The sequence below is a fragment of the Schistocerca serialis genome, chromosome 5 (genome assembly GCF_023864345.2).
Source record: "Schistocerca serialis cubense isolate TAMUIC-IGC-003099 chromosome 5, iqSchSeri2.2, whole genome shotgun sequence".
In the NCBI taxonomy this organism is placed as follows: domain Eukaryota; kingdom Metazoa; phylum Arthropoda; class Insecta; order Orthoptera; family Acrididae; genus Schistocerca; species Schistocerca serialis.
This window is the reverse complement of record NC_064642.1, coordinates 173,883,424-174,027,602: the sequence shown is the minus strand read 5'-3', so window position 1 is coordinate 174,027,602 and position 144,179 is coordinate 173,883,424. Positions and strand designations below refer to the sequence as shown.

The 144,179-nt window shown below is 43.6% G+C and overlaps 1 protein-coding gene across 1 annotated transcript; it reads right to left on the bottom strand.

Moving 5' to 3' along the window:
* Nucleotides 1–28,599: 28,599 nt before the first annotated feature.
* LOC126481825 (post-GPI attachment to proteins factor 6) lies at nt 28,600–141,308 on the bottom strand (the record flags this gene model as incomplete). The annotated part of the gene is made up of 2 exons (XM_050105784.1): nt 28,600–29,178; nt 139,818–141,308. Coding segments are annotated over 2 exons (2,070 nt in total), but the record flags the coding sequence as incomplete, so codon positions are not given.
* Between the last annotated feature and the right edge of the window lie 2,871 nt (nt 141,309–144,179).

Sequence of the window (144,179 nt, the reverse complement as noted above, 5' to 3'; positions counted from 1 at the left end):
AGTAGACCTGATTTTTCCACATGTCAATAAAGAACTTGTTTTATTATGTATATTAAATATCACTAATTAAAAAGATAGAGTAAAAATGAATCATACTATACCTGTTTTTATCCTTCTTACTAATAGTAAATGGGCCATCATCAAGTTACCAGAATGTGTTAATAAAACATTAATGTTAATGATTTAAAATCAAGGATATATTTGGGATATGCAGGAAGTGGGGGTGGGCAGGTCCATTGGAGCCAAGCTGGTAGTGTCCCAGTTTTCTCCAAGATAGATTTGGTCACCCTATACTAGGAGGAATGAGCCATTACTGTTCACAATTTGTATTAATGATCTGACAGACATTATAGGGAGCCTCCATGAAGAAGGTTGCAATGTCAGAAGATCTGTAAAATGCAGAAAGAGCTACAGAGCAACAATGACTGATACGGGTGCTGGCATTTGGTCCTGAACATACATAAATTAAAAATTTTGTGCGTAACTGGGTATACAGGTCCATCACTGTTTCATTATCCTTGCTGACAAGTCATTGGAATGACTACACAAAACAAACTATATGCAGATTTAATGTTCGGATTCATTCGGAAAATCTTAAGGATTTATAATTCATCCATGAAAGAAGTAGCTTACAAAGTAGTTGTTGGATCAGTTTTTGAGAACTGTACATCAGCCTAGAACCCTTATCAAGTTGGATAAATATAAGATATAGGAGAGATCCAATTTTGTCACAGAATCATTTAATAGGCACAAGAGATTAACAGAGATCTTCATTAATCCTTAGAAACAAATGCTACAAGTGAAGAGCTGTGTATTACAGAGAGATTTACCGTCAAATTTCTGAGGGCATATGTTCCAACAAGAGACAGGTAACATACTACTTCCTTCTGCATATTTCTCATGAAATGACTACAAAAGGAAATCAGGAAAAATAGAGATCATATGGAGGTTTATAAACATTCATTTTTTCCACATAATGTTTGCAGATGGAACAGTGAAAGGGGAAAAAGACAGTGGTGCAAGAAATTCCCTCAGTTACAAATTATAAATTGGCTTGCAGTGTATAGATGCAGATTAAGTCACTCTTAACTCACAAATATTTTCCAGAACCATTTGTGTTTGTATCACTTGTAACCACAGATATTCAGTAAGTGACCAAAATCACACAGTTATTTGTGACAAGAGGTCATACTACCAGTAAGATTCAATGTCCGCTGACTTACTGACTATTGGTATTAAATACATAAAAGTTGAAGACAATGACTTCCATTAAATAAAAAAATGCAAGTGCATAAATAATGAGCACAGAAACTAAATAGTATAATACATTCAGTGCCTTGCTTCTTTTAATATCTATTTTTGATTTATCAGATTTGCCTCCTTGAGCATATCAATACAGTTGGGCTGCTAGAGACAAATGTTTTGAGTTTCACTTTGTTTATAAGCAGAGCTGCATATTTGGATCTCCAACTCTTTCCACTAGGTAACTTTCACCTTCGGGCAGCAACTTTTTCAATGCCTTAGATGTTCAGAGTTAGTTCGTGAGTGTGGCCAAAAGCTAAAAAAAAAAAAATACCAGTGCATGCGCGCGCACACACACACACACACACACACACACACACACACACACACACACACACACACAACACAGCACAACACAACACAACACAACACAACACACACACACACACAAAGAGAATTAAGTACTACGCTACTCGACAACACAGTGAGAAACCATTAAATTAGAGTAATTTTGCTGTTTCCCCTTTCAGCATACTGTATGTCTATAATGAAGTTTATTCAGTTTATTCTTTCATCAAGTGTAATGCATTAGTGTTTGGTACAGAGATGGGTACTGGTATAAGGTTTCTAGCAGCAAGATGGTCATACATATTTTAAATATTGTGCAGTTGTGCAGATTCATACATGGATGAAATAAAATTAGGTAAATCACAGAAAGGCAACACATGAGGTCATTGTCTGGTAAACTCATCCTAACTTGTAAGCAAGCATTGTATTCTGGGTTTGCAACTGGACACCACCATATACTTAGTAGTAGCATATACACAATGTACATCCCTGAATGACCAAAGAAAAAAAGGAAAGTAACTGGAAATTCTTCTCTGCTTCATACTGCATACATTTGCATTTTCTGGGCATATGTACACTGGTAGTACATGCAACTGCCATTAATGGTGTATGAAAAGCAGGTGTGTAAAGCACATTGGTTATGGCAATAGTTAAAAAATGATGATCAAAAGTAAACAGTTGTATGAACTGACATATGTTTAGTAAATCATGACACAGGCATACCAGCAAATGCTGCTTCCAATGAAGACTTAAGATAAGGCCTCCACAAATGGAATAATCAGAAATGTGTGTCCTCAATTAGCCATGTTGCTAAGAAGCCTTAAGTCTAGTACATATGTGTTTGCTGTCACACATAGAACTGTAGAATGCTAAAATCCACTTATCAAATCCAAGCTCTCTCTTAAAGGAACATTTTTAGGGAGTGTGTGTTTTACGAAAAACACATCAACTATGCCACCTACCTTCACTGTAAATTATCCTAAAGTATGTGTACTGCACTTGTTTAATGATTAGTAGTAGTTTCACAAGAAAGTCATACAAGTACTACTCAGTAAGAGCCTAATAGATTTGCTATTCAGTAGCATCAATCTCTGAATCTTATAATACTGTTCTACATGAGACACCAGTGAACATAGGTTGCTTTTATATTCCTCTGGCTTATTATACATTTTCAGGTGTGAGCTTCTGTTGTTTGTATGACTTACAAATGCTTGCGTAGTTTCTGTTCGTCTATAAAAATATGAAATTGAATGGAGAGAGATGACTGAACGTACAAAGCCTACATTTCTTGAGTAGCGTTAATATTAGCTATCAAGCACAACATTACCGTTTCACATATCACAGATAATAACAGTAAATACCCTCTTTCCACTTAAGAAGCCAACAGCCTTGCTGCAGTGGTAACATCAGTTCCTGTCAGATCACCAAAGTTAAGCACTGTTGGACTTGGCTAACATTTGGATGGGTGACTGTCCAAGTCTGCCAAGCACTGTTGGCAAGTCGGGTGCACTCAGTCTTTGTGCAGCCAATTGAGAACCGACCTGATAGAGAAGTAGCTGCTCTGCTCACTAAAACTGCAATGAATCAGAGCCGTGTGCTGACCACATGCCCTCCACATCTGCATCCAGTGGTGCCTACTGGCTGAGGATGACACAGTAGATGGTCAGTATAGTTGGGTCTTCTGAAGTCTGTTAGGATGGAATTTTGGATGGAGTCTCCATTTAAGAGGCTTTGCCCAGAACAATGGTACACAGGGGGAAGATAAACAACTGTAGATTACAACCACCTTCCCTCAACTATTTGACCAATTTACTAGTGATACTTATTTCCTCAGTCACTCCACCCTGTCAAGCAATATTCAGGAGTGTCATTAGCAAATAAGTATTGACTGGGATGTTCTGTCAATAACAATATCCAATAAGAAATAAAATAACTGTCCCTTACACTTTGTACAGCCTTTCCTCCTCTCATTCGTTAAGTAAAAATTAAGTCCCACTTCCTGTTTTATGAGCAAGAAACAAAAATGGTGTACCCAGCACGCAGAAACCACATTTATTGTGTTGTCAGAATTGCATAGACTCTGAGGAGGCATGCATTAAAAAACAAATAAAGCTGATAAATAATGTTTGTATTGCTTTTTAATGCACCATTCTCTTGACTTAATTGCATACCTAACATTGATTCTTCATTATGAGAATGGAAAACCATGATTAAAACTTAGGAGATATTTTACAAATTATGGGTTTTTCACTCTCAGTAATAGGTAGTTAATAATTATATTAATACTGAACCCCACAACCAAATTCATTCTTTAGACATCCTGCATTAATGTTAGGCACAATGTGAAAACAGAAATAAGTGTTTGCATCAGATATCTTCAAATTAGGCTACAAAAAATTATATTACAGAGTCATGATCTGTAGGTAGTGGTTATTCCTGCAAAAGATTTTAAAGCCGTCTTCTACTGGCTAAACTTAAAAATGCTGGAATTTTTAACTGAGTGTATAACAAACCTGCATAAAACTGCAATTTCAAGAACAGTGCTCATCACTGAAGAATATCTCTGCAAGTAGTCATTCCTAGGGCAGTTGCTATGTTTCAGTAACTGGTTAAGTAAATCATCACTATTGTTATTCTCACACATAATTAATGAAATTTTCTTAGATTATGTATTTTCTGTTGAGTTAAGTTGAACTCGTTATTAACTTTTCAACATTATTCTATGTTCCATTTCTCCAACATTATTATGTCTGTGTATCTGCTGTGTAAATGTACGAACTGTTTATTTTCCTAAGTGTAAGTAACAGACACAAATGGCTGATACAAAAACCCAGTTCTGTTGGAATAAAATGACAAATAATTTACCCTGACTGTGTTAATAATAAGAAGGAGAATGAACAGGTAATTCAGTTGTGTGTTCTACAAGAAACTTTTAGCTAACAATATGGCACAATTTTGACATTGTATTCACAGAACTGCACGAAATTTCCAAAGAGTGAATATTTCTTAATATTACATCACAGTTTTCTGGAAGAAGCCACTTTCTGTCTGAAATTTATAGTGCAGACTGTGTGTGATAAATGCAAATTCACAAAACTTTTCAATTAAAAGACTGTGTTTTAGTTCTGAGTATTTGTATTGTTCTCTATCGTAAAACACACATCCATCCAAGTGACATATCTATGGAGTTCTATTGCAATAAAATATATGAATCCAATGCACACAACAGTCAACATATTAGGGCATCTAATGCCACTGTACTTTGTTAATACTATTCAGTATTTTTGTTGCCAAATTAAAGTATCTAATCGTAACTGAACCAGTTAACATGATTATCTTCCAGATGTAGGAGACATCCATACAAAGTAGGATCAGCTTGCTAAGCTTATCAGAAGGCAGCGCTTTACCAGTCAATATTATTATTATATATTGCAGCAGTCTGAATTAACATGCCACAGACATCTGCAATCAGAAAGGACATGAATACCAACTTTTAATATGAGTAATACAACACCAATATCCATCATGGTAACCACATTTCCTGCTATCAGTATGGATTGACATGGACAGTTAAGTACTGAATGGAATATGGCTGAAGGGAAGGTAATTCATATGAAAAAACTGTCCCCAAATATCACTTCTGTTGTCACAAAACACTTTATTAAGATAATTTCTCTGATGAATATATACTTCTAATAAAACTTAAGGACTGTAAAACAGTTGTGAATGTTGAAACATTTAACATTAAAGCCAAGATAACAGTCTTCAAAATGTCTTGCTGAAACTGTAAAATGAGCACTGATATTGAACATACAACAGAGAACACAGTGAAAATTTCTTGTAAATAAACTCTTGGACATTTTCTAGCCCTTGGATAGCTGAATTAATGTGTTCCAGCACCATAAATACTATAAACAACAATAATTTTTTACACAGGAGATAGAAAAATAGTAACACAGCACTTATTGCTGATTCATAACACAACATTCCCTCACATACACAAACAGAACTAACGCTTTATAACATATTTGTAAATTTAGGAAAATCTGTAATGAACTGAGCATACATTCCCAACAGAAAAAATAAAGCTTATTGTTGTTTCAATGCAGATACCTCAAGACCACAATGTGATAATGTAACAGTGCCAGTCTGTATTTTCTAACAATATATAAAATGTAAGCTATATTTATATCACAATATAAACGAATATTACAAGCATAAGTTAGTTTAATTATACTGTCAGTAACCCATTACATGTCAAAAAAATGTATTTTTTTAAAAGGCAATCTGTTGTATTATCACACAAAAACTTCAAATAACACCACTGTGTATAATAATCTCAAAAGTAAACAAACAACTTAATTCAGAGTACCTGGTTTAAAAAAATATGCATTAATTGAACTTGCAAGTAGTTCAGTATTGCATGCAGGGTAAGGAAACAAATGACAATCACTTTCACGCATACAAATATTTGAAGTTCATGCACAGTAGAATTGGAATAGTTATCACAGATACATGCCATATGTATAACACCTGACAAGCAACACCAATGATTGTTCCTTCCGTGACTTACAAGGCACCTTACAGAGCTGGAGTACAGCTATATTAAATATGAACACAGAATCTGTAGCTATACTTATGGAATCCCAAAAGAAATACTTCCATGAAGTTTTGATTAAACCAGTAATGGTACAAGAATTAATAACACCAAGTTTGACAGATCTGAAAATTTCCGCACTTATCAGAGAACACTTTCTTCTACTGTCCAATAAAAGACATTCATATGTTATGAGTGCTCAAACTGTTTAGGGGAATATGTAAGATTAACTTCCATGTGAATAAACAGAAAAAGACTGGTATTTATAACATGGTTTAAACTGCGTGTACAGCATTTCTTGTGTATCTAACAAACTTCTGCATAAAAGATATAACAGTGGCAATAAACTGTCTCACACAAATCAATAACCCAGAAAAAAGTTGGTATACACAATTATCAGGTAGAAACCATACAGAATCCAGACTGCTGATAATGAGTTGAACATGAAACAGAGGCAATACTTGAGACAAAAGTGAGGCAGTACTGTAGCCCATCCTCTCCCAATGTTACTTGATCTGTACACTGAGCAAGCAGTAAAGTGAACTATGGGCAATTTTGGAAAGGGGCTCCAAGTCCAGGGAGAAGAAATAAGAAATTTCAGGTTTGATGATCACATTGCGATTCTGTCACAGGTGGCAAAGGACATGGAAGATCAGATAATGGAATGGGTAGTGTCTTGGGAAGCGGTTAAAAGATGAAAATAAAAGTCAAACAGATGTTAAATCAAGTGATACCGATTGAACTGGATTAGGAATGTAATGCTGAAACTAGTTGAAGAATTTTGCAATCTGAGCAAACTAAATGATAATGGGAGAACCAATGAGTATATATCTTGTAGACAAAAGAAAGGATAAATACGTTGATGTCAAAAATATATTTAAGTGATCAAAGTATTTTCTTAAAGTATTTGTTTGGAGTTCAGTATTATATGGAAGTGAAATATGAATGATAACCTGTAGATATGAGTAAATAACACATGCTTTTGAAATATGGCACTACATTAGAAAGCTGAGGATTAGATGGACAGACTGCCACAGATGAAGACGTACTGTATCAATCTAGGGAGAAAGCTTTGTGGTACAATGGACTGAAAGAAGAGAGAGATTGATACGGCACATCTTGAGTACCAAGAGATAGTTAATTTGGGAGTGGAGGGAAGTGTGGGGTTCATAAATGTTGTATTGAAACAAAGGCTTGAATATGCCAACCAGTTTCAAATGGATTTATGGTGCGGAAGCTATGCTTATATGAGAAGATTTGTTCAAGATAGATCAGCAAAGGAAACTGCATCCAATTGTTCCTTTCATTGTTAACTGTAAAATTAACATAGCGCAAGACATTGTAATGGTAGCACCTTCTTGTGTGCTACTAATACATATGAACTGCATAGTACATACATTTTCTGTATATAACATCTCATATTTAACATCTATTAGCTGGAATAATGCAATCCTCTAATTAATCAGAAATGTTATGTTACTCATATCATCAGATAGCATTTTTCATTTTCCAAACCTTTCCACAGTGAATATTTTCAGCTGGACAACTATATATTTATACTGAGTGGAAGTTAAAGTGCACGATCTCTAAAACAATTGAACAACTATCCTAGGAGGAAGGGTATTAAAAAAATTGTATCAGTTATTTGATAACATAATATACATGACCAGTTTCTGCAAGGAAGAAATTCTGCACACAAGATGCATGGTATACCACACAGAATACTCAATGTTTCAGGTTTTTTTTTCCATTTTCAGAGTGGCTGGTAATGCTACCACTGTTTTGTTTCAATTTTTGTGCATACTTCTGTTACATGTCATATTATGTTACAAATATAATACTGGTTCATTATATAAGCATACTTCATTCCCATTTTCAGTAAGGATGAAGAGATGCTCTGTTTTCATTGTTTAAATGTTCAATGGTTCAGTTAGGATTAATTTGATATGGAAGTTTACACAGCATCCCGCAAAATCTTGAAAATATAAAGATGATGTGAAACTATGATGTGTTCAGGTTGCTGCACTATTATACACTATAAAGTTAGCTGTATTTGAATTGTTGCATGTGATACTGCAGCAAATGATATATGATGTGCAGAAAATGATCATCGTAATCGGAATAGTTATCAGTTGTGAAAGTGTGACTCAGTTTATTTTTGTTTTTACTATTGTACATCAGATGCATAAAAATTTCTTCACTAATTCATGCTGATTATGCAATAACTATTGAGTTACAACAATAAGTAACTCTTAATTCTCTGTTTGAGTTTGAGTGATCTATGTAATTCCATCTGCTTGTTTACCATTCAGCACCATCTCGACATAACAATTTCCTCTTCATTTTAAAATAATACATTCTCATAGTAATTTCCATGTTTTTCATCAGCTTTGGGCAGAAATTACACTTAGTCTTAAATTCAGAAGACACCCAGTTTGAGGTAAGTATGCAAAAACTTTCAAATGAATATCAAATCAAATAAATTCATGTGTTGATATGCCATATTCAAATTCTCTTTACATTTCTGCATAGTGCTTAAAGCATCTAGCACAATGAAGTGGTTGCCTTTACTCATTCCAGTATATGATAAGATAGTCATAAAACATAGATGTAGATTAAGTAACTGATATAGTTGGATTCAGGAGGTCCTATTAAAACACTACCAATCAAAAAACTCTTATTTTCTTGTTCAAAATGTTGTGATGTCTACTTTTTGTATTTTACCCTTCTTTGCCTCCTCCCATATTTCTGTTTGATTGTAATTTACTTTACTTGTCACATATATCCGTTGTTCATTGTCAGTGAATCTATTTCCTTTGTCATTTGATTGTTCCATACCAGTACTCTTCTCTTCATTCATTTTATTGTTTCTTTTCTTTCTTACTCTTTATGAGTGGAAGTTTCTAGTTCTTGAAACCTGGAACAGCTAAAAACCCCAAAGTGATCTGCCTTTTCTACAACTGTGCCGCCAATGCCTCTTGCACTCCCAAAGATTATGAGTAAGTTCACTGAATATATATCCCTGAGTTACCAACTTCAAGGTGACTTCTGCAGTATAAGTACGAAAATACCAAACCATAAAAGTCAATCTGTCATTTGCAAATTACTTAGTTATTGTAAATCATACTCAAAGTTACTAATAATTGTGCATCTGTGGCTTTACAATGGTTCATTTGTATTTTCTTTTTGATATATATTAAAATAACAAATTAATTAAAAAATTAAATTTATGAACCTCAGTGTGATACAAATCTGTTCAAAAATACTACATTTTCTTAGGTAGAGCAATTTAACAATATTCTTTGCCACAAAATTTGTTCCTTTGCATCACACATTCTTCATTTCATAATTTATTCCTGTTCCTCCCTCTCTTCTTTTAATTTTTTTTATAATTTTCATGGAATTGTTACTGTCCATGTTTGCTTCCTACCTATTGATCTTTGCTGTCCTTACTGTTTAATATTTTTGTGACTAGAACGTCAATACAATACTATTATGTCCACCTTTGTCTTCCTCTTCTTCATGAGCTGCTTTCTTTCATTTACTTTCTCTTTCATCATTCTGTTTCTCAAAGTCAAAGGTTCTGTGCAGTTCTTTGTGTAGCTATAATCTTCGGTGTGGTCATTTTGACAGTACAGAAATGGGACCCTTGAAATCAGCATAAAGCCCTTAAATTCCCAGACATTAATGCAGTTGATTAAAATCAGATAGAATTAATGTGGAAAGAAATTTAAATTAGAACACACATATCTTTATAAAGTGAGAGTGCCTACAACAGTTATCTGGATAGTGACTACCATATTCATGATTGAAGTCCAATTATGAAAGTCCAATTATGAAACACTCTGAGAGTGACATTTGCAAAGAATCAAGTGAATGAGGAGGGCATTTACATAAAGAAAAGAAGTGTCCTTCTGCTAGTAGCAGATGTACAGAGAGAACTTTTCAAGAAAATATGAATATGCATACCCTATTTGTAAGATGAGCTGGAAATGAGTACAGGATTATAGATACTTTGGAGTAAGCAAGTTTAACAACATAGTTTGAATTACAAAACATAGAAAATGTTAGGAATGAAAAACACAGTATGTGTCAGCCAGCTGTATTACAAACGAACTAAGATGACAAAAAACAGCAACAAATAAATTAATAAAGTGTTACTGTTTTAATAGAAAAACCGTTCAAAATCTCACAGCTGTTAGTGAGCAATGGTAAGGTGTATATGGAGCAAAACATGTACATTGGGGGATAGATGACAGATGGACCAAGGAACACATATGGCCAATTCCTTGAGGTACCAAAAGATTGAGCGATGATTTAATGGAAGGTCAGTACATGATGTTCAACAACATACATGGACAACAGAGATGTACATATTAGCAAATCACAATGAAGGAAAAACTGCCTTCTTGTGGCAGTAGCTGTCAAATGGTTGAAAATGATGATTACACATTAGTGCTTTGAAACCATGCAAAAGTAATTCTTAAGAGCAAATAGCAGGGCCATTACCTCTTCATACTGCTTTTAATGTATACATGTGAGTGTTTGTGTAAGCAACAGACACTAAATATAAAAAGCTTACAGAAACATATCCTCTTTGAAACTGAAGAAGAAATGCAAGCAGCAGATATGTAAGTGCTAGGGATAAATAGATAAATCTGAAGACCAACAATAAGAAATTAAAGAGACAGTGGGATGGAGATGGGAATAATAAGGGAGGTGCAAGAAGTTACAGTGGATGAGTCCACTCCCATATTGGGAAACTTTGTTTATGTCTTATGATGACTTCTTTTATTTCACACTCTGTGTTTCATGCGCTCTCCAGTAAAAGAAATTTTGAAAATACTGCATACCAAGCAATTCCAAACACACTGTTGTCCTCCGGGCACACACTTTGCTTGGTCGTATTTCAATGAACTGGCAGCATTACAAGTACAGTAATTTACTTGCTTTTTGTAGAAGGATACAGTTAATTTAACTAACAAACCGTTACTGTTTCGAAATTGGGTTGTTTCAAAAGAACATCAAGAGGAGCTTCAAATCTTTGTAAAATAAGATACTCTTTCATTTATACTTCACTGCTTATCCTCTCAATACATAAAATGGCAACAATAGGATATAATTTATTTCCTGATTCAAGAAGAACACCTCCATAGATGTTTTATCTCATACGATGTGTTACTAAACCATATTTTATATTCTTTGCTCGGTATGGATACAAACATGGCTGAAAACTGATAACGAAGAACAACAGACACGTGCCACTAGCATTCTGATTTGAGTCAGAGTGTATTGCTCACTGTCATATTTTAAAGTAGGCAATTTATAAGACTTCTCAGACTGTCAAGTACAGCCAAAGTCATAACTGTCTTGGACATTTCATGCGAAATCTGAAGCAATAGTAACAATGAGAAGTCGTCTTGAATTTTGTAACTGATATAACATCATTTTGTGCTGTATAACTGGTATTTGTATATGATTTGACATTTGTTACATTTAGCATATGGATGTTTTTGTGCAGAGTTATTGGTAGGTACCAAGCCTACTATTACACAGAAGATCCGAGGAATCAAGCCAGATCTTCATTTTATGTTTTCCGGAATATAAAAGTCAAATTAAATGCTTTACTATGTAAAAATTAAGTAAAATGAAATACGGAGGGGAGCTTTAAATTCTTTTTACACCGTTAATCTTTTGGCCTGTAATACATATTGTGAGTTAAATTGCTCGATGAACAGAAATTAAAGACTTCGTAAAATTTTGACAAACAGGTGACGACCTGGACGTGATTCCGGTTTATAAACCCATCACAATGAGGCTGCAAACCAAAAGTGAGAAATTCGTTGTAGGAACGGATTTGAGGATGTATTCAGAATATCGTACATACAAAGGGGGAGGAGCTGATATTTTCATTTTATCACAGTGCTGTAAACTGCAGCAAGTGGCTGAAATGCGACACACACACACACACACACACACACACACACACACACACACACACACATGTTCACAATAGAAAAATAACGAAGGCAGTTGAAATAATTTAACATTTTCGTCTATCCCTGTATGTAGACGTACGGAGAGGCAGTGTTTCTCGAGTAATTTATGCGAAAAGTGTGCTACTTTTCATCTACTTCTCATCGTGCCGTTACTATCCTGCTGCGAGAAGCTCACACAGCGGCGCTGCGACGCGTTCAGTTGCCTACGGAGCTGTTACAGGAAGGAGGCAGGAGTAGGACAGACTTCCTACGTCCTGCCGCAGCGATCGGCAGGCCCGTGCACTGCACCGGCGGCTCCAGCCACCCGAAGCGACGCGGCAGTCACATGCTGCGCTTGCGCCAGCCGCGGACCGACTTCTTCCAGAAGGGTCTGCGGTCGGTGGGCGTGGCTTCCTCGTCGGGCGTGTCGTCGACCCGGAGGGCGGCCGACTGGCGGCCCGGCTTGCGGGGCAGCAGGAAGACGACGGCGAGCGCCATGACGGCGTGCCACGCGCTGTGCACGTACTTGTAGTTCTGGCGCGTCTGCAGGAAGGCGTAGCAGACGACACCCACTAGCACGAGCGCGAGGCCGGGCGGCGCGCGCCACCGCCAGTACGAGGCCGTGGGGTAGCAGCGGCGCCTCCGCCGGCACCGCGAGCCCCACGACGCGCCTGCAACACGACGGGCACCGCCTTGCAGTCAGGACTCTGCACGCCCTCACAAGCTGTGTACACACTGGGGAGTCCAAGACGAGTGGGAAAGGGCTTTTTGTCATTAATTTAAGCATTCCCGTCTTTATTAAATGACAAAACGTTCGCAGTCCACTGCATTATTTACTACGAGGCGTAGTTTTTAAGTAATTACCGTTGTTGTTGTTGTGGTCTTCGGTCCTGAGACTGGTTTGATGCAGCTCTCCATACTACTCTATCCTGTGCAAGCTTCTTCATCTCCCAGTACCTACTGCAGCCTACATCCTTCTGAATCTGCTTAGTGTATTCATCTCTTGGTCTCCCTCTACGATTTTTACCCTCCACGCTGCCCTCCAGTACGAAATTGGTGACCCCTTGATGCCTCAGAATATGTCGTACCAACCGGTCCCTTCTTCTCGTCAAGTTGTGCCACAAACTCCTCTTCTCCCCAATTCTGTTCAATACCTCCTCATTAGTTATGTGATCTACCCATCTAATCTTCAGCATTCTTCTGTAGCATCACATTTCGAATACTTCTATTCTCTTTTTGTCTAAACTATATAACGTCCATGTTTCACTTCCATACATGGCTACACTCCATACAAATAATTTCAGAAACGACTTCCTGACACTTAAATCAATACTCGATGTTAACTAATTTCTCTTCTTCAGAAACGCTTTCCTTGCCATTGCCAGTCTACAGTTTATATCCTCTCTACTTCGACCATCATCAGTTATTTTGCTCCCCAAATAGCAAAACTCCGTTACTACATTAAGTGTCTCATTTCCGAATCTAATTCCCTCAGCATCACCCGACTTAATTCAACTACATTCCATTATCCTCGTTTTGTTTTTGTTGATGTTCATCTTATATCCTCCTTTCAACACACTGTCCATTCTGTTCAACTGCTCTTCCAAGTCCTTTGCTGTCTCTGACAGAATTACAGTGTCATCGGCGAACCTCAAAGTTTTTATTTATTCTCCATGGATTGTAATACCTACTCCGAACTTTTCCTTTGTTTACTTTACTGGTTGCTCAATATACAGATTGAATAGCATCGGGGAGAGGCTATAACCCTGTCTCACCCCTTCCCAACCACTGCCTCCCTTTCATGTCCCTCGACTCTTATAACTGCCATCTGGTTTCTGTGCAAATTGTAAATAGCCTTTCGCTCCCTGCATTTTATCCCTGCGACCTTCAGAATTTGAAAGAGAGTATTCCTGTCAACATTGTCAAAATCTTTATCTAAGTCTACAAATGCTAGAAACGAAGGTTTGCCTTTCCTTAATCTTTCTTCTAAGATAAGTCGCAGGGTCAGTATTGCCTCACGTGTTCCAACAATTCTACGGAATCCAAACTGATCTTCCCCGAGGTCGGCTTCTATAAGCGTTTCCATTCGTCTGTAAAGAATTCGCATTAGTATTTTGCAGCTGTGACTTATTAACCTGATAGTTCGGTAATTTTCACATCTGCCAACACCTGCTTTCATTGGAATTGGAATTATTATATTCTTCTTTAAGTCTGAGGGAATTTCGCCTGTCTCATACATCTTGCTCACCGGTTTGAAATTAAAAAAGACATGCTAAGATATATCAACAATTTTATTTTTACATGAAAGCCTGTACCTTAATCTACTTTTCTACATAATTTCCGGCAATATTGAGACACTTGTCATAACCCAAGGAATTTCTGGTTTTTATATAAAATCGGTAGGCGGGTCGAAGGCTTCCATCCAGTCACTCACTGATCAGTCTGGCCTGGCAACGGAAGACAGCAAAACGAAAGCTTAAATTTTAAATTTAGCACTTGAGAAACCTTTCCCGCAGGAAGATCGTACAAACATACCGCCGTTTGAGTCTCGTACTGATTCCCATATGGAGGACATAGTGATAGACATCCCTGGGGTTGTGAAGCAGCTGAATGGGTTGAAAATAAATAAATCGCCAGGTCCTGATGGGATTCCAATTCGGTTTTACAGAGAGTACTCTACTGCATTGGCTCCATACTTAGCTTGCATTTATCGCGAACCTCTTGCCCAATGTAAAGCCCCGAGCGACTGGAAAAAAGCGCAGGTGACGCCTGTATATAAGAAGGCTAGAAGGACGGATCCTCAAAATTACAGACCAATATCCTTAACATCGGTTTGTTGCAGGATGCTTGGACATATTCTCAGTTCGAATGTAATGAATTTCCTTGAGACAAAGAAGTTGCTGTCCATGCATCAGCACGGCTTTAGAAAGCATCGCTCCTGAGAAACGCAACTCGCCCTTTTTTCACATATCATCTTGCGAACCATGGATGAAGGGTATCAGACGGATGCCATATTCCTTGACTTCCGGAAAGCGTTTGACTCGGTACCCCACTGCAGACTCCTAACTAAGGTACGAGCATATGGGATTGGTTCCCAAATTTGTGAGTGGCTCGAAGACTTCTTAAGTAATAGAACCCAGTACGTTGCCCTCGATAATGAGTGTTCATCGGAGGTGAGGGTATCATCAGGAGTGCCCCAGGGAAGTGTGGTAGATCCGCTGTTGCTTTCTATCTACATAAATGATCTTTTGGATAGGGTGGATAGCAATGTGCGGCTATTTGCTGATGATGCTGTGGTGTACGGGAAGGTGTCGTCGTTGAGTGACTGTAGGAGGATACAAGATGACTTGGACAGGCTTTGTGATTGGTGTAAAGAATGGCAGCTAACTCTAAATGTAGATAAATGTAAATTAATGCAGATGAATAGGAAAAAGAATCCCGTAATGTTTGAATACTCCATTAGCAGTGTAGCGCTTGACACAGACACGTCGATTAAATATTTGGGCGTAACATTGCAGAGCGATATGACGCGGGACAAGCATGTAACGGCAGTTGCGGGGAAGGCGGATAGTCGTCTTCGGTTCATTGGTAGAATTTTGGGAAGATGTGGTTCATCTGTAAAGGAGACCGCTTCTAAAACACAAATACGACTTATTCCTGAATACTGCTCGTGCGTTTGGGATCCCTATCAGATCGGATTGAGGGAGGACATGAAGCAATTCAGAGGCGGGCTGCTAGATTTGTTACTGGTAGGTTTGATCATCACGCGGGTGTTACGGAAATGCTTCAGGAACTCGGGTGGGAGTCTCTGGAGGAAAGGAGGCGTTCTTTTCGTGAATCACTACTGAGGAAATTTAGAGAACCAGCATTTGAGGCTGACTGCAGTACAATTTTACTGCCGCCAACTTATATTTCGTGGAAAGACCACAAAGATAAGATAAGAAAGATTAGGGCTCTTACAGAGGCATAAAGGCAGTCATTTATCCCTCGTTCTGTTTGGGAGTGGAACAGGGAGAGAAGATGCTAGTTGTGGTACGAGGTACCCTCTGCCACGCTCCGTATGGTTGATTGCGGAGTATGTATGTAGATGTAGAACGTTGTACCAGTTTTTGAATACCCTCCTCATAGAAGTCTGCCGCCTGACCTGCTAACCGCTGCATCACCACTGTTTTGACTTCGTCATCGTCTTTAAGACGCTGACCGCCCAGGTGTTTCTTCAAGTGCAGGAACAGATGGTAGTCACCGGGCGCAAGATCGGGGCTGTACGGAGGATGATCTAGAGTTTCCCATCGAAAAGATGTGATGAGAGCTTTGGCCCGATTCGCCACATGTGGATGGGCATTGTCTTGCAGCAAAACGATGTCCTTGCTCAACTTCCATGGACAGTTGCTTTGATTCTGGTGTGACGTAGGCCACCCATGTTTCATCGCCCGTAACAAATTGGCTTAAGTAATCATCACCGTCGTTGTGGTACCGCTCAAGGAAAGTCAATGCACTGTCTAAACGTTTGGTTTTGTGCACATCCGTCAACATTTTCGTTACCCAACGTGCGCTCAATTTTCGGTAAATCAAGTCCTCGGTCACAATGCCATACAAAACACTACGAGAAACATTAGGAAAGTCATCCCGCAAGGAGGAAATAGTAAAGCGTCTGTTTTCTCTCACCTTATTGTCCACTTCCTGCACCAAACTTTCATTAACGACCGAAAGACGCCCACTCCGTTGTTCATCATGCACATTTGTGCGGCCACCTTTAAATGCTCTCACCCACTGTCTTACCATTCCATCACTCATAATGTTTTCTCCGTAAACTGCACAAATCTCACGACTAATATCGATCGCTTTTAGGCCTTTAGCACTAAGAAATCTTATATCAGCCCGTACTTCACAGTCGGCAGGACTCGCGATTATCGGAGGCATCTTAAACATTCAGTGAACAATGTAAACAAGGAAGAATCAGACTGTAACGGCTTCAGTGCGTAGGTTAAGGTATAGACTTTCATGTAAAAATAAAATTATTGAGATATCTTAGCACGTCTGTTTTTAAATTTCAAAACGGTACTTACTTAAAAAAACACGCTTCGTATAGTTTCTACAATTGCGATTTCCACTTTTAAGTCATATTCATGTGGGTATGTTGCAATCAATGATAAACACTAAAGTTAGAGATTCCGAAGAGTGTACATGCCTCACATAGCTTCCACGAAATAATCTATGTCATAATTTACAAACATTGCTCGCGTACCGAAAACACAGCAGTTGTAAACATTACGCGAGCCATTGCTAGGTGTTTTACCGCTCTAGGCAAGAACTGAGAAATGACGCCCCTTCTTTTTTGCTACCATCGGTCTCCCCCCCACCTCCCCTCCCGAAATCCACCACTACCACCAACATCAAGCCGGCCGCGGTGGTCTCGCGGTTCTAGGCGCGCAGTCCGGAACCGTGCGACTGCTACGGTCGCAGGTTCGAATCCTGCCTCGGGCGTGGATGTGTGTGATGTCCTTAGGTTAGTTAGGTTTAAGTAGTTCTAAGTTCTAGGGGACTGATGACCACAGCAGTTGAGTCCCATAGTGCTCAGAGCCATTTGAACCATTTGAACCAACATCAAACGGCACAAAAATGCAAATTTCATGCCATAATTTTAATCATTAAATTAAGATGAACAGACGTCAAAAATGGCTCTGAGCATTATGGGACTTAACATCTGTGGTCATCAGTCCTCTAGAACTTAGACCTACTTAAACCTAACTAACCTAAGGACATCACACACATCCATGCCCGAGGCAGGATTCGAACCTGCGACGTAGCGGTCGCGCGGTTCCAGACTGAAGCGCCTAGAACCGCTCGGCAGCACCAGCCGGCCGATTCGGTTTCGAATCCAGGTAAGGTGTGGATGTTGTGTTTGTCTGAAGGCATTGGCTCTCTCCCTTCCCTGGAGTCAGTGGTTTGAAATTACAGACGGGAGACTGCTTCTAGCCCACTGAGTTGCTCACGGTGGCCGTTAAACCCTAAGTCAAAAGTCTCATTAGTGGCTACTTTAGTTTTGAGGTAGGTAGAGGCGATGTGTTTACTTTCGTCAAAATAAGTAAGCATTTATATATTTGCTGTGCCACATGCTTTTGAAAACAATTCGGGGTTTCCCCTTTTTCATTTTTTCTCCTCGTCTGCTCATTTTTTGCTTTTGTTTTTGACGCTGTTGGATTTGAAATAAATTTTTTCCGCTCTTTGTGCCCCTAAAATTTTGCCACTCTAGGCCACCGCCTATTCTTGCCTAATGGTAGATTCGGCCCTGAACATTACTAACATAAGCAATAAGAACGTGAACCTGTATGGCTCACGTCAGCCTTCGTCACATACATAGTCAGTACCAATGATCGAAATACAGCATCTCGTTATGATAACATGTTATAAAACAAAGTGATAAATCACTCTTAAAATTTTGTCGCTATGTAACAGACAGAAATACTGATTGCAGCTTAACCACTTTAAAATTACATAAAAGTCCAAACTTCAATTCTGGCTATTACAATAAATAGTGCAGCCCTCGGCAAACACATTGTCATGCAAAAGATTCAACAAAAGTAATCACAAAACAAATACGGTCGTGTAACTTAACGTCTTGTGTGCTGCTTTTTAGTAATGGATATGAATACTAATTAAGAGGGATAGTAATAAAGTTTCAGTTACCACACATAGAAAATAAAGTTAAATAATTAATCGCATACAACCATAGTCAAGAGGTAGTGTCTTTCTTCAATAATCAAAACGTCCTGGGTTTCGAGTTCGAACCTCGCCACTGCTTTAATTTCGAACAAAAATCGTCAGCAATGGCGGCCCAAGACTTTCGTCATAAGAAGTCACAATCATTCTGCCAACGGCTTGTCAGAGAAGGCAGAGGAGCGGACAGGGGATCAGGGAACTCTCATGCACTTGAGGTGGGAAAATTCCCCTAAAAGGCGGAAGGATCAGCAATGATCAACGGCATGAGGATGCAGGAGGCAGCGGGAACCACTGTATTAAAGATAGAAAATGTGTATTCAGAGGACACATGACCTGTAATCGAAAAAATGTCAAGATGACCTCTGCACTGGCAAAAGATTCCGGACTAGTCCCTCATTCTGATCTCCGGGAGGGGACTGTCGAGGGGGAGGTGACCATGAGAAAAGGACTGAATAAATCGTGGCAGGCCGCATCAAACCAGTCATAAGATTGGCGACTCAAGGAAAAAAAATAATTAGTTGGGTTGCTTGTTTGCAAGCACTAGGTGGGCATAATTAAACAGCAGCTAATCACAGAAAGGAAGGAAGATTGGATTTAACGTCGCTATTCACAGATATCCACCGTGATCTATAATTAGCTACGGAACTAGGAAGATACTCTAATGCTTTAATGTGGAGCTGATTTACGCTGGAAAAAATTAGTTCCAATTTCCGCCACCAGGTGCAATGTGGCGCTGAGAATGCAAGAAAGCCCGCCGCTTGCACAATTTCTTCAATATGAACACGGGAGACATAGACGAGATGCAGTAAAACGTCAGATTTGCATCTCGTGGCCGAAACTGGAACTAATTTTTTCGAGCGTAAATCGGTTCCGCTGTCACATGATAATTACAGTCCACACTGGACCTCCGTGAGTCGCTTCGTTTTAATTATAACCACTCGGTATGTATCTGCAGTCCTGGCGCACACTGAAAACCGTGTGCCACATTCAAGCGGCACGCCCCTAACAGAGCCAAAACAGAGTGGGGCAGGCTACTGGCCGATTGTCATGCGGCTGTTCCTTTTTTGCACTGGGCTGCTCGAAGGCTGACGCATCACAACCTACACAGCAGCGGAAATGATGCAGCTGCGTCAGGCCAACCCAGATGACATTTTCAGCAGCCTGATCAGCATGGACCAACCAGTGCTGTTGTAGCACTGTGATCCTGAGGCGAAGGATCAAAGCAGGAAATGGATCCACCACCGCCGAGAAAGGTGAAGACATAACTATGACCGGACAACTGATGGTGTTTTTTGGAACTGCCATTGTGTGGTACTAAAAGATAATTCTTGTAAGGCACAAGCCGTCGTAGGAGCTTACCGTGGAAATCACCTAAAGAGGTCTTGGGTTTAACATCCGCGCCAGTGAATGATATCGAAAGCGGCTTGCAGGCGTTACAACCAATGAGCGAAGTGCTGTAGAGCTGCCCAGATTGAATAGACAAAATTACCGAATACTGCCTATCGAAACGATTTTCTGATCTAAGGGTGAACACACTGGAACGCTTAGTAAACATTAAAAATTATATCTGCTATACAGGGTCTATATACCTAGTAACCGACACGTCGTACTAGAAACATGTTCTAGGGGAAAAGATAATATTAGTAAAAGTCATACTTGTCCGTGATGCAAGTAGCCACCTCCTAACCAACCCTTCCTGCGAAATCAACATTGTACTTTCAAATGGGAGCCCCTCCCCCACACCACTTTTATCGCATATTCGGATTCTACGCCAAAAAATACCCAAGATTTACTAAAATCATTATTTTTCATTCGTGGTAGATGTAATCGACAGATATCAAGCGTGCTTGCTTTTACAATTAATAAATGACGCATTTGATTCCAAACTTAATTCACGACGTAAATGTAAACCTTTGTGTCCCAACGGTTGATACTGATGTTCTAACGTTACTTGAGTGTTGCAGACGGGATTGTACCGTACAAATAATATGGCTGGACATTGACATTTCTGGCAAATACGCTGCCTGCAAGGCAACTTAGTTTTCTGTTCCCCGCGCGATTGATTGTGGTGAGAAGCAAAACCATCAAATACTTTATTTCTATGGCTGTCCTCGAACCCTGCCATCAGGGTGACTGATTTCGATGTATTTCCATCCACCCGACGTAACTCTCGCAGTGACGGCTACGCGGCTACCGGAACATAAACCACACCCCTCGTAATAAGGTAAAATGTCCATGAAGTGACTGCAGCAGGCGCAGCTGCTATGGATACGCACAGAAATCAAGCATCCCAATGGTGAGAGGCAAGGGGATTCACCGAAATAAAGCATTCCGATGGGAACAGGAAACTATTACATCCATGTTGTTGTTCATAAATGACACCAAACGTAGTTTCTAATCAGACACTGAAACGTCTAACTGTAGTGTACTGTTCAATCAAATTTGCAACACTCAAGTAAATTTCGAAGTAAATATCTACTGCTAGGACACGAACTTGTACGTTAACATCGTAAATGAAATGCAGCATCAAATACGTCATTTCTTAATTGCAAAAACAGGCTTACTTGATATTTGTCGACTATAGCGCCATCTACCACGAATGGGAAACATTGCTTTGAATGGAATCTGAACATATAATAAAAAATTGGGGGTCTCATTTGAAACGTTGGTGGGGTGATTAGGAGTGGCCAATTACAGCACAGACAAATGTCCCATTTACTAACGTTAATTTTTCAACAACAACATTTTTTTTCGTACGATGCGTTGTTTTCGAAATATTTCCGAACACACTGTATATTGCTAGAAAAGCTTTCAACAACACATAAGCCGCGGCATATTGCAAACACAAAATTAGAAATAATAATGTTTTTGCCACATCGACACTCAACAACGAATGATTTACGTACATGACAAGACTCTTTCCATATAGGGTTTGCTGCATCGAACAGTCATTGTCTTTTGATCATTTTTTTGTGTTAGGCGATTCTTCTCCGTTTAAGAATTTTTCCATGAAAACAAGTTTATGGACGTAGAAACTCGATTTTGTAATTGGCTGACAACAGCAAATCACATGTTTATTGACTTCACATTCCAAATCACTGAACTCATTAGCGATATGATTCGAAATCTGAAAGTACCGTAACACTTATACTTCGGTACATATCACGGAACACAGTGGTGAAACACCGACAATGTCGATAAAATACTGAGCACCTGGCAACCCTGACCACCGATGCCGCTGAAGGCTTGTACACGGACTGACCCACTCACAGCCAATACGCTAAACGCGTGGTTCCCAACAGGTGGTCCGCGGACCCCCAGGGGTCCGCGAGCTATGCCAGAGGCGTCCGCAAGATGCTATTAGAATAAAAAGTGTATTAAATATATTTCGTATCATAACAGATTTTTTGTTTTGGCCGCTTCCTGCATGAGCAGAGCTTTAGCGAACTTAAAATCAAAACTAACTGTATACTGCTAGAGTACTCTGTTGTAACTGTATTTTTTCAAATAAATAATACCATGTATGAAATTTTTTCTGATTTTTCACACATGTCTCCTCAATGCAATCTCAAGTGTAGCACACTTGAAAGACCAATACACTCAGTTTTAATTTTTTCCTGTAATTTTCAGTTCATACTCAATTTTAATTTTTTTTAACGAGTTTGTTATACTAAACACCCATATTTGAAGACAAAGATTTTGAGCAACAATCAAGAATTCAACAGTAACAATGATGGCTGAATTGAAAAAGTTTTCTCAATATTTTTTCAATAATGAATATGTCCACTTTTTTCTAAGTACCAAACATAGAAAACGTATAAAAAGACTCTTAATTTTGCTTTTTTAGGTACTTGATACTGTGATAGGGCAAGATACCAATCATGCTCGATGAGGGGGTCCTCGAAAAAATTTTGTTGGGAACCCCTACGCTGAACAACCCGCCATCGCCCAGCATCTCACAGTAAAGCAGAATGTATACTCATTAATCACGCCTAACGTCTGTAAGGTTACCGACACTGCCCTTGGAATTTCTGGTTACCGGTATTGGCAGTCCTCCAGTGACCAGCTCAATAGGAACTTGACTTTGGTTATCGATTACGTTCTCGCACCAGGTACAGACACAAAAGCAGGAGGCTGTCAGTAGGAAGTCCGAAACAACTCCCCTACTCACCTATAGAGGGCGCTTACATTCATACATTCTGCTTCTTGGGTCTAGGAAATTTTTGTCTCAATCCCCGTATTCTCCAGACATGGCACCCAGTGGTTCTCTGCTTGGAGCAGGAAGACCACTGCCTAACAGGGATTTCCACAGCGACGATGAGGTTATAACTTGCAAAGATGTAGCGACAGTCCAACGCAGTGATACATCGACATGCCAGCTTGGATCGACTGCGCAGCCACATTGTACTTCTTTGCAGCCGATCAACGTCTCTGGCGCCTATGTATCTGTGGCGGTATGCGCAGTGGCGCGGTCCGCGAGTTTAAATTGTTGGAGCGTTAATCTTTCGCCTCACTCTAAAGATGGTTGAACGATATACAGACGAAATACTGGAAGAAGTTGAATTTATGCGGATGCGCACCCGAAATTTAATAGCGTAGTCTGGGTAATTTCCGCACCACGACTTACGCTGTCTCAAGACACATACATAGTTTCTGATTTCAGTACTTGACTTCCTGCGTTAGACGTTTAATGCAAAATTGTACGTCTTATTGAGCAGATTATGAAACCATCGCATTTTTTTTTAAATTCTGGCAGTATTCACATTTAAATCTTGGACACGATACATTTTCAAACTCAGTGACATAAAAATGCTAGCCACCCGCCCCGGCTTCGTACAGGTAGCACTAACAAGAAAACTTTACCAACTTTACCTCTTATTTCATGGAGAAAAAAAAACTCATGCCAGTTATGAGTCCCAGATATCGATTTGGGCCATAATCATCCTGATAGTTTGCATTATGACCTTCTGAAAGTACAGCTTTTAAACTTCGAACAACAGTTGTGTTTCCTTTGGATTTTAAAGCTGGCATTATTAAAGTGATGCACAACTGCAGGAGATGCTCTGCGGCAATGTGATTGACATGGTCAAATTGTAAGGCGAAAATCATTAACCTCATTTCATAATAATTCTTCAGTCGCTTAAGTTTGTTCATTTCGATTTTGAGGCATCTATACAGGGCAAATGTTAATAAAAGCGATAAACTGCAGGGATGGTTTCCTCACTGGGAAAAAGGTCTACATCTACATCGACATTTATACTCCGTAAGCCACCCAACGGTGTGTGGCGGAGGGCACTTTACGTGCCACTGTCATTACCTCCCTTTCCTGTTCCAGTCGCGTATGGTTCGCGGGAAGAACGACTGCCGGAAAGCCTCCGTGCGCGCTCGAATCTCTCTAATTTCACATTCGTGATATCATCGGGAGGTATAAGTCGGGGGAAGCAATATATTCGATACCTCATCCAAAAACGCACTCTCTCGAAACCTGACAGCAAGCTACACCGCGATGCAGAGCGTCTCTCTTGCAGAGTCTGCCACTTGAGTTTGCTAAACATCTCCGTAACGCTATCACGCTTACCAAATAACCCTGTGACGAAACGCGTCGCTCTTCTTTGGATCTTCTCTATCTCCTTTGTCAACCCGACCTGGTACGGATCCCACAGTGATGTGCAATACTCAAGTACAGGTCGAACGAGTGTCCTACGAACACGTGTCCGGAAATGGACGGTGTGTGTGGAACAACAACAAATCGTCCCGGAACACAGCGCAGAGCTGTATCGCTTCCACGTCACAACAGATGTTCACAGTGGCCTCCATGGCTTCTGGGAAAAGTTGCTTGTCGGTAAAGAGGACGATGTCAGAGATCCGTTAATTGTGATGGTATGGCGCTGAAACCATCGATCACATCCTTCCCGTAGAGGGAAATCCGCTGCTGATAATCCTTGCACTCATTTTAGGTGATACGGATAGCTGTTATACAGGATATACATAATCGTACCTTGGCTTACACCATGTCGGCGAGCCACTTGTCTAGAGCTTGTACTAGGGTTCATCTCAGTATCCCGTAGAAACTACAGTCCGCCGCTTCCTTGTACTTTCGTCTGGCGAAGGACCCAAAAGGGGCTTCAAATGTTATGTGATGTGGTTGGTGTCTGTAAGAGTACTTGTTGTTGTATAACTGTGCTATCTATCAACAGTTTCCATCTACCTGCCTTACATATACACCATCTTGGCTTGTTGCCGACGTGAACACCGGACCAATCCGCAGCTTGCTACACGCTTCGTCAATCACACCGCCTGCAACGCACAAGAAACACACTGCCGCGTGGTCAGAAGAACTTTCACTAGTTAGCGCCATCTGTCGTGGCAACGATGCATTTCCGGACAGATGTTCATAGAACATTCCATTTCCAGTCAGGAAGCCGTCCCAGGAGTTTGTCGATTTTATTAATGTTCACCCCGGCCCGCCCGGTTAGCCGAGCGGTCGAACGCACGGCTTTCTGGAGTGGGAAGGAGCGCCTGGTCCCCGGCACGAATCCGCCCGGCGGGCTTGTGTCGAGGTCCGGTGGGCCAGCCAGTCTGTGGATGGTTTTTAGGCGGTTTTCCATCTGCCTCGGCAAATGCGGGATGGTTCCCCTTACTCCGCCTCAGCTACACTATGTCGGCGTGTGCTGCGCAAACAAGTTCTCCACGTACGCGTGCACCGCCATTACTCTTGCCACGCAAAGATAGAGGTTACACTCGTCTGGTGTGAGACGTTCCCGCACGATAACCCTTGGTTCGGTGTGGGACGGCGGAGAGGTGAAGTGGACTGCGGTAGTCGTCGTGGGTTGTGGACCACTGCGGCTGCGGCCGGGACGGGGACAGAGCCTCTCCGTCGTTTCTAGGTCCCCAGTCAACATAAAATACAATACAATGTTTACCCCTGTATAGCTCCAGAATGCCAATATGAGAATATCGTGAAAATAGTATTGATCGTACATTTCTGTGAAGTTGAAGTGTCATATACTCATACTATTTATTATTTTTCTAGTAAAATTACATGTATTCTCGAACAACATTTCAAAACACTTGGTCAGATGTGTCCACCCTCCCCGTCCTGAGCGAAGTGGCGCAGTGGTAAGAATACTCGAGTCGCATTCGGGTTGACAACGGCTCAAACCCACGTCCGGCCATGCAGATTTAGTTTTTCCGTGATTTCCGTAAATCGCTCCAGGAAAATGCCGGGATGGTTCCTTTGAAAGGGCACGGCCGATTTCCTTCCTTGTCCTTAAGCAATTCGAGCTTTCGAGCTTGTGCTCCGTCTCCCATGACCTTGATGTCGACGGGACGTTAAACCCAATCTTCCTTCCTTTCTTTCTTTCTTTCTTCTAGCCTTCAGCTGCAAGCGAGAAGGAGAGCGCTTCTGCAGTACTTCGCTCTCGGATATTACGCGGCTGCAGTGGGGCAGAGCGAGAGACGAACAACCGGTGCTTGCAAAATTTAAAAGCTGTACTTTCAGAAAGCCGTAACTGCGTGCTGTCAGAACTATCGCCCAAATTTTCGCTGCCGGACGTTGTGACCGAGCGGTTCTAGGCGCCTCAGTGCGGAACCGCGCTACAGCTAAGGTCGCAGGTTCGAATCCTACCTCGGGCATGGATGTGTTGAAACGTCCCCTTAGAAAAAATTACGTTATTTGATTTTCAAACAGCTGAGCAAAACTGAACGTACTGAGACATTTCTCTCTTTACTTATTCAGATCATCATTAAACTGACACACAATATTTTTAGCGCAACGCAATCTGACTTTCAATAATCCCCACAAAAGAATGGCCCTGACTAACAATAACGTATACCTTTCATGAATCACTTACCTCACAAAAATCTTCGTTACTTTAACTACTGCAATACAGCGAGCGCCAATACTGCCAGCTAAATAAAAGATTCTAACTACTGAAGGCACTAACTACTGATAGGCATAGTTAGCAAATGAAGTATTTTGATAGAGAACAAACAACGCATTTACCTTAATAATGTTCAAAAGTCATCATATATATATCTATCAATTCATGACCTCCACGTTTACCAATTTCCTTTTTCTGGCGGACACACGTCCAGATCGTCCGCTTATAGCAACCTCTCAAAACTCTGGCGTCTCTCTCTCCACATTCACCATTGCTGGCGGCTCACCTCCAACTGCGCAAAGCTACGCGCTGTTCCCATCCAACTGCCCAACACTACACAAGCGAATATTCCAATAATGAGTCCAACCAGCCACAGACTGCACACAGCACAGACAATATTTTCATACAGAGCTCTACGTGGCGTTACCAACATAAAAACCTAAAGTGCCTACTTACAGTGTGTGATGTCCTTCGGTTAGTTAGGGTTAAGTAGTTCTAAGTCTAGGGGACTTATCACCTGATATGTTAATTCCCATAGTGCTTAGAGCCAGTTTTTGAAATTTTCGCTCAAGACTGATTGCTGGGGCTGATATCCTGCAAATGTATTTTTTCCTCAAAAAATGAAATCAAGTTGATGGCGTTTCCTTGTAAGTGTCTACAGCAGGACGACGTCTCTAGGCGCTACAGTCTGGAACCGCGCGACCGCTACGGTCGCAGGTTCCAATCCTGCCTCGGGCATGGATGTGTGTGATGTCCTTAGGTTAGCTAGGTTTAAGTAGTTCTAAGTTCTAGGGGACTGATGACCTTAGAAGTTAAGTCCCATAGTGCCCAGAGCCATTTTTGAACGATGTCTCGGGTGTAGCGGTAGTACCGTTAATTATGTATACACTGTAAATTATGTACACAAATCTTCCTCGTGCATCCGTCTATTATACCTTAAATCTGTATCAAAATCCCTACAGTAGTTCCATTGGTGCCATTGCATAAAGGGAAAAAATGCGGCAGGGGTCTTTAATTTATAACATGCAGTAACGTAACTTTCGAATCTCGCCCCATCTACACCTACATTCTACATTTATACTCCGCAAGCCACCCAACGGTGTGTGGCGGAGGGCACTTTACGTGCCACTGTCATTACCTCCCTTTCCTGTTCCAGTCGCGTATGGTTCGCGGGAAGAACGACTGTCTGAAAGCCTCCGTGCGCGCTCTAATCTCTCTAATTTTACATTCGTGATCTCCTCGGGAGGTATAAGTAGGGGGAAGCAATATATTCGATACCTCATCCAGAAACGCACCCTCTCGAAACCTGGCGAGCAATCTACACCGCGATGCAGAGCGCCTCTCTTGCAGAATCTGCCACTTGAGTTTATTAAACATCTCAGTAACGCTATCACGGTTACCAAACAACCCTGTGACGAAACGCGCCGCTCTTCTTTGGATCTTCTCTGTCAAACCGATCTGGTACGGATCCCACACTGATGAGCAATACTCAAGTATAGGTCGAACGAGTGTTTTGTAAGCTACCTCCTTTGTTGATGGACTACATTTTCTAAGCACTCTCCCAATGAATCTCAACCTGGTACCGGCCTTACCAACAATTAATTTTATATGATCATTCCACTTCAAATCGTTCCGCACGCATACTCCCAGATATTTTACAGAAGTAACTGCTACCAGTGTTTGTTCCGCTATCATATAATCATACAATAAAGGATCCTTCTTTCTATGTATTCGCAATACATTACATTTGTCTATGTTAAGGGACAGTTGCCACTCCCTGCACCAAGTGCCTATCCGCTGCAGATCTTCCTGCATACATTTTTGACGACGCCTATGTGTTTCGATGCAATGGCAGAACGTGCAACGCCTGCCTAGCAGACTCACCGAGTATGGCGACGCCGACGAGGACGGGGAACATGAAGACGGCGAGCGAGGTGCGGTCGTACTCGGTGCCGAGCGCGATGCCGATGGCGCCCGCCACGTGGCACAGGCTGCGGAAGGTGGGGTGCACGTCCGCCATGGCCACCAGCGTCACCCAGACGGCCAGGATGGCCGTGTAGAAGTCGCAGAACTGCAGCACGCCCAGCGGCATCATGCACCACGAGTACACGTCCTCGCCCGCCTCGCACGCGTGGTAGAAGGTCGAGAAGAACATGGTGGCCGTGTAGACGAGCGCCTCGGTCCAGTAGCGGTGCCGGCACGCCACCACGACGGCCGGCGCGAAGAACAGGTTGGACAGCGTCAGCAGCAGCGCCGCCACCAGCAGCTCGCTCGTCGACGTCATGGCCGAGGCGTCGGTGCAGCCCCAGCCGCGGTAGCCGTGCGCGCACGCGCACGACGAGAAGATGACGCCGCCGCTCAGGTAGTTGTTGCAGCGGCCGTACTCGCCGCACATGTCCGGGCCGCACGCCTGAGCAGACAGCCGAGAGCAAAAGTCAGTAACAAGGAGAGTGCCGGGTAGTATTACTGGATAGCAAGTGGAGGTCAGACAGACTTGCCACTCTTCGCAGTCAGCGTGGCTCATCATTACCCTATTCAGACTTCCACAACACACACAGTTCTTTTTTTTTTTAACTTAAATAATGAAATGCACAGTTGTAACAGGTTTTATATATATATATATATATTAAAGGCGATCGGTTTCGGTCTAGGATCAGACCATTACCTAGGCCAAATGGTTCAAATGGCTCTGAGCACTATGGGACTTAACATCTGAGGTCATCAGTTCCCTTGAACTTAGAACTACTTAAACCTAACTAACCTAAGGACATCACACACATCCATGCCCGAGGCAGGATTCGAACATGCGACTATAGCGGTCGCGCGGTTCTAGACTGAAGCGCCTAGAACCGCTCGGCCACACTGGCCGGCTCATCGAGTCCAGAAACTATCTCAACTACGCTTGTAACCAATCGGAACATCAGTTATAAGCAACATTAGGAGGTGATAATAAGCGCACACAAGAATCTGAGGCTGACACAACGTTTATGTGACGCATCCACAGCTAATTTTTGTAATGGAACAGTTTACCACGTATAGCTGTTGTTCCAACAGCTTAAAAGCATAGCTAAGATCGTTTTCGGACTCGATGATGGTCGGATCCTAGACCGAAATCGAACGTCTTTAATAAAAAATACTTACACAATTGTGTATTTCATTATGCAGTTTTCAACCTTCATTAAACCTGTACAATATCACCTATACTAAAGATTCTTATTTTTGACTGGAACAGCAGACACCATTGTCTCACAAATACAACAAACTGTTTTTGATATAAGGTCTCTTATGCAGACATCTGTTTTCTCATGTAGGCCCAAACTTGTTTCAGCACCTCTGTGCCATCTGGTATTCTCCATTCAGTTCTTATTCTGCATTACTAGGTTACGTGGGATCTTCTGCAGATTGTTGGATAATGGTAGCTTAGCTTCTCATTAGCTTTCGACAATCCTTCAACTGTTACTGAAATGCATACCCAATAAACTAGACATATTTTACAGCATTTCACTCGTAAATGAAATGGCTCTGAGCACTATGGGACTTAACATCTGTGGTCATCAGTCCCCTAGAACTTAGAACTACTTAAACCAAATTAACCTAAGGACATCACACACATCCATGCCCGAGGAAGGATTCGAACCTGCGACCGTAGCAGTCGCGCGGTTCCGGACTGCGCGCCTAGAACCGCTAGACCACCGCGGCCGGCCACTCGTAAATAACTGTGACTGGACACTGCAGCTACATTAACGCTGTGTTTTGAAAGGAACAGTGTTATTCACGAGTGAAGTTGTCCAAGACATGTGTAGTATTTGTGCGTTTATTCTAACAACAGATCAATGTGCAACTGACGAAGATTTCCAAAATTAGAACTATGCAATAATGTACAGAGGGTTCTACATAAAGCAATAATGAATAATAATTAAGAATATAATCTCGCAGTCTGTCCAAGGTTTTCGAGAGGTCTCCCTTCCTAGTCATTTCCGGTACTCGTAATACTCTTCCAAAAATTTCCAATTGGGATTCCCACTCGTAGCCTGTTGGTATACAAGGCCCGGAAAGCACGAAGTTCAACTACAGCCCGTTCTGCTCTCAAGAGCTGTAAAAGAACACACCGAAGGGCAGCTCACACTGAGGCGTTACCATGTCCGATACGATATGCGATGCGGCTGGCGACGCGGCGGAGGAGCAGTCAACATTAGCGGAGCGCATGGAAACATTGTGGAAGCGGCTTAACTGGTTTACACTGGGACGACAGCAGTACGACACCGACACTTAACGTCTGTCGTATCGCCCGGCGTAACATGGAGTGCTGGTCGCTCCACGCAACTTGTGTCGTACGGTACACAGGCAGGGAAATCTCAAGTCATCCTATGAAGCAAAGCTACAGCAGTCTTTGTAGTTAGTTCATCAGTAAAACTTCCAGTGTAAAAAATTTAAAAAATCACACTGTTCTGGGATTCGCCTTTGTTCTCCGCTATGCAGTCTTTCTCATGCGATTTTGAGGAAACTATTCGATGAAAAACTGATTTTTCCGCACTTATAGTCTGACATCACAGCTTGATCATGAATCGGTTTTCTGTTCGTTATTGCCCATAGTTATTGTGATACTTCGAATTAAAGTAAAACACAACACATATTTTGAAAAGTTTGCAGTGAAGACTGTGCTCGCCGGCCAGGACACGTATTGCTGCTGGTAACATATCTAAATTATTTTTAATGGTGGAAGGAGAGAGACACCTCTTTCCATTCTCGAGAAAATACGTGAGATACTGTATATTTGTCGTTGTTCTCGGCGCGGTTGGCCGCTGTGCGTCGCACGCGAGGCCACTGCCTGCTGATTTGCGCACTATTGAGCTGCCTCGTGGTTCTCTTCTTCATATGCTCCCCATGCAAGCCGACGCTGAATATGGAACAACTTACTGAAAAGAAAAGACACAGGGAGTGATTAGTTGACGAAGCAGGATGGGTGTTTTTTTCAGACTTTGCCCTAATCTCAGGAGATTTTATGGCAGTCGAAAAGAGAATTGAAAGCGAAATTACGTTTACTTATGAATAAGCAGCTGCACGAAGCCAAGAGGACACGTCTTCTTTTTCCTTATCATCATGGGCTTTTTCCATTTCCTCAAAAACACTGTCTACCACTACACAGGGTTCACCACCCACTGCTACACCATTGGCTGCCGATTTACTTCAAACCAGCAACGTTTCTTCAAAATATTCCTCAAACTGAATTATATACCACTCCGCTGGACTGAGCAGTTGTAGAAATACTATCCTACCTTTATCAATTTGGAACGATTACTTACGCATGTACTACAGCGACTGAAGTAACAATGTAGGGTGGCGTACCAAAAATTAGCTTTCCAAGGTGAAACTTTTAACGTTGTTCACACACCTTAACCAACTTACCTTACTGTAATGAGTAGCCTCTCGGCGAAAGAAATAGCAAGCAGAAAATTTGTGTCTTGCTTTGTCAGAGTAACTGACAGTAGTTGCTCCAAAAGATGGAAACTGTCTGGATTCATTCTGTAGAAATCATGGAATATGTGTTCGTGTTAGGAGAGCTCACCAGAAACCACGGATGCTATTTAGAGCACTGTAAGGGTGCACCCAGTACACTTCCCTTTCTTTTACAGTTTCTTCAACTTCAAATAACGGCCAGCCACAATAACGTATTCTTCACAAGAGGTGATGGTTGCAAGTGAAACTGAAAGAGAAAAGTGATCCGTGCTGTGTCGTTGCTTGTCGTATGGCGAGCCGCATCGTGCATCTTGCAGCGTATCGTGTCATCCTAGTGGGAACACGTGTGTCGCACCCATAAATTTCGCGTTGCGCGACCTTCACTCCAATGTGTTCTATCATACAGCCTCAGTATGAACCACGCGTCACTCTACTTTGTTAATAACGTTTAAGAGGATTAGACAGAAATTTAGATTTTTTTTAAAATGCTCATTTTGTAGCAATAAGAAGTTTCATATGGAGAGTGTCCGAGAAGTCCCAGTTCCCCTCTATACTTGGAACAACTGGGCGAATAAAATACTATTCTGTGTCTTATTGGTATCCAAGATCTGAATCTAACAAAAACCATTTTTGGTAGAATTGTATTACTTTTTCATTATTGCAGTGTTTCAGTAATGCAGCCATGGTTGATGTGAGCCGACACAGTTACACTGTTGAGGTACGGTGAGTAGAGAGAGAGAGAGAGAGAGAGAGAGAGAGAGAGAGAGAGAGAGAGAGAGAGAGAGTGTGTACGCGCACGAACGTACACATACAGAACAAGCAATGAGAGAAACAATGAGTGCGTTTCGCCGTCGCTTCGACAAGGCAAAACCTTTTAAAGCTATCCAGCTTGTTTGGGAAAAATGTGCTTTTGCTTCAGGCAACATACACATCTGTCCAAGACATAATCGCCTTCTTTTTGTGCCACGAGTGGAGCATTTTTCATTCTGGTGCCCACTGCATGAGTTGCAACCCCTCTCTTCTCAGGGTATGGTCCGGGATGTCGCCGCGGTTACTAATCGGGTTATGGAGAATGGAAATTCTTATTTGGAGCGTTGCAAATGCGGTTAAGACTTCAGTTCAAGGGGCAATAGAATCATGGATCACGCGTAGGTAGGCCTACAGTAGGACAGAGCTCCAGCACACTTTGGAATTCAGGTGTGCGAGATACCCGAACAATTTCTAGGCCGCTGGACTGGACGTGGTTTAACAACGTTATCAGCCCCACTGAAATAACCATTACGAAGCACGGGCGTTACCACACCAGGCAACTCATTACAGGGAATAATTTGACCTGAAATTGCTGAACTTCGTTACAAGACTTGCGCACAGAAGTCAAGGTAGCCTATTCGAAGCATAACTCCCGAGATGCCTCTTATGGACGGATTGTTTCGCACAGATCGCTGTGTAAAGCATAATGGTGCGCACACGTATCTGTAGTTTACTTTTTGTAAGCAAGTACACTCATGCTCATAAATTAAGGGTTATTGCAGAATGTGGCGCCACACAACGTGGCACTACACAAAACTGGCGCTAATAGCATAGGCACGTAGGTAACACACACGACACAGATCTGTAAGTCCACGGTATTGGTGATAAGCTGAGAAAACGTTCCCGAAACACATGTGCTACAAAACGCCTGCGCATGTACCCCGACATCAATATGGGATAGGATCACCATGCACACTTACACAGGCCGCACAGCAGGTTGGCATACTCTGTATCAGATCGTCGAGAAGCTGCTGATGCCTGTCGGAGCACCTGAAGTGTCCTAGGGGTGTGAAGGCGTGCAGCGATACATCGACCGAGAGCATCCCAGACGTGCTCAATGGGGTTTAGGTCTGGAGAACAGACAGGCCCCTCCATTCACCTGATATCTTCTGTTTCAAGGTACTCCTCCACGATGGCAGCTCGATGGGACCGTGCATTATCATTCATGAGGAGGAAGGTGGGACCCACTGCACCCCTGAAAAGGCGGACATACTGGTGCAAAATGACGTCCTGATGCACCTGACCTGTTACAGTTCCTCTGTCAAAGACATGCAGGGGTGTATGTGCACCAATCATAATCCCACCCCACACCATCAAACCACGACCTCCATACAGGTCCCTTTCAGGCACATTAAGGGGTTGGTATGTGGTTCCTGGTCCACGCCAGATGAAAACCCGTGAGAATCACTGTTCAGACTGTACCTGGACTCGTCTGTGAACATAAACTGGGACAACTGTTGCAATGCCCATGTACTGTGTTCTTGACACCAGGCTTTACGGCCTCTCCTGAGACCAGGGGTCAGTGGAATACACCTTGCAGGTCTCCGGGCGAATAAACCATGTCTGTTCAGTCGTCCGTAGACTGCGTGTCTGGAGATAACTGTTCCACTGGCTGCGGTAAGGTCCTGAGCAAGGCTACCTGCAGTACTCCGTGGCCGTCTGCGGGCACTGATGGTGAGATATCGGTCTTCTTGTGGTTTGTACACTATGGACGTCACGTACTGTAGTGCCTGGACACGATTCCTGTCTGTTGGAATCGTTGCCATATTCTTGAGATCACACTTTGTGGCATACGGAGGGCCAGTGCTACTACCTGCTGTGTTTGACCAGCCTCCAGTCGCCCTAGTATTCTACCCTCCGTAACGTCATCAACATGTGTTCTTTGAGCCATTTTCAACACACAGTCACCATTAGCACGTCTGAAAACGTCTGCACACTTACTCGCTGCACCGTACTCTGACATGCAACAACACACCACTGCGTATGTGGAGTGCTGCCAGCACCACCGTGCGACGACCGCAGGTCAAATCCACCGCATGGTCATACCTCGAGGTGATTTAAACCCGCAAAGCGCCCACCAGGGCGTTGTTTCAGCATGTATCAGCATTATCCTTAATTTATGAGCATTAGTGTACATACAGGGCGTTATTGGACGCACTACTCAAGAGTGGCAAACCTTGTCGCATGCCTTTCTTTTTGTCATTATATTTTTAATTAGAAAATTAAAGGAGATCTAAGCAAAGCAATTCACGGTGTCCAGATTCGTAACTACAGAGACTGAACGAACTACTTCAGAAAGCACGATTCCATTTTCTCTATAACGTCATGACGGCTATCTTAATTTCGTAAGTCTCTGGTGGAAAACGCAGAACGCGTTGGATTTGCAAAGGACAGGCAGAGAAATGGAGCAATAAAAATACGGTTCTTGGTGAAGAGTTCAGTCCGGCCTGCGAGAGACTCTATGTAACGGAAGTCTGGCGCAGAGCTTATGAGTAGTCACGTAGAACATTTTACAGGAAGGCACAGGGCGATGGCCGAAACTCTGACCTCATTTTTGCAACGGCAAGGGAGGGTCGCGTTTGGCTGTTGTTGTGGAAGGGCACAGCCTCCTAACTGTGTTCGTGTAAATTCTCAACACTTCTGTGAAAGTGACGGTATTGAAACTCATTTTTTTTAAAACTGAGGATGGATTCCGAATGTCCATTGGATTTATTCGTAGAGGCGATGTCTTGGCGGGATTTTCGGTGACAGGTGGTTTCAGGCGACCGCAGCTGCAGTCTCCCCACTTTTTACGAATTTCTGGACTTCTGTACGTTGGCATAATCCGTAAGATACCGCGAATGTGCGCGGGGAAATGGGAATTCGGCCTCGAGGTTTCGTGGAGAGAGAGGTCGGTTTGTGCTTATCGCGGCGTCTTTTCGGAGACACTCCGCGTTTTTGGAAGATCGGTTTGAGATGAGGTCCGCAATGAGACCCTACACAGACGATCAGTGTTCGAGCCGCGACAGCACCATCGTCTCCTGCGGCAGACAAAGGAGCGCGCCAGTGGCGCCATTTCAGCATACGGTGAGTGTAACTCGCAGCACTGGCGCGTACGGGAACTCTGAGACATCCACTGAGCTGCAGGTCATTGACGAGTTTCTGTCTCACATACACGGCAGCTCTGTTGAATGTAAGTGCTTTGTCGATAATCCGACAGCTGTCCAGTCACTAATTTATTGTTATATTCCGTGCAGTTGATTTAAAATTAACATGGTTTGGAGTGATTCAGGATTGCGTTGAGAGGGCCTAATTACTCGTATCAAGCAATGGGATAACTCCGTGAGCCAGTGAACAGACAGTTACTTTGTATTTGAACATTGCTCGTTATAGATTGATTTACATTTTACATGAATATAGACTTCCCATATGATTAAATTAATATTTAATTACTCGCTGTTTTTTTATTTATCACCTGCCACTGACATTAGGTCTTATGACATTCTGCTAATGAGACTGACAGCTTTAGAGGCTTTCAGATAGCGTTACTGGGATATATTGCGTACATTGATTACAAGACTTGATTGAAAGCATGTGGGACGCTTTAAGGTAAATTTTTGGACGAGACAGTCAACCTCACACACTGCATTTTGCTCTACAAGACATGTAAATCTGATGTAATTTGGAGCCTCTAAGTGTGTGAGTCCGTGGACTATTGGTAGCATGTTTGACTAGTAGTCAACACGTCCTCTGTCCAGGGTTCGAACCCAGCCTCTACTTAGAATATGAACAAAATCATCAGCAAAGACGGCCGAAGACTTCTGGTGTAACGAAAAATATTCCTCCTGCAAGCGGTCTTATCAGAGAAGGAGGAGGAGCGGACAGAGTTTAAGGGCGAGCTCTTGGACATGAGGTGCGAAACTGCCCCTAAAATGAGGAAGAATCACCAATGATCAACTGCATGAGAATACAGAATGAAATGGAAACCATTTCAATAACGACATTATTTATATCAACAAGACATGTGGACGGTTAGTTAAAAAACTATCATCTTGATCTCTGCATCGCGAAGATACCACATTAGTCGCCTAAACGCAACTCCGGGAGATGTACTGCCAAGGGAGAAGTGACCCACATACGATGAGTCGGGGCATGGAAGGTTAGTCGTATGAACGTGGTAGGCAAGCTAGAAAATCTGGAAAGGGAAATGCGAAGTCTCTACCTACATACAATTGGAGTCAGCGAAGTGAAGAAGACCAGGATTTCTGGTTAGATGAACACAGGATAATATAAACGACAGGAGAAAGTGAGGTAACGGGAGTAGGATTCGTTATGAATGGGAAAGTAGGGCAAATAATGAGCTACTGAGAACAGTTCAGTGATAGGATTGTTGTCATCAGATTCGACAGCAAACCAACGCCAACAAAACAGGTCAGGTATACATGCCGACTTCAAAAGCAGAAGATAAAGTTGGAGAAAGAATATGAGGATATTAAACGGGTACTTCAATAAGTAAAGTGACTCATGAAAGACCAGAAGGGGCAGAAGAAAGAATTACGGGAGAATAAGGACCAGGTAACGGGAATGAGAGCGGGGAAAGTCTAAGTTAGTTCTGCAATAAATTTCAGCTAGTAAAAGCGAATACACTTTTTTTAAAAAAATCACAAGAGGAGGGCGTATAGGGCTACTAAGAAAATACTCGGAGACACAGTAAAATTCCAGCTGGATTGTATCTTGGTCAGCGTCTTACCATCAAAAGTCCGTCCACATCCCTTTTCCAAATTAAAACTGGCCCGCTTTAGTCGTGATGTATTTTGTTTTTCGTTAGCTGATACTGCACATTCGTTCACATTTTTGAAAGCTTTTGAGCAGATACATGGCAGATCCTGTGCAGGTGTTACACTCTCAGGAATAGAATCACTACTATGCACTTCGAGAATGGTAGTTGTTTCTGACAGTAATACCACCACATGCATTTTTACCAAAAGGAAGCCACGAAATCTATATTAAAATGACATCGCAATTACCTGTTGGATATATTCCAATCTCTCTCTTGCCCTACAGCTGTTGTCCTCTACGGCCTCGTGTAGTAACATGGCAGCTGCTTCCTGAGATCTTAGCACTTGTCGTATGTTCATGTTCCTTCTTCAAATCAGTGCTCTTTTTTGCCTGTGTTAATCTTCTTTTTGTATCTTCCTCGGATCACCAACCTTTTTTTAAAAAAATTTTCTCTCTCATGTAACTATTCATTTCTGAGTACCATCTACACTCCTACGTCCTCAATTATCGCTAATCTTATTACTGTCATTTCTCGTTACTTTCACCTTTCTTTGATTTCTTTCTTAGTCGATATTCTGTGCTCTTCAGACGGTTCCTTCTATTCGAATTCTATTCCTGAAACTTTCTTATACTTTCGTGTAACCCATCAGTTATCTGTACATCACCTACTCATGCACGTGGGAGCACTTTGGTTGCGTGTGTTTGAACTGAACACTTTCTTGCTCTGTTGGCTATCTGAGAGCGTCGACCGCGGACATTCGATATGCGCCGGCAGCTGTTACAAATCCCGGACGCCGGGGATACACAAACAACCTAGGCCGACAAAGCCACGTGCCGCAATGTTTTGAAGCTCTGCGAGAAACTGGACCACCGGCAGCGTCTGACTGCTGTGGAGAAGTAGCGATGGGAGGAGGGGAGCGAAGGAAGGCGTGGGAGAGTGGGAAAGATCGATCGGATTGTAGATCGCAGTGACGTCCACTGTCATCCACACGGATATTTTCCTACCCTGCATATCTGCACCAACGCAAACTTTTACCAGTGCAAGATCACGCGGAGTGTTATTAGCACATGAAACAGTGCAAAATAGTCATTATCTCAAGATCAGTGCTTATTTTTCTACGTGAACTACTTCTTCGCCTTAGCTGTTGTCTGCAGTGGTAAGGAGTTAAAAAGGAACGGACGTACAAACTACTGACGACGAGGTCGAGACACTATTTTTAGATCTTTAAATAGAACAAGGGCCCTACAACAGTGTGCGAAAATTTTCTTCTTCATTTGTGTGCTACAAATGAACAGCAATACCACCAATTGTCAGGCACAGATTATTGAATTCTCGCCATCCAATCACGTAAAGGAAAAAATTGTATTTATTAGTGCATACAGTACTGTGATACGTTTGCAAGTAGTGGCCGTAATTACTAAATGGGGCAATGAGTATAAATTATCACTTTTCCTGGGATTTACATATTTCGAGACTAGTTTTGATTATGTCAGCAAAATATGTACAAAACGTCCTTGAAAAACACGGAAGTGATTCATTCTGTGTTAGTATGCGGAGAATATACACGGGAATGGTGCAAATTTATTGGACTACATCACGATTGTGGTGGAGGACTGAGGGAAAGGACTGAATTTTTGCAATAAATTTCAGCTAGTAATAGCGAACACACTGTTCAAAAATCACAAGAAGAGAACAAATACTTGGAAATTGCCCGGTGGCGCAGGAAGACTGCAGAGGGATTACCTCATGGTCAGACAGACGCACAGGAAGCAAATATTAAACAGTAAAGTCCATCTAGGAGAAGACATAAATTCGAATCACAATTAAGTTACTACGACTAGCAGTCTGAATTCTGAGAGAATCACACGGAAGAATGATTGTGGAAAGAAGTGGGATCCTCAAGTTGGAAGAATCCTCAAGTTGGAAGATGAGTTGCGCTTGAAGTTCTCAAAGGCCGTAGATCCTGCGATAAGGTATAAAACAGTTGGAAGCGCAGTTGAAGAGAAATGGACATCTCTGGAAATTTACAGAATTTGTTTTTGGATAGATTTGGCTACGAGCAAACAATTATTTCTTCTTTTTTACCCAGATATGTACAGAATTTCAGTTTCTCAGAACAGTATTGACAACTTTAAAAAAGAAACAGTTATGCCACGCTGTGGTTTTTGTGGCTCTCAGTATCTTGTGTTATACCTGTTTTTCTTACACTGTTTGTCATCTGTAAGCCATAGTTTGCGTTTTGTGTACCTAATATTGAAATTTCTGGTTCTCAGTCGGCGCCACATCTGGCGACTTGCGGCCGATGACGAGGATGAAATGATGATGATGACAACAGAACACCCTTTTCCGCTCGGGGACTGGGTGTTGTGTTGTTCTCATCATCATTTCATCCTCGTCATCGGCCGCAAGTCGCCCAATGTGGCGCCGACTGAAGTAAGACTTGCACCTGGCGGCCGAACCCGAATGGGACCTCCCGGACAACAATGCCATACGATCGTTTCATTTCATTCTGCTTCTCTGTTCAATTTATCGAATTGCAGTCCTGAAATGTCAGCCGATAATTACCAGATGTGTTGCGTTTGTCTGTGTTGGTACTGGTTGTCCATAGTTTTCTGTGCTGAATTATATATTCTGTAGGCTATTATATGTCCTTGTTTACGTGTTTACGAGTATGTTGGTTATTCTGAGTGATTCTTTGTTGTTATAGTTGAGGGTGCACCATTTGCTTCTTGTTGTGAGGGGATTCTTGTTCATGTGCGTCTGTGTGTGTTCTGTCTGTTTGTGTGTTCTATGTGCTTACACACACACACACACACACACACACACACACACACACACACACACACACACACACAAGACAACATTCCCAGTCGTGGAAATATACGGAAACACACGAAAGACAATGGAGCTTTTAGAGGGTTCCAGGAGAAAAATAAACTGCAGATACATCCGAAATCGTCATCCACCAAGATAACAGATCGTAAACAAAGCTTTTCTATGAAGCAGCTAGCACCATCTCCTCCACTGACGATCACTGAGTAACACACAACATTGCGAGAAGAGACGGTCCGTCGACTTGTAAAGTCACGTTTGCTGCCGAAGGGATAACCTAGTGCCGACCGGAGTGGCCGAGCGGTTCTAGGGGCTAGAGTCTGGGACCGCGCGACCGCTACGGTCGCAGGTTCGAATCCTGCCTCGGGCATGGCTATGTGTGATGTCCTTAAGTAAGTTAGGTTTAAGTAGTTCTAAGTTCTAGGGGACTGATGACCTTAGAAGTTAAGTCCCATAGTGCTCAGAGCCATTTTGATAACCTTGTGACAGTCCCGGAGCATCTAACTTCGACGCTCTCTATCGCCGTTGGATGATGTTTCCGGACGCGGGTTCCTATCCGCGATTTGTTCCTCCTAGAAGACTGTCGCAACTTTCCTGTACGATAGGGGCGAAGGCTTGCATAGTTCCCTCTTGTACATATTGCGTATCACCCGCCTTTCCATGCAGCATTCTTTTCCATTCTTCTGTGTGTTACTCTTGTCAGCAACTTGAATATATAAGCTGTTAAACTGACTATACGATGGTTCTCACACTTATCTGCCCTTGCTATTTTTGACATTGTACATATGACATTTTTCCGGATGTCTGATGCTATGTCTCCAGTCGCATAAGGCTCTACACACCAAATTAATCATCCTTACCTTCAATGACGTTGCTCGAATTCCTCCAGAAAAAGGCAGGAGGTACATAGTAACAACAAACAGAAATCTGAGAACCGAAAACAAATTTGTCTCATTTTGATCAACGAAAAAAAGTTACACAGGTGAGAATTGTAAAGCTCATGAACTGAGAAGCAAGAACAAAGACTTAAGAACTAAGAAGTTGTGAGGGTACTGGTGTGTAGTATCTGTAAGTGGTTGTTCTCTGGAGGGCGACAATGCCCAGTGGCGCAAGCAGAGGCAGTTGTTGAGAGGATGTGGAAGGTGTAGGCTGCGTGAGCCAAAGGCGTTTGCGTAGCGAAGGAGTTATCTCTATGTTTAATAGCAGTGGCACACAGTTTGAATAATAGTGTGTTTACGTTTGTGCAGTGTGATAAAGGAAATAAATTAAATTTTACCAGTTCTTAATGCGTCTCCATCAGTTAGTACCACACCATTGCATTTAACAATGAACGAAGTCTCGATATACAGTTATACACGGTCAACTACAACAAGAGGATTTTAACATAATAATCATTAATTAACCCATATAATCTCCAAGGAGACGGGAGCTTATAAAGTGAGGAGTGAGAAGCGAGCTGTAAGAACGAAGAAACAGGAAATTAACTTCAATAACCGAGGTTGGTTCTAGAGAGAAAACGAGAACTTCTTGGAATGGCGAATTTTACAGTTCTCCGTGCTCCGTTTGCCCCTCAATCCCACAGATCGCCTCCTATCCTGTTTTACAGCACAGGCCAGCCTCCGACCTCCACATTCTGCGTTGAGTTGTGGAAGTCCAATATCCTGTCGCCTACTCGTACAACTCGCAGTGTCCAATGGTTCATAACGTTTTGGCTTATTGGTGAATATCCAGAACGAGTAAATATATCGAAGTCTGGTTTTTGCTGCTACGGAAAACAATGTGACGAATGTTCTGCCCTTAATAAGTAATTGTTTAAGTTTATAGCTGCTGAATTACAATACTGTTCGAAAAAAGCACTATGACACTGGAAAAATAGTATACTCGGCTGTAGCCTTGTCACAACCGACGATCATACAGCGAGATGTCTCCCCTATTCCTCCGTAGAAAATAGGAATGCTGTACCTTCAGCTGCCGCCTACAACCGAGCCACCAACCACGCATAGATGAACTGCAGGTGGTCGCCCGTTCAGTGCACCACTAACACAACCACGGGAGACCGCTCTTCCAGCAGCCGCCTCGGTACCAGGTAGCGCTACGCTCGCCATAAGCAGTGCTGCTATCGTTGGTAGCATGTCTCTTCACCAAGTCATACGCAGCCACCACGCTTTCCAAGTGTTCTTCCGATGGACGGCTTTATAGGACACCACCCTGCCTCTCTCCAGCCATTCGACACCAGAGTTCTTGTGCTTAATGCCGACCGCTTTGCAGTTCCTCAGAGTTCCGTTCTCTGAGCGCGCGTACACTCCAGGCCTTACGCCAGCCACACCAAGGTCCACCAGTCGGAGCCTACTGCCTCGTCGGCCGCGGGTGCGCCAACCATGGATTATGTTCAAAAAAATGGCTCTGAGCACTATGAGACTTAACATCTGAGGTCATCAGTCCCGTAGGACTTAGAACTACTTAAACCTAACTAACCTAAGGACAACACACATATCCATGACTGAGGCAGGATTCGAACCTGCGATCGTAGTAGTCGCGCGGTTCCGGACTGAAGCGCCTAGAACCGTTCGGCCACCGCGGCCGGCGGACTATGTTCCCCTATGAATATTCCCCGGTATGATACCCTATTAGGACAGACCAGATACTTAACTGCCATTGCTAGCATAAATGACGTCGCTCGTGCCTTCTAAGAAGCTGTTTCTGTATTTGTTCAGAAGATTAATAAAGCCCCATTGTTCTTTGGCTACCTGGCACGTCCATTCACTAATAGAGTGCATCACCCATGAAGGGACACACAAAGAAAAATCATACAATGTAGGCCTTCACGACCGGTATTGTCTTCAATTAAAACTTCCGGGCTGACAGGCCCTGGTCAATATATAAAACTCTACCCTAACGTTCCGACTCCGACTGTGGGAGACATCCTCCGGTAAAGTTCGTGGTTTTCCCTCGGAGTGTCTCCCGCAGTCGGACACGAAACACTAGGGGAGAGTTTTATACATCGACCACGGCCTGTCAGCCCGAAGTTTTAAGTGAAGACACCAGGAAAGATCCTACGAAGTCGAATTCAGAGGCGGAGGTCTGTCGAGTAATAACAAGATGGCAACATCGCAAACCACTGTTCCACCCTCAGGATAAGAGGTAGCATAAACGTCTGCTCTCCTGTAACAAATGCAAGCAGACAAGCAGCCTTAGATCTGTGCGGCGTACGAAACAAACTATGCGGTGTACAGCTCCACACGCTCACTGGGAAGCGTTTATTGAAGGATTCGGACTAAGCCTGTGTTCTGCTACTCTACTGAAGCAGTCTAAATAAGTTGGCTCCCGAGGCAGGGTTAAAATTGCCATCACTCCTATACCACTCCGGAAAGTCCCGTAGCAATCTATTTTTAGATAAAATCCCAGAACCTATCAATAGATCGGTAAAAGCACATCGCATCAGTCACCACACCGCCTCTAGCTGGCTACTAGCACCTACCACCAATTATCTCTTCCATAACAAAACAGGATAACAATTCAAAGTGAAAAGGGGGAAAAAGGTCAGACAAAAAACAGCAGGCAGCCACAGATAAATATATGTTATTGGTGTCAATTGGACCTCACCATATACGTCACTTTCATCCAACACCATCTCCATACAGCTACAGGCTTCGCGACCTGATATGAGGTCTCTGTGTACCTAGTGCGAGCCCGCTGACTAAACCGCAACACGAAGCCACTTAAGAAAAATATGATTAATCCAAATTCTACATCCGCAATCCCGACTGAGTATACAAAACACTCTTAAAACAATACCTCAGTCACACAGGATCCACAAATCGCAAGGGCTGCTCCGACGGCTCGTCAACTTCGTCAGCTCCATGCAGCTCCACAAAACTGTTTTAATCTTCAGCCTAGCACGCAGTCAACATCAGGGACTTAATGCAGATATTTTATGGCGCCATTTCCTGCTCCCGCTAACAGCATGAGGTATATAGAGGTCGTAGACGAATATATGGAAACACCAAAAACACAACACGTTACCGGCACAGTGGTTAGCACATTGGACTCGCTTTCGGGAGAACGATGGTTCAAACCCGCGTTCGGCCATTCAGATTTAGATTTTCCGTGATTTTTCTGCATCGCTTCAGGCAAATGCCACGACAGTGGAAAGGGTACAACCGGCATCCTTCCCTAGTCAGATGGGACAGATGATCTCGCTGTTTGGTCCCCTCCACCCCCCCCCCCCCCCAAAAATCAACCAACCAACACTTTACCATTCTTTTTAATGAAAAACAGTCTTGGTTGTTTAATGACGCATCATCAGATTTATGAAACAAACAAGAAAGGAAATATAAATCGCCAATCATATGGTCCTATCATGCACGGTTCAAAATAGAAATATCAAAGAAGCGTCTACGAACCATTATAAAAAAACTTACGTTTGTTGTTACGCCGTGAAATCAGCATGCGTCAAGCTCGCGCTAAACGTGAGTGTACCTATACAATAAATAACCGGAATAATAAAATCTTGAAAAACGAAGAAGTACTGCAGCAGAGGCAAAATGAAAAGTACAAACATTACCTTCAATACACACATGACGGAAGGCGCGACAATTATATGGTTTTACTTAAATTTATATTTTGAAACCACTCACGCTCGCCATCTGTGTGAGCTGTCGTCACTAAGCTCCACGAGTCGCTTAGTCCAACTCTGATATGTTAACATGACTGACGTCTTCATCCGTGGCAGCCAATATCACTATACTCTTTAAATGAAGCCACATGTCTGCAGTTCAGTATGTGAGGTCCTTTTGTTGCACTGCCGCGCCTGCCATCACTGTGCACTTTTCATTTTGCCTTTGTTGCAGTACTTCTTCGTTTTTAAGGATTTTCCGATTACTCTTATTTATTGTACAGGTACACGCTCGTTTAGCACCAATTTTGACGTATGCTTATTTCACAGCGTAGCAGCAAACTTAAGATTCTTTCTAATGGTCCATGGACGCTTCTTTGATATTTTTTCGAGCTATGCATGATAGGACCATAAGATAATTTTCGCAACCATGACGGTTTTTCTTCAAAATAATCCTTGCACGGTTGCTGTATTAGCGAGCCTGACGGCGACGGAAAAGCTTTATAACAGGTTACCATGTCTAATACGGTGTAGAGAAATCGGTGACATCCAAAACAGCTTCCATTCGTCTCGGAATAGATAAACACAGGTCCTGTCTGGTTTTCAGAGTAATCTTATACAATTTTTCCTACAAAACAGTGGAAGGCTCGGGTAATGATTATGAAAGTGCATAGTGATAACGCACTCTTCTCTCCAAAGTAGACCAAAAGGACTCAATTATACTGAGATCTGGTGACAGTAGCGGCCAGGGGAGATGCCATAGTCTATCTTCGGGGGGGGGGGGGGGGGGGCGGTCGTCTTGCTACATAGGATCGCCATTGTGGAACACTGTAAGATTGGACAGACATGATCAGCCAAAACGGTCACATAGTCCTTGGTAGTAATGCGCCATTGCAGGGTAACCATGGGGCCCATAGAATACCACGATTTGGCTGCCCAAATACATACCGAACCCACGCAATGTTTCACTCTTGGGATGTAAGCTCGACCAGAAATTGGAAAACTGGGGAGCAAGACTCATCCGACCAAATGTAATTCTTCCACTGCTCCACAGTACAGGTTTCACGGCTTCGGCACCACGTTTTCCTGTTATGGTTCGATGTTTCACTAGTTTTGGAATTCCCGCTTGCCCTGCAGTTCCCTTCTTATGGAGCTCCCTTCGTCTTGACTTGGTGCTGACAGGATTTTCGAGTGCGACATTCAGTTCTGCAGGGACACTAGCAGCTGCCGTCCTCTTTATTTTTCGTCATAATCCTCCTCAATGACCGTCCGTCCCAATCATTCAAAGACGCACTTTCGTCCAGCTAATGACTTAGGAGATGTTTTTCCGCTTTACCTTTATGCTCTAAAAATAGCCGATACCCGGCCTTTTGAAACACCAAACACTCCGGCTTCTTTGGTTACGGAAGCACCCAACATACACGAGCACCAACAATTTCCCCACGTTCCAGTGCACTGAGTTCCGGCACAACGCACTCACAACTATATAGGACACTGTTCCGAAAACGACTGACACTTGCAACCGCAACCTATTGAAGACAATGCACAGGTGCAATACAACAGCGCAACCTGCAGGCTTGGTTAGCACCTGTATTTATGTTCAAGCAAGCATTTCTCGCGGAGTTTCCATATTTTTGTTCACACTCCCCCTCCCCCCGTATGTACGAGGTGTGGCTAGAAAAAAACCGGACTAGTACTGGTGAAACAATAAAACGAATGCAATAAGGCTGAAAGTCGCGTGGCCTATCACGTGACTCTCGCTCCGCCCACTGCTCGAGTTTCATCTGCCTCCTGCACTCAGTCTGCCCGTGGCGTCTGTTTTAAGTAGTTGACGTTTTGTCCGTGCGTCGGAAAATGTTGAGTGTACAGAAAGAACAGCGTGTTAACATCAAATTTTGTTTCAAACTAGGAAAATCTGCAAGTGAAACGTTTGTAAAGTTACAACAAGTGTACGGCGATGATTGTTTATCGCGAACACAAGTGTTTGAGTGGTTTAAACGATTTAAAGATAGCCGCGAAGACACCAGTGATGACACTCGCAATGGCAGAACATTGTCAGCAAAAACTGATGCAAACATTGAAAAAATCGGTAAACTTGTTCGACAAGATCGCCGTTTAACAATTAGAGCAGTGTCTGAGTTAACAGGAGTTGACAAGGAAAGTGTTAGGCAGATTCTTCATGAAAGTTTCAACATGAACAAAGTGTGTTCAAAAATGGTTCCAAAGTGTCTCACAATTGAACAGAAGGAACGCCGAAGAATGATATGTTCTGACATCCTGGAAAACATTGAAAGTGATCCCACCTTCTTACAAAATGTTATTACTTGCGATGAATCGTGGTTTTTTACTTACGATCCCGAAACTAAACGCCAATCGATGCATCGGAAAACTCCTGGTTCTCCACGACAAAAAAAAGCACGAATGTCAAAATCGAAATTCAAGGCAATGATGATTGTTTTTTTTTTTTACATCAAAGGGATTGTGCACATTGATTGGGTACCAGAGGGACAAACAGTGAATCAGCATTACTACATTAGCGTCCTGGCTACCCTACGTGAGCGAGTACGGAGAAAACGGAACGATTTGTGGAGAAAAAAGTCATGGATCCTTCACCAAGACAATGCCCCAGCTCACAGTGCGTTGTCAGTGAAGACATTTTTGGCAAAACACAACATTCCCATCTTAGATCATCCACCCTACTCACCTGATTTGGCCCCCTGTGACTTTTTTCTTTTCCCTAAAGTCAAGTCAGCTTTGAAAGGAACTAGATTTGAGACTGTTGAAGCAGTAAAAGAAAAAGCGACGGAAGTAATGTATAGACTTACCGAAAATGATCTGCAGCATTGCTATGAACAATGGAAAATTCGTATGGAGCGGTGTAGAGACCGAGGAGGAGGGTACATTGAAGGAGATAACATGAAATTGTAAATAATTGTAAATAAATGTTTTTTCCAGCATCAGTCCGGTTTTTTTCTAGCCGCACCTCGTATATTTGATTCCGTGTTGCATTCTGATGGGCATACATTTGTGTTCAAGTGTGCCAATTTCACAGCGGAAAGCTGTACGCAGACACTGCAGTGCAAGGGCAGATACCCTTTGCTCAGCTGCAGGTTACCTTACATCCTGCCAAGCTCGTAAACTGGACTCATTAGAGCACCTCGGCCCTGAGAGCGTTTAAGCCACTTAACGCAGTGACACGAAAAAGATCACGTGCGGAGCTCGAAGCTCCTCCAGGATGTCTGAGGCTTCACAACTCACGAGCCACTTGGACTTTCTAAACAAGCGTCCTTACTACATCGGAAGTAGACACAGCAGTACGAAACATTTCCGGAAACACTGCATAGTCAGAACAGATAGTTGGATCAGTCGGTTTGCTTTAGTTGATTACGGTTGCACAACTGGAGACAAATCACGGCACAGTCAGCACCGTTTCTCTGTAACGATAACACATGATACTACATGAACAGGTAAAATGTGTCTGCTAATTGACCTATTGTCGACTACATCTAATAATTCCGTATCTTTCGATCTGTAGTGCGGACACCTTCGGCGGCTGCTCAACGTATTTGCTCAGCAGGCGTTTTTGCGCCTGTACTCTCGTTTTACAGAGTGTAACAGTCTAAATGACTGTTTTCGGATATCGTTACATTATACGGAATCCTACAATGAAAGAAGTTATCACTAATAGCCGCTGCGTATCAGCAGTGACGTAATATCATGAATCCCCTACGCTGACTGCAAAGACGAAAGTATTTGTGTAATGGGCACAAGTGGGATGAGCTGTGGTACTAGTAGTAAGTGGATTAACCTTGTTTTGGAACATCGGCTAATTTTCTGATTGGTTTGATGCGGCCCGCTACGACTTCTTCTCCTGTGCCAACCTCTTCACCTCACAGTAGCTCTTAGAGCCAACAATTTCAGTTATTTGTTGCGTATAATCCAATCTCGGTCTTCCTTTACAATTTCTGCCCTCTAGGATTTTCTAGAGCCCGACCCCCAATCTTTTTAGCAGTGCGGGCCACCTATTTTGCAATAAAATCTTAGAGAAGTAACTAAATATACAAGTAAAACACAGAGAGTGCCGGTCGCGGTGGTCTAGCGGTTCTGGCGCTGCAGTCCGGAACCGCAGGACTGCTGCGGTCGCAGGTTCGAATCCTGCCTCGGGCATGGGTGTGTGTGATGTCCTTAGGTTAGTTAGGTTTAAGTAGTTCTAAGTTCTAGGGGACTTATGACCTAAGATGTTGAGTCCCATAGTGCTCAGAGCCATTTGAACCATTTGAACCACAGAGAGTGAGTGAGTGTGTGTGTTTGTGTGTGTGTGTGTGTGTGTGTGTGTGTGTGTGTGTGTGTGTGTGTGTGTGTGTGTGTTTTATAAAGGAAAGACTTATTGTGCAGAGTGTTCAGAAGTCCCTGTTACAAACTTGTAGGATTTTTAGGATTTTTAGAGGGGAGTGAGTACATAATATTTTGAGTATGAACCCATGTCCGGAAACGTACCGTTTGGGTTCTACCAAGGTTTCAATGCAGATGTGTAACGCGTCCACCTCTGCTACGGGAAAGAGAAATGTCTCAGAGCTGCTTGCCCTGGTATGCAATAGGATAGACGGGTTGAAGTGTTCTACTTCTTGTGGGATCGTATGAGACTCCTGTACAGAGGAAGATCTGCTGACACTTCTGGCCGCTTCACTAGAAATTGAAGAGACGCCAGGTGGAATGGAGAGATTGTATCATAACATGCTTCGCAGGTACAATGTCTGTAACAACGATGGTGCTCGCCACATCGAGCCATTGTTGTAATGCATCAGTACTTTTCTGTGAGTACAGTTCTTTTTTGTTTTGGAATAATGTAAACACGTAATGTTTAAGTGTTAATACTTACAAATGTGCTTAAGTGATAAATGGATGTTTCGTTATGTGTCGTTTCGAATTATTAGCTAATAATTGTACTTCATCAATTCCTCAAGTAGAAATGGATGAGTTGAACATCTGAACTGAAACCGTCGTGGAACGGAAACGGTACACTTCCGGACATGAGTTCCTATTCAGAATATTATGCACTCAATCCCCTCTAGACGTCCCACAAATTTGTAACGGGAATTTGCAAACACCCTGTATTCACTACCACCGCTAGATCAAAACTCAAAATCGAGCGGTCAATATTAAAAAGAACAACGGAATTTTTTTTTTCACCTATGAGATAATCAATATCTGGATTAAAATTGGTTAGGTATAGCCTCGCTACCTACATCCAGAGTATTGTTCGAAAGACTCGTTGACATCGATAGTTTGCCGAGAAGCCGATCAAGTGTCTCAGTGAATAGTAATTCAGCAATATCACCACTGGAACTGAACGCCCTTACTTGCATTCGAGAGACCCGGGTTCAGTTCTCGGATTAGCCATCCAGATATCGGTCTTCTGCCGTCACCCAGCTCACGCCATGTAAATGATGGGATGGTTGCTTAAAAGGGCCATGGCCACTTCCTTCCCCTCCAGTAGTAAAATATCTGAGCAAAGCTTTCTCCCTCTCTCTCTCTCTCTCTCTCTCTCTCTCTCTCTCTCTCTCTCTCTCTCATAATCATAGCTGTGGTAAAACACCAACCGTCCTTCCTTCTTGTGTCAGGATATTAAATGAGCAAAAGTCAAACGAGTCGTTCTTGCGAATAGTTGTGTCTGAGCAACTACCAACTCGACGAATTACAATTGTATTGTAGCATGTTCTGTGTTTACTCCATCAGCAGCCACCCAACGCCGCGCGCCTGCCCTGTACTTGTGAGAAGTTCAGGATAGCGACAGAGGAATTCTACTCGTTGACCTTGACGAAACCGAGTCACAAGTGGAATTCCTGAAGCTCCCGATGACTTTTATCTCGTCTTCCACTCTCGACCAGCGCTGTCCACGGTTTACAAGTGGCCCTCGTGTTGTGAAACATCCTACTAGTGCATGATGGAAGTTATTCCCTGATGTCTTGACACTTATGCTATCGTCGTATCCCTTATACTAGTTAGTGTCTTCCTAATATTGTTTCCTTCGCCTCAGCGGAGAACCTTTTTTATCTTAAGCGCTTCGATTCTCTTCTTTCACTGTTTTTCCCCCAGCCCATGATTCACCGCCATATAATGCTGTGCTAGAGAGTACATTCTCAGAAATTTCTTTCTAAAATTAAGGCCAGTATTTGATATCGGTAGACTTCGTTTCGGGATGAATACTGCCCACGTTTTTGCTAGTCTACTTCCTATTTCCTCTTTGCGTTGTCCGTCATGATTTGCTTCCTAGGAATCAAAATTCCTTAGGATGATCCTCCATGTGGTCCTTAGTTCTAATGCCAAACCTGTCACTAATCTCTTTTCTATTGCTCCTGAACATGTTCGTCATTGTTTGGTTTACTGCCAAGCTTACTGAAGGACAGTTCGCGCACTTCTCTGCCCTTTCCCCTTCCGGGATTATATGGATGATACGATTCACCAAGTTCAACGGTATGTCTCCATCTTGTGGATCCTACACACTAATCTGAAAAATGATTTTAGAAATTCCGTAGGCATGTTACGTAACTATTCTTCCTTGTTTGGTAACAAACCCTCAATGTACTCTTTCTTTATATGCAGACCATCTGGTAGCCCTTGGATGACAACTGCTTTCATGTGTTTACACTCGTTTGATGCATAATGTATACATACCTATGGAGTGAGCATTCGGAAGTGCAGAACGAGAATTCTGTCCGCAACATCTGCTGCAGTTCAAGTCAAGTGATTTTGGGATGACGCATTTCAGCCAGAACAGCTTAGCATATTCTGAGTGTCATTACTTCGTTGGTACAGATAGATCATTTTCAGAAGTACCGTGTGTTTTGCAAACATAGTAACAATTTGATACCAGGAACTGAAGTTGGCTTTAAGATGTGAAGAGCAATAGTATTCTGCTTTTTCACCACAGTATTATAGCTCAGATTCCTCTTTATTTAATTTTTTTCGGTAAGGGGGTTAGAACGGACAGCCAGCAACATTTTTAACGCTTTATTGCACTTACTCATTTTGGCGAATATCTATTGTACTTAATTACGTTGTAATCACACCGCAGACGGCTTCGAAGTGTCCCGAAAAAATAACGCATTTGGTTAAAAAATGGTTCAAATGGCTCTAAGCACTATGCGACTTAACATCTGAGGTCATCAGTCCCCTAGACTTAGAAGTACTTAAATCGAACTAACCTAAGAAGATTACACACATCCATGCCCGAGGCAAGATTCGAACCTGTGACCGTATCAGCAGCGCAGTTCGGACTGAAGCGCCTAGAACCGCTCGGCCACAGCGGCCGGCTGCGCATTTGGGACAATGGAACTGTTGCAGTACATGTGACAAGTGGTTTGCACCTCCTGCTTGTCCATTACTAATTTTAAATTTTCTTTATTTACTCTTCTGGCTTTTGTAGACAAGTAAAATATTTGTAACATCTTTTCACCATCTCATCAGAAAAGTAAAACCATACACTAATCATAAAAAAATACAAAATCTATGCTCGAATTAATTTTTTTAAGTTTTGTATTGCCCTCATTATATTTTTGAATCAGTTTATAATTAACTGCATTACAGTGACACTGTATAGGAAGCTGTCTCACGCAGAAAAACAAGGGTTTTAGCACCTGCATAAACCGGAGGAAAATTAATCAGACTGGTATGTACAAATTTTATCTGCATATGAACATAGCTCCATCACGTACACATTGAGTGTGACTTTAGTCGAACACACCGGTAAATTTATCTAGCACCTGCCTCGTTAACACATGCCATAAAATGACAGAAATTGTCTATACAATACAAGACTTTACAATACCTTGGCTCGGTATCTTTCAACATATAGAGTGCCTCCTATCAATATGATGTTTATAATTAGTCATTTGATGTTCATACCTACGGAAAGTAACTGGTCCTTCTTTCAAATACTTCTCCTTACATCCGTAGAAACAAAATGGTTCAAATGGCTCTGAGCACTATGCGACTTAACTTCTGAGGTCATCAGTCGCCTAGAACTTAGAACTAATTAAACCTAACTAACCTAAGGACATCACACACATCCATGCCCGAGGCAGGATTCGAACCTGCGACCGTAGCGGTCGCTCGGCTCCAGACTCCGTAGAAACAACAATACTGTTCCACTGCTGTAACCATAACCCAAACGTGCTGAAACATATATAAAGCAAGGCTATTACGTGCAATATTCGAGTTAAGTTATTGTCGCAAATTGTAGACGAGCAGTGTCGTCCCAAAATCACGTGATTAGCCCGCTTTGATGTCGAGAATATGCGCAGTAGGTTATGCTCACTCCATAAATATACAGCATATACACTATGGTTTGGTACTGTCACCGAATTATTCAACAGCAGCGTAATTTTTAACTCCACATTCAGTGTCCTTTCATACGCTGTCCGTAAACGATTACTACACTTTTCTTCTTCTGTCTATAATTCCTTCCAGTACTACTTACAAGGGAACCTCCCCATCGCACCCCCCTCAGATTTAGTTATAAGTTGGCACATTGGTTAGGCCTTGAAAAACTGAACACAAATCAATTGAGAAAACAGGAAGAAGTTGTGTGGAACTGTGAAAAAATAAGCAAAATATACAAACTGAGTAGTCCATGGGAAGATAGGCAACATCAAGGACACTGGTATTGCAGGAGCGCCGTGGTCTCGTGGTAACGTTAGCAGCTGCGGAACGAAAGGTCCTTGATTCAAATCTTCCATCGAGTGAAAACTTTAATTTTTTATTTTCAGTTTATGTGACAAACTCTTATGTTTTCATCACTTTTTTGGGAGTGATTATCACATCCACAAGAAATCCTGAATCGGGCAAGGTAGAAGAATCTTTTTACCCATTCGTCAAGTGTACAAGTTAGGTGGGTCGACAACATATTCCTGTCATGTGACGCACATGCCGTCACTAGTGTCGTATAGAATATATCAGATGTGTTTTCCTGTGGAGGAATCGGTTGACCTATGACCTTGCAATCAAATGTTTTCGGTTCCGATTGGAGAGGCACGTCCTTTCGTCTACTAATCGCACGGTTTTGCGATGCGGTCGCAAAACACAGACACTAAACTTATTACAGTGAACAGAGACGTCAATGAACGAACGGACAGATAATAACTATGCAAAAATAAAGAAAGTAAAATTTTCACTTGTGCGAAGACTTGAACCAAGAACCTCTCCTTCTGCAGCTGCTCACGCTACCACGAGACCACGGCGTTCCTCAGCTCACGTGCTCCTTAATGTTGCCTATGTGGCCCATGGACTACTCAGTTTGTATATTTTTGCTTATTTTTTCACAGTTCCACACAACTTCTTCCTGTTTTCTCAATTGATCTGTGTTCGGTTTATCAAGGCCTATCCACTGTGCCAAGTTATAACTAAATCTGAGGGGGGTGCGATGGGGAGGTTCCCTTGTTAGGCAATTATTGCTGTTGGCTTATAAACATTCCCACTAAAATCGTCACTTATTCAGATATCGGTATTCACAGACTACTACTATAATTGATTGTAGTACCTCTCCATTCGCATTCTATCCGTCCAGTTCATTTTTAACTTGTTACTGTAGCACAATATTTCAAATTATCCGATTTATTTCCCTCCGACTTTTCAATAAACATGTTTCCCTTCAATGCAGGGTGTTTCAAAATGAATATTCGGGTTTTAAGGCTTTGTATTACGTATTACATTCACCTTACAACTATAAATAATACACCAAATGAAAGAGAAACACAAACAGTTTTTCTTACAATTTTTCAGTGTGAACAACGATCACACGTCGAGTCGATAGGCTAGTTGTTCCGAAACCTTGATCAATGTGTCAGGAGTAACTGTTGCAATAACACTATTTCTATAGTCAGATAGATCAACTGGTAGCGGAGGCACATACACGTGATCGCGTCAGATCGTGTGTGAACGTGGAGGTCATGCATAAAATGCTGTGTCAACTGGTCCCATGCGCCCAGTCCACCGGTCGGATACGTCGTCGTTTAACCAGTCGCGTACTAAGTTACGCTAGTGAGGCGGCGCACCATCTAGCTCCCAAATAAAGGTGTGTTGTTCAGCTTCTTCCCGTTGAGGCACGGGCCATAGCTGTAGCAAATCAGGATAAGAAACTTCAGTAACAGTTGATTCACCGAAGAAGAAAGTCCCATAAACTTTCCGCGGGGATATTCCTTGGGACTAAGCGAGAAAGACTCGCACACGTTCAAAACATTTTTCAGTCACTCTTTGTCATACCGTATTCTTCCCATTGAGCACAGGTATACAAACAAAACTGTTTGAGTTGCTGTTCCATTTGGTGTATTATTTACAATTGTAAGTTGAACGTAGTAAATGCCACAAATGTCTTAAATCCGGTATATTCATTTTGAAACACCCTGTACTATGCACCGCCACAGCGATAGTAAACGTGTTTTCTTCCACCATTACATACCAATATTTGGTTCTTGTAGAGCTCTTTAGCTGGAAGACACCAACACGGATTGAAGAAGTTCAGGGATGAAAATCGACTTTATCCTCTTCTAGGGAAGCATCCCAGCAACTTGGCTTAAGCGATTGAAGGAAACCACGGAAAAAATAAATCTGGAAGGCTGGACGGATATTCGAATCCCGCTCCTACAGAATGGAGTCCTGAGTCTTAAACACTGTACCTCATGGCACGGTGGTAGCCTCCGACTCTTTCTGAAACGACACGTAAGGAATGATAAACGTTAGATCAAATTACTGTGAACTAGTAGCTTATTAAAGACTGAGTGCGAAGACAAAAACAGAGTTTATGCAAGGAAATATTGCGATATTCGACGAAACTGATATTCGGAAACAACGGTAAACCTTAATAAGAAGTCTTCGTTTTTACGGCAATGTTGTCTATAGCTTATACACGATTACCTTAAGTATTTCAGATCAGTCTTTGCAAAGTTGATATTTACTTTTCTACACGCGTTTCGTTTTATTTAGATAAAACAAAAGCAGTTGACTTCATAAGCTACCTGAAGAGTGATTTTTACGTATTGCATTTCCAACTGATTTTTGCTTACATCCCGAAGTGTCGTATACCTACATGTTTTTTCCAGGTACTTTTGCGTTTGGCGCTGGTGTTTATGGCCTAGTCTTACTCATACATACAGCCCTTTACGTTCCTCGTCGTAAAACAACTAGATATTGCACCACTAACATACCTACCTTATTCTGCCGAGAGTTATATCTGGGCATTTTGTGGGTGTAGTGTTGCCAACTTAATTGCTACATTCGGTTTTCATTTTAACTAAAAAGTTCTTTTTATACGTTTTTTCGTACGTGTAATACGTTGTTTTATTTGGTGTATACGTATCTTCTAATGCTACTTGTCGGATGAAACTTGTAGCGCTACAAGTTGTAGTAACTCTAGACCGACAACACCTGTGCGAAACGCAGGAATACCTGAAAGACACACAGACAACACTTTGTGATGCACACAAAAAGTAGATGGAAATGCATTAAGTAAAAATCACACTCAACAGCTTAAGAAACGAATAGATTTTAGATCTAGAATAAATAAAAATTGTAAATATGTTCAGTTCCAGACCACTGACGACCTATAAACTGAGTAAAACTAAATGCATAGGGTTAAATAAATACACATTTTTTAAATTAAAAAGATGGGTCTGAAACACCGTATGTAATACAGTAATGAAGGCCGGTGAGAAATTTCAATCCGGTTTCTTTCAATTACGTCGCTCACTAGTTCGTGCAGATTGTAGTCAGCCATAAGCTGATTATCGTTTCCACTGCGAGGAAAGTGTGTGTGCAATAGACTAGTAAGGCAAATGCGAGAAAAAAAATACCACAACGGAAGTACTCCGTGTCTCTTCCAGACACGTGACAACTGTGTTACCAGCTGTTATCGCACCTACCCCTGCGGAGTAGTTTTTACTTTTTCATTACAAGTTTCTGTGTGTGTGTGTGTGTGTGTGTGTGTGTGTGTGTGTGTGTGTGTTTGTTTAGGAAGATCAATATCCCTTGTTAATCAGCCCATCAGCCCTCTGCAAGTGGTCATGATGTGCATGTATCATAATACACACATGGTGAAACCAAATATTAAGACAGCCACACAGTGAAGCAAAAATTCAAATAACCAACGATATTTTATCAATAGCTAGATACGAGTTATAATGCCGGAAGATCATTCTACTAGGTGTACTAGGTGAAAGCAATGAGCACCAAACTAAGCCTAAACATGTGACAGGCGGCATATTTCACTGCTTTGCTGTATATTTCTTTGAAGAAATCCATGTTACCACCATAGGTTGTTGTTAGTGAATAAAGTTTTATTGACTACTTCAAGTATGAAGCAAGGTTTTCAATTCTACATAAAAATACAATTAAAACATCTTGGTAGGACAGGTTAACACGTAGAAGGGCTTACCTAAGTTAATAGCTGAAGTTATCAAGAAAATTTACATCAAAACATTCTGTACAGCACTCATAAGTTCTCCACATCGTATATTTACATAGGTCTTTCACAGTTGTAGGACGTACGTCAATACGTCTAAAATTTGAAACTGTCCCTCCAACGCCTCAACAACGTGGATGTGAGGGTAGGACGACTTTTATACTCGTCCGCACATTGCACGGCAAGTGAAGTGACTGTTGAAGAGGCATTTCGGAAATGCTGGAGCCATCAGCCGTCATTACCCTACAGCCTGGCCGTCCAGATCACCTGATCTTCAACCGTGTGACTTCTGGCTGTGGGGTTACCTGAAAGATGTTGTTTTCAGTGATCCAATCACGAGTGTAGCTGCATTAAAGGAACGCATAGCCCAATGCATTCTGAAACTGACCCCGAGACACTCCAATCTGTTGGGGAACATGCTGTTTCTCGATTTCAACTTGTGGCAGAAAACGGTGGACAACATATCAAACAAGTCTTGCGCCAGTCTCACAACAAACGGGAAACCGATGTCATTTTACTTTTTCTGCAGTTTTTCACTTCAGGAGAATTAAAAACGGCTTTTTCCACCCGATGCGGTACGACCTTGCCGTAGTGGATGGGCTTACCCAACTAACAGTACCGCAATTCTTGCTGTGACGAACTTGCGCAGTACTCACGAATTCGTGTAGTACGCATGGTGTAATATGCACCTCAAACCATAACCATCGTATTGCGATTAATCTGTCATTTGTAACGGATTCCATTTACGTTACGACACCATCTATTGATGAAATTTTGGTTATTTTTTTTCCATGACATTTCCCCCGGCGTCGATAATATGCTATTCAAATTTGACGTCATTCAGAGCAGTGTTTCTCTTTCTACAGCGTTTTTAAACTGAAACTTTAGTTATGGACACCCTGTAGATTAGAGCCATGGAGCACATTTTACACAAAAAAATGCTCTCCGTTTCTCACTGAATATAAATCTTTTTTTTTTCTCTCCATCTGTTGCACATCTGCGGCATTATGGCTTCCAAAACATTTCCTGACATATAAGAAGTTGAGCATTTACTACTCGACTACTGTACACTATGGACTCAATTACCAACTCTTCATTAGTATGTCAAGTGCCAGCGCAGGCTGCCGTACGTATAATCCACTATAGGATAACTTCGTGATCTGCACCGAGGGGCTAAACGAGGACTGGGACAGATTAGCGAACCTTGGCTTCGACGCAATTTCTGTCTGTCTCTCTCTCTCTCTCTCTCTCTCGCTCGCTCGCACACACACACACACACACACACACACACACGACAGTACATAGTGGACTCTTCCGATGAGCGGTGACGTCAATTCCGTGCAAGATTACAATATCAGCTCCCACGTTTAGTACCACGCTACTGCTCAGCGTAAGCGAGATACAGCTATGTCCAACCGGGCGAAATCCACAAGGGCTTGCACGATATCGTCTCACTGGCCACTAGTAGGAATAACAGTCCCAGTCCTCAACATGTTCCTGTCAACATAGCAACACTCGCAAACAGCTGGACTGGGCAGCAACGTGTTAGGGAATGACATTCAGATAATCTGCCGGGACTTCCCACAAGTGAAACAAGCCACGCTACCTGAAATTCCCACAAGCGAAATTAGCCACTTCATCGCATATGTACCGTTGTACCGCAAGACGCACGAACATGCGGCCATCAAGAAGAACTTCTCCCTAGCGAGCCGCCGTTTGCAGCTACTGTTTACGCTATCGCTTGTCAGCACTAGACGATGCTTGTTCTCTTTGTTTTCCAGAGATACCTGTGGGGCTCGTGTGTCGGGACGGGACGCCTTGCTGAGTAAGCTGTCCCACGTTCCTCCCGCGGCTGCATAGAACTCCACTTGTCTTTCCTAACGCAGCCAGTCTTTGTGTTTCTTTCGTAGAAACTGGAAACTGTACCAACATTCACCGTGCGAGGATAGTCCTTGATGACACAGTAGGATAAATGGAATGCGAGAAGAAGCATTTCGGGCTGAGTGCTGTGAGTAGCGATATCCCCTTTCAAAGGACACTTCGCTGGACAACTTCTCGATCAAACGGAACGAAGATAATGATAATAGCTTACCACAAATACACTGCTGGCCACCGTAAATGCAACACCAAGAAAGACAAGAGGTAGCACAACAAAATTTATTTTGTAGATAACATGTTGACCAAGTATCAAATGATTACGTTTACAGACATCTGTGACATGTGGTTCCTGCCAGAATCAGTAGCCAGAGTAGCCGCCATTGTTGGAGATCACCGCTGCCACACATCTCGGCATTGAGTCAAAGAGATGTTGGATGTGTTCCTGGGGTACAGCAGCCCAAGCAGCTTCCACACGTTGCCAAATATCATCTGGTGTGGCAGCTGGGGATGTAATCTGGGTCACTCGTTGAGCAACCATGGACCACACGTTTTCTATCGGCGAAAGATCCGGAGAGCGAGCCGGCTAGGGAAGCAATTCAATCTGGTTATTGACGAAGAACCTTTGGACAATGCGTGCCACGTGTGGTCGCGCATTATCCTGTTGAAATATGGCTGTGGCCGAGCCCTGAAGGTAAGGAAGGACAACTGGCTCCAGCACTTCGGATATGTAGCGCCGGCTATTTAAAGTACTGGCAATACATACTAGAGGCGTGCGAGAGTACTATCCAATACCGCCCCATACCATAATAGCCGGTGCAAGACCAGTGTGGCGGTGCATAATGCAGCTGTCCAGCATCCTCTCTCCACGGTGTCTCCACACTCGAATCCGACCATCGTGGTGCTGCAGACAGAAGCGTGCCTCGTCAGTAAAGACAACGTCATTCCATTCTGCCGTCCACATCCGTCTGTCATCACACCATTGGCGACGGAGACGTCTGTGGTTCTGCGACAATGGTAGACGAAGCAATGGATGCCTTGCGGACATACCACTCTGCTGTAAACGGCGTCGAATGGTACGCGCAGACACCGGATGATGCGTTACAGACGCAATGTGCTGTCCTATGGTTCGGGATGTCACTGAGCGATCCGTCACTGCCATGCGCACAATTTGCGTATCAGCACATGCAGTGGTGCACCGAGGTGAATGCGATCGACCACGTCGGTCTATCGTACCCTCCTGCATCCAACGGTCACATATCCGCATTACAGTTATTTGGTTTCGTCCAACACGACTAGCGATTTCTCTGTATGATAATCGAAAATCTCGGTAAGGCACTATCCTTCCTCTGTCGAACTCGGATACTTGATCAAAAGATGTTCGCTGTTGTCCACGAGGCATAACTGATCGTCTTGTGAAACAACCACAAGGTAAACACACGTGCCGAACGTACACTCGTCGAAATCGCCAAGCCTTAAATAGCGCTATGAGGTGGCGCCACAGGCGCGCGTGATGTGCGTCTGCGCTGAAATTCTGATCAGTTGCATATCTCATAGCTGCAAACTCATGGTGTAAATTTCACTTGATTCGGAAGCTTCCTTCAGGGTGTTGCATTTACGGTGGCCAGCAGTGTACAATAATCAATGTAACAAATGTGTTGTGCCTATAATTGCTAAACATATCAAAATTTACTTTTAATATTGTGGTAAGACAAAAATTAAAAGTAAAATCATCTCCGTTTCATTCTTATTTGCAATGTACAGATTTCTCATATAAACATGAAATAATGTTTAAATGAACATATAAAGGCATTGTATTGTAAGTTCAGTTCAAAGTTCAGATAAAAAAAGATACAAAATCTTGAAGAAACTTTCAAACAGTAACACCACTTTCTGTATTTCTGAATGCATATTTCGTGCTGCTCTTTGCTGCTTTCAGTAGTGCGTCACTGCCCCCCTTTCACCACAACATTCCCGAAAGTTCACTTACATTTGAAGTTCTCTTTTCATTAAGGCCATGTACATCAGATTTATTTCGTCTGAGCATTGGTTCTTCATCATATTGATAATTATTTCAGCAAACGAGTTGCTGGTAGGAATTTAAAATATGTATGCTATAAGCCTAAGCAGTTGGGAATGGGAGACGTCAATTGTGGTCTGCTGCTTAGAGAAATCTACCGAGATTTGCTTTCTGTATTCCGTAAATTACATAATACACTGTATAACTGGTCTTCATCCAGGCTGAGATCCAATTTGTCAGTAACCTTTAAAAATACTGCCACTGCAGACGAAAATCTTGTTCTTTAAGCAAAAAACTTTTAAGCAGACTGAACACAGCGCTGTGACAAAAGTCACGGTTTTGGGACATATAATCAGCGTAACGTGACCAGATAGATTATGCATAATTTTCAAAACACAAATTCTGTGATTTTGATATTTTTTTCAGAATTTCAAGAACTTTCTTCAAATGGCTCTGAGCACTATGGGACTTAACAGCTGATGTCATCAGTCCCCTAGAACTTAGAACTACTTAAAACTAACTAACCTAAGGACATCACACACATCCATGCCCAAGGCAGGATTCGAACCTGCGACCGTAGCTGTCGCGCGGTTCTAGACTGTAGCACCTAGAGCCGCTCGGTCAAATAAGCCGGCATGAACTTTCTTCCCTAAGAGTTTATCTCGTTCCTGCTTTCTGCCTTGCTCTTAACATCCCCTACTATTCTTTTCTACCCGACAGAAGCAACCGAGCTGTTCTACAGTTTTCTAACAGCTATTTCAGATATGCGGAAAATATGCTGCAGGAAACATAGATAGCTTGCAGGAAGCGAATGTTCAGTTTTTTCTTGGTATCAAAAAATGCTAAATCAGTCTTTAACAAACTTCCTTCCGCTTTGAAATAAAATATGACTTTATGGCAGGCCAGCAGCCTACAATTCTGGCAATTGCAGAAAGCAGCGACAGGATCTTGTACGGACGTGTCGTAATATTTCCTTAAACACTGTCTCTTCAACCTCAGAAAATTATCTCAGCAAATGAACATTTGAAACATAATATGGGTGTTGTGTGATGTCGTTAGGTTAGTTAGGTTTAAATAGTTCTAAGTTCTAGGGGACTGATGACCATAGATGTTAAGTCCCATAGTGCTCAGAGCCATTTTTTTGAAACATAATAACCAAATTCACTGTAAATTTCGAGGTCTTATGCCTCTACCTCATAATGAAGTTTTTAAGACCATGTTTCACGATATTATTAATGACATTCAGCTGGAATTAATCCTAAAAATGGACTGACTTTCGTTTTTGCCATAGTTCACTGAAGCAGTCAGCACCGTATACCCTTACTTGATTCAGATGTAAGCTGTTAGATTCTGTGATTTTATTTATTGTAAGCAAACGTCTTTGTGGGTTTCTGTGGAGTTGTCATAAAAATATAGCAATCTCTGACGTTAACATCAAAGTACTGAACGGCTACATCTTGTCTGTAAGGGCCAAGAACATTTGCCAAGACAGCCGTTGCTTAGCTCTTCCACACCATATTTTAGAAGCAATAATATTGTCAGTAAATAAGGAATGATGTGATTTCGCTCGTCAGCCCAGCGACTTGTAGTTAAGGGCGTGTTTTACGCCATGATAAACAGATGCAATTTCAGAAAATTGTAACTTTTATTTTTGCAAATTCTGCTGTTGTGCCAGAACGTGTTTTGTGTTTCCTGATGATCCACTACAGTTTTTCTTCCTTCAAATGTTATCGAAAATAATCACAGACTTTGCTGTTAAGTCGTTTTCTTTCATTAACCATAAGGAAAAATCTTTGATTTCTAGCCAGTCAGTTGAAAGCCGTATACCTTTTAACTTTCTCCTTCGGAACAGACTGTTTTCACTATTAAAGGAAGAACGAAGCATCTTTTCCGAACGATAATCCTTTCTAATTTCTAAAATGCTCAAATTGGAATACAAACGCTCTGGTAACTTAACAACCCAATAACCCTAATTTAAAAGGTAAATGTGTATTTCAAAACACGTATAGTGATTGGAGGAGGAAACTCACTCTTGTTTCTCTCCGTTCGTATGATTCGCAAATTCAGCAGAAGTAGTGCTAAAAGTGAGTCCCGAGTCCCCTTAACCGGTATCCGACAGACCTTCATATCCCGGGCAATCCCGCCGAAAACTGGACGTATGGTAACGCTAACCGATGTCATTTCCGAACGACAGTCTGAAAGAAAAATGCGCGACTAACACGCTCAGAATGTGATCATGTTGTCAAGAAACAGAGGCACAAAAGGAATCTGGCAACTATTTTTGCTGAAATAACTACGTTGTCAACTACCGAAACTCATCGTCATATGACTGCATGGAAACTGTCAGATATGCACAACCTATAGGAGTTCTATGGTCATCCTATGAAATGTGTGTGCCCTTATATCCGCAAGTCTATAAATGATATAGCTCGAAAATACATCGGAATGGTGACACGGGGTGACTTTCCCTTTGTCTTTGACTCAGAGGATTTCTTACAGTGACAACCCCTTACGTTTTTCTCGATGCGAATTATAAGGTAATGTTGGGGGTGTTGCAAGGAAGCATATCAATACTACCTTTGTCTTCAGTCTACAAAGGAGGAGGCTAGTCTAAGAAGGGAACAAATTTCTTAAACAGTTGGTCTTAGTACTTTTTTCATATTTCTGGTGTTTCTGCAGTTATGGACACGACAGAGCGAAGTTAAAATTCATTATTTGCCGACAATACCTAGTGTTATGTGTACGAAAAATCGAACAAATAATGACTTTTCATTGACATACAACCAATACCAGTTTTCTAACGTCATATGAACTATTTGTTTAGTAATACAGTACTTTTAAGTTACGTGAGTCGTGCTTCGGTAGCTCAGTTGGTAGAGCACTTGCCCGCGAAAGGCAAAGGTCCCGAGTTCAAGTCTCGGTCGGGCACACAGTTTTAATCTGCCAGGAAGTTTCATATCAGCGCACACTCCGCTGCAGAGTGAAAATCTCATTCTGGAATTCAGTGTTCCCCTAGCTTTGACTACTCAGCTGAAAGCATTACCTTCAGATAATGTAGTTAGTACCAGCGCTCTTTGATATGTCAGGTATTATCTGGGTCAAACTACTTTAAATGTATACACACACACACAGACACGCGCGCGCGCGCTCGTTTTTCTGTCACTTATTTTCTGTCGTTTTTGGCTTTAGTTCTACGAAGTCCGTTCTCAACCTGTGGTTGTTCGGCAAATTTTGCTTAATTCGACGACCATTACCCTGCTATGACAGTATTTTCTGGTTGTTTTTCTCCACCCTGTGTAAAACAATAATCAGTGTCATTTGACTTTTTGGCAATTATTCTCCTCGCATTCAGACACCGCCGTCCGTTGACAACAGCGAATGAAGATAAATTTTTAATTTAGTAGGCTGTTTTTTATGAATATTTATGTACCGTCCTGCCGAACTATTATCGGGCGCTACCCCCAGCTTCAGCGACGTGATAAAATAAATAACCATATCGCTAAAACGCATTGCAGCAAACGGATTTGTCATATTCCGTCAGCTATGTACTGCAAATGTGTTGAGTGGTAAAAGTAACCTCGGTCACCTAGGGAACCTGTAACGCGTGAGTCGTGCTTCGGTAGCTCAGTTGGTAGAGCACTTGCCCGCGAAAGGCAAAGGTCCCGAGTTCAAGTCTCGGTCGGGCACACAGTTTTAATCTGCCAGGAAGTTTCGAACACTGAATTCCTATCCATCGCGAGCTCGGTTAACGCGAATTATGTGTGATGTTTAGCTTCACTACTACATCAGCTTTGCTGAAAAGTATCATACTGCATTGAATTTATTAAGGTGATAAGCCGTACTGCACAAATAGCACTGAAGTAACATAGTCGACGTGTAATACTGTAAAGTGCAATATGTAGTGAAAGGTGCAGTCTCACGAACAACACACTGGTGTGGGAAATTTAATCCATTCAGACCATCTGGCTACAAATGTGTACGTCAACTTTCACTGTATCTTAGTTGCAAGACAAGAATTTTTTTGCCAATGGAGACCTGAGGTATACGTTTGTGAATGTTCACCTGTTTCACCATGCGAAAGTGCTGCCAACTGTTGGGCACCTCTCTGAAAATATCAGCAAGTCAGTTTAGCAGTGTGCGGCAGTTCGTGACCTCCAGAACACATTGATATGATCGGTTCACTACATTCCACTGTATAACTGAATATTGTTATTGTAATTTTGCATGATATTTACTGAATGATCATTTTACGATTTATTAACAGAGACAATATTTCGTAATTAGTTATTTTGGTCCACAAAATGAAGCCAAGTGTACAAAGTATGTTTCGAAAACGGATACATATTGTTGTATAAATCTTGCATCTAGGATCACTAAAAATTCACTTAAGAGCATTGCCACATATTTAAAAATTTTCCTTCCTCCAAATAATTCAGGTGTGAAGTGCGAAGGACGAAACCTATTTACGCATGATGTTTCACCGTCAAGAAACGTAATTGGAACGAAATTTGGACCATACGTAGATAGAGCTGGTATAGTGCAGAGAGTAACTAGATGGAATACGCAATGAACCTAACAGAAGTGACATTTTTATTCCAAGACAATAATTACGCTGAATTTACCGCGATTCATGATGGTCCCTTGGACATTATAAAAGGCAGGACATATTTCTTAATACAGTGTGTGACCATCACGGACGACAATGCATGCGTGCTGCAATGCTTCCGATAAGGTCGGTAACGAAATTAGAATTAGTACCTTCAGCTGCCGACGGGCGTTGATATACCGGTTGATCAAAAAGTCAGTATAAATTTGAAAACTGAATAAATCACGGAATAATGTAGATAGAGAGGTACAAATTGACACACATGCTTGGAATGACATGGGGTTTTATTAGAACCAAAAAATACAAAAGTTCAAAAAATGTCCGACAGATGGCGCTTCATCTGATCAGAATAGCAATAAGTAGCAAAACAAAGTAAGACAGAGCAAAGATGATGTTCTTTACAGAAAATGCTCAATATGTCCACCATCATTCCACAACAATAGCTTTAGTCGAGGAATAATGTTGTGAACAGCACTGTAAAGCATGTCCGGAGTTATGGTGAGGCATTGGCGTCGGATGTTGTCTTTCAGCATCCCTAGAGATGTCGGTCGATCACGATACACTTGCGACTTCAGATAACCCCAAAGCCAATAATCGTACCGACTGAGGTCTGGGGACCTGGGAGGCCAAGCATGGCGAAATGGCGGCTGAGCACACGATCGTCACCAAACGACGCGCGCAAGAGATCTTACACGAGTCTAGCAATGTGGGGTGGAGCGCCATCCTGCATAAACATCGTACGTTTCATCAGGTGTTTATCAGCCAGGCTGGGGATGATGCGATTCTGTAACATATCGGCGTACCTCTCATCCGTCACGGTAGCAGTTACAAAACCAGAATCACGCATTTCCTCGAAGAAAATAGGCCCGATAACGGTAGATATGGTAAATCCAACCCATACCGTGACTTTCTCGTCGTGGGATGGAGTTTCCACGACAGTTCTAGGATTTTCGGTAGCCGAAATTCTGCAGTTGTGGCCGTTGACAGACCCTCGGAGCGTGAAATGAGCTTCGTCGGTCCACAACACGTTACTCAACCAATCGTCATCTCCCGCCATCTTTTGAAACGCCCACACCGCAAATGCCCTCCGCTTCACTAAAACGTCAGGTAACTGTTCATGATGCGGATGGATTTTGTACGGATAGCATCGGAGGGCACGCCTAAATGTCAACTAAACAGTAGTGTATGGAATGCCGGTGCGACGTGCGACTGCACGAGCGCTGACTTCACTGTGCATGGACGAACCCGCTACAGTCTCCATTTCTTCCTGAACTGTCTCAGCAGCATTTCGCCTTGTGCTCGGTCGGCCACTACGGGGTCTATCGTCTAAACAACCCGTGGCTTCTAACTTCGAAATCATTCTCGCCACAGCTGCATTTGTCAACGGATCTTTACCCGTTCGAATCCCCTTCCTATGGCGATAGGATCGTAACGCTGGACTAGCACATTCCCCATTCTGATAATACAGTTTCACTAAAAGCGCCTTTTCAGGTAACGTCAACATGCTGCGATTGCTGGCGCATCTGATTCTCCTACTTCACTTTTTTTTTCTTTATTGTAATTTTAATCACCTCATACAAGGCGGACTGGCAGCAACATATTACGCTGCTCTTCAGCCTTGAGTGGTACAATAATATGACATATAGGTGGCACAGACAATACAATAAAAACGGCGGGCAAAAAATGTAGATACAAAAAACAATAAACATTAAGCCGTTCACGCTGGACGAGAAAAAACACTAACACTTTTTGACACGGCGCACATAACACGGATGACTGCGACGGCTCACGTGAACAGTGGTGGCGTGACGGCGAAAGAACACTAAACACAAAACGAAGGCACACACGAGACACTGATGGCGATGATCTCCGGCGCGCGAAAGTCCACTGAGCGTGTACGAGTCCTGGGACCTGCCAAGAGAGGAGGAGGAGGAGGAGGAGGGGGAGGGGGAGTGGGAGAGGGAGAAGGGAGAGCAGAGATGCCATGGGCAGGGGAGATAGGGGGAGGGAGGAAGGGGGAGGGGAAGCCCGGGGGAAGAGGGGCGGAGGAAGGGGGATGGGGGGAAAAGGAGAGAGAAGGGAGGGAGGGTGCCTAAAGGAAAGGACACAGGAAGTGGGGGGAGGATCAAAATTGATAGAATGGGTAGACGGAGGGGAGGAGGACATCACCAGGGAGGGGGAGCTGGCGGAAGCCACCTTGGGAGAGGGTAAAGAGGGTGGAGAGATGGACGTGGGAATACAGGCACGGCAGTGGGTGTGGGTGGGAGAGGATGGGTGAGACAAGCGGGTGAAGAGGATCGAGTTTGCGGGAGGTGTACAGGATCCGTATCCTTTCAAGGAAAAGGAGGAGGTGGGGGAAGGGAATGAGATTGTACAGGATCCGCGTGGGGGAGGGGAGACGGATGCGATAGGCGAGGCGGAGAGCATGGCGTTCAAGGATTTGGAGGGATTTATAAAAGGTAGGGGGGGCGGAGATCCAGGCCCGATGGGCGTAACATAGGGCAGATGAGGGATTTATAGGTGTGGAGGATGGTACATACATGACTGTCATGTGCAGTCACTGACGTTTTGCTGTCCAGCGCCATCTGTCGGACATTTTGTGAACTCTTTTTTTGTTCTAATAGAACCCCATGTCATTCCAAGCATGTGTGTAAATTTTTACCCCTCTATCTACATTATTCCGTGGTTTATTAAGTTTTCGAATTTACACTGACGTTTTGATCACCCAATGTATATCAACGGACACAGGTGAAAATGTGTGACGCGACCGGGACTCGAACCCGGGATCTCCTGCTTACATGGCAGACGCTCTATCCATCTGAGCCACCGAGAACAGAGAGTATAGTGCGACTGCAGGGACTATCTCGCGCACGACTCCCGCGAGACCACATTCTCACCTTATATGTCCGCACACTACATTCAGGGTGTCTCTACCCAACACACTCATTACTCCTGGAAGACATTCTTACCAAGTCCCGTAGGAGTTCGGGTAATATGTGTGCATCCGAACAGAAGGGGAAGATCATGGCCGGTATTGCCCGAAGTATATACTTATATGGATGTGGTGTCTGTTCTTTTGGACATGTCCGAAAGGGCACAAAAATGGTTCAAATGGCTCTGAGCACTATGCGACTTAACTTCTGAGGTCATCAGTCGCCTAGCACTTAGAATTAATTAAACCTAACTAACCTAAGGACATCGCCGGCCGTGGTGGCCGAGCGGTTCTAGGCGCTACAGTCTGGAACCGCGCGCATCCATACACGAGGCTGGATGCGAACCTGCGACCGTAGTGGTCACGCAGTTCCAGACTGGAGCGCCTAGAACCGGTCGGCCACACCGGCCGGCTGTTCATCTTCTCTACTGTGAAATACAATTACTTTTCTGAACAAGTGCTCATAGCTGTTAAGGTACGCATTTTAAAGATTATTGTTACGGCCATTTTAATCTTGTTTTGGTCCGGATTACCATCTCTCAAAATATGGAAACCAAAGAGCTTCAAGTAGCGAAGATGAACAAGTGCTCATAGGTCGTAAGATATGTATTTTAGATCTATGTTTACTGAAAGTTTTTCCCTTGTTTTGATACGTATTACTGTCTCTCAAAACGCGCAACACTTTTTGCTTAACACCCTATGTAATGCAACTCACGTTGCCGCTGTTTGATCGAACAAAACCCCAGCAAGTAAGGGCACATACGAAGACTTATTTGCTCGCATACTCCATTTCGATTTTTCAAGTTTTTATGGTGGTCACTGTCATGTTGTGTCCACAACATTACCGGAACCAGTGACTCACGTCAGCGATTTCAGTTTAACTATCTGGTATTTAAGAATGAGCTCGCAAACTGCGATTATGGTTCCGCATCAGCTGTATTATTTCAGGACAAATGAAGATTTGTGCGGAACCGGGACTCGAACCCCGATCTCCTGATCGTCCCGGGTGGTCGTCTTAACCAATGCGGATATCCGAGCACGCTTCCAGGACCGACCGAGATCTCGATTTGTCCTGGTGTCTTCCCTCCTTCGTGCTCGCGTTGTATTGCCGAGATTCCCCCACAGAGTGAGACAATGTTGTCTCTCGTCATTGCCTTGTTATGAATGAAATACTGTAGTGCAGTGTGAGACGTTCGGCAGCGGTATTCTATCAAGAATAAACAAGCAAACTGCGATTATGGTTCCCCATCAGCTGTAGCACAGCTGCACTACATGCCGTAGCAAGGCAATGACGAGAGAAAACTGCCTCAACTCCACGTGAGATTCAGTGTAATATAGTGGGAGCGTAAGGGACTGAAGACACCAGGACAAATGGAAATTTCGGCCGCTCCCACAAGAGTGCTCGGATAGCCGAAGTTGTTACGGCGGCCGCTCACAACAAGCAGGAAATCCGGGTTCGAGTCCGGTTCGCCGCACATTTTCATTTGTTCCGAAACATTCTACAGCAGATGCAAAGCGATAATCGCCACCTGCGAGTTCATTCTGAACTGAGTACTGCTGTTGATCGTCAACACAGTGCCTCACCCTGCACTACTCTGCTCTAGTAGTGATACGGACAAATACTTACATACTCTGTCAGGGAACAAATTCATTCACCGAAATTATAATAGTTTATGAAACCAGGGACGACCAGAGACATGATCTGCACTGATCAGCTGTAGGAGCGCGAACAGCCACAGTGACTAAATGGAAAGCTGGCCACCACGCAGGCCTTCGTCCAAAACACAGAACAATGCGCCGTGAAACAAAAAGAGGTCAGAGTACTGCATGCTCGGCCAGAACAGCCTGCGCAACAGCGTTCTTGTTTTTGTTCATCCGCTGGAGAAGGCCGCGCCATTCACGGCCACTGGCGGCTAATGACGCAGCCCGCGAACATGTTGCCAAAGTCGATCGCCAAATTTTACACACTGCACAATGGAAATTCAGCCGTCGCTCTCCATTCCAACCCGTAGCAGGAAAATACAACGGTTTATACACGGTGGACTTTACTTCCTTGACCAGGGTTCCGAATGGAGTTACATATTCTGGCGGCAAGACATTCAACAATCTCGCGTCTAACATATAGCAAGAAATTGTGAATCAATACAAATTCAAAATAAAATGTAAAAAAGAAAGCATTGCCCTCAGGCACTCTTTCTATAAATTACACTGAAACCTCACTACGTCTGGACTAAATGAGGTGAGCCCCAGTCTTAATTACTTGAAGTTCGAGTTACAAAAAACTTTTCTACAATACTTATCTGAAGCTATAATTAGAAACATTAGATAGTGCAGCAGTGGAAAAATGGGAATTAGGTGAACTGTAATATTATGTGATACAACGAACGAACTATATTTAACTCACGAGCAGCTAACAACATTACGATAATGACCAATGGATTAAACAAATCAAAGGCACAATACATACTGAAAGGCTACATTAAACAATTTTGATATGTATGCTACAGCACATATAGTGGGTGCTGTCACTTAAAGTTCAGCTACTCACAGACGTCCAGCGTGGCTTTAATTATTGTGCACAAGTGAAATTTAGTAGATATCCTAATGCGTTAATGCGGAACTGATTTATGCAGGAAAAAACATTGTTCCAGTTTTGGCCACCAGGTGTATATCTCGCGCTGTAAATGCTAGAAAGACGTATCGAAATGTTCGCATATGTGAAGTATTAGGAATAGGACGTGAGCAGAAGAAGTCAAACAATGTGAAAGACATAATACCGAACTTTTTATATAATAATGAATTTATTATTAACCACCACTTATATAAGTTGTTCAACATCGACACCGGAGACGTCAACGAGACGTTGCTTCTGTAACACGACGTGATCACCAGCTGCTTGCAGCAGTTCCGATGGAATCTGAGCACCATGTTCCTGTATACTGGCCTCCGGAGATCAGGTACAGACCGAACGTGTCCCTGGTAAACGCGTTCTTTTAGGTATCCCCACAGTCAAAAGTAACATGGGATTCATACACACATCAAAAAAAGTTTTGCATCACCTCGGTTCCGAGAGTTCCGGGACCTGTACAGAAAATTGAAATAGAGATCAATGTAAACATCATTTCCACTCTTTTTACTACTCATGAAAACCACACTCTGCATGTTGTACCACCATACAGCGAGACCTACAGAGGTGGTGGTCCAGATTGTTGTACACATCGGTACCTCTAATACCCAGTAGCACGTCCGCTTGCATTGGCGCACGCGTTTATTTGTCGTGGCTCATTATCCGCAAGTTCATCAAGGAACTGTTAATCCAGATTGTCCCACTCCTTAACGGCCGTTCGACGTAGATCCCTCAGACTGGTTGGTGGGTCACGTCATCCATAAACAGCCCTTTCCAATCTACCCAAGGCATGTTCGATAGGGTTCCTGTCTGGAGAACGTGCTGGCCACTCTAGTCGAGCGATGTCGTTATCCTGAAGGAAGTCATTCACAAAATGGGCACGATGGGGGGGGCGCGAACTGTCGTCCATGAAAACAAATGCCTCGCCAATATGCTGCCGATATCGTTGCACTATCGGTCGGAGGATGGCATTGACGTATCGTACAGTCTTTACGGCGCCTTCCATGACCACCAGCGGCCTACGTCGGCCCCACATAATGCCACCCCAAAACAACAGGGAACCTCCACCTTGCTGCACTCGCTGGACAGTGTGTCTAAGGCGTTCAGCCTGACCGGGTTGCCTCCAAACACGTCTCCGACGATTGTCTGGTTGAATGCATATGCGACCCTCATCGGTGAAGAGAACGTGATGCCAATCCTGAGCGGTTCATCCGGGATGTTACTGGGCCCATCTGTACCGCGCTGCAAGGTGTCCCCATGGGCGCCGGGAGTGAAGTTGCACATCATGCAGCCTACTGCGCACAGTTTGAGCCGTAACACGACGTCCTGTGGCTGCACGAAAAGCATTATTCAACATGTTGGCGTTGCTTTCGGGTTAATAATTGGCAACCAATGCTGTATAATCGCAATAAAGTTATGAGATGTTCACTTGACTCTTTAATTAGGACATGTTACGCATTTCTGGATTACACCCATCTTAAGACATCTGTTAGAAAAAAGTACACTCAACAAGTCTCAACGTTACAGAAAATGAGATCAGGTCGTACGAGGTACATATCACAAACTTCAGTTCCTTCCTAACCAACCGCCGGCCGGCGTGGCCGAGCGGTTCTGGGCGCTACAGTCTGGAGCCGTCCGACCGCTGCGGTCGCTGGTTCGAATCCTTCCTCGGGAATGGATGTGTGTGATGTCCTTAGGTTAGTTAGGTTTAAGTGGTTCTAAGTTCTACGGGAATCATGACCTCAGACGTTAAGTCCCATAGTGCTCAGAGCCATTTTTTTTAACCTAACCGACCAGGCGTACAGCCTTGACAACTCAAAGAAAGTGAATATAACTGCCACACAAGCAGTATTGAACCAGAGCGTATACTGACGTTAAACAAGTCAACTAGCAGCGAAGCACCCTCGGTAGGGGGCGCTGCATGGTCATGTGCTTCATGCGTTCACATGTAATTTAATAACAATATACTCAACATATGACATCTAACAGGGCGTAATTGCAACTAGCAACCGGAGTGGTACTTCCGTACACGTTAGAGGATTTTTTGTAATATTTTTTTAAAAACTCCAAAATTTGTTACATTGCCATACTACAGCTATAGCCAGTAGTGGCACTAAGCACAACTCAAAACATATGTCAACATAAAATAAATAATAGGGGTGGGGGGGGGGAGTTCCTTCATGAATAAACCTTTCAACCCCCAAATTGAATATAATCAACATTATCCATCATAAACTAAATTCCTGTGATCAGCTCCCGTACGCAAAAGCCTTAGGCGCAATCTGTTAAAGCCAACGGCAACCACGTCGACGGCACCCATCCACCTATCGAATTACAGCCAAAAGATATTCAAGGGCCACGATTGCCCAAATAGAAGCCTACAAGCAACAACTTACACCGCTCTACCACAGGGAAAAAAGTTAAATGGTCAGAGGAAGAACATTTGCATTAAATCCCAAAACACACACTTGGGTTATACCTCATACATTCCTTATATAAACTAGTGGCACGACAATTCCCCGAGTCCTACCTATGCTATCCGGATACTGGGGAGCTCTAGATTTTTAAGACACAAAAGACAAAACATTAAAATTGTTAATACTTAAAAGTCTAAAATCAATAAAATAAACGATTGTGTCACCAACGACCACCCAAAGGGTACGGTGCTGAACAAATCCGCATATGCCAACCTATCTACACATCTAACTTTCCCCATATGACAAACTAGCCAAACACTCAGCAAAAAACGTAGCCTATCAACGGTACGTACACGGAACACCATCAGCTCCTATAAAATACACTATCATAACTTCTTATGAGGGGCTAACAGACACCAAACTCAAAATAGTACCTGTTGAAACAAGCCAAAAAACCAGTTGTTCCCACCGGAAGCCTGTCAGGGTTCCTCCGACCCATTATCCGTATGTAGCGGTCGTCCACTGCAGTAGTAGCCCCTGGGCGGCCTGAGCGAGGCATGTCATCGACAGTTCCTGTCTCTCTCTCTCTCTCTCTCTCTCTCTCTCTCTCTCTCTCTCTCTCTCTGTATCTCCTCCATGTCCGAACAACATCGCTTTCGTTCACTCCGAGACACCTGGACACTTCCCTTGTTCAGAGCTCTTCCTGGCACAAAGTAACAATGCGGACTCGATCGAATCGCGGCACTGACCGTCTAGGCATGTTGGACCCCCTCCGTCTAATAGGCGCTGTTCATTCATGATTGTTTAGATCTTTTGGCTGGTTTACTGCCATCTCTTAACAGTCAAAGGGACTGTGTCTGTGATACAGTTAAAACAGACAGCTAAACTTTCCATACTGTAGATCATGGGATGGACAATTCTTGTGATACTGCACGAGCACTAGCAATACACAGGGCATGTGGTGCATGGGCAGTGACAGCAACATCGACCTTGGCAACTTCCATCGGGATAGGACGTCTTCCAAGTGCCATACCAAGGCCAGCTGTGTTTCCGAATTTCATAGAACCTCTTCCAAGACACACGAAGCCTGCTGTGTTTCCTAATTTCATTATGATCTTCTTTAAAGCACTTAGTGACATCAGGCCTCTCCTCACACCTTTCAGTCGGCGACACTCTCTCAGTGCAGCACTGTAAATGCTGCCGTTCACATAAAAACAGTTTTTATGAATGCATGGTGTCTGCTTTTTCGGAAACGTTCGAAAGGACAGACACCACATATTCATGTAATTGATTCGCCTCGATGGTCAATAAATTCACAACCTTCAGTGCAGATACACAATAGTGTTCGGCCTCGAGCGGGAATCTAAAGTTAGCAAGGATGGAGGACATGGACGGGGACTGCAGACAGGTGGCGTTAGATGGGAATGTGAGTCTGCCGGGGAGCGTGCCGAGATAATCGGTGCATTTGCGATAAACACCGTGTCCGTTTAGGACAGTGGTTAACCCGACTGCCTATTAAGCAGGATCCCCCCCCCACCATGAACCATGGACCTTGCCGTTGGTGGGGAGGCTTGCGTGCCTCAGCGATACAGACAGCCGTACCGTAGGTGCAACCACAACGGAGGGGTATCTGTTGAGAGGCCAGACAAACTTGTGGTTCCTGAACAGGGGCAGCAGCCTTTTCAGTAGTTGCAAGGGCAACAATCTGGATGATTGACTGATCTGGCCTTGTAACAATAACCAAAACGGCCGTGCTGTGCTGGTACTGCGAACGGCTGAAAGCAAGGGGAAACTACAGCCGTAATTTTTCCCGAGGGCATGCAGCTTTACTGTACGATTAAATGATGGTGGCGTCCTCTTGGGTAAAATATTCCGGAGGTAAAATAGTCCCCCATTCGGATCTCCGGGCGGGGACTACTCAAGAGGATGTCGTTATCAGGAGAAAGAGAACTGGCGTTCTACGGATCGGAGCGTGGAATGTCAGATCCCTTAATCGGGCAGGTAGGTTAGAAAATTTAAAAAGGGAAATGGATAGGTTGAAGTTAGATATAGTGGGAATTAGTGAAGTTCGGTGGCAGGAGGAACAAGACATCTGGTCAGGTGACTACAGGGTTATAAACACAAAATCAAATAGGGGTAATGCAGGAGTAGGTTTAATAACGAATAGGAAAATAGGAATGCGGGTAAGCTACTACAAACAGCATAGTGAACGCATTATTGTGGCCAAGATAGATACGAAGCCCACACCTACTACAGTAGTACAAGTTTATATGCCAACTAGCTCTGCAGATGACGAAGAAATTGAAGAAATGTATGATGAAATAAAAGAAATTATTCATATTGTGAAAGGAGACGAAAATTTAATAGTCATGGGTGACTGGAATTCGAGTGTAGGAAAAGGGAGAGAAGGAAACATAGTAGGTGAATATGGATTGGGGCTATGAAATGAAAGAGGAAGCCGCCTGGTAGAATTTTACACAGAGCACAACATAATCATAACTAACACTTGGTTTAAGAATCATGAAAGAAGGTTGTATACATGGAAAAACCCTGGAGATACTTATTATATAATGGTAAGACAGATTTAGGAACCAGGTTTTAAATTGTAAGACATTTCCAGGGGCAGATGTGGACTCTGACCACAATCTATTTGTTATGACCTGTAGATTAAAACTGAAGAAACTGCAAAAAGGTGGGAATTTAAGGAGATGGGACCTGGATAAACTGAAAGAACCAGAGGTTGTACAGAGTTTCAGGGAGAGCATAAAGGAACAATTGACAGGAATGGGGGAAAGAAATACAGTAGAAGAAGAATGGGTAGCTTCGAGGGATGAAGTAGCGAAGGCAGCAGAGGATCAAGTAGGTAAAAAGACGAGGGCTAGTAGAAATCCTTGGGTAACGGAAGAAATATTGAATTTAATTGATGAAAGGAGAAACTATAAAAATGCAGTAAATGAAGCAGGCAAAAAGGAATACAAACGTCTAAAAAATGAGATCGACAGGAAGTGCAAAATGGCTAAGCAGGGATGGCTAGAGGACAAATGTAAGGATGTAGAGGCTTATCTCACTAGGGGTAAGATAGATACTGCCTACAGGTAAATTAAAGAGACCTTTGGAGATAAGAGAACGACTTGTATGAATATCAAGAGCTCAGATGGAAACCCAGTTCTAAGCAAAGAAGGGAAAGCAGAAAGGTGGAAGGAGTATATAGAGGGTCTATACAAGGGCGATGTACTTGAGGACAATATTATGGGAATGGAAGAGGATGTAGATGAAGATGAAATGGGAGATACGATACTGCGTGAAGAGTTTGACAGAGCCCTGAAAGACCTGAGTCGAAACAAAGCCCCCGGAGTAGACAACATTCCATTGGAACTACTGACGGCCGTGGGAGAGCCAGTCCTGACAAAACTCTACCATCTGGTGAGCAAGATGTATGAAACAGGCGAAATACCCTCAGACTTCAAGAAGAATATAATAATTCCAATCCCAAAGAAAGCTGGTGTTGACAGATGCGAAAATACTGAACTATCAGTTTAATAAGTAACAGCTGCAAAATACTAACACGAATTCTTTACAGACGAATGGAAAAACTAGTAGAAGCCAACCTCGGGGAAGATCATTTTGGATTCCGTAGAAACACTGGAACACGTGATGCAATACTGACCTTACGACTTATCTTAGAAGAAAGATCAAGGAAAGGCAAACCTACGTTTCTAGCATTTGTAGACTTAGAGAAAGCTTTTGACAATGTTGACTGGAATACTCTCTTTCAAATTCTAAAGGTGGCAGGGGTAAAATACAGGGAGCGAAAGGCTATTTACAATTTGTACAGAAACCAGATGGCAGTTATAAGAGTCGAGGGACATGAAAGGGAAGCAGTGGTTCAGAAGGGAGTAAGACAGGGTTGTAGCCTCTCCCCGATGTTGTTCAATCTGTATATTGAGCAAGCAGTAAAGGAAACAAAAGAAAAATTCGGAGTAGGTATTAAAATTCATGGAGAAGAAATAAAAACTTTGAGGTTAAAAAAAATGATTCAAATGGCTCTGAGCACTATGGGACTTAACTGCTGTGGTCATCAGTCCCCTAGAACTTGGAACTACTTAAACCTAACTAACCTAAGGACATCACACACATCCATGCCCGAGGCAGGATTCGAACCTGCGACCGTAGCGGTTGCGAGGTTCCAGACTGTAGCGCCTAGAACCGCTCGGCCACTTCGGCCGGCCTTTGAGGTTCGCCGATGACATTGTAATTCTGTCAGAGACAGCAAAGGACTTGGAAGAGCAGTTGAATGGAATGGACAGTGTCTTGAAAGGAGGATATAAGATGAACATCAACAAAAGCAAAACGAGGATAATGGAATGTAGTCTAATTAAGTCGGGTGATGCTGAGGGAATTAGATTGGGAATAAGGCACTTAAAGTAGTAAAGGTGTTTTGCTATTTGGGGAGCAAAATAACTGATGATGGTCGAAGTAGAGAGGATATAAAATGTAGACTGGCAATGGCAAGGAAAGCGTTTCTGAAGAAGAGAAATTTGTTAACATCCAGTATTGATTTAAGTGTCAGGAAGTCATTTCTGAAAGTATGCGTATGGAGTGTAGCCATGTATGGAAGTGAAACATGGACGATAAATAGTTTGGACAAGAAGAGAATAGAAGCTTTCGAAATGTGGTGCTACAGAAGAATGCTGAAGATTAGATGGGTAGATCACATAACTAATGAGGAAGTATTGAATAGGATTAGGGAGAAGAGAAGTTTGTGGCACAACTTGACCAGAAGAAGGCATCGGTTGGTAGGACATGTTCTGAGGCATGAAGGGATCACCAATTTAGTATTGGAGGGCAGCGTGGAGGGTAAAAATCGTAGAGGGAGGCCAAGAGATGAATACACTAAGCAGATTCAGAAGCATGTAGGTTGCAGTAGGTACTGAGAGATGAAAAAGCTTGCACAGGATAGAGTAGCATGGAGAGCTGCATCAAACCAGTCTCAGGACTGAAGACCACAACAACAACAACAACACCCCTGGCTGGAGACCCGGTTCTGCACACAGTTTCACTCGTCGCTGCTGACTCCGCATTGCGTCCGGTGCTACAGGTATCTTCAGTTCCTCTCCTTTCTCCTCACTCCACCTTCCATTTACATAATAAAACCGTTTCGCTAACAGCGCACGGTCTCTCTTCTCGATAGCCATACTGCTCACGCTTGTTACGAATCGACAGCCTGAGTGTCACACAGTGTACAGCGCCAGATTTGCACCTAATGGCCACAATTGGAAGTAACTCGTTTTCCAGCGCAAATCATTTCCGCATTAGCATATCTACCGAGTCCCGCAGCCATACGATAATTACAGCCCAAACTAGACCTCGATGAATAGGTGCACTTCAATTATAACTACTCGGTGTATTCGTATGTGCAATTCAAAAATGAAAGTCTGTCCTGTACTGGAAATTTATAGGGTACAGGTTATGTGCTGCTGTTATCCTGAGCTACAATGTCACAGTCGCAGCAGCCGAAGAGGCACCATTACCCCTGATTTTGATGCCTCGACAATATTTTCAACCTCGATCTCTGTTGATTAAAATTTAAAGGACTTACTTTTGGAAGAGACTATTTTGTACACTGGTCTTATCACTTGTTGCCACATTTCGTACTTTGTTAACCTGGATTGAAATCAATAGTGTTGATTATTATGTCCAAATTTTCCTTTATGTACGATAGTTCAATCATTAGACCGTTGTCTGTACATTCACTGATATTACCGACATACGATAATTTCGTGGGAAACGCCTTGTAGCCGGCCACTGTGGCCGAGCGGTTCTAGGCGCTTCAGTCCGGAACCGCGCTGCTGCTACGGTCGCATGTTCGAATCCTGCCTCGGGCATGGATGTGCGTGATGTCCTTATGTTAGTTAGGTTTAAGTAGTTCTATGTCTAGGGGACTGATGACCGTATTTCGTCCCTGTTTAGGAATCGATTGTCATAATCCTCTTTATCTCCAACCAGATAGCCTCGAACGGCCCACCTGGTTGTAAATCCGAATCTGCCCTGGAAATGTGAATCTTACCTCTTCGGGACAGCAAACTTTTTTTATTGCTCTTCATGTTACGAGCTGCCCTTTACAATTTTTTCGCCCATGTTGTCTTTGTCATTGGCTCCAGCAGTGAAGAGCAACATACCTTCATCAAGTTGCTTGCGTCTATATACAGACGGGTAAAGCGAATGGAAAAAGGGGGGACGCGTTCAACGTTTCAACGTTTTACAATGAAGCAGTGTGTCGCGAATGGCGTCCGGCACAATGAGGTGACGTTTCACTTCGCGACAGAAACCAAATCAAAATTACCGTGCGTTCCATATTAGTAGATGTTGCACAGATACTTAATGGAACTGCAGCAAAAACTACGGTTCTTCGACTAAATCTATGCCCATTTTGCGTGCAGCCTGTACTGCGATGACCCAAGCGCCTTTACCACGAAGAAAAATGTACCTTGCTCTGATTTAAGACAATCAGACCGTAAACTTTTAATAAAAAAAGTATGTAACTCATCTCTTGGGTCGCATGCAGCTTTTTTATGGACTGGTCCATTTCAAATGTAATTTAAGAGACTCGGCAAAACGCTGCAAAACATAGCTTAAAGGGACCAGGTAACTATGGCGGTGCGCAAATATCAGAAATCGCCAGAGTATTTAGCGCACTTAACTGCTCAGTCGGTAACAAAAAGTTTAGCAATTCACTGCTCGATCCGGGCTGTCAGCTCGTATATGTAAATGTAGCAGCTATGAACAACATTAAACAATATAGTGAAGTTTACCATTAATAGGTTACACGTTTCAAGCTTCCACGATTTTCTTGCAATGCGTTAATGCATAACTTGACCCGATCCGCAAACCTGGAAGCTCTCCTCCTTGGTGAGATCTACAAAACATGACAGATGAATCAATGAATGATTAGGGGCAACTTTATAAAGTCGGTAAAGGGCCTTAACTGAATATTTTGAGACGTAACATAATTGCAAATCTGACCCGTGCTACAACTTACCGAGAGGTCCCAACTACAATCGACGCCATACACAAATAATGCAATGTAATATCGCTGACCCACTGCCATCCAAGCTTTCAAGAGATAAATAGCCTACACGGAAACCAATTGGACACGTATATTTGACTTCAGTTGGTTTTTAGGTATGCTATTTTTCTCTCGACAGCTTGGATGGCAGTGGGTCAGCCAACATCTTTCACAGACTCGCGAGTCACTTTTCCAGTGGAAGGGAGCAGGGCGCTTGCACTAGTTTCCCTTGGTATGTGACTGAACGCATAGTGTACATCTAAGGAGAAACAAATAATTCTAAAAAAAAGATAAGACATGACAGCAACCGTATTACATGCAATAGCACTTGATGACGGCAGTATGCCGAAATGGGTTCATCGTGAATGACTTATACAATAAAAACCATTTAAAGAGCATTGTAGCTGGCTGATACTCGTAACAATCATGTCATTAGAAGACATATTTTGCACTGCGGGTACAAAAGAAAAAAAAATGTGAAAATGGTTAGCTAATCAAGGATCAATGGTCTGAAATCAACATTTCTGGCGATACGAGAGATTGAGTGATTAGCCGGCATGAGATATGTATTTGTGAATTGCCTGCTGCATCCACAACTTGTTGCGCTACCTCGAAAATCAAAAATTCATGTGCGTTTGTCTACTGCGGCGTTTATCAACATTTGTTGTTCATGAGTGGAGCATTAGTTGTCACAGAAAGTAGTAGACATACCTTTAATGTATGATGCAGTAGGAATTAGTGTCTAGAAAGTAGAATAAATACAAAGAGAACAAGTTTTTCAAGAGGTGGAATACTAATTGCAAGAATTTCATAGCTGTGCATAGTATGGCACCTGCATCATTCACGAAAAAGCTGAACAAAGTTCTATACTAATGTTCCCACAGTAGATTTAAATGCTGTTGCCAGGTCGTGCAGGAGAAGATTCACTAATACCACCAACTTTCTCGTGAAATGCACATTTACAAGAATATAGTCATTGTGGAGAATACCGGTGGAACACCAGTTATACCGTAGTGGAAGAGGAGGAAATGGGCAGAGACAGGGGAGGGGGGAATGAACAGAGAAAGGAAAGAGGAGGGGATGGACAGAGACAGGGAGGACAGAGAGAGATGGGGAAGCAGGAAATGGACAGAGAAATGGAAGAGGAGGAGATGGATAGAGAGGGGGCAGAAGATGAAGGACAGAGAGAGGGGAGCAGGAGATTGACAAAGAAAGTGGGAGGAGGAGTTGGACAGAGAGAGGGGCAGGAGCAGCTGGGCAGAGAGAGAGGGGCAGGAGGGACTGGACAGAGAGAGATGCACAAGGAGGTGGACAGACAGAGAGGGGCACGAGGTGCTGGATAGAGACAGGGTCAGGGGTACTTGGACAGAGAGAGGGGCAGGAGGAGCTGGACAGAGTGAAAGAGAGAGGCAGCAGGAGCTGGACAGAGAGAGAGAGAGAGAGAGAGAGAGAGAGAGAGAGAGAGAGAGAGAGGCAGAAGGAGCTGGACAGACAGAGAGGGGCAGGAGGTGCTGGATAGAGACAGGGTCAGGGGGAGTTGGACACACAGAGGGGCAGGAGGAGCTGGACAGAGAGAAACAGAGAGAGAGAGAGAGAGAGAGAGAGAGAGAGAGAGAGAGAGAGAGAGAGGCAGAAGGAGCTGGAGAGAGAGAGAGAGAGAGGGGCAGGAGGAGCTGGACAGACAGAGAGGGGCGGGAGGTGATGGACAGAGACAGGGGCAGATTGAGGGGGCAGGAGAAGCTGGAGTCAGAGAGGGACAGGAATAGCTGGACAGATGGAGAGAAGCAGGAGGTGCAGGAGAGTGACAGGTGCAGGACACTGACAGGAGCAGGACAGAGAGAGGGGGCGTCAGGAGATGGCTAATAGATTGCAATAAATACAGGATATTTCAAAAACAGAAGATATTAGAAGGTCTCCAGAAGTCAGGGTACAAGCCACCAACCTGAGCGTAGGTACCTACTGCCTTCTGGGTCTCGCATACGGACAGAGCAAACTGTGATTCACAAGATCGTTGTTTGCGGAAATCACTTTGATTCCTACAGAGCAGATCTTCGATCTCCTGATATGTCATCACATGCGATCATGAAACATGCTCCAAATTTTTGAAACACGTGATGTCAGTCACACAGAGATACTGTTTTGTACAGCTATTCGGGAACCCTTCTTGAAAACGGGAATGTCATGCGTAATTTCCTAATTACTCGGAAAGTTTCGTTCCCCTGCGACCTACAGTAGAATTCGAAAAGAGTAGGAGCTACTTATTTCGCATACTGTACGTAGGTATTGCATCATGTCCAGTAGCATTTTCTCTGTCGAGCGATTTTTGATGATTTTTCTATTCCGCTGTCACTCATTTCGATAGTCTCATTTTGTTTTACGCGTGGCGGTTGTAGTAAGGAAATCAGTGAAACAATGTTGACAAAAAGGAATTTAGTATCTCAGCCTTCTATCTATCTATCTCATCCCCCATTTCAGTAACATTATGGTCATTGAGTGTCTCGACAACGGGCTTTGATCCTTTAACTGACTTAACGTAAGAGAACAGAACTTATACGAGAATCGTACACGTTATGATCTCCGGGACGAAACAGGATTTTAAGTCTGGGAAGATGAAAAACCACAGGAAGGAAAGGAGGACAGAGGTATTCTAAGGTGTTCCCTCCGCCAAACAGCCGCATTCCTTCAGCAGACGACGGCTTAATGGAGCACATTTGCCCCCATCTTTCGCACACTCGCGGGTCAGCTTTCCAATGGAAGGGGGCAAGATGCATGCGCTACAGTTTCCCTTAGTATGTGACACACTATTTGTAATGACTCTGCATATTGTGATAATACTTTTCATTTCAGCTTCGAGAGTATTGTCTAATTAACGATTACTTCAGCTCTTTGCAATTTTTTACGCATTGCGGCACAGATGTATAGATCGATGTAATATTAGCAGCGTTGAGTACTAAAAAAAAATGCTGAGTAGTCGGCCTAACGAATGGCTGATTGATATGGGTGGAGGGGACCAAACAGCGAGGTCATCGGTCCCATCGGGTTAGAGAAGGATGGTAAAGGAAATCGGCCATGCCCTTTCGTAGGAACCATTCCGGCTTTTGCCTGAAGTAACGGAAAACCTAAATCAGGTTGGCCAGGCACGGGTGTGAACTGTCGTCCTCCCGAATGCGAATCCAGTGTGCTAACCACTGCGCCACCTCGCTCGGTCGTAATAAGGTGAGGGGGGGGGGAGGGGAGGGGAGGGGAGGGAGGGGAGAAGGGTGAGGGCAACGTTGAAGGTTGTCCTGGTCGCCAGATACCCTAATCATGACACTGTAGATGAGCTCACTTTTGCATTGCATTGCATTGCATTGCAAGACTGGAAGAGAAAATGGAAGAGTGGACATGATAATTGTGGTGTCACAATTAAATAAATAAACAGGAAGAAGCTGAGACAGTGCTAAGAATGGAACTGTAAGTAAACCATGCCGTGATTCACACCATCTCTATGACAGCGACTGCCACTGGAGTTCAATGGCATCTTTGTGACGCCTTCACACTTAATACACGAATGCGCGACGAAATGCAGGGCTACCTCCGAAATTGATCTACATTGTGTAACAGAACTGCAGGATCACCTTCCCGACACCCCGTAGTTGTCTCCTATTACGACGTGTAAGTTTGAAATTTGTCTCAAAGGTGCCTTCAACCTTCGCCTGTAATGGCGCAAAAGCGTATCGCCCTGTGACGTCACCCTCGGGCGCGGCGATCCTTCAGACAGAAAAGTGTCAACACACGCAAAAAAAATGGCCAAAGTTCGGCAGTTAAAGCTAGCTGTAAGGTGGTTAGGGATGGGGAAAAACGGACCAGTTAAAACTGATACCGCTATTTTAGTTTTGAATAACCGATACTTTTCAGCATTTACTTCATCTCCGTTATGATAGGCGTTTTTTATTTTTTATTAAAAATTGGGTAAAAAACCGAAAGCGGTCGCGTGGTTCCAGACTGTAGCGCCTAGAAACGCTCGGTCACGCCGGCCGGCTTGAAGTTGTAAACCTGGATGATTTACCGGAGAGAGGGTAAGGTGCCAAGATATAATCGACAATGGGGGAGATAAAATTAAGTTTTAGGTAATTGTGCAATTAGTAGAAACATGTATTTTTATATTAACATTTACCGGGTGATCAAAAAGTCAGTATAAATTTGAAAACCTGATAAACCACGGAATAATGTAGATAGAGAGGTAAAAATTGACACACATGCTTGGAATGACATGAGGTTTTATTAGAAGAAAAAAAAAGTTCACAAAATGTCCGACAGATGGCGCTGGACAGCAAAACTGCTACCGTGACGGGTGACGGGTATATATGCTACAGATATGTTACAGAATCGCATCATCCCCAGTATGGCTGATAAACACCTACTGGAAAGTACGATGTTTATGAAGGGGGGCGCTCCACCCCATATTGCTAGACGCGTGAAAGATCTCTTGCGCGCGTCGTTAGGTGATGATCTTGAGTTCAGCCGCCACTTTCATCATGCTTGGCCTCCCAGGTCCCCAGACGTCAGTCCGTGCGATTATTGGCTTTGGGGTTACCTGAAGTCTCAAGTGTATCGTGATCGACCGACATCTCTAGGGATGCTGAAAGACAACATCCGACGCCAATGCCTCACCATAACTCCGGACATGCTTTACAGTGCTGTTCACAACATTATTCCTCGACTACAGCTATTGTATGGTGGACATATTGAGCATTTCCTGTAAATACCATCATCTTTGCTTTGTCTTACTCTGTTATGCTAATTATTGCTGTTCTGATCAGATGAAGCGCCATCTGTCGGACATTTTTTGAACTTTTGTATTTTTTTGGTTCTAATAAAACCCCATGTCATTCCAAGCATGTGTGTCAATTTGTACCTCTCTATCTACATTATTCCGTGATTTATTCAGTTTTCAAATTTATAATGACTTTTTGATCACCCGGTATTTATAATAGTGTCTTATTTCACGCAGAAATCGGCGTACACTTTCTTGTGGAACTGACTGTATCTCGCTAACAGACTTTGAAGATAAAGAGACGGTATCACATACGGAGACTTTGCATCAGTCTTTCTTCCCGCGCCAAGTTTCGACTGAAAAAAAGGAAACGGGGGATTCGACAGTGGTTCATAAAAAGCACTCGCCACCATACACCGTAAGGTGCCTTACGAACTGTAGCTATGGATTTATTCGTATCACCGTTGTTCGGGCACCTTTTGGGGCAACACATTATCGGTGTTGCTCCCTCGATCTCGAAGATCCCTTAACTTATGGACAGGGGTGTATTTGCGTAACTTCCTCGGAGTCGCATTGCGAGTAGTGAGAAGTCCCACCGGAATGGAGGCAATACCTGCCGGAGGAAGACAGCAGCTGCAGCTAGAATTACGCGGGATGCCCCGTTGTAGGCCTCGTCTGCAGAACACACTTGACGCCTCTCCGCCTCGCAGTAATGTATGCTGTTAGGCGGCGTAGGGAACGCGAGAGCGCGTCTTTGGAGGTGGCGCAGAGAGATGGAGACCGAAAAAAAAGGAAGCACAGGAAGAGCAAGGGAAAAAGGGAGTATGCCGCAGCCAAACAAGGTCGACGGGGGAATGGTAAAGAGGGGGGGAGGGGGGGGGCGATGGTAGCAGCGCACTCTGACAAGGCGATGAGGTCGGACACGACCAGAGCGCGTGGCGACGCGGCTCCATATTACTGCCGCCCGAAACGGAAGGCGGTGGCACGGCGAAAAGAGCTACAGGAACGCGAGACAAAAGGAGGAGGAGGAGGAGGAGAAAGGAGCGGACGGGAGCGCAGGGTCGTTATGCGCAGTCAAGAGAAAGATGAGACGCGCAGGATCTGTTCGGAGGAATGCGTGTGCGGTGCGCGCGCCCGTGTGTGTTAGGTACGGCGGCGGCGCTATCTGGGGCCGCCAGCACCGTGCCGCGCAGCGCCGTCTTATCGTCTTAACTTCCGGAGCCGCGACGACGTGCTGCGGCCGGCGCGCCGCTCCCTCTTCCCGGGAAATGGGCGACACGGCTCCGCCACGACACATCGCAAGGGCCGCCCCGTTCCGAGAAAATGTGCCGAGAGCCACTGCGGTCACGAAAATACGAAATTAGAACGGTACGCAAGAGCGTAGCCAGGACGCGAGGACGGGGGTGGGGGGTGGGGTGGGGGGTAAGGGGAGGGAGGAGCAACTCTCGTTATTTCTCTGGGGTAAATGATTTGGATACACCTGCCACTAGTCAATATCCATTACGTCTTCTGGATTGTTGGAAACTGGTAACAAAGTAATACTTCGGTGTTTGGAGCGACTACGCAAGCACTTCGGTTTGCGAAGTGGCGTGGTACATGTCGTCCCTTGCCCCTCGCTGCCCTTCTCACAGGGGGAAGGCCTCAGACACGGCCAACCGATTCGGCTCAGATTTGGCAGGTCGTTTGTGTACAACCTAAAACGAAGGAATCTAAGATTCCCGCGTTTTTGAGAAAAGCACCCCTAAAGGTTATGACGAGCGATCGACTCAAAGTTGGCGGGATCGATAGATAATTGTAAATAGAGCATTTTTCATCACCAGGTATGGGGTCCGAAAACGCATACTTTTCCAGAAATCGAGGTAAGAAGCTTTTACAACTGCCGCGTCTGTACCCACATATTCAACGGTTTTCACCGACAGCACCGATAGCGCAACGGCCTAGATAACTGGCTGCGAATCTCGAAGAAACGTAGTGGATGTTATTCTTTTGGTTTGTATTTTTCTATATCTCAAGGGATACGGATAGGAGGGTTAATAAGGTAAGTAAATCACCAAGGAATGATAATAAGGTAGGCAAATAAATTTCTCAAACCTCTTGGGATAGTAAACAACTAAAATGTTACTCCATGTCACTTTACAATGGCTCTTCCAGTCACTGTTACGTGTCTTCACTTTTCTGCGAACAACTGGATGGATGGTACTTGCCATATAAACATTCGAAACAAATATACTCACGGCACCAAGAGCATCTAATGAATGCAATCTTTCGACAGCTACACTGTTCCTTCCCTATGATATGACGAAGAGGCAACCGGGAGAACATAACTCTCCCCGCGTGCATTCTATCCCGTGCCTCGCTGTAAACAAGCGTCGCACGGTTGGCTATCTGTGATCCCTCGTGAGGAAGTGGCAGCACGTTTACTCGGGAGTTGTTTTCCTGTGACAAAGCTTAAAAGTTTAATACTTTACTGACGGCGTTTGGAAAATTAGTTTGCCTACCCTATTACTATCATTCCTTATTGATTTACTTACCTTGTTAACCTTCCTATCACTACCAATTGAGATATGGAAAAATACAAACGAGAAGAATAACATCCGCTAGGCTTCTTCGAGATTCGAACTCGGGTTTTCCGATTCCCAGCCAGTTACCCTTGCCGTTGCCTTATGTTTTTTTTTTTTTTTTCGTTATTGATCGCTGTGTTTGGTCGTTGCGGACGTCGCAAGACATCCTGTTCAATTCGGTGGTTGATCCTTGCAATCAGTTTTTTTATTACAGAGGCCAACCGGCTCTCTGACCGAACACGCTGAGTTACCGTGCCGGCTGTCTATCGGCGCTGTCGGCGACAGGAGTTAACCATGTGGGTACAGACGCGGCAGTTATAAAAGTTTCTTACCACGATTTCTGGAAAAGTATGCCTTTTCGGACCCCATACATGATGATGAAAAATGCTCTAATTACATTTATCTATCGCTCCCGCCAATTTTGAGTCGATCGCTCGTCAGAACATTTAGGGGTGATTTTCTCAAAAACGTGGGGGTGTTGACCCAAAATATCTTAGATTTCTTCGTTTTAGGTTGTACACAAGCGACCTGCCAAATCTGAGCCGAATCGGTTGGCCGTGTCTGAGGCCTTCCCCTTGTCAGAGCCTCGCTGCTAGAACTACACTGAAGAGCCAAAGAAACTGGTACACCTCCCTAATATCGTGTAGCGTTCCCGCGAACACGCGGATGTGACGCAACACGACGTGGCACGGACTCGACTAATGTCTGAAGTACCGCTGGAGGGAATTAACATCATGAATCCTGCAAGGGTGTCCCTAAATCCATAGGAGTACGAGGAGGTGGAGATCCCTTCTGAACAGCACACTGCAAGGCATCCGAGATATATGCTCAATAATGTTCATGTCTGGGGAATCAGGTGGCCAGCGGAAGTGTTTGAACTCACAAGAGTGTTCCTTTTTCCTGGAGCCACGCTGTTGCAATTCTGGACGTGTGGGGTCTCGCATAGTTCTGTTGGAAATGCCCAAGTCCGTCGGAATGCATAGTGGACATGAATGGATGCAGGTGATCAGGCAGGATGCTTACGTGTCATAGTCGCATCTAGATGTGTCAGTACTCCCATAGGTCCGCCCCCGGTAGCTGAATGGACGCCGGCACTGTAGCTCAGCGTGTTCGGTCAGAGAGTTAGCTACCCTCCGTAATAAAAAGACTGAGTGAACGGATCAACGAAGTGCCTGAACGGGTGTTATGGGACGTCCGCCACGAAGGAATACAACGAGCAGTATGGAACAAAATGAGATCAACAAAGAATTTAAAAAAAAGTGATCAGCGCAACAGAATGTCAATCCTAAGGTCCCAGGTTCGATTCCCGGCTGGGTCGGAAATTTTCTCCGCTCAGGGATTGGGTGTTGTGTTGTCCTAATCATCATCATTTCATCCCCATCGACGCGCAAGTCGCCGAAGTGGCGTCCAATCGAAAGACTTGCACCAGGCGAACGGTCTACCCGACGGGAGGCGCTAGTCACACGACATTATTTTTTTTAGTAGTCACATATCACTTCTACTGCACACGCCCAACACCATTACAGAGCCTCCTTCAGCTTCAACAGTCCCCTGCTGACACGCAGGGTCCATGGATTCATGAGGTTGTCTCCATACTCGTACACGTCCAACCCCTCGATATAATTTGAAACGAGACTCGTCCGACCAGGCAAAATGTTTCCATTCATCAACAGTCCAATGTCGGTGCTGACGGGCCCAGATGAGGCGTAAAGCTTTGCGTCGTGCAGGCATCAAAGGTATACGAGTGGGCCCTCGGCTCCGAAACCCCATATCGATGATGTTTCGTTGAATGTTTCGCACGCTGACACTTGTTCAGTGTCCAGTGTTGAAATTTGCAGCAATTTGCGGAAGGGTTCCATGTCTGTCAGTTGAACGATTCTCTTCAGTCATCGTTGGTCCCGTTCTTGCAGGATTCTTCTCCGGCCACAGCGAATCGGAGATTTGATGCTTTACCGGATTCCTCACATTCACCCGTAAGCTCGTCAAATGGTCGTGCGGGAAAAATCCCCACTTTATCGCTACCTCAGAGATGCTGTGTCCATCGTTCGTGCGCCGAATATAATACCACATTCAAACTCAATTAAATCTTGATAACCTGCCATTGTAGTAGCAGTAACCGATCTAACAAATGCGCCAGATACTTTTTGTCTTATATAGGAGTTGCTGACCGCAGCGCCGTTTACTGCCTGTTCACATATCTCTGTATTTGAATACGCATGCCTACACCAGTTTCTTTGGCGCTTCAGTATGGATGGAGTATTATCTTTTACATCTACGACTGCATCTACATACTCCGCAAGTCACCGTACGGTGTGTGGCGGAGAGTACCCTTTAGACTGCTTATCATTTCCTTTCACGTTCCACTCGCAAAAAGAGCGAGAGAAAAACGACTAATTAACGCTTGTCCAAAAAGTAACGACGAATTTGAATTTCACGCCATTTTGACATATGACGATTGGCAGCCGTGGTCTTTTCATGTTTGTTGGCTCTGAGCACTATGGGACTTAACAGCTGTGGTCATCAGTCCCCTAGAACTTAGAACTACTTAAACCTAACTAACCTAAGGACATCACACACATCCATGCCCGAGGCAGGATTCGAACCTGCGACCGTAGCAGTCGCGCGGTTCCGGACTGCGCGCCTAGAACCGCGAGACCACCACGGCCGGCTCATGTTTGTTATCTGCGATCCTTGCCATTAGTAGCCTGATAGATTTTGTGCGGTGAGTATTATTGTTTGATGCTTATTTTCGTCATGGAGCAGATGACAACTGGGCAACGTATCCAAGTGACAAAAAGTTACTACAGAAACAGTGCAAGTCCAACGGCGACCGTTCGTGAATTGCGTGTGACACTCTGACGTGTTGCTGCTCCAACCGAATTATCAGTTCGGAAATTCAACCGGAAGCTTGAGACCATTGCTTCTGTTTCAAATCTTAAGGAAACAGGACTATCGCTTTCTGTTCGAACACAAGAAAACACTGATGTCGTGCGTGACAATGTGACCGCAAGCCCCAGAAAATCGGTTCGCCGACGAGCTGAACCACTTATCACCAAGTTCACTGCATGAAATCCTTTCAAAATATCTGAAAATGTATGCATACAGGACTCACTGCCCCTGAAAAATTAGGGCTGAGAATTGTGTTGAAGAAGGAAACGCATGACAGTTATGTTATGTGGGCTGCATAGCTTCAGGCGCAATTTCGCACTAGACCCTCGTACTTGGCAGGAGACACTATCCCCAATCCATCTGTCCAAAGCTTCATCGCATTTTCAGTGTGGTTTTCATTCAGTGCCCGATCGGACTTCACTTTTCTAATAGCCCTTGTACCTTGAGTGGAAAATTACACAATTTTCTCCGCGGGCGAGCGAACCACTTTGTTGGCCTTTGTTTATCTCGGCGCACCCAACCCGTTAAAGGTTGTTTAGTTTCCGGCTCATACCAGCACATCAAATTTTCATCTGCTGATGCCATGTTGCATATGGTTTACATTGCGTACGGCAAATTTCTTTGAATATTTATTTACAAAAATTAACATCTGGCTATTTCGGACATCCGTCAAACTGTACTAAATCGATCAAGAACTGTACGAGATCGATCGGGAACAGCACTTTTACACAGCTGAATGTCGATGCAACAGCGTCATACTTAACAATCGCATACACAGCTCGCTCGACGTAAGATCCTTACCCAAAGACTGGAAAGTTGCTCAGGTCACACCAATATTAAAGAAAGGTAGCAGGACTAATCCACTAAATTACATGCCCAGCAGCTTTTTGGAACACATATTGTGTTTGAACATTATGAATTACCCCGAAGAGAACTGTCTATTGACATACAGTCAACATCGATTCAGAAAACATCATTCTTGTGAAACACAACTAGCTCTTTATTCACACGAAGTGTTGATTGCTATTGACAAGGGATTTCAAATTGATTCCGTATTTCTAGATTTCCAAAAGGCTTTTGACACTGTACCACACAAGCGGTTTGTAGTGAAATTACGTGCTAATGGAATATCGTCTCATTGATGTGACTGGATTCGTGATTCCCTTTTAGAGAGATGACAGTTCGTAGTAACTAATGATAAGTCATCGAGTAGAATAGAAGTGATTTGTGGTTTTCGCCAAGGTAGTGTACTACGCTCTTTGCTGTTCAGTATCTATATACGATTAGGAGAGAATTTGAGCAGACATCTTAAGTTGTTTGCAGATGATGCTGTCGTTTATCGTCTAGTAAACTCATCAAAAGATAAAAGCAAATTGCAAAGCAATTTAGAAAAGATAGCTGTATGGTGCGAAATTTGTCACTTGACCTTAAACAATGAGAAGTGTGAGTTCATCCACATGATTGCCAAAAGGAATCAGTTAAACGTTGGTTACGCGATGAATCAGTCAAATCTAAAGGCCTTAAATTCACCTAAATACCTGGGGATTACAATTACGAACAATTTAAATTGGAAATAACGCATATAAAATGTTGTGGGGAATGCAACCTGAAGACAGTTTTATTGGCAGGACTCTCAGAAAATGTAACAGATCTACGAAAGAGACTGCCTACACTACACTCGTCCGTCCACTTTTAGAGCACTGCTGCAGTGTCTGGGATGCTTACCAGATAGGATTACCGGAGTACATCGAGAATGTTCAGAGGAGAGCAGCAGGTTTTGTATTACCGGGAAATAGAGAAGAGAGTTTCACTGATATGATACGGGATTTGGAGTGGACACCATTGAACAAAAGCGTTTCTCGTTGCAGCGGAATCTTCTCACGAAATTTAAATCATCAACTTTCTCCTACGAATGCTAAAATATTTTATTGATGCCGACCTTCTTAGGGAGAAATGATCATCATAATAAGATAAGGAAACTCAGAGCTCGCATGGAAACATATAGGTGTTCGTATTTTCCGCACGCCCTTCGAGATTGCAATAATAGAGGATTATTGCGAAGGTGGTTCGATGACCCCTCTGCCAGGTACTTAAGTGTGATCTGCGAAGGAAACATGTAGATGTAGATGCAGATGCAGAAAATACAACGTACGGCTGTTTTTGACATGCCTAATGATGCCTTTTTCTCACGATGAGTCACACGCACTACTCCTGATTATGTTACATACAACACCAGTGCTTTTTGGAATAATAATCGATTCTAGCTGATCTTCACGAAATTCGTCCCTGACGACAGTACAACCACTAGAAATTTATGCAAGCATTGTAAAGCGTCTTTTCTGAAGGCTTTTATTTATTTACTGTTTATTTGGTCTATGGCTGAACACACTGTATTCTTTATACATTACATTAGATATAAAACAGTGGTACTAGTAACAAACAGGTATGAGTGCAGATATCTCACATGTTTGCTACAATAATTCGATGAAAAGAATTATATTATTAAATTCAACCCCACAATTTATTGAACAATATTTAGTTCAGTGTCATGAGGACCTTTTCGTTGCCTGGACAAGTTGTTTTTACTCCTGCACCACATGTTGGATGGAGTCGGTCGCAACTGCAAGGTAGCTAATTTTCCATTTGCAAAGGAAGTCCTCGAATACTCCATGACTTGTGCGGGTATTTTAGCTGCCTCCGAGGTATGTCGAGGTCAATCAGGGTTCGCTCGTCAGTTTAACGAAATGTCGCAGCAGTTCAGGATATACTTTAGACTAATTTCTTATCGGAATAACGAGAGACATAGACGGTGGATCATTCGGTAGCCCGATCTGCTTCGACAGTAAAGTAATCTCGCAGCAAAACAGGCGAATAAATATTCACGAAAAATTGTTGTGTCAAAAGAGAGGATCAGCACAAAATGTTGGGCAAATGAAAAATCCACACAATCAAGAAGTGCAAGAAAAGTGCTAAAAACCTAACCTGTCCAACAAAGGAAACAAGACAGGGCTGTCTCCTGACGTTAAGAGTGTCATCGTCACCGTCTTCGTCGATGTTATAAAAGTCTGTTGGTTTAATGCTACTATTAGGTCGGTTTGTGCTACTGATGGTGGCTTTATATATATATAGGGTGTTTCAAAAATGACCGGTATATTTGAAACGGCAATAAAAACTAAACGAGCAGCGATAGAAATACGCCGTTTGTTGCAATATGCTTGGGACAACAGTACATTTTCAGGCGCATAAACTTTCGAAATAACAGTAGTTACAATTTTCAACAACAGATGGCGCTGCAAGTGATGTGAAATATATAGAAGACAACGCAGTCTGTGGGTGCGCCATTCTGTACGTCGTCTTTCTGCTCTAAGCGTGTGCTGTTCACAACGTGCAAGTGTGCTGTAGACAACATGGTTTATTCCTTAGAACAGAGGATTTTTCTGGTGTTGGAATTCCACCGCCTAGAACACAGTGTTGTTGCAACAAGACGAAGTTTTCAACGGAGGTTTAATGTAACCAAAGGACCGAAAAGCGATACAATAAAGGATCTGTTTGAAAAATTTCAACGGACTGGGAATGTGATGGATGAATGTGCTGGAAAGGTAGGGCGACCGCTTACGGCAACCACAGACGGCAACGCGCAGCTAGTGCAGCAGGTGATCCAACAGCGGCCTCGGGTTTCCGTTCGCCGTGTTGCAGCTGCGGTCCAAATGACGCCAACGTCCACGTATCGTCTCATGCGCCAGAGTTTACACCTCTATCCATACAAAATTCAAACGCGGCAACCCCTCAGCGCCGCTACCATTGCTGCACGAGAGACATTCGCTAACTATATAGTGCACAGGATTGAGGACGGCGATATGCATGTGGGCAGCATTTGGTTTACTGACGAAGCTTATTTTTACCTGGACGGCTTCGTCAGTAAACAGAACTGGCGCATATGGGGAACCGAAAAGCCCCAAGTTGCAGTCCTCAAAAAGTACTGGTCTGGGCCGCCATTTCTTACAAAGGAATCATTGGCCCATTTTTCAGATCCGAAACGATTACTGCATCACGCTATCTGGACATTCTTCGTGAATTTGTGGCGGTACAAACTGCCTTAGACGACACTGCGAACACCTCGTGGTTTATGCAAGATGGTGCCCGGCCACATCGCACGGCCGACGTCTTTAAATTCCTGAATGAATATTTCGGTGATCGTGTGATTGCTTTGGGCTATCCGAAACATACAGGAGGCGGCGTGGATTGGCCTCCCTATTCGCCAGACATGAACCCCTGTGACTTCTTTCTGTGGGGACACTTGAAAGACCAGGTGTACCGCCAGAATCCTGAAACAATTGAACAGCTGAAGCAGTACATCTCATCTGCATGTGAAGCCATTCCGCCAGACACGTTGTCAAAGGTTTCGGGTAATTTCATTCAGAGATTATGCCATATTATTGCTACGCATGGTGGATATGTGGAAAATATCGTACTATAGAGTTTCCCAGACCGCAGCGCCATCTGTTGTTGAAAATTGTAACTACTGTAATTTCGAAAGTTTGTCTGCCTGAAAATGTACTGTTGTCCCAAGCATATTGCAACAAACGGTGTATTTCTATCGCTCCTCGTTTAGTTTTTATTGCCGTTTCAAATATACCGGTCATTTTTTAAACACCCTGTATATATATATCAGCGATTATTGGTTGTTATCTGGGTTTTGGCGTCTCAGATATAGCACTTGGTATATTCAGATCAATGGGGAGTTAGTTGTCTAAAATCTTCCTCTCGGCACAAGGCTTCCTGCCTTTTTTTGCAGACCAAGATATACTGACTAGTATTCAAAGCAAGTAAACCGTTGTTGTTCTTAGACTACGATCACACGTATATTGATTAGAGTAGGTTGTTGATGTTGCTAGTGCTGTTACTATTTGCACGCTCAGGAGGAATTTATTCTTAGATACTGATCACAAAGCAAAGCAGCAGAGCGCTGCAATTGTTGATCCCATGAGGTACCATGTGATTTTGGCTGTCAAGCGTAAGACCCAAATCTGATAAAAGAAAAAAATGTGTGTGAAATCTTATGGGACTTAACAGCTAAGGTCATCAGTCCCTAAGCTTACACACTACTTAACCTAAATTATCCTAAGGACAAACACACACACCCACGCCCGAGGGAGGACTCGAACCTCCGCCGGGACCAGCCGCACAGTCCATGACTGCAGCGCCCCTGACCGCTCGGCTAATCCAGTGCGGCTGATGAAAGGTATCCTGGCTCCTATTAGTGGACATTAATGTGGGATATGCCCATCCGTCGAAATCCGCTGGGGATACTTTCAATAAGATACTTGAATTCTGTGGAGCAGTAGCAGGCCATTCTTCCTAAAGAGCCAAAACCAGAGAAGATAGTGATGTTGGACGTTCATGTCTGGAGCGAAATCAACTTTTGTAACTCACTGCAGAGGTGTTCCATTGAGTTTAGGTCGGGATTCTGCGCGGGCCATTCCATTTCAGGAATGTTATTGCCTCACAGATGTTGCTTTATGTCAGGGTGCATTCTCATCCTGCTACAAACAATTATCGTCTCCGAACTCTTCCACTACAGTACGCAGAACACAATGCCGTAAGACGCGCTCACGTCCCACCTTTAACGTTTTCGTAAGTGCACTAAGAGGACCGCACCGTAACCACGAAAAACGACACCACACTGCGACACATCTCTGCACTGCATGCTTGGCGTTACACATGACGGCAGGTAACATTCTCAACACATTCGCCAAACCCAAACCATTCCATCGAATTGCTACAGGCGTGTAGTGACCTACTGCCCAATAGCGTTGTTCTGTACACCATCTCAAGCGGTGCTGTCTTTAACTCACTACGCGTACTCATTGTGATGGTGTCACTTGGAACTCATTAGTGATTCCTACAGCTGACTTCATGTGAGTTTTCACGACCTCCTTGTACAAAGCTCGACGGTTCCTCACCGTGAATAAATGAGGCCTTCCTGCTCTTGGTTTAGCTACGGTCATTCTTTCGCTTTTCAGCTTCACAATGACGTCAACAGTCGACTTGGGCGGCTGTACACGAGTTGAAATGTTGCTGATGAATTTGTGATATCCAGGTTCAAAGTCAGTGAGCTATCCTGAATGACTCATCCTGCTCTTACCGCTTCTCTATTGACACATGACTCCTTTTTCAACGGCGGGTTCACCTAACACGGCGTCTAGCGATCAATTCCACATTAAACAGGGGTGTATGGATACTTTTCATCAGATCGTTTACTTTGGGGTAGTGTCGTATTCTAAAGTATTTCGATTAAATTATGTTTGTCGTTGACAGTTGACCTGTCTGTTGTTGAAATGGGAACACGAGCATTCGGTCGCATTTGAGCTGGGTTTGAATCGCCATCTAATAGTACTTCCACAAGACGTATCTTCTGTCAAAATGCTTTCAGTTTCCTCCACGGACTTTCATTTTTCTTACAATAAGTACTGATGTCAGATGAACGAATCGATTAGGGTCACTGTTGATGAGTTAGGCCTTTACGAAAATTGTAAAAAAATCATTTAAAGAAAATTGTCACATGAAATTTCCGGCTTTTCACAACACTGTTTCTTTAAACGCACACTGTAACAAAAAAACGGTCGATTCTGATATCTATTTTTTTTAAAAGCTACAAACGATAAACTTTCAACGAATAGTGTTGTCCTCCCCCCCTGAATCATGCACCCTGCCGTTGGTGGGGAGGATTGCGTGCCTCAGCGATACAGATGGCCGTTCCGTACGTGCAACCACAACTGAGGGGTATCTGTTGAGAGGCCAGACAAACGGGTGGTTCCTGAAGAGGGGCAGCAGCCTTTTCAGTAGTTGCAGGGGCAACAGTCTGGATGATTGACTGATCTGGCCTTGTAACACTAACCAAAACGGCCTTGCTGTGCTGATACTGCGAGCGGCTGAAAGCAAGGGGAAACTACAGCCGTAATTTTTTCCGAGGGCATGGAGCTTTACTAGACGGTTAAATGATGATGGCGGCCTCTTGGTTAAAATATTCCGGAGGTAAAATAGTCCCCCATTCGGATCTCCGGGAGGGGACTACTAAGGGGGACGTTGTTATCAGGAGAAAGAAAACTGGCATTCTACGGATCGGAGAGTGGAATGTCAGATCCCTTAATCGGGCAGGTAGGTTAGAAAATTTAAAAAGGGAAATGGATAGGTTAAAGTTAAATATAGTGGGAATTAGTGAAGTTGGATGGCAGGAGGAACAAGACTTTCGGTCAGGTGAATACAGGATTATAAATACAAAATCAAATAGGGGTAATGCAGGAGTAAGTTTAATAATGAATAAAAAAGTAGGAGTACGGATAAGCTACTACAAACAGCATAGTGAACGCATTATTGTGGCCAAGATAGATACGAAGCCCATGACTACTACAGTAGTACAAGTTTATATGCCAACTAGCTATGCAGATGGTTAAGAAATTGATGAAATGTGTGATGAGATAAAAGAAATTATTCAGGTAGTGAAGGGAGACGAAAATTTAATAGTCATGGGTGACCGGAATTCGATAGTAGGAAAAGGACGAGAAGGAAACGTAGTAGGTGAATATGATTTGGGGGAAAGAAATGAAAGAGGAAGCCAACTGGCAGAATTTTGCACAGAGCATAACTTAATCATAGCTAACACTTGATTCAAGAATCATAAAAGAAGGTTGTATACATGGAACAAGACTGGAGATACTGACGGGTTTCAGATTGATTATATAATGGTAATACAGAGATTTAGGAACCAGGTTTTAAATTGTAAGACATTTCCAGGGGCAGATGTGGACTCTGGCCACAATCTATTGGTTATTAACTGTAAATTAAAAATGAAGAAACTGCAAAACGGTGGACATTTAAGGAGGTGGGACCTGGACAAACTGACTAAACCAGATGTTGTACAGAGTTTCAGGGAGAGTATAAGGAAAAAATTGACAAGAATGGGAGAAAGAAATACAGTAGAAGAAGAATGGGTAGCTTTGAGGGATGAAGTAGAGAAGGCGGCAGAGGATCAAGTAGGTAAAAAGACGAGGGCTAGTAGAAATCCTTGGGTAACAGAAGAAATATTGAATATAACGGATAAAAGGAGAAAATATAAAAATGCAATAAATGAAGCAGGCAAAAAGAAATACAAACGTCTCAAAAATGAGATCGACAGGAAGTGCAAAATAGCTAAGCAGGGATGGCTAGAGGACAAATGTAAGGATGTAGAGGCTTATCTCACTAGGGGTAAGATAGATACTGCCTACAGGAAAATTAAAGAGACCTTTGAAGAAAAGAGAGCCACTTGTATGAATATCAGGAGTTCAGATGGAAACCCAGTTCTAAGCAAAGAAGGGAAAGCAAAAAGGTGGAAGGAGTATATAGAGGGTCTATATAAGGGCGATGTACTCGAGCACAATATTATGGAAATGGAAGAGGATGAAGATGAAGATGAAATGGGAGATACAATACTGCGTGAAGAGTTTGACAGAGCACTGAAACACCTGAGTCGAAACAAGGCCCCGGAGTAGACAACATTGAATTAGAACTACTGACAGCCTTGGGAGAGCAAGTCCTGACAAAACTCTACCATCTGGTGGGCAAGATGTATGAGACCGGCGAAATACAACTCCGACTTCAAGAAGAATATAATAATTCCAATCCCAAAGAAAGTAGGTGTTGACAGATGTGAAAATTACCGAACTATCAGTTTAATAAGTCACGACCGCAAAATACTAACGTGAATTATTTACAGATGAATGGAAAAACTGGTAGAAATGGACCTCGGGAAAGATCAGTTTGGATTCCGTAGAAATATTGGAACACATGAGGCAATACTGACCCTACGACTCACCTTGGAAGAAAGATTAAGGAAAGGCAAACCTACGTTTCTAGCATTTGTACACTTAGAGAAAGCTTTTAACAATGTTGACTGGAATACTCTCTTTCAAATTCTGAACGTGGCAGGGGTAAAATACAGGGAGCGAAAGGCTATTTACAATTTGTACAGAAACCAGATGGCAGTTGTAAGAGTCGAGGGGCATGAAAGGGAAGCAGTGGTTGGGAAGGGAGTGAGACAGGGTTGTAGTCTCTCCCCGACGTTATTCAATCTGTATATTGAGCAAGAAGTAAAGGAAACAAAAGAAAAATTCGGATTAGGTATTAAAATCCATGGAGAAGAAATAAAAACTTTGAGGTTCGCCGATGACATTGTAATTCTGTCAGAGACAGCAAAGGACTTGGAAGAGCAGTTGAACGGAATGGACAGTGTCTTGAAAGGAGGATATAAAATGAACAACAAAAGCAAAACGAGGTTAATGGAATGTAGTCGAATTAAGTCTGGTGACGCTGAGGGAATTAGAGTAGGAAATGAGACACTTAAAGTAGTAAAGGTGTTTTGCTATTTGGGGAGCAAAATAACTGATGTTGATCGAAGTAGAGAGGATATAAAATGTAGACTGGCAACGGCAAGGAAAGCGTTTCTGATGTAGAGGAATTTGTTAACATCGAGTATAGATTTAAGCGTCAAAAAGTCTTTTCTGAAAGTATGTGTATGGAGTGTAGCCATGTATGGAAGTGAAACGTGGACGATAAATAGTTTGGACAAGAAGAGAACAGAAGCTTTCGAAATGTGGTGCTGCAGAAGAATGCTGAAGATAAGATGTGTGGATCATATAACTAATGAGGAGGTATTGAATAGAATTGGGGTGAAGAGGAGTTTGTTGCACAACTTGACTACAAGAAGGGATCGGTTGGTAGGACATGTTCTGAGGCATCGAGGGATCACCAATTTAGTATTGGAGGGCAGCGTGGAGGGTAAAAATCGTAGAGGGAGACCAAGAGATGAATACACTATGCAGATTCAGAAGGATGTAGGTTGCAGTAGGTACTGGGAGATGAAGAAGCTTGCACAGGATAGAGTAGCACGGAGAGCTGCATCAAACCAGTCTCAGGACTGAAGACCACAACAACACCAACAACAACAACAACAACACTGTTGTCACATCACAACAGCGCCGAGATAGTTTGTAGAAGTTTAAATGAGGCTCTCTCATGATGTACTTCAGTATTTAGTACCAATTATTATTATTATTATTAAAAAACAAAAGTGCTGCAGGGAAATGTCCATGCTTGCGGGACCAAGTCGAAAATTTATGGGCATGGCAGCGGAGGAACAAAGGACGCAAAATGTTTCCCAAATATGAATGTTTGTAGATATTCGCAGGTGGAGGGGAGTTGACGGCAAAGAGAGTGTATATGGTGGATGTACCTAAAATTTGTCCTCCGAATCAGCTTACGCTTCAATAGAATATTTGTCTGCCAAAGGCAAAGGTCCGAGGTTGAAGTACCGGTCCCGCCACAGTTTTTATTTATCAGAAAGTTTCTGATGGCACACACTCCGCTGCAGAATGGAAACATATCCTGGAAAACCTCTCCTAGGCTGTGGCTATGCCGGTTCACCACAGTATCGCTTCTTCCAAAAGTGCTGGTAGTACGAAACATGCAGAAGAACTTACGTGATGTTTGCCAGTTAGTAGAGAGGTATTGGCAAAAGTAAAGTTTCGAGGGCGGGTCGTGAATGGTGCGTAGATAGCTCATTCGGTAGAGAATCTGAGCGCGAACTGCAACGGTTCGAGGCTCAATTCGCATTCTGCCACACATTATTGATCTGTCCGGAAGTTTCAAATTACAACACTCTCCACTGAGAGTGAAAATTCTTTTTGGCAGCTTACACGTATAGTGAGCGGAGAAAAGTTTTTTTTTAATTTATCCTTTTTTATTCTTATCTCGTTTATTTTTCAACCACGTCGATCCAGAAGACATTGTTTTACCATTAGCAACACAACCAATGACATGAATTCTCTTTACACGCCAGAAAGCACTAGCCACAACACTTCCCGACAGACTTTGCCACCTGTTTACTGTAAGACCCCAAAAACATTTTTCCGTATTTACGTTTATGAAATATAGAACTATGAACCAGAGAGTCCACAAATATTAACAAGTACTTGTAATACTCACTGTGATAATAGAGGAAGGCGTAGCCTTCACGTTTTGTCTGCGGCCATCAAGCAGATGACTTTTCGCTACGTAAGCATCTACCTTGGTGGTTCTTAAGAACCACGGATAATTTAAGTGTACATAAATTAATATCTTTCAGATTTATTTATTTAACCACCCAAACATATCAGTTTGTATTAATCTCTCGTAATTATCAGCTTTGTTTGCAGCTATTCATGAAAGAAATGCTAAAGGTTTGACATGGAGACCGTCCGCAAATTATTAACTCTGTTGTCGTTTACCAATGAATCTGCGATCTCGCAGAAACGAAATCCAACATTAATTAACCACACAGCATAACGCGATTCAACGGTTGCATAATCCAGTCGCCTTTTTAAAATTGCGTTGGACCAAGTCTGTAACTTTACGTTTCTCTCCAAAACCAGTCTGGAGTAATAGGAAATCACAACAGGAATCAACAAACAGTGCTCGGCTAATTTCACTTAAAGTTACGGAGTTGAGTTGACTTCCTGCTGGAAAGTGGTAGGTGATTACGACTCATTTCTTTACATTCTCTGTCTTCCTTAACCCTCAGAATGGTTCAAATGGCTCTGAGCACTATGGGACTTAACTTCTGAGGTCATCAGTCCCCTAGAACTTAGAACTACTTAAACCTAACTAACCTAAGGACATCACACACATCCATGCCCGAGGCAGGATTCGAACCTGCGACCGTAGCGCTTCCACCTTCGCAAGCAGGCAAGGTAGCGGCTACAACTCTCATTACATCCACTGCTTTGATTTCTGTATCGCTTCTGATACCACTGTTTTTCGAAGCATTCTTATTACATCCTCTTTTAAAATAAACCGTCGTACCTATTCCTATATACTTACGTCAGCTATTTCATACCTCTTCAAACTCCAATTACACAATACCATTTCGTGATCATTATTGAAGTTCTCATCTGTGTTTTGATTTTCGATCGTTCTCCAAGTAAATCAATTTCAAATGAAGCACAAACATTTCTTAACGCTTGGTAAAGAACAGCAGATTTCTCATAAGACGATTTTCATGTACTCATAAACCGTGGATACTGCTGGAGGTACGTGGACGACACATTTGTAGTATGGCTGCACGGGATGGATGAATTACATCGATTTCTTGAGCATCTGAATTCTATCCATGCTAGTATCAAATTTATTATGGAAATAGTAAAAGACGGTTGCCTCCCATTTCTTGATGTTGCCGTTTGCCGTGAAGTTAATGGCACATCAGTACATGCCGTATATCGTAAACCTACATATACAAATCTGTATCTAAATGCCAGTAGCTACCATCATTATTCATAGACCGTATGTGTCCTTGCGACCTTAGAGCACAGGCCGCAATGTATATCCGATAAAGATAATTTGCAAGAAGAGCTCACATGCCTCAAGAGCATTATTAAAGCGAATGGATTTTCTCCGCAACAAATTCGTAGAGCATTCAATGTAAAACCTAGAATGCAGGTATGTGATGGGGAAGAAGAAAGTAATTCCTTCAGATCAAGTGCGTTTTGCCCTGAGTGGGTGCTCTTTCCTCGTTGATAGGCCGTATTCTCTAGAAACACTGTGTTAAGGTGATCTCCGGGCCTCCCATGAAGATTGCAGCTTTACTCGGCTACACAAGGCGGGTGTGATTCAGATTCCTTGCGGAAATTGTGAGAAGTCATACACAGGTCCAACAACACGCACCGTTCGTGAGAGATGTGTGGAAAATAGAAGATACACACGCTTATCACAGCCAGACAAGTCACCTGTGGCCAAACATTGTACTGATACAGGACATTCCATGAACTACAGTGATGTGGAGATTCTAACATCCACCTCTTCCTTTTGGGATTCTGTCTTCAAGGGAGCTATAGAGATTAGATTAGCTCATAATTTAATAAATAGAGATAATGGTTTTAATTTGGACAAAGCACGGAATCTGGCTCTTGGGATACACTGCAGGTAAGTCGTCATGGTGTCATCACCGCCGAACTTAGCGAATCGAATATCTGTACGCCTTCGGCACAGGCGGTGCGTGTGTAAGCGTATCTCTTTGCTACCGACCAGCGTCTGTGACTCGCAGGTTCGTACTGCCGCGGTGGAGCATGTAACGCCGACCTTGGCACCTTGTCAGTTTCGCGACTTACTCTCAGGAAGTCGGACGATCTTCGTCGAAATATCGATGGAAGAGTTATTTGCGCGGCTGTTTGCCCGAAATATAAAAAACTATTCATTACCCCGCGTAAAGTCGTAAATGCAGAACAATACGGTGCTACACTTTATCCATTTGCACGAAGTGCCTATTGTATGACGACTTTAACAATACGAATAAACACAATCATTCCACAGATTCAGTTTATACTTGACTTTAGAGATGGGTCGAACTCGTTCATTCCCGTGAACTACTTCATTTCCCTCTGCCGTGACGCGTTCAAATGAAGTAGTTCATTCATGAAGTACGGAAGCCTGACGAAGTTGCCAAGTTCGCCGCTCAGCCGCGGCTACGCTCGCTTCGCCTCGCTCTTACAATAAAGCTTCGTAATACTTCATAATTTTACCAACAGATGGCCGAACTATGCAGTAAAGTGCACGCAACGTTTTACGCTCTTACAGCGTCTGAGTTAACTTAAATAGAGCATGGTCGAAGGGGACAAAGGAAAGATAAACAGAGAAGCCTGTCACATATAAAGAAGGTATTACGTTTAATCTTGCTCGACATTTTCTCATGAAGCGCCCAAAAAAGTCTTTATCTGCCAAGTGAAACCTTATTTGTTGTATTCATGGACTGAAAACTAGGGCTACCAACGAAATGCAGTCCAATTTTATATTTCTTTTAAAATTTAATCCAAAATAGAATGAGTATGTTTACCACTGTCACCAAGTCTATATACCTACGTTAAGTAAACATTCAGTAGTTTTCTTGTAGATTTTATTTTTGTTGAAAATAATAACCCTCTAAATTCAAAACGTAAACTGTCACCTGTAGTCATTGGTACGATTTCAGGTAAAGTCCCTTTTTATTTTATCCGGAAGGCAGTTTTTGTGTCTGTTCACGCTTATACAATGGCTAGCAACTCGCGATCGCGTAAAAGTAGTGAAATTTGGGGTTTCTTCGCCGATTTAGGTGATGGGAAAGCAAAGTGCAACTGTTGTTCTAAGTTTATTTCGCCGCGCGATTCGTCGACGGGCAGTAGAGGGAGGATTGAAGTGAAGGGAGAATGAGTGACGCAGCGCCGATGTAGTTGGAGAGGGAGAGGGGAAGAGAGTGAGTGAACTAGAAAAAAGTGTGGAGTGTGCTATCTGTGAAGAGTTTGAAGTACCAGTTCATTGAAATTGAGTGGTTAGTTCACACTTCATTGGAGTGAAGCGTTCATTTGAACGACTCATTCACGAGCTCACCATCACTACTTGACTTACATTATTGTGCAACAATAGTCAACACAACGGAAGACAAATTCATTGTTGTGAATGGCTGAGGAATGTCTTCGAAGTGACAAAAGAATCGCAAAACTTCACTTGGTTCTTCTGCGCTGAAAAATCACGAACTGCCCACGTTAACGTCCAGCAGAAGTAATTTTGAAGCGACGAGAGGCACGGCTTTAGGTAAGTACCAGGTGGAACAGAAAGTGCAAGAGCGCACAGAAAGAGGGGCAGCGAATGGCCAGGGGCCTCGTAATTACCGGCGCGACACTCAGTCTTGAGCTCTCCGCGCATTTTGCTGCAGTGAGCCATTACTGTCATTTCATGGTCAGCGTAAGCCCAAGTTCCACACCGCCTCGCCTCCATCTCCGCCCTGCGGGAAGTTCTGTATGGAACTCATTTCCCGTCCCAACAGCGCGCACGGAAACGCCCCAACAAAACGGACGAAATTTGTTTTACGACAGTCTCACTGGTAAACATGACGCAGGAAAATGTTTTGAAGCTCATTTTAGATATTTATGGCGCAAATGAAACTGGTTCTTACTTATGACTTTTTTGGTATCATTTGTTTCCTGCCCGAGGCAACGGGACGACATGGATCCCTGCAACTTCCGGCGAGCCTGCTCCGGAAATTGTAAATGTGCTCGCGGTCTTCCATACGAGTGAGGCGTGGTCAGATTAATAAGTAATCGTGCAAAAACTCTTTCTTTCGGAGTCTTTTTTGCGCTTCGTATGGTAGGAAAAAAACTCATTCATTTCATGCTGAGAATGGTTTCGAGACGATTCGTGAATTCTAAACCATTTTCAGTTATTCGCGTTATTACATTTTACGATATTCTCTGCATCATCATATCGTTACAACTAGTTGCTAGAAATTGCTCGCGTGATACATGAACAATAACACTTGGTGTCTAAAATACGCGCAAAGTATAAGATCGACTAAAATGATATTTCTAACACTTCTTTCCAATTTTTTCGCATGTTTCTTCAACTGTTCTAGAGTTGACTTCTTAGTGACGAGAACTGCAACTCTGAGCAAATATTTAAGCTTGACCTTGCCTCGGATGTTAACATGTAGCGCAGAGTAACTGTCAGCCGATAGTAAGGAGAGAAGTAGTGCACGTACAATGTATCGGAAATGAGCAAATAGTTTCCCTTTGCCTAAATTTTGTGCGGATTCTCTATTGAGCGAAAACGACGAAACAGTTACTCCCAAACACGGCCGTTGAATACCGCCTAAAAACTTCACCCAGCTCGAGTGATACTTGACATACACTACTGACCATTAAAATTGCTACACCAAGAAGAAATGCAGATGATAAACGGGTATTCATTGGACAAATATATTATACTAGAACTGACATGTGATTACATTTTCACGCAATTTGGGTATATATATCTTGAACAATCAGTACTCAGAACAACCACCTCTGGCCATAATAACGGCCTTGACACGCCAGGGCATTGCGTCAAACAGAGCTTAGATGGCGTGTACAGGTACAGCTGTTCATGCAGCTTCAACACGATACCACAATTCATCAAGAGTAGTTACTGGCGTATTGTGATGAGCCAGTTGCTCGGCCACCATTGACCAGACGTTTTGAATTGGTGAGACATCTGGAGAATGTGCTGGCCAGGGCAGCAGTCGAACATTTTCCGTATCCAGAAAGGCCACTACAGAACCTGCAACATGCGGTCGTGCATTATCCTGCTGAAATGTAGAGTTTCGCATGGATCGAATGAAGGGTAGAGCCACGGGTCGTAACACATCCGAAATGTAACGTCCACTGTTCAAACCGCTGTCAGTGCGAACAAGAGGTGACCGAGACTTGTAACGAATGGCACCCCATACCACCACGCCGGGTGATACGCCGGTATGGCGATGACGAATACACGCTTCCAATGTGCGTTCACCGCGATGTCGCCAAACACGGATGCGACCATCATGATGCTGTAAACAGAACCTGGATTCATCCGAAAAAATGACGTTTTGCCATTCGTGCACCCGTGTTTGTCGCTGAGTACACCATCGCAGGCGCTCGTGTCTGTGATGCAGCGTCAAGGGTAACCGCAGCCATGGTCTCCGAGCTGATAGTTCATGCTGCTGCAAACGTCGTCGACCTGTTCGTCCATATGGTTGTTATCTTGCAAACGTCCCCATCTGTTGACTCACCGATCGAGACGTGGCTGCACGATCCGTTACAGCCATGCGGATAAGATGCCTGTCATCTCGACTGCTAGTGATACGAGGCCGTTGGGATCCAGCACGGCGTTCCGTATTACCCTCCTGAACCCACCGATTCCATATTCTGCTAACAGTCATTGGATCTCGACCAATGCGAGCAGCAATGTCGCGATACGATAAACCGCAATTGAGATAGGCTACAATCCGACCCTTATCAAAGTTGCAAACGTGATGGTACGCATTTCTCCTCTTTACACGAGGCATCAACAACGTTTCACCAGGTAACGCCGGTCAACTGCAGTTTGTGTATGAGAAACCGGTTGGAAACTTTCCTCATGTCAGCACGTTGTAGGTGTCGTCACCGGCGCCAACCTTGTTTGAATGCTCTCAAAAGCTAATCATTTGCATATCACAGCATCTTCTTCCTGTCGGTTAAATTTCTCGTCTGTAGCACGTCATCTTAGTGGTGTAACAATTTTAATGGCCAGTAGTGTATATGGTTCGAAACGGCGCATACGTTGAATTCGGCTTTGGAACAACTTCTGCTCTCTATAGTTACCAGGGACGTTCTATAAATCATGTGACACATTTTTTTTCTCGACTAACTTCATTTTAAGGAATTCGGCATTTGTTGTGGAACATCGTGGAATTTTCCCGCTTCAATCCGTACAGTTTCACGAAGTTCCAACAGGAGGCGGCACTATACGAAGCCTTCAAAATGATGTCTGTAACGGACCCAAGCAGAGAGTTGTCGCTGAGTTCGTTATGACGGAAAAAGCAGAGCATTCGCAGATATCTATAGGCGCTTGCAGAATACCTACGGAGAACTGGTACTGAATAAAAGCACGGTGAGTTGTTGAGCAACAAGGGCGCGCAAACCTCTCCGATTTCCTGCGTGCCGGCTGCACGCCCAAAGCTGTTACTCCAGCAATGTTGCCAAGTACGGACACTCATTCGAAATGATCGATGGGTCACAATCAAACGGTTCGCTGTACAACTGGACGTATCCGTTGGAAGTGCTGACACACTCGTCCTCTAGTTCAGGTAGTTAGAGGTGTGTGCCCGTTGGTTTCCTCGCCGCCTAACAGAATACCATTAAGAGCAACGAAGAGCCATCTGTGCGGAATTTCCTACGCTTTACGAGGCAGATCGTGACAATATTTTGTCAAACATTGTCACAGGCGATGAAACATGGGTTCATCACTTCGAACTGGAAACAAAACGGCGGTCCATGGAGTGACACCACACCACTTGCCCTCCGAAGGAAAATTTCAAAGCCGCACGTTCAGACGGTAATGTTATGGCGACGGTCTTCTTAGACTTGGACTCTGAAGGGCTTAGCTTGTTTGATGTCCTCCCACATGGTGCAACGATCAGCTCTGAAGTGCACTGTGCTATGCTCAGGAATTTGACGAATGGACTTCCGTGTGTTCGTCGGCACTAAAATTCAAACAAAGTTCTCCTTTTGCATGACTATGAAAGGCCTCAAGCGGATGTACGCATCCGAAAGGAGCTACAAAATTTCACTGGACTGTTCCTCTACATCATCCTTTAGCCCGGACCTCACGCCTTCCGACCTGAATCTGTTTGGCCCAGTGGAGGATTCACTCCACAGGAAGCAGTTCGTGGATGATGGGGAGGGTTACCATGCCGGCATACAGGCCTTCCCAACAAGGCGGCGTAAGACTATCGCAATGAACGGAGATTACATTGAAAAATAGGGTTTTGTAGCCAAAGGAATGGGGATTAATATGGTGTATTGGAATTCTGAATAAAACCAACATGCTTTCACTTTTTGAATGCCCCTCGTAAAACCTGGTTAACGCATTAGGTAAAAATACTTCCGTTTCGAAGAGGGCACGAATTAGGTCTTGACTTGAGGTAACATATGGTCTTGAGGTAACATATGATGGGTTGTTAACACCTACGTACAAAAACAAGGAGTGGCCAACTAACAGACACCTCTTATAGCGAAATTGTCGCGTATGTCACATTATAAATCTGGAACTACTGCCAGATCAGTGAAGTGTTTCACATCATTCAGCTGACGAAAAATAAAATGTCAAAACGAGAGATCAAAAGATTTCGCAGCGGATATGTGGGGGAATTTTCGTAATTGGAGTGGAACTAGTGTTTGTCTCAGCGTGGGCCACATGAGAGGAAACGCACGTTTTCTCAAGACGGAGTGTAGTCTTATTTATGCAAAAATTACGTATGGAAGTTTCGAACCTATTGTATCACACGTGTCATTCATATAGCTGATGACATCTGCTGTAGTACCCACGCAATCCGAGGGTTTTTCCCGGGTACGAATTTTGTGGCCACTCTCGAGCGATACGACAGCCTTCTTGGAAAGCTACAGGTGCACTGCGCAATAGTACTCTTTCCCCATCTGTATTGTAGGTTACCACACCTGCCATGGGTAGTTCGGATCCTGTCCAGTGTGCTCCATGTCCCACAGGGCCGATCAAATGGTTCAAACTGCTCTGAGCACTATGGGACTTAACATCTGTGGTCATCAGTCCCCTAGATCTTAGAACTACTTAAACGTAACTAACCTAAGGACATCACACACATCCAGGCCCGAGGCAGGATTCGAACCTGCGACCGTAGCGGTCACGCGGTTCCAGACTGAAGCGCCTAGAACCGCTCGGCCACTGGTTTTTTGTTGACTAGGAGAAAGCTATGGAGGAGTGTTGTTACACCATTCTTGCGTACAAACTCCGTGGAGATGGTAATTACGTTACACCATCTGAAAGGGAGACGAGGGGGGGGGTATGGAGCGGAGTCTGTTGATTCGGATAGCAGATATGTCCTGTCCTCATGAATTGCCAGCCGTTGGATGATATTAAGGTCGAAACTGCAGAATCCAATGTTGTACCACATAATTTTTGCAGACTTGATCCCAATTTAACTCCAGTCTTTATTGGATGCCTTTGACATAATAAGGCGAAACGCGCCTGGAAATTAATTCTGATACTGCAGTCAGAGGAAAAACGACGATTGTATTTATAGAACGAATACCTCAGCACGTTGCTCTAATAGAGACAAACCATCTGATGTAACAGTATTTTCGTCAGTGCCCGAGGAGATTGTAATGCAGCCATTAGTGATCACGGCGTATGTATATGATACGGAGGATAACATCGGAAGCCCCCTGAGATCGCGGATGACGATGGCTTAGATAGGAAAGTTGCAATGACAGAATACTATAGCGAAACGTTGGAAGACGTGCAGGGGTTGGACGCTTGATGCATGATCTGTCAGTTGACCCTCATCATAAACAAATGCAACGTTCTGCGCACAAACAGGAACAAATATTCATCATTATCTTATCCCATGATTAGCGATCCGTCACTGGTAACAGTAAGAACTGTGAAATATCAAGCAGTATACGTTGTGAGTGACCTAAAGCAATTGACGTACTAACGATCGTTGAAAGAACCCTGCGATGGAAAAGTTGTCTTACAGAAACCATAGTTAAGTCGATTCTCGAGTTTTGTAGAGGAGATGAGATCCAAATAACAACAGCAATCTCCACCATGAGATCATTTGATAAATCGGAGATAAAAAGTTAAGTGCTCCGAGACAGACCTCGTGTATCACGGAGAGGTTTTCTTTTGAAATTGTGGGATACAACGGCTCATGAAGAGTCATGCAACATAACACTTCGCTGGTTGCACTGGTTGCACATTTCGCGAAATTTATTTATCTGTTTGTTATATGAGGAAAAAATACAAATATGCACTAGTGGTAGTCAAATTTTCCCAACCATAAGCTCGTCGTATAATCTTACCTCTCCAGATTTACTTCCCTGATCCGTTCGATCGCTTCGTCTGGTGCGTGGTGAATGCCCATTATTGTTGTTCAGTACGCTCGAGGAGGACAGTCAGCAACGACGGGGTGCAGTGAATTATGGGAGGGGGACCCACAGTCATAATTTTCAGGACTAGCCCATCGATTGTGCAGTAGATAACCACATCTGCCCCGTCCGGTTCGAGTCCGGTTCATGATCCTCCACTGACGCCTGGGGAGGTCGAATTCTTGTGTCCGCATAGAAGGGATCTCAACTAGATGTTCGTTGATTAGTGACGACTGCTCCCATTGGATTTTCCACGAATGGCTGACACTGAAAGAGGACCCAACAAGGTCGTTTGCTGTGGGCCGCGACGGTTCTGCTTGTGAAATATCTCTTTGAATGGATAGCTGAGGGTTATTCTGAAAGTTTTTCGTAACCTTCAGGAGAGTTTCTGATCTTGACGTAGCAGATGTGTATTTCTGAGAACGGGAAGCGGTATAGAGTATTTACTCCTAATACATCTCGTAATTATTCGCAAGGGACTGAGTTTCAGAATTACCTTCTTAATGTGAGCACTATTGATCCATGTCGAACAGCGATAGAATTTGATATGCCTAAGGCTGTGAATCTTAAAACGTGACGTAGCTCTCCTTGAGGTACCAGTATAGAGTTCGGTCTAGCGTTATCCTTAGGTACAGGATGGGGCGGAGCAACTTCAGAAGTTCAGTAAAAAATGCAGATACATATTTACTTCTTTGAACAGCTTCAAATACAACATTTAAATATTAAGTTTACAAAGTTTTAAAGCTATCAGGCAGATGATGTCCAATATTCTCAACAGACTATGTTAATTGAACTCTGAAGCTTCGTTCAACTCTTTCCAGTGTATCGACTGGTATGTTGACGACAGCTTAATGAATGTTGTTCTTCACGTGAGCCAGGAAACTAGGACGAACGCTGTAAACAAGTTATTTTAGACAACTCCATAAAATATACTGTCCGCTCAAGGAGATGAGGCGTCCTTGGAAGTTTTGCCGCAAAAGAGTCACTGACACTCGCGCTGTGTGTGCTCTGGCACAGTCCTGTTGGAACCATACATCTCCCACATCCATCTCGTTGAATTTTGGCAGGAGAAACGCCTGAATGATGTGGATACAGCGGTCAGAAATCACCGAAACTGCCCGTTCCGTTTCTTCATAAAACCAGGGACCAGTTACTCGATCTCGCGATAGAGCACACCAAATAGTTACGGGTTGTGAGTATAAGGGACGCTGCTGAAGTTGTCTGCGGTTATCAGGGCACCAGTAGCGCATGCTTTGCTTAATTACAGATCCCCAATCGAGCAACACAATCGCTGTGGATTAAGTTCTCACGCCACAGACAGTTCGTAGGGATGAAATTTTCGTTGTTTATGAAGGACTCGCCTCACAGAACGAGTAGTCAACCCAATAACAGCTGCATGTTTGCGTGCAGAACGCTGAAGGGATCACAAAACAGAAAGTATTACCATTTCTATGTTTTGACCTTGCTGTTCGTGAGAGCCCAGGTTTTTTTCTTCATCTCCTTCATCTTCTTCTTCACGACACTACTTTCCCTGAAGTTGTTTACCCACGAAACAGTCGAATGCCAGCCAGGAACACGATTACGGAGCGCAGTATTGAAATGGGTACGGAATGCACGCTGCATGGCGATGACTCAGTGACCGTTAGAAACGTTACGCATCGACAGAGAACGCGCGGTCAATCACCGCCCAGTCCAGGATGCTAACTACACCAAGGGGAGCTTTACGCCTCGCCCTCTCGAATATACAGGGTTATTACAAATGATTGAAGCGATTTCACAGCTCTACAATAACTTTATTATTTGAGATATTTTCACAACGCTTTGCACACACGTGCAAAAACTCAAAAAATTTTTTTAGGCATTCACAAATGTTCGATATGTGCCCCTTTAGTGATTCGGCAGAAATCAAACCGATAATCAAGTTCCTCCCACACTCGGCGCAGCATGCCCCATCAATGAGTTCGAAAGCATCGTTGATGCGAGCTCACAGTTCTGGCACGTTTCTTGGTAGAGGAGGTTTAAACACTTCACCATTAAGAAAAAATGTTGCTTCATCACTGAAAACAAGTTTCGCACTGAACGCATCCTCTTCCATGAGCTGTTGCAACCGCGCCGAAAATTCAAAGCGTTTGACTTTGTCATCGGGTGTCAGGGCTTGCAGCAATTGTAAACGGTAAGGCTTCTGCTTTAGCCTTTTCCGTAAGATTTTCCAAACCGTCGGCTGTGGTACGTTTAGCTCCCTGCTTGCTTTATTCGTCGACTTCCGCGGGCTACGCGTGAAACTTGCCCGCACGCGCTCAACCGTTTCTTCGCTCACCGCAGGCCGACCCGTTGATTTCCCCTTACAGAGGCATCCAGAAGCTTTAAACTGCGCATACCATCGCCGAATGGAGTTAGCAGTTGGTGTATCTTTGTTGAACTTCGTCCTGAAGTGTCGTTGCACTGTTATGACTGACTGATGTGAGTGCATTTCAAGCACGACATACGCTTTCTCGGCTCCTGTCGCCATTTTGTCTCACTGCACTTTCGAGCGCTCTGGCAGCAGAAACCTGAAGTGCGGCTTCAGCCGAACAAAACTTTATGAGTTTTTCTACATCTGTAGTGTGTCGTGACCATATGTCAATGGATGGAGCTACAGTGAATTTATGAAATCGCTTCAATCATTTGTAATAGCCCTGTACCTACCCCCACCCTTCTCGGAACAACCGTCAGTTCATCGCACCAAATTCAAATAAGCAAGTTGCTCTGCCCCGCTCTGTATTTTGGCGTACTGCAGTAAGGCAAGATTTGGCCTCTGAAACTGACTTCAAGTTTGCAGCTTGCCTATCTGTTGACTAGGTGAAATGTAAATACAACATATTTGGCTCCGAGCACTATGGGACTTAACATCTGAGATCATCAGTCCCCTAGAACTTAGAAATACTTACACCTAACGAACCTAAGGACATCACACACATCCATGCCCGAGGCAGGATGCGAACCTGCGACCGTAGCAGCAGCGCGGTTCCGGATTGAAGCGCCTAGAACCGCTCGGCCACCGCGGCCGGCTACACCATCTTTCTGACGATTTAGGTAGAGGCACCATTTCTTGAAGTATACATCCAAGGGTTCCATGCCAGTGGTTTCAGTATCAGAAAAATTGGAGCTCTGGATCACCAACATAAATAATTTTCTTGAAGATGAACACGAATTATTTTAATTTTCTCTTCATCATAATTGTGTGAAATATCAAACTGAGCGAAATGTGAATATTTCGGGAAATTATGCAGGAAAAATATGAGTAATTTGAGTTATACGGAAGCAACCTACGCATGTTCTTTCACTGCACCACTTGTAAATGGAAGCGGGAGGGGTTATGTTACCCACAGTACAAGTAGCGTCTACACACCTATCGTAGGGAGGCTAGCCGTTATTACACAGGTATTTACGCAATAGCGAACAGAGAACCAGAATTTGGTTGGCATGGCCGCCGGTGGAGGGCGACGAGGGCGGGGGGGGGGGGGGGGGGGGGGGGGAAGAAGAGTTGGTTTCGCCGTCAAAGACGAGAATTCACGACTCTTGAGTACACTTGGCACCCCTCAATATCCACTACACGCTGCTTTCTTCAAACACACTCAATTCATATGGCTGACTGTTGACTTTTCGGTGCGAGTTCGGTTTTCGAATCTCTTCTTTTTTTCCCCTCGATGATTATACCCTTTCAATTACAGTCAGCAGGCGAACCTTGTCTAGCTTGTGTAGGAAATCACTTCCCACTCTTCTTACTGTGTTACATAATAAACCAGATACAATGGCTTGCTGAAAAGTATTGCCTCCGAATATTTGTATGTGAAAACTCGTACAGCTTCTTAATTAAAACTATCGTTATTAACATTTTGTATTTTGCTCCTCATGTCTACATATATGCGAACGTCTCCCGCTGGAAGGCTCCGAACTGTAGCGTGTAAGAGGGCGGTGTGTCACGTAACTCCTGCCTCTACAGCTACATATCTGATTTCCCTTATCTTATGGTGGTGATCGCTCCGCCCTATGTAGGTAGGCGTCAACAAAATATTTTCGCATTCGGAGAAGATTCCGTCGCAACGAAAAACGCCTTTCTTTTAATGATTTCCAGCCCAAATCCTTTATCATTTCTGTGACACTCTCTCCCATATTTCGCGATAATACAAAACGTGCTGCCTTTCTTTGAACTTTTTCGATGTACTCCGTCAGTTCTACCTGGTAATGATCCCACACCGCGCAGTAGTATTCTAAAACAGGACGGACAAGCGTAGTGTAGGCAGTCTCCGTAGTACATCTGTTACATTTTTTAAGTGTCTTACCAGTAAAACGCAGCCTTTGGTTAGCCTTGCCCACAACATTTTGTATGTGTTCTTTCCAATTTAAGTAGTTCGTAATTGTAATACCTAGCTATTTAGTTGAATTTACAGCTTTTAGATTAGACTGATTTATCGTTTAATCGAAGTTTAACGAGTTTCTTTTAGCACTCATGTGGATGACCTTACACTTTTCGTTATTTAGAGTCAACTGCCACTTTTCGCACCATTCAGATATTTTTTCCTAAATCGTTTTGCAGTTTGTTTTGGTCTTCTGATGACTTTATTAGTCCATAAACGACAGCGTCATCTGCAAACAACCGAAGACGGCTGCTCAGATTGCTTCCCAAATCATTTATACAGATAAGGAACAGCAAAGGGCCTACAATACTACCTTGGGGAACGCCTGAAATCACTTCGTTTTACTCGATGACTTTCCATCAGTTATTACGAACTGTGACCTCTCTGACAGGAAATCGCAAATCCAGTCACATAACTGAGACGATATTCCATAAGCACGCAATTTTACTACGAGCCGCTTGTGTGGTACATTGTCAAAAGCCTTCCGGAAATCCAGGAATACGGAATCGATTTGAAATCCCCTGTCAATAGCACTCAGCACTTCATGTGAATAAAGAGATAGTTGAGATTCACAGGGACGATGTTTTCTAAACCCATGTTCACTGTGTGTCAATAGACCGTTTCCTTAGATGTAATTCATAATGTTCGAACACAATATGTGTTCTAAAATCCTGCTGCATATCTACGTTAACGATATGGGTCTGTAATTTAGTGGATAATTCCTACTACCTTTCTTGAATATTGGTGTGACCTGTGCAACTTTCCAGCCTTTGGGTACGGATCTTTCGTCGAGCGAACGGTTGTATATGATTGTTAAGTATGGAGCTAATGCATCAGCATACTCCGAAAGGAACCTAGTTGGTATACAGTCTGGAGCAGAAGATTTGCTTTTGTTAAGTGATTTGAGTTGCTTCACTACTCAAAAAATGGTTCAAATGGCTCTGAGCACTATGGGACTCAACTGCTGAGGTCGTAAGTCCCCTAGAACTTAGAACTACTTAAACCTAACTAACCTAAGGACAACACACACATCCATGCCCGAGGCAGGATTCGAACCTGCGACCGTAGCGGCCGCGCGGTTCCAGACTGAAGCTCGACCACCAGCGGCCGGCGCTTCACTACTCTGAGGATATTTACTTCTACGTTACTCATGTTGGCAGCTGTTCTCGATTCGAATTCTGGAATATTTACTTCGGTGCATGAGGAACAGCGTGCTGTAATCTAGTTTCGAATTCGAAGGGTTCGCCAACACATATAGCACCCTCTACTCTACATCTACATCTACATTTATACTCCGCAAGCCACCCAACGGTGTGTGGTGGAGGGCACTTTACGTGCCACTGTCATTACCTCCCTTTCCTGTTCCATTCGCGTATGGTTCGCGGGAAGAACGACTGTCTGAAAGCCTCCGTGCGCCCTCGAATCTCTCTAATTTTACATTCGTGATCTCCTCGGGAGGTATAAGTAGGGGGAAGCAATATATTCGATACCTCATCCAGAAACGCACCCTCTCGAAACCTGGCGAGCAATCTACACCGCGATGCAGAGCGCCTCTCTTGCAGAGTCTGCCACTTGAGTTTATTAAACATCTCCGTAACGCTATCACGGTTACCAAATAACCCTGTGACGAAACGCGCCGCTCTTCTTTGGATCTTCTCTATCTCCTCCGTCAAACCGATCTGGTACGGATCCCACACTGATGAGCAATACTCAAGTATAGGTCGAACGAGTGTTTTGTAAGCCACCTCCTTTGTTGATGGACTACATTTTCTAAGCACTCTCCCAATGAATCTCAACCTGGTACCCGCCTTACCAACAATTAAGCGCGGCAACGCCAGATCACACATGAGCGGTGCTACGTCTGCAGCAATCCGACAGCTTGGTTTCACTGGCATCGGTCATCCTTCATACAGTACCGACTTGGCCCCAACCTATTTTCATCTGTTGACAAAAAGTGAAGAACATCTTCGAGGACTCGATGGTGATGCACCGCTGCAAGCAGAGGTGAGGTTGTGTCTCCGTAAACAAGTCAACCATTCTACAGTGATGGAATCAACAAACTGGTCTCCCGTCAGGAGAAATGTGTCAGTCGACAGGGTGAATATGTTGAGAAATAAATACGTACACACGAAGAGAAAAGATACAGAATGTTCGTAACTTTTGTTTTGTTTAAAAAGGTTTAAGGATAAAAATTTCGGTGGCACTACGTTTCGGCACACGCCCCTACCTCAGTAAGACATGATCGCAGTCAGATAACTGAGCAGTTGTTTGCTGCGTTACTTTTTCCTTTATTTCTTAGAAGCATCTTACTCTTAACGACGGTGGATTTTATTTACGAACTCAAAGGAAGTAAAGAAAAACGGCAGACAGTGTTTTTCGCAGTATGTACTGCAGTTGGGGAATTTATCCCCCTGGTTTCCGCCAGTTCTAGTTTGCGAGAAGTTTGTTTGCTAACTGTGAACTACAGGGTAGACGGCACGGAGGGGGACAGAGTCCTGCGTAACTTGGCAACTACCGAAACAAACAAAAACACATCAAGACTGCATGAATAACGAACGACCTTTAATTAAGAGAGAACATAACGTCTGATCGAAATAACATTCATATTTATAAGAGAACGCAATTTACATTCATACGCAATATAGAGGCGTTATTACTGCATTTATTATGGCCGACGCACAATTTTTATACGACTCCGAATTTCGCGACAAAATCAACCGTTCACTGCCGTCCGACAGGATACAACGATACAAAGTTTACGTTTTCCCTGATCAGGTACGATAATTCACGTGAAGTCCTCAAGATAATTACTACGTTACGCCTCTTAGTAGATGTACATAAAGGCAGAACACTTTTCTGCAGAGAATTAACACAATGAATAGGACCGACAAAATAGGTTTACGGAATAACGACAATTCGTGTTTACAGCAAAAGGGCGAAGGCAACATATACAGGTTTGGTGGAGCAGTGTTTAGGGTGGCATGCGTTCTCTCCCAGTAAAAACGGTTGTTTTTAAGAAGTTAAAAAAAATGGCTCTGAGCACTATGGGACTCAACTGCTGAGGTCATTAGACCCCTAGAACTTAGAACTAGTTAAACCTAACGAACCTAAGGACATCACAAACATCCATGCCCGAGGCAGGATTCGAACCTGCGACCGTAGCGGTCTTGCGGTTCCAGACTGCAGCGCCTTTAACCGCACGGCCACTTCGGCCGGCCTTTTAAGAAGTTATCTTAACACTTGATAATCACGAGTTTTCACTATTATTATTATAATTATAATAATAATTATTGTTATTATTATTAGTATTTGCCTATGGACCCTGTTGGATCACGCAATGCTTTTAGAGCCGTTTTCCTGATCTTCCATATGGCTCATTCTGACTCCGTGTGCTATTTATCTTCAGTTTACTTTGTTACTGGCTACGCTGGAACCTCGTTCTCTGGCTGTATTACCCAACAATTTACCTTTCGACGTAACAGATTCCTCTCTTCTACTTCCACTGCTATTTTTGAATTTTCTCGAGGTCTTTTTCAGCTTGTTAGATCCACGGCAGATTCTCTAATTTTCCTTCATATATAATAATTCTGTGTGTAATTCTCACTGCTGAGCGTCTTTTGAACATGTTCGTAAAATTTTTATCTTCTTTTTCTAACGTCTGCTGCAAAGTTTGATAATTACTCTGTTGCTACTTGCTGGCTGTTTGTCTAAGATTTTCTCACTTTTCCAATCGGTACGTAATTTTGTTTTCATTTCGGTTCATTACTTTATAACGGCTCTTACAACAGAAAACTGCATAAAAACATCGTGTGTTGCTTCGGGAAAGCAGTTGAGAGAATGTGGCAAGAAACTGGTGACTGGTGTTCTCCCCACCACTAATTATGATGTTTTCCACTACTTCGCTCCTTTCCAGTCTATTCCGATTCTAATCAACAAAATAGCTCCTTAAATCAATGAAAAAGTGAAATTATTTTTTAAAGTAAGTGTCTACGTACATCAGTACAGTACTCTTGCAAAATAACGGAGGAGTTGGTTAAAGAGTATATGAGGAGCCTAATGTCATGAAGACATAATATTTCAACTGGATAGTGCATTTGCTTCAATGAGTTATACAAAATTTCAGATTAAAAACTGTCTTGGTTGCGAAATTATGTCAATGACACGTTTCACACTACTTTGTAGGTATCATCAAATTGTTTACAAACACAAGAAACCAATAATTACTAACAAACTGAGGAAGGGGCCGGATCCTATCTTGCATGACTATGCAGCTAAAATGACGTGAAAGTAATACGAACTTACGTAAAAGTGGCTAGATATAAGACCCATCCGTCATACAGCCGTATAAAACGAAAAATGGACGCAACAGTAACTAGATATGTAGTCTGTTATAAAAACAGATAAAATGCAAGGTGGATGTAGTTAAAAGAAAAGAAAACCGCCAGTATATAATCAAGGAGGTAGAGAAAGTTGGCGGAAAAATTTCGTCGACTGTCGCATGTTACCCGTAACACACCAGCTGACTACGCCATAGTAATGAGCCGCAAGCATCACAATGTCCTTTTGGCGCGCGCACCCATGTACTACTGTGACAGGGCACGATGCAAACATCCCATTTAGTGTGGCTTGAGGTGTCTATGTGGCGCGCATGACCGGCGGAAGGCACATTTGTTGTCGTTGTTATTGTTGTTGTTATTGTCTTCAGTCCTGAGACGGGTTTGATGCAGCTCTCCATGCTACTCTATCCTGTGCAAGCTTCTTCATCTCCCAGTACTTACTGCAACCTACATCCTACTGAATCTGCTTAGTGTATTCATCTCTTGGTCCCCCTCTACGATTTTTACCTTCCACGCTGCCCTCCAATGCTAAATTTGTGATCCCTTGATGCCTCAGAACATGTCCTACCAACCGGTCCCCCCTTCTTGTCAAGCTGTGCCACAAACTCCTCTTCTCCCCAATTCTATTCAGTACCTCCTCATTAGTTATGTGATCTACCCATCTAATCTTCAGCGTTCCTCTGTAGCACCACATTTCGAAAGCTTCTATTCTCTTCTTGTCCAAACTGTTTCTCGTCCATCTTTCACTTCCATACATGGCTACACTCCATACAAATACGTTAGAGACGACTTCCTGACACTTAAATCTATACTCGATGTTAACAAATTTCTCTTCTTCAGAAACGCTTTCCTTGCCATTGCCAGTCTACATTTTATATCCTTTCTACTTCGACCATCATCGGTTATTTTGCTCCCCAAATAGCAAAACACCTTTACTACTTTCAGTGTCTCATTACCTAATCTAATTCCCTCAGCATCACCCGACTTAATTCGACTACATTCCATTATCCTCGTTTTGCTTTTGTTGATGTTCAACCTCTATCCTCCTTTCAAGATACTGTCCATTCCGTTCAATTGCTCTTCCAAGTCCTTTGCTGTCTCTGACAGAATTACAATGTCATCGGCGAACCTCAATGTTTTTATAACTTCTCCGAATTTTTCTTTTGTTTCCTTCAGTGCTTGCTCAATATACAGATTGAATAACATCGGGGACAGGCTACAACTCTGTCTCACTCCTTTCCCAACCACTGCTTCCCTTTCATGTCCATCGACTCTTATAGCTGCCATCTGGTTTCTGTACAAATTGTAAATAGCCTTTCGCTCCCTGTATTTTACCCCTGCCACGTTCAGAATTTGAAACAGAGTATTCCAGTCAACATTGTCAAAAGCTTTCTCTAAGTCTACAAATGCTAGAAACGTAGGTTTGCCTTTCCTTAATCTATTTTCTAAGATGAGTCGTAGGGTCAGTATTGTCTCACGTGTTCCAACATTTCTGCGGAACTCAAACTGATCTTCGCCAAGGTCGGCTTCTACCAGTTTTCCCATTCGTCTGTAAAGAATACGCGTTAGTATTTTGCAGCCGTGGCTTATTAAACTGATAGTTCGGTAATTTCACATCTGTCAACACCTCCTTTCTTTGGGATTGGAATTATTATATTCTTCTTGAAGTCTGACGGTATTTCGCCTGTCTCATACATCTTGCTCACCAGATGGTAGAGTTTTGTCAGGACTGGCTCTCCCAAGGCTGTCAGTAGTTCCAATGGAATGTTGTCTAATCCCGGGGTCTTGTTTCGACTCAGGTCTTTTAGTGCTCTGTCAAACTCTTCACGCAGTATCGTATCTCCCATTTCATCATCTTCTACATCCTCTTCCATTTCCATAATATTGTTCTCCAGTACATCGCCCTTGTATAGACCCTCTATATACTCCTTCCACCTTTCTGCTTTCCCTTCTTTGCTTAGAACTGGGTTTCCATCTGAACTCTTGATATTCATACAAGTAGGTGTCTTTTCTCCAAAGGTCTCTTTAATTTTCCTGCAGGCAGTATCTATCTTACCCCTAGTGAGATAAGCCTCTACATCCTTACATTTGTCCTCTAGCCATCCCTGCTTAGCCATTTTGCACTTCCTGTCGATCTTATTTTTGAGACGTTTGTATTCCCTTTTGACTGCTTCATTTACTGCGTTTTTATATTTTCTCCTTTCATCAATTAAATTCAATATTTCTTCTGTTACCCAAGGATTTCTACTAGCCCTCGTCTTTTTACCTGCTTGATCCTCTGCTGCTTTCTCTACTTCATCCCTCAAAGCTACTGTATTTCTTTCTCCCATTCTTGTCAATTTTTCCCTTAGCTCTCCCTGAAACTCTGTACAACCTCTGGTTTAGTCAGTTTATCCAGGTCCCATCTCCTTAAATTCCCACCTTTTTGCAGTTTCTTCAGTTTTAATCTACGGTTCATAACCAATAGACTGTGGTCAGAGTCCACATCTGCCCCTGAAAATGTCTTACAATTTAAAACCTGGTTCCTAAATCTCTGTCTTACCATTATATAATCTATCTGATACCTTCTAGTATCTCCGGGATTGTTCCGCGTATACAACCTCCTTTTATGATTCTTGAACCAAGTGTTAGCTATAATTAAGTTATGCTCTGTGCAAAATTCTACCAGGCGGCTTCCTCTTTCATTTCTCTCCGCCAATCCATATTCACCCACTATGTTTCCTTCTCTCCCTTTTCCTACTCTCGAATTCCAGTCACCCATGACTATTAAATTTTCGTCTCCCTTGACTACCATTACGAAACACAAAAACTAAGTATAAATTAAGTACGCATAAGCAAACCAATGCAACCACATCAAACAAAAAATATATTAAGGTACCCCTATATAAAACAGTATAATTAGATAAAATGATGACATAAACAGCAAGTCAAAATATGTCATTAAAACTGTCATACGGAATAAAACAGCTAAATATCAGAGCGCTTGTACAGCGTTTGCCTACAAAACCCAAAACTCAAACATCGAGGCATCACGAAGCACCGCAAACTATTGACAAAGACCAATTTCCAGTCAGTGGAATAAAAATATAAGTTACAGGATATAAAAAAGTAAAGTGACTTACGATAAAATAAGGCCACTAATAAGCCTGTCTTTGAAGTATAACTCCCCTAACTTCATACACAACAAAACAAACAAGTTAGATATTAGGCTGCCGACAAGATAAAAGACATCATCGTAGCAACTTCCCAAACACTAGAAGCTTTTTCTATGGACTCTTTTTCTATGGAGGACTGCCTGAGTGGTATCCCACTAATGCGGCGCACCATAGATTTGAAAAAAGGCTCAAGTTGTACTGATGAGTGGTGCAGGAGGGAGCATGGATAACAGAATCTCTAGTCTGGGTTTACAATTGATATCAAACCAACTAATACCCCCAACAAGTTGAAGTTGCAAGTCGAAGTAATTAAGCGTCCTGCTATCATTCGTCGCTTCGTGAGTGAATACCATCTCTCCGTGCAAGGCATTAATTCCACAGGTAGCAACGTTATGTCAGGAACATGGCCATAGAAGACAGTATCATGTAGGTAGCGGCGATAAAATGGAACCTATTGACAGTGACCGGCGTTCCGCCTAAAATATTTACACTGTAGATGATTGACAAAAACATCCGTGAGACACTCTATTAAACAGTTCCCATGGCCGTACTTTCATTCTGTTTGTAATACAGACAGACCGTTGAAAGCGACATAATTGTAGGACGTAAGCAGCCTAACTGAAGTGATTAATTCTGCTAACTCCTTTCCACTCAGATGCCGAAGTTTTGAGGAAATTTTCTTGTATGATGAGGACTGTTTCGTCCAGAGGTACGTTTGTACACAGATTTTTAATGTTAAAGGGAGCAAACTGCAATCAGATGGGGAAGTTTTACCATCTAGTAGCAGAACCAAATCTTTTCTATTAGAGATGGCAAAATTTTTCCGTAATAATAGCAACATGTATTTAGAGGCAGGTTCACCTGGGTTCCTATACCGTTAATTATCGGACGTATTGGGCAACCTGGCTGATGAGTCTTAATTTGGGCACGAAGGACCGATGTCTTACGTTTCATCACTCTCAGTTTTGGTACAAGATCAGGACAAAAAATAGCGGGACAACTGTCTATACATTTCAGTGGAATCATAATCTATTTGTTGGATGCTGGTCTCCTCAAAAAACTGCAATATTTTAGTGTTACAATCTTTCCTATAGACGATGACTGATGTGTTGCCTTTACCAGCACGTACAAATGGAAATGCCGTGTGTTTAGGGCCTCCCGTCGGGAAGACCGTTCGCCTGGTGCAAGTCTTTCGAGTTGACGCCACTTCGGCGACTTGCGTGTCGATGGGGATGAAATGATGATGAAAGACACACAACACCCAGTCATCACGAGGCAGAGAAAATCCCTGGCCCCGCCGGGATTCGAACTCAGGACCTCGTGCGCAGGGAGCGAGAACGCTACCGCAAGACCACGAGCTGCGGACTGCACGTACAATTAATGCCTCTCCTGATTTCAACTTCTTATTAATAGGATTTATAACCACCTGATCTTTAGTGCTAGATTTTTTTATGGGCAGCATTTTCAATAACATCATTGGCCTTACATATAATTTTTAGTTTTTCTGACTCGTCGCATCTAGCGCAGATTTTAAATCTGTAACGATAGACTCAACTGTCTTAGCATCTAGCCGCCGTTGGATGTCATATATTTAAGCCCTGTATTAAGGAAGTCCCATTGCTGCGTAGTGAAGTCTAATTCGGTCAATTTACTGCACGCTAATCAAAGAAAAAATGTGTATTCTATCCTTATTTTGTTAGCCAACAATTAATATTTGGCGGTACTTCTGCTCATAGAAAAGGAGGAATTTCATTCTACGTCAAGAATCTAATGTGTACACAATTGTGCTTCGACATAAGTCTCCGATTGCATTCAAAAGTCGCCGATTCTACGCATTGCTCAAATTTTAAATAAAAATCGTCATCAATAGTAGCCGATAACTTCCGGCATCAGAAGTCACCCTCATTCTGGCAACGACCCTCGTGGAGAGAGCGAAAGAGCGGACGGAGTCTCAGGGCGCTGTTTTGCCCTTGGGGTGTGAAACTGCCCATAGAAAAAGGCGGAAAGAATCAGCAATCATCAACGGCTTGGGGAAGCAGAAAGCAACGGAAAGCACTGCATCACCGACACAATGTCTATCCACACGAGCAGTGGCCTGTAATTGAGAAATTGTCGTGATGAGATCTACACTGGCAAAACATTCCGCATTGGTCCTCCATTCGGATCACCGGCAGCGAACTTCCACGGGAGACGAGAAAGAGACTGAAGAACCAATGAAGGAATAACATCCAACATGTTGGAGCATAGAATACCACGTCTGAACATGGTACGGAAGCAATAAAATCTGAGAAGAGAAATGCGAAATTCCCTATCTAGTTAAAGTGGGAGTAAAATGGAAATGAGCGTTTGGCGTCATTGGCCGGGAGGCCGCTTTCGGGGCAGGTCCGGCCGCCTTGGTGCAGGTCTTATTACATTCGACGCCACACTGGGCGACCCGCGCGCCGTATGGGGACGAAATGATGATGGATTGCCGTCCTACGATCCCGGGCTCGAATCCCGGCTGGGTCGGAGATTTTCTCCGCTCATGAACTGGGTGTTGTTTACAACTAACAGTAATCAAATGCAAATTTAAAAACGCTCACAGAAATACTTAGAAAGGAAGCAAAATCTGTTCCTTAAACTTACAGTCTCCATGTGAAAAATATATTGTCGTTATAACTCACCGAATCCCTATACATACTCTATGCAAAATAAATACTTATGTCGGTAATGTCAGTACGGGAAACTCACTGCTCGGTACAATATTTGTCAATAAATTAAATGATTATATTTCAAGAACGTTGAGAAGATTTTGAAAGCTTTCTAGTGTTAACCTGCACGTGGAGATCTTTTTTATCACCATAATCCGTCTCAAAAGAGCTGTATAACAAAGAGGAAATAGACGACATGGAAGGCGAGTGTAAAACCTATGCGACTGCAATACGGTCTGCATTTAAGCAGTAACTCGCCAGAAATGTTTGTGTGTTACTTTTCATTTATTTCATTTCGCATATGATTATGAGAAGTATCCCTACAGTAGAAATAAACTTCGTTTGTAGAATTGCACGAGCTAATCTACCTTCTTCGACTCAAAACTCGGGAAAAACCGCAGTCGATCATGAGTTACAGTCAGCTGTGTGACGAATGCATTTCGCGCCCAGCGCTCTAGCCGAACAGAAATCAGCCTCATTCACGTCACCGAAGATACAGCGTTGCCAATTCCGTGACATGGACAGGTCGGTTAGCACTGTAGCGTCGCCTGCGTCATCTGTTGACCGACGGGAAAACTATTTTTACGGTTGCCTTTTCCGCCGTTAAGGACGGTCAATCTGTTTCTTACGTCATCTAGGGTTGTAGTGAGCTGTGGTGATTGGAACGGTCGTCGCCCAGGGATCCGAATACCGGGCATATTTTATGTGGCTCAGCAGTGGTGTATATTTAACTGAGAAAACTCTGCGGGAGGGGGAGTCCGAAACTTGTCACGCTACTCGTATGTTCTGTATTCAGATGGTTATTTTCCTGTCCCTTCCAGAGAAATTCTGATAGTTGGCCGGCCGAAGTGCCCGTGCAGTTCTAGGCGCTGCAGTCTGGAACCGCGAGACCGCTACGGTCGCAGGTTCGAATCCTGCCTCGGGCATGGATGCGTGTGATGTCCTTAGGTTAGTTAGGTTTAACTAGGTCTAAGTTCTAGGGGCCTATGACCTCAGAACTTGAGTCCCATAGTGCTCAGAGCCATTTGAACCATATGATAGTTGTGTTTGCAATGATCAAATTAGTTTTGATAGGATGAGCGCATGTTTTATATTCACTTCTGGGTGTAAGGTTTTTCTTGACCAACATATCACATTAAATTAAATTAAACGTTTCATTTTAAAGTCTTTAGGACATATTGTTTTAAATCAATTATTTCGTGTGTTTTTAAAAGTTTGGTTTTAAGAGTATCAGTGAATTTTACTGGATGGTTAGTGGCAGTAAAATCATGCTTAGAACTGTTGTATTACGCCTAGCTACCCCCAGGCCTTCCACTTAATGCTCTGTTGCATTTAGAAAAGATAAAGGCACCAGAGAGGCAGTTCAATGTTCGTGCTTGGCAATAGAAGCAAGACAAGAAAAATCAAGATACGCTCATAGGATTTGTGGATCCAGAAAAAGCGCTCGACGATGTAAAGTGGTGCAAGATGTTCGAAATTCTGAGAAAACAGAAGTAATATCTGGGGAAATACGGGTAATATGCTAAATGTACGGGAACCAAGAGGGGCTGAGAGACTGGAAGACCAATAACGAAGTATTTAGATTCAAAAAAAGGGAGAGAGACATGGGTGCAATATTTCGCCCCTATTGTTCATTCTATATGTGGAAGAAGCAGCGATGAAAACCAAAGAAAGGCTCAGAAGTGGGATTAAAATTCTGGGTGGAAGATAATCAACGTTAAGAATGTCTGATGACACCGTTATCCTCAGAGAGAGCGAGAAAGAATTACAGGACATACTGAACGAAATGAGCAATCTACTGAGCACAGAACATGGGCAGGGTAAGCAAAGAAAACACGAAAGTTACGAGGAATAGCAGAGATCAGATTACTGATAATCTTAGAATCCAAATTGGGGGACAACGAAACCGACGAAGTGAAGGAATTCTGTTACCTTGAAAGCAAAATAACGTAGGATGGACGAAGCAAGAATAACATTACACGTACAGTATCCCAGGCAGAGGGCACTCCCGAGCAAGAGCGAACTACTACCATCACATATTCGCCTTAATTTGTGGAAGAAATTTCCATTTAAATTTGAGCACTGCACGGAATGCAAGTGGATCATGGACTGTGGTTGCTGAGCAGAAGAGAATCGAAGCGTTTGAGACGTGGTGCTGTAGAAGAATACTGAAACTCAAGTGGAGTCAGAAAAATATATGGAAAACATACACAAAGGATAGGATGATAGGACGTGTTAAGACCTCGGCTAATAACATCCACGATGTTAGGGGGAGTTGTAGGGGGTAAAATCCATAGGAGAAGACCGAGTCTGAGATATAGCCAACAAATGAGGAACAAAAAAGGAAACTGCTTAAATTTTTATCAAACAAGCTTCTGTTATTTGTTTCTCACATGTCGTCTCGTTTGCTGCAGTCCATTCATGATAGCATCCATTTCGCCAGCATACATTGTGCATAAGCAAGACAGTTGTACTGTATTTGGTGACGTCTACAAACATTTACAACCTTAATGTTCATGATAAATATGTTTTTATGTTTCGTTTCGAATTGTTGGTGAAGAAAACCACATCATTATGAAGGGTTACTCCCTTCTGTTCTATGTTTTCTTGGGGTGCATACAGAGGGCAATTATTGAACTATATGAAAAAAACGTAAATTAATTACAAACTGCGGCGTGTACACACTATTCAATATGTACACGTCACTCCAGATATTCGGATTTAGGTTATGACATCTTGGATATGTCTGCGTTATGTGGCGCATACGAACAGCGAAATTCGGCATGGCACGCTGAAGTGTTGGAACGTCGATGCTGTCGGCGACCACCTGAATGGCTGTTTTCAGCTAAGCAATGGTTTTGGGGCAATTGCTGTACACCATTTCTTTAATAAAGCCGCACAAAAAGGAGTCACATATTTTCAGACCCGGAGAATATGGCGGCCAATTGAGTCCCACGCCTATGACCCCTGGGTACCCAAGAGTCAGACAGAATGCGGTCCCCAAAGTGTTCCTCCAGAATATCAAATACTCTTCTGCTTCGATGGGGTCGAGCTTCCTCTTGCATAAACCACATCTTGTCGACATCAGGGTAATTTTGGACAATGGGGATGAAATCATCTTTCAAAACATTCTCGTACCGTTCGATAGTCATCGTGCAATCAGGCAATATCGCACCGATTATTCCGTGACTAGACATTGAACACCACACAGTCAACTGTTGGGGGTGAAGAGACTTCTCGATAGCGAAATGCGCATTCTCAGTCCCCCAAACGCGCCAATTTTGCTTACTGACGAACCCATCAAAATGAAAGTGCGCTTCGTCGCTAAACCAAATGTGCATTCTAATTCCCATCATGCCCCGCGGCCAATCGTGCAGTTTGAACGTCCGAACGCAAACCGTTCAGAACTTATCACGATTTTATTTCATATAGTTCAGTAAGTAAGTTTACGGCTGCAAAGGAAACATGTTGGTTATCAGTTGTTGCAAATGAACTGCCAATGATTCTTCTTAAACTGCTAGAAGACTAGCTACCAACGAAATTTTCGATTGATTTCACTGTTTTCACGTACATTTTCATTTCAGATGATGTAATAAATCTTTATTTCTTCTTTAAAAATTGAGTTTTCTAAGTCCAGCGGTGCAGCATATGCTTTTTTTTATTGCTGTTGTTTACACATAAAAATCAAATGAATCACAAGATGGTTTCTTTAACAAGCAATGACAACTAACGGATCAAATGTTCGTCCCTTATGCGCTCGAGGAGACGGGCTGTTTAACTTTAAAGCGTGCATTACATGATGAATGAAAGAGTCGAGAACTGATACCAGTTTGGTCTTCCATTCGGACCTCCGAGAGGAGACCCTCCCAATTTTATCTACAACGTCAAATTATTATCCACGACTATGTGAAGAAGCCATTGATAGTTATAAGCACCAGGATAATTTTAATAGGAAAGAGGAGGCCATGAAACCTAGCGACATATGGACAGTAGCTCTGCAGAATCGCTAGACAGTTTTATCTTTGACAAGTATTATCTCTGCTCATCACGTGTTGCTTTGACCACGCCACCTTTCCTATAGTATCTGTGTCCCTTTCGGACGTCCGACCGGTCAGTCTGCAAGACTCAGCGGACGAGCGCCTCTGTGAATGTCCAGCGCAGTCCTGGACGAAAAGTCAGGAACAGAAGTTTTCCTTGGACCACGACCTTACATCCCGAAAGGTTTACCAGCAGCTATTCGCTGATTAGCCTGCACAGAAGTAAGAGATGCCATGCCGACAAAAGAAACATCCGTGCACAAAAAACGTTTTGTGTGCTACAGTGCCTTCTTGAACGCCCACAGCTACGCACAGTATACCGAGTGGAGGCTTGGTAGGTGGAGTTCAATGATACAAATGAGGAGAGACATGAGAAGATCCGACATTGTCCCCGTGCTTTGCCCTATTGGTAAAAACTAACATGTGCTCGCGATGCTCCGATTAAATGTAGCTAAAATCCGCTTTAAAACTACTTTTGTATTGGAAGGCAACAGGTACTGGAAGTAGGCAGATGAAAGCTGGTAGTATAACAACTACGCAATAAAAAAGTGATTACACTGAAGCTGCTGAAACAAAATAGCTTTAAGCCATTATTATTGAAATAAGATTTGTAAATTCTGATGAAAGAGCTCTGGCCAGGATACAAAACATTTGCTCGTTAGGGCTATTTCAGGTTTTGAAAGGCCATATTCGAGCAACACAAACACGCTAATTTAATAGTAGTACTTTCCTAACGCTGGTACTTCCTTATACGATTTCTCTCCGTTTTAAATCAAAATTCTTATGAAACTTTTCACGCACTTGGAACAACGTGAGTCTCTTCTTAATCTTTTCAGGGTAACCTTTGCGAGATGTTCTGTTATCCAAGGTATTTCTTCAGCTTTTAAAAACCAAATCCAAATTCAAACTGGCCGGCCGGAGTGGCTGAGCGGTTCTAGGCGCAACAGTCTGGAACCGCGCGACCGCTACGGTCGCAGGTTCGAATCCTGCCTCGGGCATGGATGTGTGTGATATCCTTAGGTTAGTTAGGTTTAAGTAGTTCTAAGTTCTACGGGACTGATGACCACAGCAGTTAAGTTCCATAGTGCTCACAGCCATTTGAACCATTTAGAACTAAATTCAAACTGGCTGTATCCACGGCAGGCTGACGGCAGCTGTTGCTAGGGTTGCGAACATATGGACGCTGCCTAGCTCTCCCACAACAACGGCTGCTTCACGACGATCGGTATCATCTCTGCGAAGCAGAAGTGGTTGGCGAGCACAATTCTCTCGCCGCGTTCGAGAGTCGTGTTCGTAGTTTCACTGCCGTAGTGGCTCCATTGTTTAACATGTACTTATGAAACGCGCAATGAACCGGCGCTGGGAACAAACGGTAATACACTGCTCAGCAAAACTTAAGGTCGACCTGGATACAGCAACGTGAATTATTAACAACATGGTGGAAATCAATGAAGGTGCGGGGGCAGGTTTCCAGAGGTCTAGCCGTCGTGCATGGGAAGCTGGATGTCACATGGGGTGAGGTATTGTAACTTCACTGCCAAATGGGGCTGGCCCCGCAACACGAGGCAGGTGAAAATTGTTCGAATGGCTCTGAGCACAGTGGGACTTAACATCTGAGGTCACCAGTCCCCTAAAACTTAGAACTACTTAACCCTTTGATGCATAGTGTAGCTGATTAGCTACAGACTTCATTTCTTCGATGCATCCTATACTGAGCAACATTTTGTAACAAATTCGTTACGTAGTTTAAGTGTATACACTCTACTGCAGCTGCTAAGCTGCTAGTAGTTCTTCATAGCGATCGAAAATGGCAGGATAAAATGAACCTGTTCGACAATCAGCTATGTGGGTGTACTGGCGAGCGTGTGTTCTGGCGGAAAGTAGAGACGTTTTTTGGTGTTTGTGTACTGATTTATGGGTTTGAAAATTACTTTTTATTTTGAAAACGTAAGTAGATATGGCGTAGACAGTTAATTTGAGTGTCTTTACGGTAGATTTGAAATTAGGTCTGTTTTTGTGTTTATAGCGATTGTCAACAATAATGCTTTGTTAATTTAATTTTAAAAAAATTTCAATTTTTTTTTGGTAATGTAGGCACTATAAACTAAACGTAGTAATTTTTACAGCTTGAAATAAAAAATCATGCATTTAAGGGTTAAACCTAACTAACCTAAGGACAACACACACATACATGCCCGAGGCAGGATTCGAATCTGCGACCATAGCGGTCACACGGTTCCAGACTGAAGCGCCTAGAACCACTCGGCCACTCCGGCCGGCACGAGGCAGGTGAAGGAATGGAAAAAGTGTGTGTGTGTGTGTGTGTGTGTGTGTGTGTGTGTGTGTGTGTGTGTGTGTGTGTGTGTCGATCAGCGAACAGTTACGATACATCATGGCCCAGAGACTGCATTTGGATGACTTCATACGAGGAAGAATCATTGGATAACTAGGAGGATAGCGATCTGTGACGAGTATGGCCCAGGAAATTGGTTTTGGTCACAGCATTGTTTCACTTGCATGGGGATCGTTTGGAACCACAGGCACTGCTACCAGTGGAGAGGGGATGGTCGACCACCGTCAACTAAAGCAGCAGGCATCTGCTACATTGTGCAACAGGCAAGAAGGGACCATTGTCAAACAGCGAATGCAGTTACAACCACATTTAACAGGACTGCAAGGCACGCAATCTCACGCTCCAACTTCCTCACCGGCAGCACCGTCTGTGATGGTGCCAAGAGCACAGGGCCAGGACCAGCGAGGAGTGGAGTCGTGTGCTCTTTTTGGAAGAGCGTAGATTCGGTCTGAGTAGTGATTTTTGACGTATCCTCGTATGGCGACAGACTGGAACATGTAATGCACCCAGGAATATTGTCGAATATTATCAGCTTGTTGTCCAGCTGTAATGTTGTAGGGAGGCATAATTCGGCGTGGTAGTGCTGACCTCCAATCCTTGAATATGTTTCACTCATCGGTCAATATAACTGTGACACTGTAATCCTTGTACATGTGAGTCTTTTCAGGACTGCGCAGGGACCTAACCTCATTTTTAGGGAAGATAATGCGCGACCACATCGAACAACACGTGTAACACAGCTCTTGGAACGAGAGCATATTCAGCGAATGGACTGACGTGTCTTTTCCCTTAACTTTAATCCCATCGATCACATGTGGGATGCAATGGGTGTGGTGTCACCGCCAGACACCACACTTGCTAGGTGGTAGCCTTTAAATCGGCCGCGGTACATTAGTATACGCCGGACCCGCGTGTCGCCACTGTCAGTGATTGCAGACCGAGCGCCACCACACGGCAGGTCTAGAGAGACTTAATAGCACTCGCCCCAGTTGTACAGCCGACGTTCATAGCAATGGTTCACTGACAAATACGCTCTCATTTGCCGAGACGATAGTTAGCATAGCCTTCAGCTACGTCATTTGCTACGACCTAGAAAGGCGCCATAGCATTTGATATTGAGATTATAACAAGTACCGTCAAAAGCGATGTACCCCAATTGTGGATTAAAGTTAAGTATTATATCAACTACGTACTTTATTTGCTACTATTAATTCCCTTAACTGTTCCAGACCTCACGCCAGTCAGCGTGTAATTAAACGCGTGCATTTCGGCCTCCTCTAGCAACACAGTGTTGACTCTTCTGCCAACAAACACTGGTATCAGTTACTTCTGTAAAATATCTGGGAGTATGCGTACGGAACGATTTGAAGTGGAATGATCATATAAAACTAATTGTTGGTAAGGCGGGTACCAGGTTGAGATTCATTGGGAGAGTGCTTAGAAAATGTAGTCCATCAACAAAGGAGGTGGCTTACAAAACACTCGTTCGACCTATACTTGAGTATTGCTCATCAGTGTGGGATCCGTACCAGGTCGGGTTGACGGAGGAGATAGAGAAGATCCAAAGAAGAGCGGCGCGTTTCGTCACTGGGTTATTTGGTAACCGTGATAGCGTTACGGAGATGATTAATAAACTCAAGTGGCAGACTCTGCAAGAGAGGCGCTCTGCATCGCGGTGTAGCTTGCTCGCCAGGTTTCGAGAGGGTGCGTTTCTGGATGAGGTATCGAATATATTGCTTCCCCCTACTTATACTTCCCGAGGAGATCACGAATGTAAAATTAGAGAGATTAGAGCGCGCACGGAGGCTTTCAGACAGTCGTTCTTCCCGCGAACCATACGCGACTGGAACAGGAAAGGGAGGTAATGACAGTGGCACGTAAAGTGCCCTCCGCCACACACCGTTGGGTGGCTTGCGGAGTATCAATGTAGATGTAGATGTAGATGTAGAACACTTCAATGGGGAGACGTATTGCAGCGCTTCCATATGCAGCAACGACCATCCCGCATCTGTCAACAACGTTGGTGGAAGAATGGAACGCCCTGGCTGAAGAACTCCGTACCAGCCTTGTGGTGACCAAAGGAGGATATTGAAGAACGTGCACTGTCGTCCGTGGTAATCTCACGCCCTATTAAGAGCCGTGTCCTGCATTACAATGTCCAGGGGACCATCATGAATGATGGTGACTTCAGTGTAATAATTGCATTTGAATAAAACTGTCCTTTCTTATCCTCTCATTGTTTATTTAAGTTAGCTTCTGCACTATACTGAACTGTTCTTTCTATATACAGGGTACTCTATCCCAAGTTTCGGATGAGATTATCTCGAAAACTATACAGCGGATAAAAATAGTGGGTAAGACAAGTTCGTAAGCTCAAAGGGGGACATAAATGATACTACACGTGACCTACAGCCCCGGCCCCCTTGGTTGGGGCGGAGGGCAACTTTTAAATCTTAAACGGAAACACGCATTTTTGTTTTTATTGCAGATTCGGATTCTCGATAACAAGTAATCAAGTTTTGTCTCAAACATTTTCTTAAACCATTGACAGATGGCGCTGAAATCGAGAATCATTAAAATTTGGGAAGAACTCCGATTTATTTAGAATAATCCGAGAAGGACGCTCAAATCGATACAAAATGTGCACATATTCTTTCATTACGCCAAATTAAGCTTTTTTTTTTTTTTTTTTTTTTACAAAATGTATCCTACTCGCCACACTTTTTGACAGAGGGAGGCGGAATGGTATCAAAATCTCGTTAGGGAACACCCGACCGTGGCGCTACCGTGGCCAAACTGCGAATTATGGCTCAGAATAAAGGTCGGTGCAATGTGATCGGACGTCACTTCACTTTCAGATTGTGAACCGCAAAACATCAACTGACGAAAGTAAATTATTCTTTAGCGAAACATGGCTCACTATCCTGATGTTGATATGATGTTAATTTTAGGTGAATGCCATAACAATTACGCTGCAGCTGCGCAACTGTATGCGGATCGTTTCCCAAACAGACGACATCCAAGCGGAAGCATTATTCGAAATTGCACTCAACGAGCTCGAAATGGATACATGCACCGTCCACCTCGTCATCGCTATTACACTGAAAATGTCTCTCGTACCCTTACCGTTATCGCCTGTGTTCAACTGGATCGCGAAATTAGTAGTCGTGCGATTTAGAGACAAACTGTAACATCAAAATCAACTGTTTTGAGGGTTTTGAAGGCACATAAATATCATGCGTATCATATCACACTGACACAGGTATTAACGCCGAAAGATATGCAGATACGCGTGCATTTCTGCCAATGGGCCTTGGAAATGATAAGAGGTGACGATGATTTTTTTTAGATACGTCATGTTCACCGATGAAGTCTCATTCAAAAACAATGGCGAATTGAATTGTCATGATTGTAGTTATTGGTCCCCTGTCAATCCACACCGACACAGACCCGTTGACAATCAACAGAAATGGTCGTTAATGGTCTGGTGTGGAATTTTAAACGGTTACTTGATAGGACCGTATTTTTTTTTTTTTTTTTTTTTTTTTTTTTTTTACCGAAATGATACTGGGGAATCTTATTTACAACTTCTCCGCGATGATTTGTTGGAGCTAATGGAAGATGTTGATTTGGAAACTAGGCAACAAATGTGGTTCCAACAAGACGGAGCAGCTCCCCATTACGCTAAAAATGTGCGGAACGTTTTAAATTTAGGGTAGCCTGGTCGGTGGACAAGAAGCGGCGGACCAATTCAGTGGCCTTCACGTTCAGCAGACCTAACATCTCCTGATTTTTTCTTGAGGGCCTATTTAAAAAATATTGTTTATGAACGACAGCCCACAACCCGAAACGATATGGAGCAACGCATTCGAAGAACGTGTGCAGCCATACCATGCGATGTGCTGCACAAAACTGTGGGCAACTTTCACAGACGATTGACTTTGTGCACTGAAGCAAATGGGATAATTTTGAACAATTCCTTCATGGCTCATTTCATAAATTAAGCTAAGCACCCCAAAATATGAGAAGCAAGGGAACTCACACTAATGAAGCATCCCATGGGAACACATTCTACTACGGCTACGTCGTTGTTCCTGGGTAACGCTAAAAGGAGGATATAGTTGATTTTGTACAAAAATAGCTTAATTAGGCGTAAGAAAGAATTGGTGTACATTTTTTATCGATTTGATGCGTCTTTCTATGATAATTGTAAATACTGGGTGACCAAAAAGTCAGTATAAATTTGAAAACTTAATAAACCGCGGAATAACGTAGATAGAGGGGTAAAAATTGATACACATGCTTGGAATGACATGAGGTTTTATTAGAAAAAAACATAGTTCACAAAATATCCGACAGATATCGTTGGACAGCAAAACGTCAGTGAGAGTGCATGACAATCGTGTATAAAAGGAGCTGTAATGAGAGAGAGAGAATCAGATGCGCCAGCAGTAGTAGCATGTTTACGTTACCTGAAAAGGCGCTGTTAGTGAAGTTGTATTATCAGAATGGGGAATGTGCTAGCTCAGCGATAGGATCCTATCACCATGGGAAGGGGATTCGAACGGGTAAAGGTCCGTTGACAAATGCAGCTGCGGCGAGAATGATTTCGAAGTTCGAAGTCACGGGGTGTTTAGACGATAGACCCCGTAGTGGCCGACCGAGCACAAGACGTAATGCTGCTGAGACAGTTCAGGAAGAAGTGAAGACTGTAGCGGGTTAGTCCATGCACGGGGAAGTCAGCGCTCGTGCAGTCGCACGTCGCACCGGCTTTCCATACACTACTGTTTGGTTGGGACTGAGGCGTACCCTTCGATGCTATTCGTACAAAATCCATCGGCATCATGAACTGTTACCTGGCGATTTAGTGAAGCGGAGGGCATTTGCGGTGTGGGCGTTTCAAAAGATGGCAGAAGATGACGATTGGTTGAGTAACGTGTTGTGGACCGACGAAGCTCATTTCACGCTCCGAGGATCTGTCATCGCCCACAAAACCTGAATATGGGCTACCGAAAATCCTAGAACTGTCCCGGAAACTCCATTGCACGACGAGAAAGTCACGGTATGGGTTGGATTTACCACATCTACCGTTATCGAGCAAATGCATGATTCTGGTTTTGTACCGTAACTGCTACCGTGACGGGTGAGACGTACGCCGATATGTTACAGAATCGCATCATCCCCAGCCTGGCTGATAAACACCTGCTGGAACGTACAGTGTTTGTTCAGGATGGCGCTCCACCCCATATTGCTAGACGGGTGAAGGATCTCTTACGCGCGTCGTTTGGTGGTGATCGTGTGCTCAGCCGCCACTTTCGTCATACTTGGCCTTCCAGGTCCCCATACCTCAGTCCGTGCGATTATTGGCTTTGGGGTTACCTGAAGTCGCAAGTGTATCGTGATCGACCGACATCTCTAGAGATGCTGAAAGACAACATCCGACGTCAATGCCTCACCATAACTCCGGTCATGCTTTACAGTGCTGTTCACAACATTATTCATCGACTACAGCTATTGTTGAGGAATGATGGTGGACTTATTGAGCATTTCCTGTAAAGAACATCACCTTTCCTTTGTCTTACTTTGTTATGCTAATTATTGCTATTCTGATCAGACATTTTTTAACTTTTGTATTTTTTTGGTTCTAATAAAACCCCATGTCATTCCAAGCATGTGTGTCAATTTGTACCTCTTTATCTACATTATTCCGTGATTTATTCAGTTTTCAAATTTATGCTGGCCTTTTGATCACCCGGTAAATCAGAGTTCTTCCCCAATTTCAATGATTCTCGATTTCAGCGCCATCTTTCAATGATTTAAGAAAAAGTTTGAGACAAAACATGATTACTTTCTTTATGGAGAATCCGAATCTGCAATAAAAAATTTGTGATTCCATTTAAGATTTAGAAGTTGGCCCCCGCCCCACCGAAGGGGGCGGCGGCTGGAGATCACGTGTAGTATCATTTAATGTCCCCCTTTGAGCTCACAAGCTAGTCTTACCCACTATATTTACTCGATGTATAGTTTTCGAGATAATCTCATCCGAAACTTCAGATGGACCACCCTGTATGTTCCAAGTTTCATACAGATATGTTATTTGGCAGTAACACGTCATTGTTGTCGTTGTTGTTGTTGTTATGCTCTTCAGTCACAAGACTGGTTTGATGCAGCTCTCCATGCTACTCTATCCTGTGCAAGCTTCTTCATCTCCCAGTACCTACTGCAGCCTACATCCTTCTGAATCTGCTTAGTGTATTCATCTATTGGTCTCCCTCTACGATTTTTACCCTCCGCGCTGCCCTTCAATACTAAATTGGTGATCCCTCGATGTCTCAGAACATGTCCTACCAACCGATCCCTTCTACTAGTCACGTTGTGCCACAAGCTCCTCTTCTCCCCAATTCTATTCAATACCTCCTCATTAGTTATGTTATCTACCCATCTAATCTTCATTTAATCATACAGTAAAGCTGCATGCCCTCGGCAAAAATTGCGGCTGTAGTTTCCCCTTGCTTTCAGCTGTTCGCAGAACCAGAACAGCAAGGTCATTTTGGTTAGTGTTACAAGGTCAGATCAGTCAGTCATCCAGACTGTTGCCCCTGCAACTACTGAAAAGGCTGCTGCCTCTCTTCAGGAACCACAAGTTTGTCTGGCCTCTCAACAGATACCCCTCCGTTGTGGTTGCACCTACGGTCCGGCCATCTGTATCGTTTAGGCACGCAAGCCTCCCCACCAACGGCAAGGTCCATGGTTCATGGTGGGGTGACACGTCATGTGAACCAACAGTTTACACTGGAGAGCAAAAATTAAGGAGGAAAATAGCTTTGACACGTCATGCGAAAGCTTAATTTTTGCTCTCCAGTGTAAAGTGCTGGTGTCCATCAAGCCTAAATACACACACACTAACCTCCGAGTCGATGACGAAGGAGACGGCGACCTGGGTGAGTCCGGTGCACTGCAGGAAGCTGACGGAGCCGTTGGCCTGCGCCCAGCAGAGCGGCTGCAGCGACAGGTACCAGGCGCCGGGCGCGGGGAACGGTATGTGCACCTTAGCGGCGGCCGCCTTGCTGCTCGTCGAGTTGACGGCGAGCGGCGCCTGGATGCCCGACGAGAAGCCCGGGGCGACGCAGAGATCGCCGGCCAGCGGCTGGGCACGCGTGCCGTGCGTGACGCACGCCACCACAGTCACGTTGAAGCCGGTGCCGCGGGCCGTGGCGTTGCGCAGCTGCGCGTCCAACTGCAGCTGCAGCTGGACCGTCAGCGTACCGCCTACCTCGGAGACGGGGCGCAGCGCGAAGCCCAGTACCGTCGGCCCGGCGGTGGTCACGTTCAGCGCCGGCGGCGACTTCCCGTCTGCGCCCGGCACCAGCACGTAGTTCAGCATGAAGAACGGCGGGTACGACTGCTTCATCAGCGCCACCTGCGGCCAGCACTCGTCGCAGCGCGCCGCCTCCCCGACCGCCAGCGCAGTTGGCGTGGCGGAGGCGTTGCCGGCCGGCGCCGCGACGTCGCTGGTGTTCAGCAATAGGAAGAATGGGGAAATCGCCGTCTGCACAGTCGACACGTCTACGGAGAAGGTCACCGCGCTGACGTTCCTCTTGGACGATTTCTCGGGCAGGTCCAGTACCAACGCCACATAGTGCCAACTCTCCTCCCACGGGGCGAAGCTCAAGATGCAGTCTTCGGCCGAGACGGTATCTTCATTGTCACAGGTCTTCGTCAGTGTGCTGTTGTCGCCCGTATCCTCGCTAGTGGGGAGCCCGCCGGCCCGGAGCAGAACCGTGATCGAGGGACACCCCGATTGACAGCGCTCTACCGTGACGTTGACGGTGACCTCCCACGTGGCGGCCGGCACGTACACCGAGTATTCCTTCAGCAGCGGCTGCCCCACGGCGGCTTCCACCTGCTGCGGCAGCGGCTGGCCTATCGACAGCACGGCGATGTCGTCAGCGGGCGCCTGCAGCACGTCCAGCGTGGACTCGAGGAACGTGGTGCACGAGGCGGTCAGCCCCTGCTGCGTGATCTTGTCGTCGTCGGGGTCGGTGTAGCTGACGTAGGCGATGACGTACCAGTCGCCGGCCAGCGGGTAGGTCACGTTGACGGCGAAGGCGCGGCCGTCGCTGAGCGCGGTGCCGGCATACCACGGCCCGCTGAGCACGGGCGCGAAGTCGTCGGGGAAGAGCGCGCCGTCGGGGCTGACGACGGGGAAGCTGCCGGGCCGCAGGTCGACGGTGACGTTGCGCGGCGAGCACGAGCCCAGGCCCGTGCGGATCTCCTCCGTGGCCGTGAACGAGAAGACGGCGAGCCGCGCGCGCTCGGGCACCGCGTACGGCAGCACGGTGACGTCGCGGTACGCGCGGTACGTCGAGATGTCGCGCCGCGCCGAGCGCGCCACGCGCCGCAGCGCGCCGCCGTCCGCCCACGCGACGCCTCCGGCCGCCGAGGCCACCACGAGCGCCACCAGCCACCGCGTCACGTTCACGTCCATGGTGTACGCCAACCGCTACTCGGCCATCTGTAACAACACAAAGTCCACCTCATCTCGCTATTCGCCGTGAAAGCCAATTCGTCTGGGTCTTCTTCTTCAGTCGGTAGAAAGAGAGCCCTTACGAGATCATGAATAGTTTTCGCCAGTTGCGAGTGCCGTTCTAAACAGGCTACATATGAAAATCGTGTCTAGACCCGGATTTCCCGCCTTACGCGAGTGGTCGCTGGAATGTGCGTCCTTATAGGACAACTATCCAAGGATTTCCACCCAATAGCACCCAAACAGCAGACTCTGTACACAATAGTTTGTGTAACACTAGTATTGCGTTCTTGGGGCATGTTGTCTCTGAAAGAGGTGTGGAGGTAGATCAGGAACGGACACGAGCTATTATAGTTTCAGCCTACAGCGATAAATAACGTGTTGCCCGTTTCGTGGGTATGTGTAATTTTTTTCGTAAGTTCGTCCCTGATCTTGCCTTGTTAGCGGATCCCCTCAATCAGCACATGATAACCACGGCGCTGTTAACTCGGGCGCTCATAACGAGTGCCGGAAGCCAACACACACAAATCTTAATAAACAATTCTCGCTTCTTAAAACAAAACAATAAAAGCCAAGCGCACATAAATAATCAAACCACAGTCTTAGAAGTGCCTTAACGACACCAAACGCGACTATTCCAGCAAGTTAATAATAACGCAGTGAGATAAAAATAACAGAACATACCACTAAATGCTGTTACACAAACCAAATTGACGAGATCGTGTTGTTCAGGTCCCAGAAGACCACATATACCAAGCAGCAGTAATTCACTAGGCATATACTGTCCAAAACCGCCTTCTTAGGCAGACGCAGGTAACAGGAACCACCTACGTGAATACCTTCAGAAAGGAACCAACAGGCACCACCAAAGGTAACGCTGAGCAGACCGGGTGGGCAACGACCCACTCAGCCGGATAACCAAAAGATACTCCAGTTGAACAAATAAATTAGTAACCACAAACATCGTAACGTGCGGCCCACGCTCAGCAAAAACTTCCAACAACGCCGTCCCACATTGGAATGAAGTTCAGGAACCGCTGCTGGAGCTTCCAGCGGAAAATCTGACGAGCCAACCGAGCCCACACCCTAACCTGGCAGGCGACTCCAAAATTCAGCAACTAGTTGTCTCCGGGCCATCACAGGACCCCACCGGACCTCCACATCAGACAGGCAGGCAAAAAAAGAACGCCCACTCCAATTAATTACCACCGCATGGCCAGCACAGCGGCGAGTCGCCTCCGCCCCAGACCACTCTGCTCATACTGCGAGGCACAACAACCTTAGCGCTAGTCACCAGCAGCTCAGGCAGAGCCGACGTAATAGCGAAGCAGCACCGGAGTGCCACTCGCACCAGAACAGCGAACTATAATCGATTATAGCGCGCGCTCTAAACAAGATCACAGGATAGCGGACCGCGCCGTATCAGTCGCTTTAACCACTTCCGCTTTCCGCGCACGTCTCATGACCAAACTCAAAATTCCGTATGTTCTGGTGTCCACGTCCCATAGTGCTCGCATACAAATGTGACGAGCAAAAAGCAGGTCTCTCACTGTACCAGAATCGTACGATTTGCATGCGAGCACGTTGGGGCGTAGACATTAGGGCATCTGGAAATTTTAGTCTGGCCGTGAGTTGTGCATGGATAGCCAAAGTGGTTAAGGCGCCCGCTCGCGTAAAGCGGGGAAATCCGGATTCAAGTCCCGGTCCGACATAAATTTTCATATATTACTAGTAAAACGTATAGCCGGTGTACAGTCCTATTCATATTTTGCGAATACATTTAATGATTTAATACGGCTGTCAATTGTCTGCAGTGTCTGTTCTAACGGACTTGCATGGAAGTATGTTAAGACACTACCCTACCACATTATATGATCAGTTTGTTGTTCTGTACGTTTGTCTGTTTGTACAGTAAGTTTGTTTGTTTAGGACCCCTTTTCCTCAGGAACGGGAAAATGTGTGAAGGTGAAATTTGTTACAAACTGCGGTCTACGGTCCCTTGACAATGCAAAAAATTGAGGCTTCTAGCTCAATGCAATAGAAAGATCGGGCATTTATGTCACATATTTCGATACCTGCAAACTCATTCGTCAAAATATGTAGGGTGCTTCCCGCTGGCCTAGAATCATGAAATGTGTCCAGAAGCAAGGTTTCACAGTACAGGCAAAGAAAGAAATACGAAAATTTAACTTTCATCACATGAAAAATATGATTTTTTCCACCATTTGTTGTCCGCCTGTCTGTCCGTCCGCCCGCCTGTTAAGCAAAATGGTTCACATGGCTCTGAGCACTATGGGACTTAACATCTGAGGTCATCAGTCCCCTAGACTCAGAACTACTTAAACCTAACTAACCTAAGGACAGCACACACATCCATGCCCGAGGCAGGATTCGAACATGCGACCGTAGCAACAGCGCGGTTCCGGACTGAAGCGCCTAGACCCGCTCGGCCACAGCGGCCAGGGCCTGTTAAGCCCTCTTTTTTTTATCAGGAATTGGTACAAGTACCAAGTTGAAATTTATATAAAATAATAAGGTCTAGGGTCCCTTGGCAGTGTGAAAAATTTAAGTTTTTAAGTCTTGCAGTCAAAAGATTCGGTCATTCAAGTCAAATACTTTAATATTCGCAAACGCATTCAGCAAAACGTATAGATGAACTATCTACGTACAAAATTAAGTTCGTAACGAAACCTCAGAATGCGAATCCTACTCGCACCTACTTAACTGTCTTCTTCTCTCTCT